Source organism: Tachypleus tridentatus, chromosome 13 (genome assembly GCF_004210375.1).
Source record: "Tachypleus tridentatus isolate NWPU-2018 chromosome 13, ASM421037v1, whole genome shotgun sequence".
Lineage (NCBI taxonomy): Eukaryota > Metazoa > Arthropoda > Merostomata > Xiphosura > Limulidae > Tachypleus > Tachypleus tridentatus.
In genome coordinates this window covers 188,526,905-188,671,083 of record NC_134837.1, presented here as the reverse complement: position 1 = coordinate 188,671,083, position 144,179 = coordinate 188,526,905, and the positions used below count along the sequence as shown (strand labels likewise).

At 32.9% G+C, this 144,179-nt stretch overlaps 3 protein-coding genes and 2 long non-coding RNA genes across 9 annotated transcripts in view; 3 read left to right on the top strand and 2 right to left on the bottom strand.

Moving 5' to 3' along the window:
* The window catches only part of RpS16 (ribosomal protein S16), a 16,194-nt gene extending 12,498 nt beyond the window's left edge, over nucleotides 1-3,696 (top strand). Inside the window, exons 5-6 of the mRNA XM_076483657.1 lie at nucleotides 2,694-2,741; nucleotides 3,482-3,696. Coding sequence (XP_076339772.1) covers nucleotides 2,694-2,741; nucleotides 3,482-3,627 — 194 coding nt within the window. The 3' untranslated portion in view covers nucleotides 3,628-3,696. The remainder of the gene's footprint in view (nucleotides 1-2,693; nucleotides 2,742-3,481) is intronic.
* Nucleotides 3,697-47,454: 43,758 nt separating this feature from the next.
* On the top strand, nucleotides 47,455-98,040 carry LOC143240726 (soluble guanylate cyclase 88E-like). The gene is made up of 11 exons (XM_076483656.1): nucleotides 47,455-47,981; nucleotides 58,154-58,768; nucleotides 68,562-68,703; nucleotides 73,242-73,326; nucleotides 76,857-76,986; nucleotides 84,516-84,662; nucleotides 85,846-85,992; nucleotides 86,949-87,105; nucleotides 93,571-93,680; nucleotides 94,616-94,705; nucleotides 95,835-98,040. Exons 1-11 carry the CDS (start codon nucleotides 47,814-47,816, stop codon nucleotides 96,531-96,533), a joined length of 2,490 nt encoding a protein of 829 aa, XP_076339771.1. The 5' UTR covers nucleotides 47,455-47,813; the 3' UTR covers nucleotides 96,534-98,040.
* On the bottom strand, nucleotides 89,013-102,093 carry LOC143240728 (uncharacterized). The gene is made up of 2 exons (XR_013021905.1): nucleotides 101,816-102,093; nucleotides 89,013-89,314 (listed from the first exon to the last, which is right to left on the bottom strand). It is a non-coding gene; the product is annotated as an uncharacterized LOC143240728 (long non-coding RNA).
* Nucleotides 102,094-114,756: 12,663 nt separating this feature from the next.
* LOC143236414 (general transcription factor II-I repeat domain-containing protein 2-like) lies at nucleotides 114,757-115,494 on the bottom strand. Its single transcript, XM_076474676.1, has one exon. The coding sequence runs from the start codon at nucleotides 115,492-115,494 to the stop codon at nucleotides 114,757-114,759; it is 738 nt and encodes a 245-aa protein (XP_076330791.1).
* A 1,618-nt stretch (nucleotides 115,495-117,112) lies between these two features.
* LOC143240725 (uncharacterized) lies at nucleotides 117,113-141,329 on the top strand. Of its 5 annotated transcripts, XR_013021901.1 has the most exons (5): nucleotides 118,883-119,283; nucleotides 129,949-130,121; nucleotides 131,019-131,065; nucleotides 133,806-133,914; nucleotides 140,723-141,329. It is a non-coding gene; the product is annotated as an uncharacterized LOC143240725 (long non-coding RNA). The 5 variants fall into 5 exon arrangements; XR_013021902.1 differs by lacking the exons at nucleotides 118,883-119,283; nucleotides 129,949-130,121 and adding an exon at nucleotides 117,113-117,925; XR_013021904.1 differs by lacking the exon at nucleotides 131,019-131,065.
* Nucleotides 141,330-144,179: the final 2,850 nt, after the last annotated feature.

The window sequence follows — 144,179 nt, the reverse complement described above, 5'->3', positions numbered from 1 at the left end:
CTACGAAAAGACGTTTCTAGTCCTGATTTTTCCAAGCCCATTCCCCTGGCTGTGGTTTCGCTAGGTAGTAGATAGGGACAGTAGGAATCTCGTTAATCCATTCATTAATGGATTTAAATGGCAATTTTATTTAAATACAAAATTATTAGCCTAATATTAATAACCTTTCAAGTTGCTCTGGGGCCTATTAGGCCCCACTTTTCGTAGGAGTGTTAAATTAACAGTTCTTCCTTGTGAATATTTAATGTAAGAAGTTGTATTTTAGTATTATGACACCATACATTTAAAGATAAATATTATACGTTGCTGATGTTTGAGCTGAGATACTTGATATAGAATCTGAGCTATGGGGTAAAAGCTTGCTATTGAATATACTTGACTTTTTAACCATTGATAAGTTTTATGATCTATTTTTTTACTATTTATTTTTAAAAAAAATACTGGCCCAAGAGCTGTTGGTAAGTGTTTTTAGACAGTTCCATTCTTCGTGGATGGCCATTCAAAATTAGACATCGTGCCAGATATTTACTTTAGTAAATTTACAATAAAACATCCTTACTTCTGGTTTCTTGGGTTTATATATTCTTTCAGTGATGAAATTTCTATAAATGCCATGTATCTGTAAATATTTTTCTCTAACATACTGATAGTGTTCTTAAAAACAAAATCAATGGTGTGTGTGTGTGGGTTTATCTTTCAAACATTTTGGAAAGCATGTTTATGTCATTAGCTTCATTGTTCTTTTTATAATGTTAAGATTTGGTGGGAAATGGAGGAAAAGGTAAATTAACTTGGCAATAGTGGGCATGTTTTTTCATTCTGGACTTTGAAATGTAAAACTCTTTCCATCTTTCATTTCTTCTGTATCTGGTACTCCCATTTTAACTTACAGTATTCCTCATGAACTCTTACAAACAAATGAGTATAATTGATTAACTTTTCTTGTATGACTATTTCAAAATTTAAATAGTGCCATTTGAGAGATAATGAAAGGCCTGCTACGTGACAACGTATAGAAGAAATAACTTGTTAAAATCAGTATTTTCCACCATCAAACTTCTAAACCACATTCATTTAGGTTTTTCTTGTAACAAGAACATCTACTGAAATAAAACATCAGGCTAAAAACACCTGGAGGTTCTAGTGATAATAATTATTTTTAAATAAGATCCAGAAATATGCCAAAGGCAACATCATGTTTGACTTGCATTCAAAAATTTTATTAAACTGCAATTTTATGAATTGCATAAGTCTGAAGTCATTGCATATTATAATTCAAACTTTATTCTGTGTGAGTTAAGTTCTTTAATTTAAAAATAAATATTAAAAGAACATACTTAAATATATATTTCAGTAAGTAACATGGCATGTTGAATACCGCACTGTGTAATATGTTAAAATACTAAGTATATAGTTTTGTAAACCTAGGAACTCGAACTACTAATAACAAGCTAGAATATAAAATAATGTCTTATTTTGCTGAAATATGGCTTATGTACTGAATCACAGATGCCCCTTTACCTCTTTCCAGTTTTGAAAATTGTTCCTTTTGTACACTTGTTTCAATGACCAGCTGACAGCTTAGAATGTCCACTTAATGGTTTTCTGCCTTAGTTTGCTCAGTTTCTTTTCTTTTAAACCTAAAAAAAAAACATCCAGAGTTTTAAAGGTCATAATGAGAAGAAAATTGCTTGCTTTACTTCTTGATTTATTTTTAAGAAATGAAATAATTGAAATGCGACAGTATAGTACAAAATACTAGTCCACTAACACATCCACAACATGAAGACTTAAGGCCAGTTTTATATCTTTGTATAGTTAACATGGGTGTACATGCACTGTCATTCAGTTGTGTAATGGTAGCTAGGCATTACTAGTAGGTCAGTGTGTATGTCTAATATATAAATAGCATTAGGAGACTTGATCTACGTAGACTAAACATTTGTTTTATATGTAGTCATTCTACTATAAAAAAAAAATGAATCAATTTCATTTTTATTTTAGTGTTGGTGAAGTGATGTACTCCCACGTGGTTAAAGTATGTTTAAAAATAATAATGAAATATAAAATCTTGCTGAAAACAAACATTAAAGATTATACATGTTTGAGATTTAGGGGGCATTTTATTGTAACATGAAATCACACATGAATACAGTTATTAGTCTAAGTACAAATAAATCTTTAGCTAAAATATTTCATTTAAAATGTGATTTGTTGGGTGCAAAATGCTTTAAATTTTTACTAAAAGTCTATCAGGGTTTCTGGAGATGCACTGTATCAAGTTCATAGTGCAAATACTTAACATGCAAATGTACAGATGACTTGTATATTATACCAAGCCTGTCACAAAAGAGTTGGTAAGGAACAACATTGCATAGTTTGATTACATATTATAAACCATGTGGTTTTTTTGCTTGTAAACTCTATTTCTTAACCTATAGATGACCTGAGAAGGTCAAAACATTGTTCTGCACTTTGTTGAAACCATCTTATGGCCACACTAAATCAAAATAAACTTCCAACAACTGAAATAAGAAGTTTCATATCTATTCAAGACAACTGGTACAGGTATTTTGAAACAAAGTATCCATGTGACTTTTTGTTCAAGCTGTCATATTTAAAAAAAAAAAAAATTGTAGTTTGAAAATATAGAAGTTTTTAAAAAATCTAATTTCTGAATTTCACTGTTACAGCAATAAGACAAGCCATCTCTAAAGCCCTTGTTGCATATTATCAAAAATGTAAGTATTGTTCTCAGATACACATTTAAAAATATCTGTATAAAACTTTTTAAATTTGTGAGGTATCTTGTTGACTTGCAACTGTAGTTAAATAGTGACTATTAGTGAAAGTAAAATTTAACTGTTATTACAAATGGTGTTTGTTACAGGGATTGTTTCCTGTCCTATTTATTGAGTTTTGAACTGTTGTTGTGAGCATTTTTTACATATTTTAGAACACACCTAAGACTTGTTAGTAACAGATTCCATGTTTGACTTACTAACCATTCATTTGAGAGATGTGACAATGAGAGTATAGGGAACATTCTATAGAAATTTAATGTCTTTATCATACATACAGTATAGTTGTAAAGCTGTTTTAACAGTAAAATGTGAATCTTGTATTTATGAGCCTTGCTGTCATTGCAAACACTCCTAGATTGTGTGTGGTTGTAAGTAGTGCACTATTCACGGCTTGATTTATTATGGTTTTGCTAATATATAATAAATTGCTCTTTTATAAGTTATAATTATATTGCATGTAATTATATTTATTCCAGGCAAAATCTGTTAACATATTCCTTTTTATTACTATTATCAATATTAAAGACTTTTCAGTCCTTAAAATCTTGTCAATATGAACTCTTGGTGAGGTGACTCTAAATTTGGATAGTTTGTTATCTTTAATTTCAAGTTTTGTTGGGAATGTAAATTATGTATAATTAATGACTTGGTCATTTAGTTTTTTTACTTTTGAGCAGATGTTGACGAAGCTTCAAAGAAAGAGATTAAAGATATACTAATCCAGTATGACAGAACCTTATTAGTGGCAGATCCACGTCGTTGCGAGCCAAAGAAATTTGGTGGGCCAGGAGCCAGGGCTCGTTACCAGAAATCTTACCGATAAAATGTCTATTATCTTAAGGTGTCTTTGTAACTTCAGTCAAGCCTTAATAAACATTTGCTAACAATAGAAGGTTATTCTGGAAGTTTTGTTTCTTAAATTTCATGAAATTGTAGCTATTTGTACAAAGAAGGCATAAAAATTCACTCTGGATATTTATTGTGCTCTGTAAAAGGCAGAACATATCTATATTTCTAAGATTCAATCTTCTATAATAGGTGGTCAAACAATGATTATTGAAGGTAGAACAAATGTTTTGACAAAACATTGGTTTGTCTTTCAATAAAAGCTGGGTTTATAAATCATTTTCTTTGTCTGCCTTGTATTATATGAGCATAATGTGCCTCATTACTCAAACTGATATTACTGTAAATTTAACAGATGAATTTTGATCAGTGTTTCACCCTTTAGACATTGCAAATATACAAAGTTAAAGTGTTATCTTTGCATTGGTGTAGATTTTGTATAATTTGAAACTATAAAAGTATATAATTACAGTGATGTATAGCTAACACACACACACACACACACACACACACACACACACAAAAGGTTGTATCAGTTTTTATACTTACTTGGTTTTCAGTTAACTGTATTGGACTTGTGTTAAAGAGAGAATGACCTAGTAACATTTCTATTTGTATTGTAATAAAGTAATGTTTTAGTGTTCCTAGCTTTTAAGTTAGTGTAAATTTTTTGTTTATGTAATCTTACTACAATGTGGAATTTGCATTGGGCAAAAGATGATATAACCCTAGCATTGAGAGTGAACGTTGTAGAAATATTGTCTTAGTTTTAGCACACTTTAAAACAGCTGTTATGTGTTATTGTGGTTTTTTTTCCTTTTCAGTATCAAAAATAACTTTAAAACTACGTATTTTTAATTGTATACTTTGAACTGTATGCTTTGCAAAATGGTCATAAAATACTAACCACAGAAAGACGTGCAAATGAAATTCTAGTAGAACATAAATACCATAAAATGAAAAACCGTTTATATTTGGGTATATTTTAAGATAAGATCATACATTTGCTCGTAATACTACAACAGAAACGAAAACTAGTATTGCCAATTTCTTGGTAAGTATTCTAAAAAACTTCAAGAAAAATATAAGTATACATGCATGGCACGTGAGAGATCTCAAGTTGAAATAAGCTTGCTGTATTTTATTTTAAGGTTTAAGTCAGTACTTGTTTTGAAATAGTCAGTTTTAAAGCTTTTAAGCTTTTTTTCAAAACAAGATTGTTTTCACATTGGAAGCAGGTTACAAAGTCAATGGAAACAGAGCGTCTTTTCCCTACTTAAATCCTATTAAGTTCATGAAATCCATTCGAGTGGTGTTTACCAGAAGATATTTTGACAGTCATCACATATGCAACCTTGAACAAAGTATTGTGTGTCTGGAATAGTCTTAAAGATGATTAAAAGATTAAAATTTTCAATGGGATAAAATGGTTTCACAAACATGACATTTTAAATCAACATTATGCAAAAATAATGTAAAACCAGAAATTTTAATTTTTACATTATTTATATTCACTGTTTGTGTTTATATGGACATTTTTTTAAGAATTGGAGAACGTTCACCAATTAAAAAATTGATTTAATGATAACGGAAGCCAAGGAGGTCTTTACGAATTGCCCTTATACACAAGGTGAACGCTATGGTCGCAAAAGAAAATCCTCAGACTCAAAATATTGCAATAAATCTGCATATCCCTTCGTTCCTCTCATAAGATAAATAGAATTTCTAAATTGAGCGTTATTAAGCCTATAATTTTTTTCTCTATGAGAAAAATTCATCAATCCCATTCTGCTCATTTATCCACTATCCGGCAGCTATCGAAGACATGGCAATGTGATTAAGGTGCATGTGACGTTCGTTTTATCTAAGACTAGTCACTATGAGGAGCGTAATAGCAGAAATACTGTCCATAGTCTTAGTATTGAGTAAACGATTTTTTGTTCAATATGCATATCTACGGAATGTGATTAATTTATTCTTTATAAATAATACTTCCATCAAAAAACAAAGATTGTCCTTAAAGTTGTTCGTCAAAACACGGGCCGTGAAGTTATACAACCTAAGTACCTCCCAACCTGTGTAAGTGCAGTAATGTTGATATAGTAACAGAAATTGTAATCGTACATCACAGCAATTAGTTTCAGTACTGAATCGCTACTTTTCATCTTGACTTTAATTTTAAGTGCAGCATAACAGAATCTGATAAGATTTGTATTAAAATTAACTGTTGTATAAAATTTACAGTACTTTATACGAATGACTTTACAATTGATTTTTTAATGTTTTACGATTGAGCTGTGGATACTAGGTTTATTTTGCAAGATCTGATGGTTTTGAGTGGTTACTTGAAACGTGATATGTCAATAAATCTATTCCATACAACATAAAAACGTGGTTCACCAAAAGAAGTGTAGGTATTTAAACTGCAATCATCAGCAACATCAGTTAGTATAATTTGTTTAATATTTATGAAACTGGCATAGCACTATATCAGCGGACATGTAACGCAAGAAACCGGCTTTCGATACCCACGTTGGGCAGAACAAAGACGTGTAGTTTTGTGCTAAAGTTCACACAAAAAATAAATTTATAAAACTATAACTCAGTAAGACTTCTCGTCGCTATTACGTATGAAACTATGTACGGGAGGTGTGTATTACAAACTGCTACTTATTGGCATATTTTAAGGATGACCTCTTCCATTGCAGCGGTCAAAGTTTTACGCGCAAAGTCGTAAATTTCTATTTTTGTATTATCTTTCAAATACTTGACATACAGTTTATCCTTAAAGCAATCACATGAAAATAAGTTTTTTCCTGTTGACAAATCCAAAGATTGGGGAGGCCAATTTATGTCAAAATCAAGAGAAGGTATCCTGTTTAGGAACGGATCACCCAACGCCGTCATTGTTGCTCGTGTTGTGGGATAAGTGGCGTCATCTGGTTGAAACAATTTCCGTTGATAATATTTAAAAGGAGCAACATTAACGCCAAATTCTTGACGATATACTCTTTGAGCAGCGATAATGGAGCGTTCCTTTTTTGAAATACAACTCAATACTGAAAACACAGTTCTATTCATTAAAAACTAAAGCATTTAATCCTCATTCGAAAACAAACGGATAAGGTTCTTCATTAATATTTTGGAAAACCTGACTACGAAATCCTTGCAGTTTATGTTTTGACGAGCTCTGTACGAAATATTGTGATATCTTTCGAGAAGCTAATTCCGACCGAGTGTATATAATGGAGTAGTTGTACAACAACCAACGAAGCTATTAATCTGCAGAATCATTAATGTGAATACAGGTTCTAAACGTGTATTTGCTTTTTTAATGCATCAAGAAATTATAGGGAAAAAAGCCCCGTAGTGGCAAAGCGGCATGTGTTTGGACTTAAACGCTACAAACCGGGTTTCAATACTCGTGGCGATAAAGCACGGATAGCCAAATGTGTACTCTTATTCTAAATTACAAACAAACAATATAAAAAGAATTTAGGTGATGACGTTACAAGTCAGTGTTTTATTTAATATTGTTGAAATTTGAAACATGGTATTGTAGTAGTGTTTTTGTTTTGTTTAATTTTTATTGTTGTTGTTAATGGCTGTACAATTAAGATATTTAATATTAAGTATCTATTTTATTGAGTTTATTCATTCGGCTTGAATTGCACTATTAAAAGAACTAAAATTTCTTAAACCATTTCCCATATTACAAATCCTTCGTCACGATCTTTATTGCAGCAGTGACTTAATTTATTCATTATTATTAACTTCCATATGTAAGCTATGCATGTAACAATAATTTAATGCAACAGCGTACTCGCTACTTCTACGTAATATGTGTTTTCCTTATTGCAAAGGCACATCGGCGCTATCTGCTGAGTCCAATGAAGGGAATCGAATATCTGATTTTAGTGGTGTAAATTCTTAGACTTCCCGCTGTACGAGCGGGAGACCACTATGTAATAAGCAGAATCACAAAATGGTTTTATATTTTATAACTAATGTTTCAATTTATTAATCATTCAAGTGAAACTACAATGCAATAAATTAGAAGCAAACATTACAACTGTTCTTTTTATTTGTTTTCTGGTCATATCGCAAAAAGCAAGCCATTAAATATTAACTGAGTTTTGATTCGCTTCCACTGTTCCTGATTGACCACTTTATTCCTACTATAATTCAGTTTTAATATACCGAACTTTTATTTGAAAATAATAGTATGAAGACAAGTCTCTGTGAGATGTGGAAAGAATGATTATCAACATGTTTATATGATGTCAGTCTGTAGCTTTCTAGTGTGATTTATCAATCAGCTGTATATACATCAAAGATAACAGGGCCTAGCTAGGAAGATCCTAGTGGCAAGCCAGAGCTGATTTAAAGAATCCCTGATTCAACATTTTCTAAGTACCCACTGACAGTACCTCATGAGCGTGATGACCAGAATCCATTGTAGAATGCTGAATATCACGGTCTCGACAATTAACGTTTGTTCCCTTCACCTTAGGAAGCAGACGAACACATTTCTCCAGGTCTCGCACAGTCTTTCTGCTGTTAATTTTTGCATGAGCAGTTTAGATTGCTGCTAGTTTATGCTATTAACTTTGTAGGAGTTGTTAAACTAAACAATTTCTGAGGTCCTCTTATTTCCCCCTCTATCTTTGACAGTTTAATTATTTTAATTATCTCTACCGTGGATACTTTAGGCTATCTCACCTTCTAGGCCTGGTACGTAATCTCTTTGTTTTTTAAATAATTATCTTCAATTCAATTGAAGTACTGACGTCTGAGTGAGTTCACTTTCACCTTTTTCACACCTTAATGTATGCTTTACTTGTCTCAATCTCCTCTTTAAAAGGTTGCTCCACGTAAGATTAAAGATATAGTTTTTATATGCAATCAGACGAAAACCAAACTAAGAAATTTCGGTTGTGTGGAAATATAAAATGAAAATAAAGTGCCCGTCCCATCAAACATATTTGCACTTTCAGCCGTGGGACGTTATAAAGTTACCGTAAATCCCACTGTTTGTTGATGAAAGAGTAACCCTATAGTCTCTCGTTGCTAAATTAGGGACGACTAGTACAGATAGCCCTTTGCGCAAACGTCAAACTAAAATGCAAACAGATAATTCCTTGGAGATGACGTTTTAAAACCTGTTTTTATTCCATTTAAATAGCTTATAACTTCAGAGAAGAAACTTAAAATACTGACATATATACATGTTCTAAACCGGTTTATAAATTTTCATATAAAGGTACATATTAACAAACATAAAATTAGGTTAGATATTACCATTAAACTCCTGAAATTACTCCTGTTTTAGTTGTGTGATATTCACAGAAAAGACAAAAGTTGAGTACTGTCATTAAAGCAAATAATAAATAACAAAGTATGACAACAACGGAAAACCGGTAAACCTGGCCCTTATTAATGCTACAATATTTATGTAATCAAACTTGTCAGGATTCTATTTCACGCGATTATTATCTGGTTATTTTCATCTAAGGAACAAACCAAGGTTCAAAACCAGAGAAAAAAGAAGAGAAATAGTTATGGAAACACTCAACTTATCATGCTATACTAGTCTATACTATACTTATCATGCTATACTATAATTGAAATTATGCATTTCAACCAGGAGTTTGTATACGATTCTAACCATGTATATTTTTGTACACTATCTGTTTGCATAAGTTACAAAAACATGCGTATGCTAGCCTTATACTCAAAACGCAGGTTGCTGTATGTTACCTTTACCCATGGGGAAAAAAAAAGGAAAAAAAGAAGTACAACGTTTAAGACCTTGAGACATCTATTTAACACGAATTGTGATTAACTACAAGCAGAAATATTAGGGTTGTTTAGAAATATTACAGGAATATTCACGAATAAAGATATACTTATGGTAGTGATAGGATGACGAAATTGGTATCTATTTAAGCTACATCATTAATAGACTTCTGTTACTCTCGGTATTGAACTAAAATTAAATTTAGTTTCAAAGGAATTTTAATTTGTTGGACGGGTTATTTTGGTTTATTCGATAAACATAATTCAAAAGTCCACTCCAATAACCCCCACAGTAGCACAGAGACATGTCTATAGACTTACAACGTGAGAAACTGGGTTTCGATACTCGTGTTGTGCAGATCACAGATAGCCTATTGTGTAGCTTTGTGCTTAACTACGATCGAACCAGTCAACTAATGCTGTAAGCACTTTATTTCTGTGAATACAAGATTCACGGCTTCATATAACTAAACTCCCCCCCCTACTCCGATGTATCAACGGCCATTATGAAATTTTATTGTCCTAAAATTTGCGCTTAACAACAAACAAACATAACTAACCTAACATAATCATTCCTTTTGCTAGTTTTTTCTATTACTGAGTCGCAAACATAGACTTTAATTTACAAAACGGAACTAGATAACTGTTTTACAATAAATTATTTAAGTAACATGTTTATTCACTGGCTGCCAAACACTCAATAATTTACTAACTCGTTATCCAATCTACTTTAAACGGCAGGCCCATCTTCATAAATAAACTACTATTAAGTCTTAACAAACTTTCACTTGCGTGCTAATTTCTTTCCTCCATTTCTCTATCTGGACACAAATTCTGTAGTCACAGCACAGAGCTAAATGTCTGACAGTAACAGACAAATTAAACGCTGTATACAGTACTCATTAATGGACTTACAAACTGGCTTTTTGAATATTACTCAAAATAATTCCTAAACTATAGAGAAAATCCCAAACATTAAGGTCATCTTCATCACGTTAATTTTATATCGCAAAAAGACAGCACAAAGTTTGTGAAATTACACAAAAAATATAGGTTATAGATTTTTTGTATGCACTAGAATGAGGAAACACGTACGTTAAGAGCAAATAATACTAAGTCTTGAAAAAGTACTTGTCTACTCAAGTACGTGATATGTTTTACAATTTGTCAAAATTGTCGATATCAATTTAATTATAATTTGATGAAATAACAAACCTCACAGTTGCTAATCAATTTTTAAAATTGTTTAAATGTTGTTTTCAGAATTTATTTTGTAAGTTGTTATAACACCAATAATGGGAACAGACCATTACGTGCCAACTTAAACTTTGGGCCAAGGCTAGCTCCAAACATGACAATTTACTAAAATCAAGGTCATGGAAACCGTGATTTAAAACTTGTACTCTATTATTCAACTTGAACATGTTCTCTCGCATTTTTCTCTTGAACGTGGTCAATGACAGTTGGATTACTGGCTCCTCTCTATCTCTACGAAAACATGTTAATGTTATTCCTACTCTCCATCTGGTATCTCACTGTTTGATCTCTTTGTTATCTTGTGTGGCTAAGATCCTTAAATTTACGGTCAGTAAATACTTTCCCTGGTGTCTGGAATTTCCCTCTTATTTTACTTCCATTCACTGCTGCTTTTGCAAGAAATAAAACACCCTTCGCCAATTGCCTTATCTATAAAAATCAACCTTTATTGCCTTTACTAACAAAGATCTTGCAATCGTTATCTCATTAAATGTTAAATTTACATTTCATACAACTTGAATTGTTTGTGTTACTGAAGGATTATGATTAAACCTAAATTTTTAATGTTAGTTATCTGACATAGAACTTATCTTGATGCATGGTGACTATTCTAGCATTTTTCCTGATGATATTTCTATTTGAAAGAAATTAATAAATATCGGTATTCTGTGCTTTTATATTTAACACTCCTTGACTATATTGAATGCTTAAGTCTCTGACAGTTTTTGTTTGGTTGGTTTATCCAGTTCAAATCCAAAGATGTTGTTTTTATAAACCCATCACGTTAATCTTTTATAAGACTTCTTTTGGGTTCGTTAGGTAGCTGTTGCTAGAGTTTCCGAATATTGCTATTTGGGACTAGTTTGGTAGCCATCTTATCTGCTATTTTTATATTACTGATTTTTATAGCTGTTTACTATACTTAAACTTTTTGAAATAAAGTTTGGGTACTCTTTAAGAGTCATAATTCTGTCTTGTAGCTCTTTTACTGCTCTTGGATCTGATGCATTTGACGGAGGTAAAACTATTACTGGATTATTTATCACACTGACTGTTACTTTCTCTCACATTAGCTTGTCTATACCAAATATGTAGCTCTGTACATCGTGCTGTGCATTATGAGTTATATTTCTTCAATCATAAAAAAAATCTTCACAGATAAACTTGATAATGTCTACCTTCCTCTTTAACTCAATACTCTTTATCTGAATTTCACTCTACATAAAAATGGAGTCACAAGCTTCCTTATTTATAGAGCTTGTGGAACATTTCTCACATCATTGGCTATGGTCTTAGGTACTCTTATCATTCACGTTCAGGATATGTCGTACATTTCGAAATATAAGAGAGCCTTTCACATCACTCATATGATTGGAGTTAAGACTTCCTATATTTCAAAAAAGTATTTTTTTATACAAAAATATTCCTCTTACTTGCTTTCTTTAATTTCCTAACAGTTAAAACATTTACATACATAAACCTGGATATATATAAATATTCCATAGTTCATTCCATAAAAATCTGTTTCTTTTCCTGACTGGTTTGCAATTTAATTTTCAGTTTTTTGTTTAGGATTTCAAAGAACTTATATATACATTCATATATATATATGTGTGTGTGTGTATGTGTGTATTCTTGTTTTACCATCTTAATATTCTTAACATTCTACAGCTGTCTAGTATGAATTATTATATATATATATATGTGTGGGGGGAGGTATGCTTGTTTTACCATCTTAATATTCTTGACATTCTACAGTTGTCTAGTATGAATTATTATATATATGTGTGTGTGTGTGTGTGTGTGTATTCTTGTTTTACCATCTTAATATTCTTGACATTCTACAGTTGTCTAGTATGAATTATTATATATATATGTGTGTGTGTATTCTTGTTTTACCATCTTAATATTCTTGACATTCTACAGTTGTCTAGTATGAATTATTATATATATATATATAAGTGTGGGGGGGAGGTATTCTTGTTTTACCATCTTAATATTCTTGACATTCTACAGTTGTCTAGTATGAATTATTATATATATATATGTGTGTGTGTGTGTATGTGTGTATTCTTGTTTTACCATCTAATATTCTTGACATTCTACAGTTGTCTAGTATGAATTATTATATATATATATGTGTGGGGGGGAGGTATTCTTGTTTTACCATCTTAATATTCTTGACATTCTACAGTTGTCTAGTATGAATTATTATATATATATATATGTGTGTGTGTGTGTGTGTATGTGTGTATTCTTGTTTTACCATCTTAATATTCTTGACATTCTACAGTTGTCTAGTATGAATTATTATATATATGTGTGAGGAAGGTATTCTTGTTTTACCATCTTAATATTCTTGGCATTCTACATTTGTCTTGTATGAATTATTCTGCTGGCCTAACACGGCCTAAGAGGTTTCGAGCATAGTTTTACTCTTATCAACAGAAGACAGTTCTTAGATACCTCTTTGACACATCGAGTGTACGCACTTATCACATAGTTAATGATTTTGCATGGAATAAAGATCAATAGCGTGGCTTAGTACAAAGCTACGTTCACTGTGGTGAATCAAACTTATTTTTAGCATTATAAGTTCATAAGTTCACTCCTCACTTATCAGGTGACTGAAATAAATATATTTTAACTTTGTTTACATTGTGTTAAGTTTCTTTCTTCCTTCAAAGTAAGATAAATTCAGTTCGGTGATACTTTTCCTTACGTTTCTCAGGTTATTGCGGTTACTGCACTTATTTCTTATGTTAGGGTGGGGCATGGCCAAGCGTGTTAAGGCGTTCGACTCGTAATCCAAGAGTCGCCGGTTCGAATCGCCGTCGCAAAAAAACATGCTCGCCCTTTCAGCCGTGGGAGCGTTATAATTTGACGGTCAATTACACTATTTGTTGGTAAAAGAGTAACCCAAGGGTTGGCGGTGGGTGATGATGACTAGCTACCTTTCCTCTAGTCTTACACTGCTAAATTAGGGACGGCTAGCGCAGATAGCCCTTGTACAACTTTGCGCGAAATTCAAAAACAAACTTAACGTAGTATATAGACAATAATGTTTGATCAATGTTTAGTTCTTTAACAAATCTTCTGATAGCAAAATGTTGTTTTCAATTTCTTATTTGGATGGATTGTATTTCACTCTTCTAATACAACGAACAACATCGTAAACCTTTTCATAGGTTACTCATACAAGTAAAAAAAACTTTTAGAAATCAGATACCTTTTCGATTCATTTTAACGAATGAATAGGAAAATATTATCACAAACATGATACTTAAAGTTTTATTTTTTCACTATAATAACGTTGATACTTTATTTTATAAGTGCTTGATTTAAAACAAAGTGTTATAATACAACAACTCTGTTATGATCTGGTTCCTGACACAACTTTCTTGTGGTTTAAAATACTCTGGACGTGTAATATTCACAGCGTCACTGATTACGTTAGAGATAGTAACAGTGGCAACGATAGTATAAGAATTGCAGAAAATGTTATGCGTAGTTTATTCTCAATACCTGTTTTGAAAGTTTTATTGTTTGTTTTGAATTTTCGCGCAAAGCTACACGAGAGCTATCTGCGCTAGCTGCTCCTAATTTAGCAGTGTAAGACTAAAGGGAAAGCAGCTGGTTATCCCTACCCACCGCCAACTATTGGGCTACTATTTTACCACTATTTTAGACCGTAACATTATAATGCACCCACGGCTGAAAGATCAAGTATGTTTGGTAGGACCGCGATTCGAACCCGGGACCCGCATAATAGGAGTCGAGCGCCCTAACCACCTGGCCATGGCTTGAATTAAAGAGAATAAACACGTTCAAAATCAAAGTTTAGTTCCAACATAATTCAAAACCGCTGACGGCCCTTCTCTCTAAGAACTGGAGAAAGCATCATATCAGAGGATGGTCTGAAGAAAGCTGAAAGGTTTATCACTGTTTAGAGAAACCTTCTCTTCCAAAATGTACTGGTTACCAACGTCACTATTTCACATGTTAAAATAAGGGTGATGAATTCTCTAGGTATTGTTAGACCTCCTACATCATTGATCTTACCAAACAAATGTATAATAATAAAAAACACCTTGTTTTCCATTGACATCGGGCATGGAAGAGCTCAGTAACTCCAAATAAAGCGACTTATAAGATACATAAATTGAACAATACCAAGTTAAGCTTAATGCAGAACCAAGTTTTCTATATAATAAATTTAAATGTGGGTCCAAGTGTGACCGCACTTATGTGTGAATGTTTTTGTTTTATATGTACATGAATTATTCACCTGTTTATATAAATAAGGATAAAAGTTTCAGTGATTTACATACCGCATGTTTTATATTTAATAAAACGTCTCTCTTCTCCACACAACTATTATTTATTTGACGCTTCTGTCTTTACAGTTCTTTAGCAAATTTGAAGTAAATAAATATGAAACAGAAGTTTAACAAACTGGAAAGTACTTGTGTATTAGTTGTTGTTGTTTTGAATTAAGCACAAAGCTCCACAATGGGCTATTTGTGTTCTGCCCACCACGGGTATCGAAACCCAGTTTTTAGCGTTATAAGTCCACAGACATACCGCTGAGCCACTGGGAGGGGGCTGTATATTAGTAGATATGGCATGATAAGCTGTAACACAATGTAGTCAAAACAGTTGACTAAAATATCAATGACAGCGACTGTCATGTACAACTCTTTAAACATCGTACTTGAATTTGGTAGTTAAGTAAAAATGTATTAAAAATAAAATGTTCTCTATTTAGTACTACAACGGTTTGTTATAATAATGAGAAAGGAATTTATTGGTCAATACAAAGTCGTATTGTATTCAACTAATACAAGCAATTTTATAGTTTATTAACTAAAAAAAAGACAGAAAACGTGTCCTTTAGGTACAATCGTATTAGATTAATGGTTTGTTTTTTTAGTATTACTGTACAAGAAGTGAGATTATCAGATCACGAGCTTTCATATTTTCTTCAGTAAGTGTAAGTGACTTAGTAAGCCTTGAGTGTCTTTAAGCTAATATCTAGACCAAGAAATACCCTGGGAGAACACGTGGATCCACTTTTTGTCTTTGCTCACTACTTTTTTATAGGTTGGTAACGTTTGTAACTTGACGACTAAATCTCCTAGAAAACGTACAAGATAATATAATGAAACAAAATTGTCGGTTAAGCTTTCAAAACACTCTTTCAGCGCCCCGCCCACTCTATGGCTCAGCGGTTTATCCAAGAGCTTATAGCATTAAAATAAGGTTTTGATAGCTGCGGTGTCTAGCACATAGATAATAAATAGCACATTGTGTTTAACAGAGGAAACAAACCCACCAGCAAACTCAAGCCCTGGTCTTCGTCGGGAAATGTTAAAACCTTTTTCTCTAGACATGTTAAGTATTTATTATGCTTGTTTTATGAAAACAAGTTCTATATGGAAGTGCAATATTCTATATTTCATATTTTGTTCAGTTTGAATTCGAGCTAATAATAAAAATTACTGGCGTTTAACAAAAATTACAGACCTAATTGGTCATTTGTTTTTCACTTTTCTTACGTCGATAAAACTTGAATAGAAATTTTGACATTATTATCTAACATTTCCCCACGTGCAGCAAGTTAGATAATAACCATATTTCCTAGAGAATGTTGTATGAACGTAATGCCGCGAAAATAAATATGTACGTCTTTTAATATCTGCACGTCGTTCTTACAAAAGTGAATGAATGAATGACTCCACAAAACGATTTCTGAATTAATTTCTGTTTTTGTGTATGTAACCACTCTCCTCAAGGCATTTCAGGGAACTTTGAGTAAAGTTTTGTTCATGTATAAATTGATTTCACGAGGCGTATAGTTACCAATATTACATCCTTTCTGAAGATACACATAATATTGTTAATTATTGTAATTACTGTACTCAAGACAAAAACCAAAATGTTATTGTACGAGTTTCATAGATTATTTGATTATTAGTTATTATTCACATAAACCTTTACTGGACTTAATATATTCATTGTTCAACATGTCTTTAATATTGAGTTTCCTAATGTCTTAAAGTTACCAATCATTAAAACAAAATGATCTATTTCTTTATATGTAAATAGTTGGGTATTCTCCATAGTTTGTAAATAAAAAGGAAAACACGTAGGCCTCAAATGCTTTATATGATTTATTTTCCTCTTCGATAACTTATACATCACAGCAATAATACGCCACAAAATACATCACCAATAACTTCGACTGGACCACTTATAAAGGGCCTTTTTAATTAACTGACGTTTTAGCTACTCTTCGGGTTGTCTCCGTTTCTTAGTATATATTTTAGCCAACAGTTAGCATGCTTATGTATTCTCAAGAAGGCTGGTATAGGTAATAGGATTTTAATTAAAATAAAGTAGAGAATAACGTTTCGACCTTCTTAGGTCATCTTCGGTCTTTCGCCTTTCGAAATGTCCATCGTCCTCTACACTTATCTTTGTATAGCAGGCAATTGTTGTCCATTCAACTAAAATTCGTCGTGAATATTCTGCCTAAGCATACTATCAAGTAATTGATAAAATATAGTTTTTCAATGGTCTTTGTCCAGTGTCATCTATTTAAAAACGCTAAACGTTTTACAATTTATTTTAGTTTGAAAGTTGGTTGTTTCATCGAACTGATTGGTAGGCTGCAGTCATACATCATACATAGGAAATGAGTACACAAAAGTTACAACCATATCGGTTTTATTCTATACAGTCCAACATATGCCAGATGTGACACAGAGTGATAACTCGAATAGAAGGCCGAAAACACCGTTAGGATACTCAACTGATTACCTGGGACAGAGCAGTTATAAAAGTTTGTTGTTTTTTATTTGTAGTTTACCTAATACTCATAACTAAGACTAATTATAATTATTACTGTGGATCTTCTGGTAGAAGTTAAAACATGCCATTAAGTCATGTGGACGTTGAAAGTTGATTATATTCGAAATATAGCAAAAGAAATTCCAGAACAACAATGACTTTCAACAACCTACAAGATAAATAACTTACCACAAGAATACCAGGTCGAACACTGATTCCCCAAAATCTTTCCTTCTTCTCATAAGACCATTATAGTTTTCTTTGTCTAACGTCTGTAGAAAGAATTCTTCCTTCATGGCTACGCTGGCAATAGAGATTTTTGTTTTCTTCTCTTTGTATATTGCACAATATGTGATGTTTTGATGTTAAATGGATGGAACAGTAGTATTCGATACTTATTTTTTTTTATTCTGTATACAATATGGTGAAGAACAATAAATAAATGATAGCAGTATATATCTATGTATATGTATGTATAAACCAATTAGCCTCACACAACTGTAGCTGCAACTGCGTATCTAGTGATTAGTCCATCGCTTGCTTAATTAGATCCGTCTCTTAATGTTCGATCTCATACTGACCAATATCAATAAAATACAATTTTATTTTGTTTCGTGTGTTTCATAGATTCGCGGGTATCGAGAATGGAGAATAGAAAACACAAGACAGTTTGCTAATAGTGTTTCACCAAAAGATCAGATACTTCGCAGTATAACACATCTTAAACGGACAGTAGAAGCCGAGTATTCTATATTCTATATTTCTGTTTTAACGATATTTGTAACGATAACATTTTTCATTATATCTAAAACTGTTTTAGAAGGTACGTTTTAATGTCTCGGTTGGCAATGGAAATATGTCTTAACGACTTGGTTGATTATAAAAATACGTTTTAATCTCTAAGTTCGCTATGAAAGTACGTCTTAATGCATTAGTTGGCCGTGGAAATATATCTTAACAACTCGATTGATTATGAACATATATCGTAATGACTTGGTTAATTATGTCTTAACACAACTGTTTCACCATGTGAATATGTCTTGATATCTCAACCGACTATGGAAATAGGTTTTAATATATTTTTTTTTACTATAGAAATATGTCTTAATATGTTGATTCGCTATGGAAATATGTCTTGGTGCTTTATCTGACACTGGAAATATGTTTTAGACTTATAGTCGTGTACGTAAGTTTGTCTTAATGTCCTAGTTAACTGAGGTTTTTAGTGAATAACTTACAAATAATTACTTCAACACAGACGTCTATCAAAGCTACTTTGTTTGTAAACCTTTATGAATTAGATATTCTATAAGCGTTCATGAGCATAGAGTTAGGTTTAATACCTAAGTTTATGATATTGTATATGACACGCATTGCGTGTGGTTATACTATCATGTAGGTCCTTATAGGAATCCATCACAATCCTCTCAGTTCCATATTACCTTTCATTTGCAACAAAACGTTTTTTCAAAACCTGTATTTTGTGTCCTCTTTCAAAGAAACGTAATCTCCCTTGATATTTTTTTTTAGGTTATTCCATGCTGTACATGTGTTTTAACACTATCGTTTTGGTACTGTTGTGGGTTTGGTTTTTAACTAAGAATTACAAATAAGAATAACATTTTGTTGTGCATGTATCTAAAAAAAACTGCTACACTGAAGTGTTCGACATTTCACTTAACGTATTAATGAATAACTGACGACATACACAAGAAGATTTCTGTTATAAAATTTACTAGCCTCGAGAGATATAGGCATTTTTACTGTTAATCGAACCTCGAAGAACTACATTTATGTTTTGAAAAACATAATATGTAGCATTCTGCTGTAATTATACATCTAAGCCTTTTGAGCTGTGAAAAGTTACGATGATATAGCGTTAAGAAATCAAGCTACATAAATAAATACTGCTCTTTTGGTAAACCTTATAACTTGAATTATTTCAATATTAATGTGTATTCACACAAGATCGTGGAGCAATGTGTTTTTATATTCATTTATATTTTTTTTTAGATTATGCATAATATCATCTGTTCTGTCCAAATAATTTGGACACGGCAGCATGTATACATTTATTTAAAGACGTAACAAAACTACATCAGCTATTAGTTGTTCTGGTGTAAGCCTGCTGCTTTTATTGTCTAATGACTAAATAATACACAATCATTAAATATAGAATAATTTATATTATATTAACTCTGTCTTCTCCAGAAAATAGAGAAACATCTAACTTAACAAGTAGAAAAGTGTGAAACTTAAAGTAAATCTCATCCCTAGAGAGTTGAGAACATTCGAAAAATAACACGTTATTATGTGTATGTGTTGGTACAGAAATTCCATAATCGGTGTCACATCTCAGTAGCATCAACACCCCCTCCACCCTCCCCAACAGCTCAGTGATAAGACTTACAATATAAAAACCAGGCTTCGATACTCTTGGTAAGCACACGTTGTGCAGCTTTGCGGTTAACAGGAAACAAACGTCTAGCTATAGCACAAAACCATAATTATTGTATTGTACATTTTCATCCAATCTTTTATCGTTTTTACTGTATTACATATCGTAGGTTGGAGTACAAAGTGTACTGTAATATCTAGAGAAGTAATCACAAGTTATCACACGAGTTTTTAGCGCTTAATCACGTATTCTTCGATAGAGAACAACTTAATACAATACTGTGTAATCTCTTACTAAGGGATTTTCATAAACCTACCATAATAAATCAAAATGAAATGGCATATCTTAATGTTTGCTACGGTTAAAATCTGTTATTGTTAACAAATATTACGTTTATTTTCAGCAATGTATAATGAATATGTCTTCAATTTGTAATCACTATTCTTAGAAAAAACAATTAGAAAATAAAACACATTTACAGTTATATCGGAAAAAGTTGTATCAACATAATAACACGTATATAAATATATATTTATTTTATTTTAAACGTTTTAATTAATTTTAGTACCAAATATTCATTACGCATTGAAAGCGACATTTGGTCTAAGTTATAGCGCCCTCTATAAACGTGTAAATTTGATGATAAGTACCATTCCCCATTCTTCAAGAGAACAACTATCATTTTTACCTTCTAGCTGTATAGCAAAATGGCCTATTAGAACTTTCTTAGTTAACTTTTATAACGAAAGTTAAAATGTTTTCTTTATGTCAAGTTTATGGGTGAAAAACAATAATTGAGAATTTGTGCTTTGTAATCGATTTCAAGAAATTATTAACTTTTTTACTATTGTTTTTTGTTGGTTTTCTTTCAGCCCATCATGGCCAGGTGAGTTAAGGCATTCGACTCGTAATCCAAGGGGTCGCGGGTTCGAATCCTTGTCGCACCAAACATGCTCGCTCTTTCAGGCTTGGGGGCGTTATAATGTGACGGTCAATCCCACTATGCGTTGGTAAAAGAGTGGACCAAGAGCTGGTGGTGGGTTGTGATGACTAATTGCCTTCCCTCAAGCCTTACAGTGCTAAATTAGTGACGGCTAGCGCAGATAGCCCTCGAGTAGCTTTGTGCGAAATTCAATACAAACAAACTATTGTTTTTGTTATAGCAATAGGATTGCATAAGTATGACCTGGTGGTTAGGGTGTGCATATTGTAATCTGCATGTCACAGGCTCGGATCTTGTCCTTTCAAAACAGTGTAACAGTTTCAATATTTAATAGTATCAGTAAAAAAGTGTATATGTTCTACAATGTAACTATCCGTGGAATTTAGGGTTATCTGCATTTGCCGTCCCTAACCTATGGTGGGAGTTTTAGTTTCTTATTTATTTATTTTGACTGTTATTTTGGTTTGAAACTTCTCGGGATGTACTAGAAACATTAGGAAACAATCTGGGGTGCTGAGAAATGGGAGTTTATAGCTGAGACTTCATACAAACGGGAATTTGGGGATCAGGTAGTGAAGTTCCCAATGATAGACGGTTATACAAAGAAAGTTGTTTCTTTTCTAATTTGTAGAAGTTATTAATTCCCTCCCATTTGTATTTTACATGGAAATATTATTTTGGTGAAAAAAATAAGTCTTATACTAAAACGAGGATCAACTGTTCCTGTAATTGTCTTCCACTCACATTGAACAATAGAATTTAGATACAGGATATTGATACTTAGAGAAGTAAGCTTGTTTCTGAATCTACTGCCACATGTAGCGTTAGTAACAAAATGCAGTAAACAGTGCAACCAACGTACTTCAAGATTAATAGACATTGCTTGACGTTTTATTGTTAGCTGTAGTGTTTCTTTCTTTACCTTTCACGTATCTATGGGATCAACTGATGCGAGTTTTATGTTTCGCGTGTGGCAAGTTCTGTATCACTTATATTGAGTTGCGTTTGTTTTGTTGGACTTTGTGTACAAAGCCTCTGAGGATTATCGCGTTCGCTAAAAGCATTGTGGCCGACCTAGCCTGGTGGTTAGGGAACTCGACTCGCAACTTGAAAATTACGTCTTAGAATTTTGTTAAAACAAATCTCGTCCTTTCGGCTATGTGGTCGTTATAGTTGCACGGTCAATCCCAATTTACGTTGTTAAAAAGTAGCCAAGGAGTTGGCGGTGGATGCTGTTGACTAGCTACCTCCCCTCTATTACTTTAAGATTAGAAAAGACTAGAGCGTGTAACTTTTGAGAAGCTTTGTGTGAAATTCCACATACCAATCAAATAATGACGTAAGATTGAATAATTAATTTATCACATTTTAAATAAATCAGTTCTGATTCATTTTTCTGGAGCATTATTTCAAAGTACACGTATCTGCTACAGTGTAATATTAGTATAAAATAATTATCAATCACATATATAAAGTCAACAGAGAGTGTTTCAGGTCAGCACAGCTCGGCATTGCCAGGTGGTTAAGGCACTTGACTCGTAATCCGAGGGTCGCGGGTTCGAATCTCCGTCACACCAAATATGCTCGCCATTTTAGCCGTGGGAGCGTCATAATGTGACGGTCAATTCCACTATTCATTCGTAAAAGAGTGGACCAAGAGTTGGCGGTGGGTGGTGATGACTAGCTGCCTTCCTTCTAGTCTTATAGTGCTAAATTAGGGACGGCTAGCGCAGATAGCCCTCGTGAAGTTTTGCGCAAAATTTAAACCAAACCAATCAGAATTTCAAGATGAAGTTTCCATTTCACTCACAGTATTTCCAAGCGTTTGAGATTCTCTGTTGGCTTCTTACATACACCGACAACAACTCAGAACGTCCAAATGTAATATAAAAACTGTATAAACTATCATCATGAGTTATAAATAAAAGGGATAGATAATACAGGCAATAATATTATTACGTTGTATTTTTTAAAACTGCACTTATGTTTAAAAGTTTCTTAAAACTTATTAATATATTTAGATATAGATAGATATAGTTGGTTATCTGCGCTTGCTGACCTTAATTTAAAGAAAAGGCAAAAAGCCGGTCAAGACCGCCAATTCGGGAGGATAATCTAATCGAATTGTGAGATTTACAATGCACGCTTGAGACCCCAAATTTTCAGAGCAATGTTTCTTTGGTAACGAAACGCGAATTATGAATCTACAGTCTAGCACACTAAGCACATGGCCAACAGCAAATTAACTATATCGAAAACCATAAACTGTGAAGTTGTCAAGCTTATAATATATTCTGTTCGGATATTTGTTCTTGGATTCTATGACTGAAATCATCTTCTTGTAGGCAATGAGTTTTATTATGAATCAAATAAAATATTTATGAAAACTTGTACTCATATGGACACAAAATATCAAAGGGCATTAACCTTTCATGTTTAGGTTTTGTAACACCACTTGTCTTGGATATCTTTAAATCAATTTCCTCTGTATTGCATCGCTTTAAAAAAATTATAACATATATATATATCCAGAGAGCATACTATTGTTTACATTCTTTCGAAACTTATCAGAAAACGTTTTTCTTTTATTTTTGTATATAATATATATGTATTACAAGACGATTATCGCTTCCAACTGTACTCAAGCTCGGCTTCAAGTAGTTATGAAAGAAATTACGCTGTTGTTGGTTTCATGAAAAACTATAAAATTTCGGCACAAAAACATGTCCCTAACACAATGGGCCAAAGACACTATTACGGTCAAAATTGCTGGTGTATCTACTTGCAACGTTTTTAGCCACTAGATAAATTTTCGGGCCTGACATGGCCTAGTGTGTTAAGGCGTTCGACTCATAATCTGAGAATGGCGGGTTCGAATCGCGGTCGCACCAAACATGCTCGCCATATCAGCCGTGGGGGCGTTATATGTGACGGTCAATCCCACTATTCATTGGTAAAAGAGTGGACCAAAAGTTGGCGGTGGATGGTGATGACTAGCTGTCGTTCCTCTAGTCTTACACTGCTAAATTATGGACAGCTAGCGCAGATAGCCCTCGAGTAGCTTTGCGCGAAATTCAAAAACAAACAAATAGATAAATTTTCATTTGTCAACCCAGAGGTGCGTTATTTTGCAGAGACGTTACCTACCTTTCTACGATATAAGATATGTGGAAACAATTAACATAAAGTAACAAATTATTACTAATTCTGTAGCAGTTTTTCAAAGAGCATTTCCAATGTTTCACTTGAAACATCACAAACTGTACAGACTGATCTATACGTGTAACATATGAATTGTGAAAGAAATCTGTTTTCTCTGGATTATTCTCTTACATGATTGGAAGATTAGCTGCACTACCCATCCCCTCAACGGAAGTTATGTGAATTCATGAATAATTAAATGTTATTTTAAGAAAAAACTCCTTCTCTTGTATGTAATTATAAAATACACGAAAACCGCTCATAAAAACTGCAAAACAGAAATGTGAAACTGCAACTTCACATGTTCCTCCACATGGACCCAACAAACCTTTATGTCAAACTTGGGAAAGCACCATGAAGAGTTGGAGAAGTATTGGTAAAAACGCCCATAAAAACCGCAAAACGTAAAATACAAAATTGATATTTACTACCTCATGGATGTAATGAACCTCCATACCACTTTTGTTGAAGATCCTGAGAATTAGTTACATGGACAATACAACAGACAGTATTATTATATTTATTGTTTGTTTGTTTGTGAATTTCGCACAAAATTACTCGAGGGCTATCTGTGCTAGCCGTGCCTAATTTAGCAGTGTAAGACTAGGGGGAAGGCAGCTAGTCATCACCACCCACCGCCAACTCTTGGGCTACTCTTTTACCAACGAATAATGAGATTGACCGTCAAATTATAACGCCCCCAAAGCTGAAAGGGCGAGCATATGTTGTGCGACGGGGATGCGAACCCGCAATCCTCAGATTACGAGTCGCACGCCTTAACACGCTTGGCCATGCCGTGTCCCATATTATATTTATATAGAGTCTATCGCCATATTGAACCTGTCCAGTTAGACGTTATCAAAATCATATGCAACTCTTTTACTTGGCTTTCGATTTAGAAATAAAATAGTTGTAGTTGAAACATTTTGTTGTTTGTGCAGGTGATTATCGTGCTGGATTTGCAATCTGAGGATCGCAGACTGGAATCCTCGTCTCACCAAACGTATTCGCCCTTTCAGCTGTCAGGACGTTATAACGTCACGGTCAATCCCACTATTTGTTGATAAAAGAATAGTTCAAGAGTTGATGGTGAGTGATGATGACTATCTGACTTCTCTCTAGTCCACCACTGCTAAATTAGTGACGACTGGCGCAAATAGTCCTTGGGTATCTTAGCGCGCAATTCAAATCAAACAGTACCCACCAAAAGGTATATATTCTTCATGCAAAATAGCTTTGAGAGGGCTCTGTACACTGCGATACCATGCATCTAATTGATATTCAAGTTTCTGGAATGACTTGGTGGTTCAGACTAGGACATTTTTCTCGCAATCTGCGAGTGATTGCGGATTCAAATAATATCACCGATTATGCTCGTCCATTTTGAGCCATGAGAAACGTTAAATTATAACTATCAGTCCCACTTTTATTTGATAAAGAACAGTTCAAGAGGTGGCGGGGTGGTTTAAACTAGGTGGCTTTCCTCTGATCCATCATTTCAGAAAATTAGAAACCACTTGCGCAGATAGCTCTTAGGTAGGTTTGTGCGAACAAAAAACAAGTGAGCACCTTGATCATGGATATTTGTCTTTAGACATAATATTTTAATAACGTTTGTTGGTTTTGACTTTACAGAATTGTTTTGATTTTTTTCCTTCTTTCTTTTCTTTCTTAAATTTTTTTGATTGATGAAGGAAATGCAGATGTTCAACCGAGTAAAGACGCTACCTGAAATTACGAAAAAACTGACATAAATATTTATCTGTGTTCACTGACGTATAAATTAACATTAAAGTTTACTCATATTTCAAAACAAAGTTCAGTGCAAATCAAAAAAGTCAATGAGCTTGTATCTTATCAGCTTGACGTAGTGAAAACGCTGAATCCACATTTAACAAGGGTTTGTATTGTTAACCACGTGTAAGTTTAAAACAACAGGGAAACTTAAATGTAATAACGTTTCATCAGACGAAGACTCAGACAGAATGACACGTGCTCGCTAAACGTATCATTAGGAGGACTGGCTTCTCTCTCTCTTTAGGCTGCACTAATGATATCTTTCAGATAGAGTGCGATAAAGATACGTTCATCATCACCAAAAACATCCTGATCGATCAGGGTGAGTTTTCTGGAAGCACAACTTATCTCTACTCACATCTTTTTCTTTGTTTTTGTGCTGGAGATATAGGTGTGAGTGATCTATATCCCTCACACTGTTCTATACCAATAATTCACGAATAAACACTGACTGATGAAGGTAAATACTGTAATTTATTCATAGTGTGTTTCATAAGTAAAACTATCCGCATTTTAATAATTTCTGCTATAATCTGAAAAGTGTTTTTTTAATTATTAGAATATTAGCAATTTCCAAATAAAGATTTTTGAATTTTTTTTGTAAATGAAATGACAAAATAGCCACATAATTAAAGCATTGTCAGATGTGTTGTGAACAATTGCAACACTATGCTTATATATATATATATACACACACACGTTTATATATATATATATATCTTTTTTTTTAATTTTTCTTTTGCTGTTTGATATCCGTATTTCTTTTATATTTTCATCGACCTGTTTTTAAGTTAGCTAAATTACTACAACATGAAATCTGAGAAAGAAAATAGTCTTATTATTTAAAGCTAGTGGCATACATCCGCCATATTATAACTTGTTCTTTGCTTTCACTAATAAGCCTTTTAGAATAGTAGTTACAGTTGAGATAAGGAGTCTGATATCAAGGTAATCCAAGTTATAGTTGTTATTTCTTCTTTTTTTAACATTAAAGTTAATGGAGGGGGTTGCATATTGACCCATAAACTTTTTAAACACATTTTTATATTCTTTTTATGCCCGAAAATTCCATGATATACGAGTCACACATGAGATTTAAAGAAAAGTAGCGTCAAATTTACAGTTAGTTCCACTAATAACTCTCTGTGTTCTCTACATGTTTTACCCATAAAATGAATTATTTCAAAGAGACTGTTGTGTCAGACAGAAATATAAATATACCCAATATGATGCATTGTGTGTATTCTACCAGGAAGCTATATATACGGTGCATAATTAAGCCGATAATTTGAGGCTTTAGAAAGAAATGTTTATTTTAAACTGTTGTACAGAGAAAACATAAATGTACTAGAGATTGTAATTTAACTTGTTGTGCCGAATGGCTCAATCTGACCATCATAGGAGAAGTTGCGCACGAAGCTATTCGATAGCTGGCTGCGCTTGTCGTTCTAATTTTGAAATGACAGATTATAAAGAAGTTAATTAGGCAACCTACTGCCAACTGGGATTTGACCGTACATTATAACGCTCCCATAGCTGAAAGTGTGAGCCTGTTTGATAACCAGTAAACTGTCTTTAAAACCAAGCTATGTCGGTTCAGATACTGCCTTGATGTTCTAAGAAGTGTTTAAGTACAAAGTAACACAATCTGTGCTCTGCCCACCAGAGGTATCGAAACCCGGTTTCTAGGAGTATGAGCCCGCAGACATAGCGCTGTACCACTGGGGAGGGGCTGATGGTCTAAGAAAGAGCAGAGGTTTGTCAAAAGTCAAAACTTGGTCAGCTGAAACTTTAACAACGCATTTGATAAATAGCTGCTCACGATTCTGTAATTAATCTCTAGTAGTGCAGTGTTGAGTTAAGAGGAGAAGTGAAATAGTGGATGTGAACGTGAAATTGATATCATACTCGTGACGTGTTATATATGCCATTGATTTAAATAAAAGATAAAGTTTGAATTAAATAAAGATGAGAATATAACATTGTCCTTATTTTTACAGTAAAGTCGAAAATATAAATTATCGTGAGTTATTATATCTCAACTGTTTTCATTGTAACGAAATATTACATTTGGCACGTTGCCATCCGACTGTTTGTTTTGATTGTCATTCACATTATCAGTAACATTTGAAGTCTAAGGAAATTTTCAACGTTTACGGAAAACTGTCTGAAAGCTGTTTTGAGTTGCCTAAATATTTTGAAAAACACACACTAAAATATCAGAAACTCCTGAGGTTTTTGTCTTTTTAACTGATAAATTTTACTAATGTTTTCTTGATAACGTAGATTTTTATATAAAATCAAATCTAAATTAAAGCTTGTGATTTAACCTGTTGTAACGCCTAATCGCACAATGAAGTCACACAAATATATTATTAACCAATCAGCATTAACTAGAATACATATTACTATGAACAGTTAAGATATTTAAAAAATTACCACTTTGACTCTCAATGTGAGCTACTAAAATCACAATATCTCATGATTCGATAAGATTTGTTAGCATAAATTGTGTTTTACTTTATCTATAAACAAAGATACTAAAAAAAAAAGTTGTTCATTGTAAAACAATTCCTTATATGTATCGACGGCACGTGTCCTAGTCTACAGGTCAATACATCCGATGAATGTCAACTATAACATTCTTCAGATATTAACTGTATAGCTATAACACTCTATAGATATCAATTATATAGCTATAATACTCTATAGATATAAATTATATAGCTATAATACTCTATAGATATTAACTATATAGCTATAACACTCCATAGATATTAACTTTATAGCTATAACACTGTACAGATATCAACTGTATAGCTATAACACTCCATAGATATCAACTATATAGCTATTACACTGTATAGATATTAACTATATAGCTAAAGCACTCCACAGGTATTAACTGTATAGCTATAACACTCCATAGATATTAGCTGTATAGCTATAATACTGTATAGACATTATCCAGCAGCTCAACAAAATACTTGAAAACTTATAATGTTTAAACTCAGAATTTTATCCTCGTCATAATCGCAGTATAGATAGTCCATTGTGAAGCTTAGAACAAAACTAACTTTAAATAGTCCATTGTGAAGCTTAGAACAAAACTAACTTTAAATAGTCCATTGTGAAGCTTAGAACAAAACTAACTTTAAATAGTCCATTGTGAAGCTTAGAACAAAACTAACTAACTTTAGATAGTCCATTGTTAAGCTTAGAACAAAACTAACTTTAGATAGTCCATTGTGAAGCTTAGAACAAAACTAACTAACTTTAGATAGCCCATTGTGAATCTTAGAACAAAACTAACTTTAGATAGCCCATTGTGAAGTTTAGAACAAAACTAACTAACTTCAATACTTCGAATTTCTGTAGTTGTTACTAAACAAAAATAAAGGTCAATTCTATTCACAATGTGGTTTTGCTTAAAACTATATTCAATAATGTGGTCCGTAATATCTTCCCAAAATTACATAATATCCACGTCATCAGGCAAGTCCAAGTAAGAGAGAAGGGAAAGCACAATAATTCCTATTTTATCTTCATACACAACCAACATACTAGATAACCTGTTGAAACTCTATCAAAATTATCAGCAGTAGACTTTAAAACGTTAGAAGTAAGTAGTCGAGCAATAGTAGCTTACTTGGAGATTAGTCAAGTCTTTTTTTTTTTTTGTATAAAATGTGCACCTATTTGTGTCGCCTATTCTAACAAATGTTTGTGCTTAGCAGGCTGTTGAATAACACACATGTGTTATGCAGATCTAGCAAGGTAAGCATGTTACTGAATCTGTTTACATTGCATTAATTTGTGTTGTTTTTCTTCAAAAGAAACATTATTCCATTCTGATGAAATTTTGTTGCTGCTCGTCTTTTGTTACAATACATTACGACACCGCTGTAAGCCACTCATTAGATCCGTAATGACACAGTCTTTGCTTTTAAGAACACATCACATTTTGTTTGTTGTTACTGCATACCAGCACCTGTGTATAGTTTTGTTGTACATTTGTAATTTATTTTTGAATAACTTCAGTGTGGTTGGGCTTAGAAAGTCAATACAGCAGTAAACTTGTTAAAACAACATGTAACATTTTATTTTCAATCCAACGATTAGAAGCTCTAAAATGTAGATAAAATGGCTGGAAATAGTTAGTACATTATTTTTCTTCCCTACAATTTCTTATTTTGATTTCATTAAAACTGTCAAGTACTGTAGACATAGACACTTAAATATAATAATAGGAACAAAATAGGAACTTGTAACTTGAGAAAATAATATAGGCACTATTTCCGGCCTTATTTATTTAACATTTTAGAGTATGTACTTGTAGGTTCGGAAAACAAAAAGAAAAAAAAACACTGCAGGTTCTCAGTTTAAAGAAAGAGGCGCTAAAGGGGTTATATCCCAACTTAGGGGTTCAAGAATGTTTACATCCTTCTTCGCCCCACTCGTGATATTAAGTATATGATTATGGTGGAAGTATAGAATTACTTCGTTTTTTGAGTATAGACGTTTTACTTCTTTAATTCTAATGTTACATGTGTGCTGCAGAAGTGACGAAGTGAGGTGAAGCAGTTGGTGGTCAGTGTCCGGAAGACGCACCAAACGTACAAGCATATGCACAAGTATATAGATATATGAAAAATTAATAATGCTAAGAATCTTGTTATTACAAGCAGAACGAAAATTAATATAAATTGCCCTCATTCAATGCGTTAAGTATCAGTACATCGTATGTCAAGATTTTGTTATGGGAAGAAACAAGAGCACTCAGGGAAAATCCACTTTTGGAAACCGAGTGATCGTAGATTTGAAAATATGGTCATTTTGATTCAAATTGTTTCTGTTCTTTTTTTCTGACGATCCCTTTTCCTTCTTTTTTAAATTAACAATTCTTACACATGCTGTTGTAATTCAGCTCAACTATGTTAGAGTCCTCGAAAATATTAAATCAAGGGAACTCATAACATGAAAATTGAAATTATTTTACGGAAGAGCAATATGTTTTTAAAAACTTTATTCTTTTTGGCCTCATAAAGCACTACGTTTTGTAAGTTGTGCACGTGAAAATATTCTTTCATATTAAAAAATAAATACAAAATACATGATCACTTAACGTTAATGTATGGAACTGGGTAAATTGGGAACTTTTTATTTTAGGAAACACATAAAAACGAGTTATTTCATAATAAAAATACAATATATATGATATTTCTTTACAGAAAGGTGTGCTACAAATTACTACGCAACAGAAATAAGAGTATTCAAAATCCAATAGCCCTCATGGTCAGATGGTTAGGAGCGCTCGACTTGCAAACTGAAGGTCGCGGGTTCGAATTCCAGTCACACCAAACATGCTAGCCCTTTCAGTCGTGGGGGCGTTATAATGCCACAGTCAATCCCACTATTCGTTGGTAAAAGATTAGCCCAAGAGTTGGGCGGTGGGTGGTGAAGACTATTTGTCTTCCCTCTAGTCTTATACTGCTAAATAAGGGACGGTTATCGCAGATAGCCCTCTTGTAGCTTTTCGCAAGATTCAAAACACGCACATACAAGTACATCCGTGTAAAATAATAGGTCATGGTTTACAAGTACAAATGTGTAAAATAATAGGCTATGGTTTACAAGTTCGTACGTGTATTAACAAGAAGCATGACATATATAGCTTTGCATGAAACTTCAAACAAACGATCCATTCGTGATTAGGCATTTTCAAAGCATGAGTTCATTCAGCCCAACTGAATAAAAGCATCCCTGTGTGTTTCTATTGTTTTTTATTTTTCTTTGCGTAAATCTACTTAGTGGGTTATCTGTGCTGTGTATCACGCGGCAACTGAACCTATATTTTTAGCGTTATAAGCTACCGAGAAACAAAGCTACATATGAGTTAGACGTGTGTTTTTCAAATCAATCAAATTTTACATAAAGGATTTTCCACATACAGGTAAAATTAGTACGATTATTATTTATTCTTGTTTTTAAGCTACAAATAAAAAACACTCGATATAATATAAGATTAATACATCTGGAAACTGGAAAGACGTATTTCAACTTGAAGAACGTGTTACCTAGCTGTGCTCACTTAGCATATAGGAATTTCTTAATAAACAGAGATGAGTAAGAACACATGGTTACAAAAGATAAATCATTCCCATTACAGTTATAGCACGTTAAAGTGTCTAGCCGGCCGAAACAACTAAGAGAGAGAGAACAAGGAAATGTCTTCGAACAAATAAGGCATACGTTACGGTTATTTATATAGTTTTCGTGTTTCCATGGCTCCGTAAGGTTTGTTTTTTTTTCTTTCATAAATTTCATGCAAAGCTACGGAAAATCTATCTGCACACATATATCTTCCTGAGTTTGATATCGTAGAATTGAGGAAAAGTACTACAGGCAACTTTTGGGCTAGTCTTATGTGACTAAATAGCAGGACTTGACCGTCACTGTTAATGCGCACCCATGACCTCAAGTGCTGGACTATTTTTTATTTTCACCAATGGAACGCGAACATTAACCCCTCGAGTTTAGAGTTTGCTCTTTCTAACTATTACGTCACGCCCAATCTTATTGATAAAAAAGAATTTCAAGGATTATACTTTTGGAATTGTTGCTGTTAATATAATAGCATATCAGTTGTCACCTATTACCATAGTATACAGTACTGTGCAAAAATTGTTAGGACAAAGTTAAAAATTACATTTTAGGCTACTTTCAAAGAACAATGGAAATTAAATCACAGCTAAAACATGAAAAAATGTAGTACAACAGGAACTCTGTGGAAGTGCTTGAGTTTAGCAAACAATTAATATTTTATGAGCTAATATTTACGATAATAATTGCACACTGATTAAACATGTTACAACAATGTCTGAAAGACAAATACATTCTCATAAAGTTTCTTGGAAAGTAACTTTTAGTTTGTCAAGTTTTTGTCCTATCATAACCCAGGTCTTCTCAACTGGGTTGAGACTAAGTTTCTGTAGGGGCTGTTGTACCATTTGAATGACCCCAACAGCATCTTTCTTAGCTAAGTAATTTCTGCATAGGTTGGATGAATGTATAGGGTCATTATCTTTTTGGTAATAGAGTCCTTTACAAATATTACGTAAACCACAGGGTAAACCATGATGGATCAGTATCTGATGGTATTTGCACAGGTCCAATATTCAATCGATTTTGCATATGTCACCTGTCGCTTCAGCAGAGAAATGTACCCAAACTATCACACTAACTTCCACATGCTTCATGATAGATGCTATATACACTGAGGTGTCTTTCACCTTACTTCAGCCAGACGTACAACCTACACTTTGAACCAGATATTTTATACTTGGACTTATCCATCCATAAAACCCTTTTCCAATCATCAACAGTCCAGTTTGGTATTTTTCGCAAATTTTATTCTCTTGATAATATTTAGAGATCGAAGTAAAGGTTTTTTTAACTGCTACATGACGAAATATTCCATTCTCGTCGAATCTTCTTGATACTGTAGATCTGGACACTTTTCTATCATGTGGTACATGTTGTTTATCTCATGCTTGAGATCAGTGGCTGTCTTCCTTCTGTCCTGAAGGCTACATAAACAAAGATACTGAACATCAGTATCATTGAGTTTAAGTGTTCTGTCTCTTTCTTTTTTATTTTCATATTTACGTGTCTCGGTCTCACGATATAGGGTGTACTTGACAGTGTTTGGTGACCATTTCAAGTCTGTAGCAGTTTGTTGGAGAGTTCAACCAACATGACGTAAAGTTTTCATGCGAACTCTCTGCTCTGCTGACAATTATCTACGGTTTTTGAGCTGTGTCATGACAACACAACTTAATATATAGCACAAAACACTGTTTTTATCAAGGTTTATTTGTGGAGTGTTATTAAATTGATTTCTACTATTATATACCAGTACCATATGCTAGACCCTTGCTATCTTCTTTCTGTTTAGTTAAGACACTGAATGGGGTACTATGATAGTTATTTCAGACCCTAAATTTGATCAGTATGTTCATTCAACTAGAACCCTTATAACATGCCCTTGGTACAAGTACATGGGAATTATAAAGAATGATGAGTATTCTCACCCTGGTTCGTTCAGTTGTCAACAGGGATCAGAGAAACATCACCATAGTGTTGAAATTTACATTATGTAATGACATGGAATAATTAGCAACATAGAATGGAAAGAATGTTAAAATATTCTCTTATCCTAACAGTTGGGCATAGTATTGTATTTTTTAAAGTGAATTCTAAATTATATACATGCTTATTGAAATGTTATTTAGCACAAAAAAAGATTCATATGATAAAGTATAATTCAATGAAGCCTTGAAAATTCAATTTGAAATCCCAATAAATGAAAAATAAATATATTCCTAGAAATGTGCATACATTAATTATAATGTTGTTGTTTTCTTGTATCTTTTTACTAATGAGTGAGTTTTATATTAAAATGTTTACTTAGGAATCTTAAGCCTGGGTAAATATTATTATATGATTTCAAGAGCGGAGGTGTCAAATTACTTTTTGTCATACTACGACTGTAAGAGATGAATCAGATGATTTTTGTCACAGATCTACGAATTTATCCGATTTAGAAAAATTCAAACAAGTGTTGTTTGTTTTAACGTATATTTACACAGTGGGCTATTTCAGGGATGGGACCTTAAATTATAACGTTATGAACCCTGACGCTTACCATTGAATCCTGAGAGGAAGAACAAATATTAATTTTAAGCAGAATAATTATATGAATATCAAGAAAACTCTTTGTGTAGCTCTAGAATATACATGTTACATGTTAACACTTTTATACTGTACTGTATATATTCAAAATCTATTCTGAGGTACAGTTGAAGAGGCGTCATTTTTATTAATCTAAAACAAATATATATGACAATGAAACTAATTAAGAAATAAAACACATGAATTTTCCTGTTTTTAGTTAAACATAATATATTAAATAATTTTAATTTATTGTATAAATCACTTTCTATGTTGATAAAATTAAATTAGTTTACGATAATTTGTTTAAGATATTTTGTCGGTAAAATATTGTTGTAATAATAAGGACGAATACAACGACACAAAACGTGTTACTTCATTCTGCTAATAACCTTGAAAATGATTAACTCTGTCAGACAATTTATTGTAGCGTCTCAAACACTGGGGTAACCTCGTGAAATACTATTGAGGTTGTGGTTGAAAATAATATTAATAGCTAATGAACCAAATTGAAATGTAATCATTATATATTTTAATATTATTATTTGCTCATTTATGACGTCATGTACTCCTTTTCCGTTTGTTATATGGAATGTATTTCTGTAAGTTATATATTATTAAGTTTGACCTGTATAATTATCGTTCATGTTTGAACATAAATTAATAATTACTATAATTCTTTTAAGATAATATTCCAAGTCCGTGTGTTAACCACGTGGTTCGAATACAGAAAAATGAAAAGTTATCTTGTAATGTTATTATCATACTATTCAAAAAAAGAATGTTCCAGAAGGAGTAACAATGAATCCAGAACAGACGGATATTACTGAAATATATTTGTTTTGCTACTTTCTTTCAACGAGGTGTAGACAATTCATGGTTCTTTCATTTGTTTCAATTTCTTAATATAATCAAAATATTTTATATGCAAATATCCACCTAGTTTTGTGAGAATAATATATGACAGAAACAAATAAAGACTACGCCATATGCTTATTCGCAGAGAAGTTGAAACCTGAAACAAACCTGAAAATATCAGCAGATGTATTATGTATGCTGACAAGCACTGTGGATATTGTATCTTGAGACACGCATCAAGGATGTGCTTTCATGTTCCATTTTAATAAATATTCTTCTCGTATGTTACTCTAAGTTTCAATTTTTACATTTTGGCACTAGACTGCTACACAAAAACAATGCTACCTAATTCAAGTATTTATCCTATGCGTTCTATTTCCTCTCTGTTAGCAGCGCTGTTAGCCAAAAGGACAGAGTGGGTAGTTAACTGATTGTCATGGTGGATGCCCTGTTTTCGGGTGAAACCCTAAAAATAATAAAAAGGAAGTTAAAACTACACGTTTCCACGTGTCACCACATGCATCCCTCCATTTATTATCTACTATTTTGATCGATCGGCCATTAGCCGTACTTTTGTTGACATAGAAACCACGCAATAACGTTCTAAAGGTTTGGCATTTACGATGGGGTTATTATCTCACATAATGATAACCATGGTTATCTAGCTGGCAAGGTCACCAATTCTTTTCAGTTATGAGCACATAAATTAAGGAAATTAAGAGCTAATGTTGTATTGTGTTCAAATAAACTGAAAAGTGAATAATACAAAATCAGGAGTAGAAAACAAAAACGAAGATTTTTTTGACACAATGAAAATCAAAATCGTTATTAAAAAATTTCCGTTCATTAGTTTCCGTAACACATCAGCTCTGATGGTGTTAATTATGCTGTTCAAGTTAATAACACATCAGCACTGATGGTTTTAACAGTGCTGTTCAAGTTAGTCCGCTGAAATATTCTTAAAATAACGATTTTATCCTTTCGATTTTATTCCTTTTGAAGTAACATAAATTACTTCTCAGCTTCTATTACATCAGTCGTATTCGAGCTGGACCAAAGAGCCCTGGCACTAATCAAAAGGCTTCATCTGGACTTGATAGAGCAGATATCGTATTCAGGCTACACTAAAGAGTCCTGGTACCAATCGAAAGGCTTCATCTGGACTTGATAGAGCAGATATCGTATTCAGGCTACACTAAAGAGCCCTAGTACTAATCAAATGACTTCATCTGGACTTGTTGGAGCAGATATCGTATGAATCATATATTGTTTTATACACTCTTTGTTTTCTCTCGTAAGTTTGTATTGATAACAATGAACACGAAAAGTAACTAAAAACGGATCTATCTGAGTGTTACTTTAGATGTTCCAAGATGCGGAGAAAATTTTTTGAAACGAAAATCATTTAATTTATCACTTTCATATCAATCGACTGACGACTAAGGAAAACGTTAGAAGAAACTTATTCTAACTTGAACTCGGATTAAAATTGTATTTGTTGTTTCTATTCAAACTTTAGAGAACTTTTTAAGTTTCTTTTAGTTGTATGGAATAACCACTTCACAGCACAACTGATAATGTTTAGCTCTAACAACTTATCATGGCGACATCTAAATAAGCCGTTAGTGTAGTGTTATTAAAGCGGAGGTTCTCGAACCTTAGATTACTACCCAACAGAGTCAAGAGACGCTCTAAGAATGTGTGTGTGTTTTCTTATAGCAAAGCCACATCGGGGTATCTGCTGAGCCCACCAAGGGGAATCGAACACCTGATTTTAGCGTTGTAAATCCGAAGACATACCGCTCTATTAGCGGGGGGCGCGCTCCAAGAGACTTCACAAAAGTTTGTTTGTTTGTTTATTTTTGATATTCGCACAAAGCTACTCGAGGGCTATCTGTGCTAGCCGTCCCTAATTTAGAAGTGTAAGACTAGAGGGAAGGCAGCTAGTCATCACCACCCACCGCCAACTCTTGGGCTACTCTTTTACCAACGAATAGTGGGATTGACCGTTACATTATAACGTCCCCACGGCTGAAAGGGCGAGCATGTTTGGTGCGACTCGTGCGCGAACCCGCGACCCTCAGATTACGAAGCGCACGCCTTAACGCGCTAGGCCATGCCAGGCCCTTCACAAAAGTAGTTGAAAAAATAAAATGCATTTCTTTGACCTTTTATAAGTATTATATTTAAACATTTTATTGAAATTTTCAATCTATTTACTCTCTCGTTGTGATATGAGGAAATAATATCTAATTTTAGTTCGTTACACATCCTCACGCAAAGTAAATTAAGAGCTATCTGCGTTTAACAGTTTCTAATTTTCAAGTGATAGATTAAAAAGAAAGCATTTGGTAAAAAAACCAACTACAACATTAAACTGACTGTTATTGTGCTTCTAAAACTAAAGAATCCATGAATCCCAAAGCTTTTACGGAAACGGGACGCAAACCCTAAATCCCCTAATTCATATTCTGAATACACTAACCATTCACCTATACGTAACCTGCTTTTCTTAGTATTAAACATGCTTTATGATTAAGTGTTTGAATTTTGTAGAATAACTTGCAAATAAACTACGTGTAGAACTGTATTATTTTACTAACTTTTTTATATTGGAAAAAAAAAACGCAGGATATTGAAGTAATGTCAGAAGATATCGGAATCATGTCAGAAGTATTTGTTGAATTATACATTACCTAAATGAATAACTTTAACTGGCTGTAGTTGATAAAGGCCCAAAACGACAGACTCCAGGAAGGTAGAAAGGGAATATACTTTCAATTACACAGGACTGCGAAGTAATTCCTGTAAGCTGAACCCGAAAATGATATTTAATTTAATCCATCATGTACAGATGTTTCACAAAACGTTATATGTACTTTTAAGTAAGTGAATCATTTTCTTTGTACCATAAGTACCATTATATTACAATCAAATACACCATAACTACTATCACATTCCAATCAAAAGCACCATTGGTACCATCATACTCCAACAAAAGCACCATTGTTACAATTATATTCCAGCCAAAAGCACCATTGGTGCCATTATATTCCTAGTAAATGTAGTATTGGCCCGACATGGCTAGGTGGTTAAAGCACTCGACTCGTAATCTGAGGGTCGAGAGTTCGAATCCTTATCACACCAAACATGATCGCCCTTTCAGCCGTGAGGGGTTATAAAGTACGGTCAATCCAAGTGTTCGTTGTTAAAAGAGTATCCCAAGTGTTGGCAGTGGGTGGTGATGACTAGCTGCCTTCCCTCTAGTCATACACTGCTAAATTAGGGACGGCTAGCGCAGATAGCCCTCGAGTAGCTTTGCGAGAAATTCAGAACAAATCAATCCAATTCAAATGCCCCATAAGTACCTTTATATATTTCAACCAAATGCAATATTAGTGCCATTACATTCTAACCAAATACACCATAACTACCACTATATTTCAATTAAATCCACTATAACTACCATCATATTGTAACCAAATGCAACATTAGAGTCATGATATTCTAACCAAATACACCATAACCACCAATATATTTCAACCAAATACACAAAAACTGCCACCACATTCCAAACAAATGCAGCATTAGTAGTATCTTATTCCAACCAAATGTAGCATTAGCATCATGATATTCTAACGAAATATACTCTAACCACCATTATATTCCAAGAAAATATAGCATTAGTACCATTATATTTCAACTCGATGCAGCGTTAGTATCATTATCCACCAAAATACAGCAATGGTACTATTATGTTCCACAAATTCTTCTACAGTAAGTTCATAATACAGAAATCTATCTTTAAAAATTAGTGAGTTTTTCCTTGAATATTTCAGAATTTTACGCAGAGATAGGTAACTATTTAACTTCGAAATGATAGATTAGAGGAAAATTATTGTTTGGTTATGTTACTATTAGTTTCGGAATGATATACTTGAGGGAAATTCTTGTCTGTTGATGCATTTCTCGTAAAGCTACTCGAATGTTATGTGATCGGTCGTCCATATTTAGAATGACATACTTGTGGGAAAACAGACAGTTAACATCACTCACCATTGACTTATATACTGACCTGATCAAAAATTAGGATTTTCCGTCACTACAGCACATACACATCCCCAATCTGTGGATCTCGATTTTTATTATTGTTATTATTTTGTTTTAAAAGAACGCTAATCAAGTATTCTCGAATTATCAGTCCAAGCATGCTAATGAGTAGGACATGCCTGGACTATTAAAAAATGAAAAACATATATTTTTGGTTTTATTGTTAAATTAATATACACTATTGTTAACGTGCATGAAAATTATAAATTAATTAAAATAAATTAACTGAGCCTTTGATAAATGGTAGAATAACGTTTACCACACATAATAAATGTGTTTATTGAGGAGGATAGAATGTGTGTAAATAAAGCATGAGACCCGAGACGGAACATATGAATCATATTCACTTTCCCCGTGTGCATCTAATCAGTTTCTGTAATGTTTATGTAAATATGAATTATTCTAGCATGAAGAAAATATTTGACCACGTACAAATCTCATCAAGAGTTCTTTGTGTCTAGCGAAAGATTAGACAGATATACAGAACACAGATTAGAAAAATGAAAGTATGTTTCGGATTTTGACTGTCAAGTAAGTTGAGTTTCAGGTTATTGTTATAGGAAGAGACAGATAAATAACCGAAATATCTATAAACTTGACAGCTGCTTAGATGTTGTACAGCATCGTGTAGATATGAAGATACGCATCGAATAGTGTTAGCAATGCAACAACTAACACTGGTAAGCCATTAACCCCTCTAATTTAATCCATTTATAAGTTTAAAATAACTACGCCAGTAAATGAACTTATGATATTTTTCAAACGGTTTGTTCTGAGCGCAAAGCTACACAATATGTTGGCTCAGCACTGGCCACTGGTTTAATGCATAAAGTTATTGTTGAACCACTGGAGTACTTATTGAATATAAATCAAATTTCAGACGGGAAGATGTAGCTGAAGGTGCGATAATTAGACTTAAATAGAAATTGTGAAGCGAAAAATTCTCATTGTATAACAATTAACAAACATTTCTAACCTTATTCATTTTAGTTCTATGTTTTATTACTGAAGTTCGATACTGACTTATCAAAAAAATTGTATTTGATAACGTGACGGTACAACAACGAAGATAATTGGATTAAGAGACAAAAACGAACTGCTAAACAAATTAACTATTATCAGATATCTAATAAAGCAATTTTATTATTAATTCAATGTACTTATTTCTCTGTGGATTTCAATATTTTAAAATAGCCTGATTTTCCTGGAAATGTTAAAGAAAATAAAACATAAGCTTAGCTCTTGGCTTGTTCGCACAAACAAATTTCTATAAGATGTTTATTTTGTGTGTATCCGACTTTTTGTGTTTCATATTTTCATATATATTCTAGAGACAGGACCAAGAAACATAAAATATCTAATCCCACTACAAACGTGGCGAATCTTTCCAATGTAGCGAACGTGAAATTTCTGATATGACTAACAACTAGTTTGTCTAACTTGTATCATGTATTACTTAATACACCTCAAAACTCATTTTTATATACAGATGTATTTAAATTTTTACAATATGAGCTAGGTAATACAATTCATAACCAAGTCCTGCACTGATCTGTTTGTTTTGAATTTTGTGCAAAGCTATACTAGGACTATCTGCGCTAGCTGTCCCTAATTTAGCAATGTAAGACTAAAGAAAAGGCAACTAGTCATCACCACCCACCGCCAACTCTTGGGCTACTCTTTTACCAACAAATAGTAGAATTGGCCGTCACATTATAACGCCCCCACTACTGATGAAAGGGCGAACATGTTTCATGTGACGGGATTCGAACCCGTGACCCTCGGATTACGAGTCGAACGCTTTAACCCACCTGGCCATGCCGGGCCCTGCACTGATCTACTCGAATAATTAGATTTAGCCATTACTCTTATTAAACGTTTACGGTCCCAAGGTGTGGAGTGCGATTGTGTGGCAACGGGACTTGTACATCTTGACATAGCTTCATAAGATTGCAAGTAAAATAAAGAAAAATAAAATAGAAAATATAGTTAAATATGGTTTATGACCCAGAAATGCGGGGCTTATTCCGTGCAATTAACACAGTATAGATAACCTATTATGTGCACGTGCAATGAAACAAATAGATGGAAATCAGAAGAAATAAGAGCAGAGTAAATTGAAGCTGATATAATATTTGCTCTACCCCTGAAAAAACTTAAAAAAAACGTTGATTAAGTACACAAAATGTTAAGATTGCTGAAATAAAACCAGTATAAATACAATCTTCTACAATTTTAAACCCGGAAATAGTTTTACATACGTTCTTAAGTTCCTAAAATAATACCAGTATTAATACCATGTTCTAAGGTCTTTGAGCTGGTAACATAAAAATAAAAAACTTTTTTAGCATTTAATAGGGAAAATGTGAACACTATGAAATTAGCCTAAATATTAGCTGGTCAAAAGTTTAAGACCATACCAAAAAGAAGTCCTAAACAGGGTAGGAAATGACTAACAAGAGGTCTCAGTAGTGAGTTGCACGGCCGTCAAACTTCAAACATTCGCTTTCGCATGGTCGATATAAGCGCTTGCATAAGGCTGGCTGGAATGTTATTCCACGTGGTGAAGATGGCTTCACGAAGATCATGCACTGTTTGTAATTGACGTCCATTTCTATAGACTTCCCTTGCTATCCACCCCAAACATTTTCTATGGGGTTCAGTTCGGGCGAACACGCTGGATGGTCCAAAAGAATCACGTTATTCGCCATAAAAAGTCCTTTGTCCTGCGGGCATTGTGGATTGCAGCGTTGTCCTGCTGAAAGATTCAGTCATTTCCACACAAGTGAGAGCCTTTACTCAATAAGGATGCTCTCTCCAACATACCAATGTAGCCAGCTGCTGTTTGACGCCTCTATATAACCTCAAGCTCCATTGTTCCATGGACGGAGAAAGCACCCCAGATCATGATGGAACCTTCTCCACTGTGTCGTGTAGAAAATGTCTCCGGTGGGATATCCTTATCGTGCCAGTAACGTTGGAAGCCATCTGGACCATCCAGGTTTACGTTTTTCTCATCAGAGAACAAAACCTTATTCCACTTTTCTTCGTCCCATGTTTGGCGCTTCTCAGCAAAGTTTAACCGAGCTGTTTCGTGGTGTGGAAGGAGGCGTGGCCTTTGAAGACGTTTACGGTTTTTAAAGCCTTTCTCTCGTAGATGCCGTCTTATTGTTCTTGGGCTGCATTCTGCGTCCGTAAGGGCCTTAATCTGGTTCGGCGATCGGCTGGTGTCTTGCCAGTCAACCCGTCGAATCCTCCTGCTGAACGCCAGCGAAAGTTTCTTGGGCCGACCACTTGAAATTTTCGTTCTGTATCCCTCAGGGTCTTTTAAGAAATTTGCAACAGCAGTTTTACTACGCCCGATCTCACCAGCGATGGCACGTTGAGAGAGACCTTGCTTTTGCAGCTACACGTTCAAATTCTGTCAACTTTTTAGCCTTTGTCATGATTTTTACCCAATGTAACGCAGGAGATATCAGTGGGAGATGTTGACAACGCTAATGCTTGAACACAAATGACTAAATTTCGTTACGTGTTTACCGGTTAACGCTTCATTTCAGTATGGTCTTAAACTTTTGACCAGCTATATATTTAGGCTAATTTCATAGTGTTCACATTTTCCCTATTAAATGCTAAAATAGTTTTTTTTTTATTTTCCCTTTTCTTATTTTCATCTTTCGAAGCTCTACTCAAATAAGTGGTTGAGTCTGACAACGCAAAATGCATATTTGTTCTTTATGTTCATTGGCCTTAAGATTTTGGCCAGCAGTGTATGTCATAATACTGTTACACGATGTATTTGAATTTCCATAAGAACGCATAACAGTTTAACCAATAATATATAAGGGATTTTGAGCCCGTTTACTTCATCATGTAGTAACCTAAATATGTATGTAAATAATGTAACGAAATTTCGTCCAATTCATTGTTCAGTACTATACAATTGATTAAATTTAATACGTATATATATCTACAGTTTAACCAATACTTCGTAATTATATAAATCTCTTTAAAATGTGACGCATTTTATTTACTCTTTCGAATCATAGCAAATTATACTAATTTAATGACAATAAATTTCTCATTTATGTCTTACCTGTCTCTTAACATTAAGCACTAACGTAAGCACGGTTAGTGTTTTATATTTTTTTTACTATCACAAATACTAAATGGAGGGCTTTACTCACCTTGCTAGACTGATGCTGATTAAACGAACGTGTTTGTTGCCAGCCCATAAAATGTTATATATAGTGCTCTAGTGAATAATAGAAGGGTGAAAAACTGACATATTCATGTACCACCTTTCCTCGCTGGTGCTGATATTAAATATATTCGAGTTAATGAACAGAGACAAAAGAATAAAGACGCCTAGGCATGTTTAGAGTGCAGGTAGACAGCAAAATTAACCCAAAAATGTAAGAAAAGTAAAAACTAAGGAGGAAATTTCTACGATCGGTTCTACGTAAATAACAGTTTGTTTGCTTTTACATTCCTGTCTCAGCATTACTTATAAACAAATGGCCCGGCATGGCCAAGCGTGTTAAGGCGTGCGACTCGTAATCTGAGAGACGCGGGTTCGCATCCCGGTCGCGCCAAACATGCTTGCCCTCCCAGCCGTGGGGCGTTATAATGTGACGTTCAATCCCACTATTCGTTGGTAATAAGAGTAGTCCAAGAGTTGGCGGTGGGTGTTGATGACTAGCTGCCTTCCCTCTAGTCTTACACTACTACATTAGGGACAGATAGCCCTCGAGTAGCTTTGTGTAAAATTCCAAAACAAACAAACAAACTTATAAATAATGATATTTTCTAGAATATTTGATAAGTCAAATAAACACGAAAAACAGCGAAAAAGCACAACTGTAACTGTTTTTACTTGAGTGTTTTCAACTAAATCTATCTTAAATGATTAATAAACATAAGTTCACATTTCTGGTTCAAGACTATATTTCAAGATGAAAATTAATATTTATATCTTTTATAGAGTTATGAATAAATGAACGTTTGTGTACTGAGTCATAGGGAACGTAATGGACGTGTGGCAGTGTTCCTGCTCACTTCCACCAGTATTTCCAAACACACTTATATACATATAAATGTTGTAAATTATGGTTCTGGGAAGTGGATACTTGAAAATCACTGCCAAAGTAACATGAAAGGATACATTTTATTATGATGTTATTCAGGGGTCTTAGTATAATTTTGTGATAAGTAATGCTGCTTTCGATCTAATATTTTCTTGGAAGCTTTGACTAAGCTATTGTGGAATCTTGTTTATATTATAAATGCTTCCAATAGCTATTTGGCATTTTAGCCTGCTAATAAATATCATAAAATGTCTATTATATTAAATTAACAAATTATGTTTCTTACTTGAAACGTTAAGAGGGATTTATTTAAGGTAAACAAAAAATAGGAGAACCATCTTTGTATTCTCTGTATGTTTTATCTTCAACTAGTACAGCATGCGGTTAAGGCTTATTGCAATTATTAAAGTACATTTAGAACTTTTCAAGACAAAATAATATTTCCAAAAATAAATATTCTGTGTTAGAGTAGTTAAACCATTAAAGATAATTACAATAATTGTGTAATCAAGTATTCTGATACTTTAAACTTCCATTCATTCAAGTTTCTGGATCTGTATCTACATTACAAATAACTGAAGCTCATTCTAAAGTGACCATAGAGCTCCAAATCCCACTTGAACAGCAGGCTTTTCTACTTGAATACTGAAGACTATGTATTCTGATAATGTAATTTTATAGCTTACCATTAAATTTCCACGTATAGTGAGTTTACACTAAATTTGGATGTAATCCAGTAAAGATACAAAACAAGTCTTGAGACTTGATGTTCGGCAATGTTTGTATAGTAACGATAGTTACCTTAAAAAGTTCTGCACTGTCTGCTAAGTGTATTATTGTACAGCAAAAAGCTGTGATATGATTACTTCACATGCTTTCCAATCAGCATTTTAAGGTCAACAAAGAAAATATGTATAAATACAGTGATACACTTGATGGTATTTCATTGTTACATAATTGATTTCATTAGCTTATCTGTCAGTCATGATTTATTTTGTTGTGTACAGAATCTGCAGCGCATATTGGGATAATTTAGATATGGCAATGCAGTTCGTAAAATAATGGTCTTGACTTCCTAGATAATAATGAAAAAATAATTTTATTTCAGGCAACGTTTCACCATTGCTGCTTCGTTAATATTATAAAGACTGTCGTGGTTTAATCTGTTATAAAGACTCGAGACGTCAATCATCCAAATTTTCACTTCAGCTTTATTCACAAAGGCAGAAATATAACTTATAAGTGAAATAAAAACACATTTAAATACCTATTAAACGATATAATTCTGATGGAGGGTGACGTAATTGCAAGCTTTGCGTTTAAGAGAAATGTTTACAATTAATGTTTACTCTGTTATAAAGCAATTACTTTTAAAGTAATTCTCGGTAATAGAAAACACTAATGAAACAACAACAAAAACTGATACCGCCATCTATGTATATATATCTTGGGAATCTAATTTTCTACGTTACTTACTGAGTTTACTATACATGCCAATCCATATCTATTACAAGCCAGCATGTAATCCATTGGAACTTGAACAAATCTAACCTGATTTCGTTTTTATTGTAAGCATCGTCCGTTGGAAGTATTACCTAGAAGGACCTACTGGAACCACTTGCGCTGACGTGTTTTAAAAAGACAGTTTTATTTCCCATGAGAATTAGTGTCTGACCGAAACTGTCAAATGAAGAAGATTCGTTTGGATTTATAAAAATTACTACACCAGTTCTTTCTTTTCATTTTCTATTTGTCTTTCTATATAATTGCATGGCGATCACTGTGCATATCTATAATTTATATCAGCATAACTAGCTTTGTTTGTTTGTTTTTAATCGTAAAATTACATAATGGGCTATCTGTGCTGTGGCAATTACGGGTATCGAAACGTGACTTCTAGAGTTATAAGCTTTAGACTTATTGTTGAGCCAATGGAAGGCGAATAGTTGACTTTCTCTATTGCTCCGCTAGACGCTAAATTTAAATATTTAGCTTAGAAATAAATTTTAATAATTATTTACCAAATAATAATGATCATTATTATATGTTGCTTTTAAATTATTACAATAATATATAGTAACAGCAGTTGTATAATAATTACTTCATGCAATTTTCAGTTTTCTATAAAAACAAATATATATACCACTTCTGAGTTATGATCAATTTAGTGATGACAAAAGCGTGTTGAATAAACTAAACATCGTGTGGTTGGAAGGATGGATGGATGGATAACAAATAGGTAAAGAAAAAGTTCCAAAACGAAGTAGAAGCATACTTGGGAAGAAATAATTTCAATGCATTCACGTCACGCATATCAAAGATGGTCGAAAGTTTCCCTGTACATTGGTTAAGTTTAAAAGATGAGACTTCGTTATGATAATGAGATCAGAATACTATATTTGCAGGTGTACGTCACATTGTACAAACAAGATGTTTTTCTATGAGCTTCAACACATAAACCAAAACTATTAAACTAGCGCCACGTAGGTTAATAATTGTTATGTTTCTTTTTTGTCGATAAAATATTTCACATAAAGAAGAAGGTAATACGCCATAACACTGTACAACCACCTGACGCAGAGGTATCAGAACCTGATTAAAAAAAAAACATTGGAACCGTTCTTCACGGTAAACTTTCTGATTGGCTGAATAAGATCACGTGCTCTTACTCCTCTGTCAATTAGAGAGAAACAGTGCTTCAAAGAGAATCGATGCAGTAGAGTTCAGCTTTCAAAGAAAGGCAGAAGGGCTCAGTGGCTATGTGGTATATTATGAAGAGCTGTTGTAACCCATACTTACTGGACAATAAAGATTTCCAGTGTTTAAATATTGGGCAAAGCAGCCAAGAAATATCTTTCGATTTATTTCCAGCATAAAAATATTTATATTTTTGAAATGTTCAAAAACAAAAAAATATATTGTATATCTTTGATGATATACTGGAAGGTTTAAACTTTCAGGTTGCATCAGATTTAGAATGGATAATAGATTCTTGTTTTCAGAAGTTAGGTTAAAAAGTCAACGTTAAAATCATGAGATAAGATGCGGATAAACCTGTAGGGGGATATGCTTTAAAGACGACCGAACTTGCTTGTAAGGTATTTTGTTATCTATTAACAAGAATCAATATGTATGGACTAATCTTGCAGAATCTCTGTAAGTACATTTGCATGGAGTACGGAGAAGACAAATGGGAAGAAATACGGCGACTGGCGAAGGTGGAACAAAACAGCTTCACCACGCACCAGGTTTATCCAGACTGTTATATCCCAAAGTTGACAGCTACGGCTTGCCAGGTAATAACAATACTTCTTGTATAATATTTCTGATAAAAGAGTTAGCTCACAGGATAACACACAAAAGGTACAATGAATTTCAAGAAAAAAAGACCCACAACTTGAGCGATTTCTAGCAGTCAACTATTCGAAAGCGCTCGATTTTGGGGTATTTTTTTTATATTTATGTATAAAATTTATATATCTCATTATATGTTCATAGAACTGTAATATATTTTAGCATATACTGAAAACGTGGTGGAAATAAGCATTAGATGAGTGAAATAATGAATTTTCTTTCATAATCTTTGTTATTTTCTTCCTCGTAAACTACCACGCAAAAGATCTAATAAACCTGTTAAAAGGTCTAAATGATACTGGAAGATATCAAAACAAATCTTCACATAATAATTTATAACCTTCAGCTGAAACCCAAACAGTTTTGCATATGTTTAAGTTACAATCCCAAAATAGTATGGAGCGAGGTAATGGTTTAAAACATTCCATAGAAACTGGGATCCATTATTTGGTAAATACAACAACAAATTCAAATAATCCTTTATTGTAGAAAGAGTGTTAGTTCCTTCTACTGTTTTCTCTTATTACAATACCCTTATTTCTTACCCAAATACAATATTTTATGGCTGGAAATAATTTAAAATTTAACATCGTTGTCAAAGAGTTGAATCTACTGTGCTTTTTACAAGAATCTTTTTTACACTAAGAGAGGAAGTGTATACTTTGATCATAGTTATGTGAGCGAGTACATTTTCAGGAAAACACAGTATGAACTAATTCACCCTTTATACTTGGTAAAGAAATATGTGCTTGCGTTTCAAAATGGCATTTTTACCTGGGAAACATTCTTATCTCCACGTTTGAAGTTTAGAAACGTGCATTTTATCATTCGTGTTCCCTAGAAGCTCGTACCACGAAGAATATAGTAGTTGAGTAGTTTAGAAGGCTAATTCTGTTTTGTCTATCTTCACTGCGTCTCTTGCAGAGAGAGAGAAACCCGAATTTAACGTTATAAGTCATTAAAGCACTCCGCTCAGTCACTAGAGGAGGTTCTTTGATATGATCGTCAATGACCAGGTTTCAGTGATATAAATCTGACTTCATTTTAGGCATTTCAGACAAAATACAATATAATATATATGTATAATAGAAATAATAATGCACAGATACACGATACTTGTGTTTAAGTAATGCAAACGACACACTATAAACTACTAGTAAGTTCATCAAGTTACAATATAAACATTAACATAATACAAAATATGTTTCGTGTGACACAATATCATGTAAGTTCTTTTAATCACATCAAAATGTATGACAACAATATAATGGTACCTCATGTCGGAAACGAAGTGTTTTATATATAACCGTATTTGTTGTCGCTACAAGAAACCCTTGTATGTGTTGGGTACCAGTAATTACGTGACTGTTTAAAATTTTCGTCAAACTACTCTTAAAGAAAATCATTGTGTGTTTTCTTATAGCAAAGCCACATCACTGAGGAGAATCGAACCGTTGATTTTAGAGTTATAAATCTGTAGTCTTACCGCTGTACTAGCGATGGATGAAAGAAAAATCATATAATAAGGAATTGTTTATTGTTACAAAAACATTAAGCATTTCCACTGTAGTCATCATAATTACACCTATGACTTTATATATATTATTATAAACTTTGCAAGCTCATTTAGTACAAAATACAAAATATATTTCTCTTTTTAAAAAGTTTTTATTTTAATTTTATATTTATACAAGTCCACGTAACAGTTCTGGTGATCATGATAAGGCCTGGCATGGCCAAGCGCGTAAGGCGTGCGACTCGTAATCCGCGGGTTCGCGCCCGCGTCGCGCTAAACATGCTCGCCCTCCCAGCCGTGGAACCAATTGTTCAGGTCCCACAAGTCATACAATGAGTGACACACTTGTGTTTTGTACCAGTGTATCTCATACAATGAGTGACACACTTTTAGGAGTAATTTCGCATATAAATGAAATTAGGTATCCCAATTTTCTCGAGAAAAACAAACATAATGAACGTTTTAGACGATGTTTAACTCTCTTTCTAAAATTATCAGTTTTGCCTGCTGAGGCCTCAACTAATGTATTTCCATCATGCTAAGAACTAAGCCGAATTTTTAAAAGCAAGAGAGAATTCTCAATAGTCGCGACACTCGAAATTCTTTTAAGTGGGATTAGGGTATATTAATCAACGAGACCTTTATTTTCCTTTTTAACAGCTATATTACTTGAAATACTAAGTATAGAGCGCGTGTATACCCGATTCAATGTTTTCACTCATCAGGAACTCTGCTTGCCTTCCCTTAAGTTGATATTCCTTCAAGCTCCATAACAGTAAATTAATCTATGAGATCTTTGGCTTGGTAACATATATCAATTGAAAAGGTTTGACCTCCTTAGGTCAAAACTGTTATTTCATCTCAAATCGGTCAAAAGATGACGGAGCTTTGAGCAAAAAGTTTGTAGTTTAAAAAAACCCAACTAAGAGCCATTCTATGAACCGCTATACCGCAGTTAAAAATATCTGATCATAAAATGTCTCATTGTTCAATAACCTTTTTAAATAAATTTTCAATACGTTTGTCGCCTTGAGACTCAGCGATCACTGCACTCCTGAAGAGATCCTGTAAAGATGTTTACGTTGCACTACAGATATGCTGGCTTAGCATCGTTCAAGGGGTAATGTTAGCTTTATTTACTGGAATTGTTGTCACCAACTTTCGAACGAAACGACATGATTTATGACACGTTTCCTTTCTACTGGATCGAAAAAACTGTATTCAAAAATTGCTGGCACCACTAAATTTTTTTATGAAGTTCTTTTATATGTATAGGTATTTAGTTATAATGTAAGCAAACTTGTTCTTCTAAAGTTGAGGCCCGGCATGGCCAGGTAGATAAGACACTCGACTCGTAATCTGAGGGTCGCGAGTTCGAATCCCAGTCACACCAAACATGTTCGCATTTTCAGCCGCGGAGGCGGTATAATGTGACAGTCAAGCCCACTATTCGTTGGTAAAAGAGTAGCCGAAGAGTTGGGGGTACGTGATGATGACTAGCTGCCTTTCTTCTAGTTTTACACTGCTAAATTAGGGACAACTAGCGCAGATAGCTCTCGTGTACCTATCCGCGAAACACAAACAAACACATTCAAAAGTCGAATGTTTTCTCAAGTACACCGTGTCACGTAGGAGCTCCGCAATGTTCATTTATATTAAAAAGTTTTCCAAAGCATTTACTACTTCCTGTTGATTTCAATTCCTTTTTCGTTTCTACTCATAACCATTACTACACTTTATACACTATTTTTAGTTTTGATTATAAAATAAATATAATGGCAGAATGTTTATGCATGCTGTAGAATTTTATCTTATCTCTTGCACTCAATATTTTCTAGTTATATTCCTACCTTCAATTCATTACGTGTCTGGTTTGGCGTGTTCGAGTTCAAGGCTGCTCTAGACAGCTCTTTCTGGCTGAATAGCTCGGCTTTTAGACGTTAAACATTTTGTTTTTATCGCTCATCACACAGAGTAGCCACATTTAGATTACATCTAGGAGTCGCTATATTTTACTTAATATGATGTGCAGTAGATGTGTCACACAGCTGCACATATTCTGTATTCTTTCATCTCAGTTCGATATAAGAATACGTCGCTGAGTTTCACCCACGAAGTCTCTCATTTTTAAAGATTCAGGAATAAACTTTATTTTTCGTCATGTTATAACATAATGTAGAAAATATTGCATAAAGTACTTTCGTGGTATTTTGTCTCTACGTTTTCTAGAGTATTATTAGATTTAAATATCAAATATCTCTAACCTTAACATATTTTTAAAATTAAAGTAATAAACCTCACCCTCGTGAACTAAGCAGTAAGTGTGAGGGGGTTTAACGCTAAAATATTAGTTTTTGATACCCCGGCTGGGCAGGACAAATAGCCTCTTGTTTAGTTTGGAGTTTAACAACAAACAAACATACGAGGGCTGTTCAAAAAATACGCGGACTGTTTCAATTGCGCGGCTCCAGTTGGCTCCAGGGAAATCCGCTTGGTGTCGCTGGGTTTGCACAGATCAGCTGATTACGACGCCATTTCCCGATTGCAGATATCTTCATTTGTGTATTAGCTACGCGGTTTTAAGTGAAGTGCGATTTTTTCGTTTGGCGGATTTCAGAATGAGTGACCTGAAGAAGCAACGACTTGCTGGGAAATTTTGTGTTAAACTTGGAAAATCTGCAACTGAAACTTTTGTTATGCTTAACACGGCTTACGGTGATGTTGCTATGAAGCGTACGGCATGTTTCAAGTGGCATGAACGTTTTAAGGATGGTCGACAGTCCATTGAAGATGATGAGCGTCCTGGACGTCCTTCCACGTCAACTGACGACCCACACGTCGACAAAATCAACACCCTGGTGCGAGCAAATCGACGTCTGACTGTCAGGGAGCTTGCTGAAGAGTGTGGGATATCAGTTAAATATCCTTGTTACGAGATTTTGACCGAAACATTGAAGATGCACCGCGTTGCTGCGAAATTCAGTCCTCAGAACTCGTGAGTTTTTGGCCAAACACTCGATCACTGTTCTTCCCCACCCCCCTTACTCACCTGACCTTGCTCCTTGCGATTTTTTCTTGTTCTTCAAACTCAAAAGACCCTTGAAAGGAAGAAGATTTGAGACGATTCCCGAGATTAAGGCAAATGCGACGAAGAAGCTGAAGGACATTACAAAAGAAGCGTAGCAGGACTGTTTCAACAAGTGGAAACACCGTTGGGATAAGTGTGTGCTTTGGGGAGGAGAGTACTTTGAAGGGGTCCCAGACCTGTAACTTCTAAATAAAGTACATTTTGTTTTATGACGTCATTCCGCGTATTTTTTAACAGACCTCGTATTCCTAATTTTATCATACCTTATTACCAATAATAATTTTTTTAAATCTCGGTATTTCTCAAAGTGTGGGGAAATTAATAAGGTGATCCTGGACATACATGAGTCTACCTGTGGTTCAAGGGCAACTCTCTTTACTTACAACACCAAAATCTGAGTTTCGATACTCGTCTTGGCGCAGCACAGATAGTCGAATTTGTAACTTTGTGCTAAATGACAAAACAAACAAACTACTTAAATAAATGATTTTGTAATATAACTTTATGTTTATAAATTTGTGTTGATTCCTAATCAACGTATTTATTAGAGTACCTGAAGAATATCATATCATCTTTATCCAATACGTTTATTGACACAACTGGATAGCTATTTTAATCAACTATTTTACATTTTATCGCCACTGAACTTTAACTTAATTATTAATTGAACAATTCAGAGTCAAATAAAGCAAATACTGTGTTGTCGTTAACATTATTCATTATTCAACGGCATTATTTGATGTCTGTTTCATGCTGACTGAACTTATTTATAGTTTAATTAGTAGCGGCCTCTGTTCCAGTTTAATGTAACTTAGTTGCTTATTCGATTTCGTACTAACAATGCAATCTGTAGATAATTATTAACAAAGCGTTTAGAAATGTATTTTTGCATTTTGCCATAGTGGGCCAAAAGTTATGAATATAAAACTAACCCATCAGTTTGTGTTTTTGTATACGAATAATTGCATGAAAACAAGCTTTCTTCAATTGGTTAAATATGATATTAAAATTCGTAAATTATTACATAATTAAACAACAACATTAGTTCAAAATAAAAGTGTAATAACTGGACTTTTTTCTTTAGAATAATCCGGGCGTATTCTAATTATTATTGTACCCGGATTATGAATCTAAAGATACATAGTTCATGTATCATTAACTCAAAAGTTCACTCCACACTTGAGGACCGTGATGCGCTTAAAAGTGGCAGAAAACTCGTACTTTTTAGTCGGATAAGAATAGTCCAAGAGTTCGTAGTGAATGCTGCTAGTTTGATTCCTTTCTTCTGGTCTATCAGTTTAAAACTAAGAACTGCTATGCGTAGATAGCCATTGAGTAACTTTGTGTGAAAATTCTAAACCAAATAAACATAATCTAATAAAAACTATAAAGAATTATCTTTATCTCATAAAAATTACTCGTTTAAATGGTTCCTGTTTGTTCCACAACGATTTTAGCTTTCATTTTTTCATAGTTTTATATTTCCTGAAAGTTAATATTAAGGTTTAACCTTTTGTTTTGAAGAAGCCGCTAGGGGTAATGGGTGACTTCAAGAACTAACCAACAAGTTGGAGATAGGACAAAAATTATGGTATCTTGTTTTAAATTTCGATTTTTATTATTTAAAGTGTTTTATCCTTTAAGTCCCCCGCTGGCACAGCGGTAAGTCTTCGGTTTTACAACGCTAAAATCAGAGGTTCGATTCTCCTCGGTAGACTAAGCAGATAGCCCAGTGTGGTTTCGGTATAAGAAAAATTCACCATATGCTAAAACTGGATGATCGACCACTAAACTTTCAGGTAAAGTATATTTAAGTAGTCATGTCGTTTGTTTCTGGGGGATTGTATAGTTAGTTCTTTGTGTATTTACTCTTATAATGGTTCCATAAGCTGTTTGGTTTTTTTCAGGATTACATAAAGAGCCCTTAGGCACACAACAATGAATTTTTTGTTTGTAAAATCTCCTAATGTTCTCATTTCTTTTCTGCACGTAGGAGTTTCAGACTTGAGACGTTAGTATGTAAGAATAGATAAACCGTTACGTAAGATTAAGTGTCTTATCAGAAGTTGTTATTTCAAAATAACTGAGGTTGTTTTCTAAATTCGTCCTTCTCGTTATTAAAATCATGTAAATTATTTAAAACGTCCAACCAAGAATATTTAATATTTAGTCCAACAGGTAGAAAAATTATAAAAGTAAATACCTTTAATATTGCAAAATAAGCATTTACAGGTATATTTAAAATATATAATACAATTAAATAACCCATATAAATTGAGCGTTTTGGAAAAATGAAGTGTTTTCTTGAGAAGTAAAATGGATAATTATTGAAAAATTTCATAATTTTAAATTTCATTAATCAAATTGATTTACTTTTGAGACTTCACATATATTTTCTGTATCTGTAATAGTTTGGTTTGTTTCGAATTTCGCGCAAAGCTACACGAGGACTATCTGCGCTAGCCGTTCCTAATTTAGCAGTGTAAGACCAGAGGAAAGGCAGATGGTTATCACCACCCACCGTCATCTCTTGGGCTACTCTTTTACCAACGAATGGTAGGATTGGCCATCACATTACAACGCCCCTACGGCTGAAATGGTGAGCATGTTTGGTGTGACGAGGATTCGAACCCGCGACCCTCGGATTACAAGTCTGGTGACTTAACCACCTGGCCATGCCGAGCCCTCTGAAATATTAAAACAAATACCGCACATGAAAATCCTCTAATTTTCAACTTATTCTGCTATAAATAATTTTTACATGCCGAATTCTTAAAGATCCGCTTTTATGAGACTAGAAAGTAATTTTTACTTTCTGGTTTTTTTCGAAGAACGTATGTATTATATCATTCACGTCTACGCTTTCTTACAGTCTTCTGGTTGTACGTTTCGCGTGTTTTGGATGTTTCATAAAGCTGCTTGAGAACTATCTGTACTAGCCGTTCCTAATTTAGCAGTGGGAGACTAGAGGAAAGGGAGCTAGTCAACATCACTCACCGCTAACTATTAGGCTAATGCTTTATCAACGAATAGTGAAATTGGCCTTCATATTATAACCTCCCCCACGGCTGAAGGGGTAAGCATTTTCGGTGACAGGGATTCGAAACCCGACTCATGGATTGGGAGTCGAGCTCCACAAACCACCAAGCTATGAGGTTGTAAAACAATGATTTCATCTTTAGTTCTCAAAACAAAGGCTTTTTTTTTTCTTAAAAGATTTGTAACTTAATTTCACAACAAATTTTCAAACAAATGTCACCATTGTTTTGATTTTTCTAGAAATGTTATAAAAACTATTATACTTTGTTATTCGGGATGTTATAGCTTCAAGAAAGCCAGTTACCCGCACTGAACAACATTCACAACAACCTAAAGTCGAGTGCTTAAGAGATCAATTACTTGAAATGCCATGCTCGATTTAACGTCTTGAAATATAATCATGTTTCCTTATAGCTTGCTAAACAAATCTATTGGAAACTTACGCTCATAACTTAATGTTTTCCCACAAATTGTAAAGATAAATTAAGGAAAAAGAGAATTTTTCTAATTATACTTCAGAGTATTAACCAATTATCCAAAAAGTAACAAGTAAACCAAATCCATTACCAGTTCTTTGAGGAATTTATTTTTTGATATGAAATTTGTGGTGTTACTTGTCAATAATTATTAAACTTCTTCGGTGCGAAATTATTTCAAAATGATTTTGAGAAAGTTAACACTCAGTTAATATCTGTACTTATCATTAAGTGTGGCGTAAAGAAATAACTTTTCCAAAGACATCAATTCAACAACGTGAATCTTTATCCTGTTGATTTGGTTTCACTCCCCTTCAGTTTAGTTTTCTCAGGAAGGCCTGGATTTGCTGACAACAGACTAAAATATAGCTTTGAAGAGAATGGGAGAACATAGCGAAAAGAATGATAAGGAATGTCTTTAGAGTTGACGGAAGTCCAATACGTTAGGTGATTTGTGAACACATTGAGAAACGGGGCCAAACCTGTAATGCTTCGTCATCACTGTCTCTGATCTAACCAATCCAGGCACCCGGTTTATGTGTATCAGTGCGTTCGCTGAACTTAAGAGGTATCTCACTGCTTGGTTGAGCTTCAGCTCCATTGCTTCTACATAGATTTAATGCACCAGTGTTTGAAATCACAGAAAGATTAATTGCAACACCAAAGATCAAGTTAATGGAAACAAATAATTTGAAAGGAAATCATAAGACGAAAAATAACATGTTTTTCACCACGCTAAATGCAGAATATGAGAACTGGAATTTTTATAAAGCTACCTCTGAAATCACAGTTATATTTAAAACAACATTTTTTCTTATCCAATGTTAAACGTTCTTTGTGGCCTTTAACAGTTAAATTTAAATGGAATCTATAATGCTCTAAGCAATTTAAAATAAATTAAAATTATAAAAATCTTCTCGAAATCTAAAACAATAATATAAAAACTAAAAAATGCTCTTTTTTAGATTTCTTTCATTCTCAATAAGAAACCGTTTAAAACGTCGTTCTCTACATTTGTGTTTCTACAACAACAGTAGCCGTCCATTCAACTATATTTCATTATCTGTCTAAATAATCTATCAAAGATCTAATGCCTTTTTTCTATTTTTCTTATTTCTTTGTCATTAGCGATTAGTTAAAGATATGATAATTCATTTTTTACAAGATGAATGCTTTACCAACTGAACTAAAGGTTCAATTTATTATCTACCGCCAGCAAGGCATTTTTTGATAACTTAAATTTCAACAAATTTAAACTTTCCATAAAAATTTAACACAACTAATTTGGTCATCCCTAGATGAAATAGAGCAAATTAAAAATAAGTCATACAGTAATTAATTTCTACAGCAGATGAATAGTAACAAAACTAAAGACGTAAAGAAAATAAAAAGAGTTGTGGTTTACTGTAACATGCCGATAAGTTGTTGTTAATTTATTATTAAGTGAATAAAAATAGAATAGCTAAAAGAAATGAAATACAAGAAATCTTGTCAGTAAAACTTCTGACTTCGTTTAATAACCGTGAAAAATGTCATTTTGGGAAGGAAATGAAGCTTTGCTAAGAGCTTGCTTATTACACTTTTAGTTACTGAATACAAGCACAATACAATCCTAATGAGCAACATTCAGTGAAAAGTTGCTTCTGAGAAGAAATCTAGTTTACATGGAACAATCATGGCCTTATGGTTGCCTATTGAGGAACTGGATTTCATATATTCACATTAAAGATGCATGTTATGTATGTATATATATATACATATATGCGCATCAACGTCTTACCAGTCATGAGGTTCTAACATATCGTGCTCTCGGAAGGGAATTTATAATAGTTTAAATCTGTATTTTAACTAGTCAGTGATCTCATGCCTTTCGCAACTGTTTTATTTTTAGGTTTTTTTATTTTCTCATTTTAATAAGTTTCCGCTTTTGTTTTTATTATTCAAGGAAATTTTAGTTGTTCCCAACAAAAACAAAAAATACTCTTTTTATTTCAGGTTTTAAATGTCACTGAAGAAGATTTTCTAGGAGCCATGGGAGTCAGTTTTGTTTCCTTTGTTGGCCAATACGGTTACGACCAGGTCTTGTCAGTTTTGGGTCGCCATATGAGAGATTTCTTGAATGGCTTAGACAATCTTCATGAATATCTGAAATTCAGCTATCCACAAATGAATGCCCCTTCATTTTTTTGTGAAAACGAAACCTCTCATGGTTTGACTCTTCATTATCGAAGCTCTCGGCAAGGCTACTTATGGTATACCATTGGCCAGATAAAAGAGGTTGGTCGCCATTTCTATGACACAGATGTTCACGTTGAAGTGCTCAGAGAAGAGAAATCGGCGAGTAGTGTGCATGTTATAATGCGTCTTACCTTTGATAACACCGCTTTTCAGACAGAGTATCAACAGCGAACTGTGGCAGACCGGTTCATGATTCCCGTTAAAGCCTGTTTGTTTCTTGAAATCTTTCCATTTTCAATAGTTTTCGACAAGAAACTTCTGATTAAAAGTATAGGAAACAGCCTTCAAAATGTCATGCCGAGCTTGATAGGCCAAACATTACCGGACGTTTTTGATCTAACACGGCCAGTGATAGAGTTTTCATGGAAGTCGGTAAGTTTTAATTTCTATCCCTAAATTGAACTTTCACAAATAGTTTAGTTAAATCTCGAAAAATGTCTAAGGCTCTCAGCTGTTTCCTTTTACGATAAATATTAAGCCATACGGTCTCAAATGTTTCTCATTTAATTGTTGGTTTAGACACTCATTATGTAAAGACTGGTTATTCTGTTTTATATATTGTGGTTACAAATACCAAAATAGCATAATGTTTGTGTTGTATTTCGCATGAAGCTACACGAGGTCTATCTGCGCTAGGCGTCCCTAATTTAGCAGGGAAAACTAGAGGAAAGGCAGCTAGTCATCACCACCCACCGCCAACTCTTGGGGTACTCTTTTACCAACGAATAGTGGGATTGACCGTCTCATTATAACGCCCTCACAGCTGAAAGGGCGAGCATGTTTAGTGCGACGGGGATTCGAACTCGCGACCCTCAGATTACGAGTCGAACGCCCTAACCATGTGGCCATGCCCGACCGGTAGCATAATGTAAATACAAACAGATAAAATCTAAAGTGTTTCAGTGTAAACCTGTTTATTGTTAGTTGTTTACGTATCATTTAATACATTTTAGTCTGCTTTTTTGCTTCAGTGTTTGTTTTAAGTGCAAAACTACACAATGGACTATCTCTGTTGTGTTCACGACAAAGATCGAACCCTGTAATTTAATTATATAAGCTTTCAAATTTACCACTGAGCCATCTGAGAGCTTATTTTAGTGACCTATACGATGTCAGAAAAACACGTAGATTCAAGATGTCTTGATGCAAATTCATAAAACATTGTAATTCGAGCGCTTTCGAATGTGCCCTCTCTTTTTTAAGGGCACATTGACCATTAAAATTTAATTTTTGCCATTTATTATATCTTCTAATAAACCATGTGAGAAAAACAAATAATTCGTTACATCTTGTTCATCTTTTCGGGAGTTGAGATAAATTAACAGTGGCAATGTTTTGAAATTGGATTTTGCTTTAGGCAACGTGTTCAATTACTGTAAGTAATTAGATTACATTTAGCAGAAAAAGAAATTACATCAAAAAGATCGTGTTTAATGCACAATGAAAATTAACTGCATCACACTGTAGTATCAGTAGGCCTGCGTTGAAACAAAAATACAGCATTAATGTGCGAAAGTATGTTCAATATCCCAATGGTGACGACGGTATTAATATGATTTCAGTAGCAAATACTCAAACTTTTAACACTTAATATGCTTTTATGTGGTTATGTTTTAACTGATCATTGTTCATGGATGTGTCCAGGTTAGAAATACTAAATTTTGTATGTGTGTGTGTGTGTAGTGTGAACTGTTCGTTGTACTTAAGGTTGTCAAATGCTCGTTATAATGTTAAGGTGTTTCATGGATTTATGAGAGCAACTCCAAATACAATTCTATAATACTAAAATGTTTGATTCTACCTTTGTTCCAAAAATATTTTTCTACTCTCCACCGTTCAGACAAGTAGTGTGGTTACTATTTGGCTTTCTCATTTTGCATATAACCTCATACAGCCTTATTAATATTTATACTAGGATTTCATCCTCGCACGTCATGGTTATGCGTTTTCCGTTGTCTCTTTTCTGTTTGGCCACATGCACCTCAAGCCAAGGATCACTTCCTTGGTGGAAGATGAATCACTGCTGAATAGGACATTCTTGAGAGAACAAGTAATGGATAAGAATTTGCTTGCACCTGTCAGTAGTCAGGATACCCTCAGATTTGTGCAGATCTTCAACAGCAATGATGAGATGCAGCCCATAACTGTATTAGCCTTCTTGCAATCTGCCCTATAGATGTAGTATGGTAACTGCAACACCGTTCTTCTCTCTACTTTTAAATAAATTGTTGATTGTTGTTGCTAAAACTCTAAATTTAATTCATCTGTACAGAGCACCTTCCTCCATCTTTATTCCTCACATTGCTTGAGGTCTGGTACCGTTTCAGTCTGTTATCTCTTCTGAAAAGTTATTTTTTAACATCTTCATGACCCACTATGGTCAAATCATGCATCTTACTGTTTTGAAGGTAGCATTCACACTTGTACATACAGCTAAGGTATTGACAATATCTCCACTAAATCTGTTGTGTGGCATAAACTGAATTATTTGTTTTCACTATTTAAAGAGTAAGGCTCATACCTAGACTACTTGTATAATCAACTTACTGATTTTATGTACCTTTTTCAAGAATTCCATAAAGCTTCTCCTGGAACATAAAATTCCACCTCAGTTTGTTACATAGAATAAACTTCATAAATCAAAAGCTCTGATTTCTACATATTTATCCCACATATTTTTATATTGCTATCCGTAAGTACACTCATTGCATACTGCGCGAATAGTATGACTGTCTGTTCTATTAAAAACATTATATTGACTGATAGGATGACAGCCATTCACAATACTGGCTACCAACAAGTGACTGTGCTCTGTTGTAGTTCATTTTAGTCCTAAATCCAATAATATCTACATTTTATATTAATTGTATTAATTTTTCCCATAATTATTTGCAATACAATATATACCCGTTTGCTCTCAAATTGGAAGGTAAACATATAATTTTTATCGTAACAAAAAATGTGCACACTAGTGTGAGACTATACAATACAGTGATCAACATAATATATATGTACATTTTATTTGTGTGGTTTTACAAATATAAAGAAAAAAACAGACACATCTCAGAACGGCTGAGACACATATTTATTGTTTGTTTTTGAATTTCGCACAAAGCTACTCGAGGGCTATCTGCGCTAGCCGTCCCTAATTTAGCAGTGTAGGACTAGAGGGAAGGCAGCTAGTCATCACCACCCACCGCCAACTCTTGAGCTACTCTTTCAGCAACGAGTAGTTAGATTGACCATGCCGGGTCCGCGCACATTTATTTCAAGTGAGTTTTTCATCATCAAGAATTAACTATTCAAGCGTGAATAATTAACGTTATATGTTCACAAGTTTTGATTATTCAAGCTCACTGTATTAAAACTATACTCTTCAAAAAAAAAGAAACGCAAAAGGCAAAATTTGAGACATATTGTTAACAAGTTTATTCCGGGTAGTTCTGTATGACATGTTTGAAACTTTGCACATTCACTGCTGAACATCCAAAGTCTGCAAAGGCGAAGTCCACGCTCACCAGTTGACGTTTAATGTCACTCAACGTCAATAACGAGTATGCCCCCCGTGAGCATCAATAACTGCTTGGCATCTCCTGCCCATGGAAGCGATGAGATGACGAATCACATCCTGTGGAATGGCTGTCCACTCAGCCTGCAAAGCTGCTGCAAGCTGAGGTAGAGTCTGCGGTTGAGGTTGTAGCCGTCGCAGACGTCGGTCCAACTCGTCCCAAAGATGTTCGATGGGGTTTAAATCTGTTGATCTGGAGGGCCAGGGAAGAACTTTGATGTTGTAGTGTCTCAAGAAGACAGTGGTGAGTCAGGTTGTGTGAGGACGGGCGTTGTCATGTTGAAAAACGTCGTTGACTTTCACCATGATGGGTTGCACATGGGGCCTAAGAATCTCGTCGACGGTTGCGTACGGTCTGATCGGAAATCCTACGCAGCCCTGGTATGGTTGAAGCAGTAGATGTCGCAGTGGTGGTCCTATCCCGAAGGTGACGTAACCGGATATAGCGATCTTGTGCGGGCGTGGTCACACGAGATCTGCCAGATCGTGGACGGTCACGAGTTGATCCATGTTGTTGGTGACGATTCCATAGCCTTGTGATGGTGCTTGGGTGGACATTCACAGCTCTGGCAACATCTGATCGAGATTCGCCTGCTTCCAAACGACCAATGGCGTTGTTGCGTTGTGCTTCAGTCAGTCTTGGCGTAACTGTATTGCGTGTCGGTGGCTTAACACTGAGCTATGGAAACCGAGAACCCGTCACTTTTATAGGGATTTTGCAAATGTTGCACTTGCAGAACATGCAGATCTCTCAAACAAATTTATTGGACACGAATGCGTTTTGGCGAAAAATCCTCCGTTTTCCTCCGTTTTCAAAGTGCACAACTTTTGTTGTCATTTTGGTCTGACAATCAGTGCCTTAACACGTGTAACATCACATACTCTGAGCTTGTAACGTTATTACATATATTTCGCTTTAAAATAACAAAAATATCCCTTTTGCATTTATTTTTTTGAAAAGTATATATTTAAAACAAGAAATACAGCTTTAATCCACATAACAAACAACGTCATTCTTTTCAGAAATCGTATTTTTGAATTCAAATAAGTGTAAAAGTTAAAACCTCCATTTAAAGTTTGACAACAACATCTAATATTATATAACGTATTTCTTGGTTGCGTAGCCTGTCCATAAAAACAAAAGTAGTTTTTATTTAATTAACTATATTTATTGAACATATATAGGTTGTGTTTGTTTGATTTGAATTTGGCGCAAATCTACACGAGGGCTATCTGTGCTAGCCGTCCCTAATTTATCAGTGTAAGACTAGAGGGAAGGCAGCTAGTCATCACCACCCACCGCCAACTCTTGAGCTACTCTTTCAGCAACGAGTAGTGGGATTGACCATAACATTATAACGCCTCCACGGCTGAAAGGGCGAGCATGTTTAGTGCGACGGGAATTCGAACTCGCAACCCTCAGATTACGAGTCGAACGCCCTAACCACCTGGCCATGCTGGGCCTATAGGTTCGGTACCTGCAATAAAGAAAAGATGCTCGTCTTTTCTAGAAAATAATCAACTCCGTTCCTTGAAAATGAGATAGATATAAATTGATTTGAGAATGAGCAGAATCTGGAGAAAGTATAAGATTACAATAAGTAAATACACGCTTACTCCAGAAAGAATGTCGATTATTAAATAAAAAAACATGAAATAAAATGTCCAATATTACGAATGATAATACCTTTCTTTTGCAATATTTGGTGAGAAACAGAGGCACATCACAAGGTCTGAAATTTGTATGAGAGGTTTTAGAAATTGCCTGTTTGTAATTTTGAATGATGGACTACACATTTTCAGTAATGTGGACTGGCCAAAGAAGAATTTTAATGTCATACTTTAAAGCCGTCTTCTTTTGACTCAGGTTGAATGATTAAGAACTCAATTTGGCATAAAATACTGGATTTTCTCTTAAACTGGCACTGACATAGACCGACAGGGGGCATTTCTCAAGATTTAAGACGTATCAAACAGTAGTGGTCGTCTCTTTACATACCTCCAGCTGTCTGTATGGTATCCTACACCATAATAGAAGTACTGCCATATTTTGTCGTGGTTTGAATAAAGTTCAACGAAAATTCCTGGAAGAGAAAATGTCACGCCCAACTGTGTTCAATACCTGAAGAATCCTGTGAATGTGTACTCGTCAAAACAAATTTTAGTTTGCCATAAGTAAGGAAAATGTGATAGCACGTGTAATGTCCACAGTTGTAGAGGCACAATACTGCGTAGAGTAACAAATGGTTTCTGTCTAGCTACTATAACATTGTCGCCCCTGCTATAAAGATAACTTTTGTCGGTAGTTCTGCACACTTAAGCCTGTCTTTAAACAGTAGCCGTTGTTTGGTTTTTGTTTTGTTTTTTACGTCGTTTGGTGTAATTCTTTTCGTAGCAAAGAACAGTTTATTCTGTTGGCTGTAAACGTCGAGCAATAGAGAATTTGTTGCATTTAAACATGCTTATTACTGCATTATTATTCTCTTACTTCCCGGGATTCTTTCTCTCATGGTATGTTTGTTTATATTGTGCGACTTTTCACCGAGTGTATCTGCGTTGGACTTATTTGCATATGATGTCATGTGGATGATCGAACTGTATTCTTCAGGCTATTGTTTTTCTGTTGCATTGTTTCAGGGAAGATTGTGAAGAACCTGAAAGTCTCAAAAGTGATAATATCCATGATATGTTGCAGGCAATCCATTTTACCGTTCTGAAAAGTTTCATCATTTAGTTTGGTGTTTCTGTTTAATGACACGTTTCAGAGATCAATACACGTTTTAATTAACTCATTAAAGTCTTTCAAAGTCGACTAATTCCGTAAAGAAGTTTATTTATCGAAGGTGAAGCCTGAATCATCCTTTTAAAACACTGGCTTTGTTATTAGGGCTACTTTTGAAATATGTATTAAGGCAAAATGTGTTGTAACAAATCTAGATATCGGTACTTCTAAGATTTGTAATAGAAAAATATTTTACTTCCGAAGTCCCTACTAATTGTTTCGAAAACAAAGATTTCATGAGACAGGAACATCAAGAATTAATAATATCGTTATTTAGATATTTCGAAGCTATCGAACAAATAACACGAGATCTCTGTGGCATTCGGAAACTTTTAGACCATTGTGTTTTGCACGGACTTTATAAAAGTTCGCGATACTGTGACCTAATTGCATATGAATTGTTAGTATAAATACACAAGTAGGCACACACATCTTTGTGAGAAGGCACATTTCGTTATTTTGTTATAACAGAATTTTATTGTCAGCATTGTAGTTAGTTAATCAAACACCTAATACAAAAACCCTTGTATTATAAGCTTCAAAACATACGTTAAGTAGTTCTACTCTCTTTTTATATTTATAGTGAAACTGTAATATCCACAAAATAGTCTTTAAAAACATTCCAGATTTTTTTTTAATTTTTGAAAAAATACAAGCTTGGTTTGAATTTCGCGCAAAGCTACACGACTGCTGTCTGTACTAGTCGTTATTAATTTAGCAGTGAAAAACTAGAGGAAAGACAATCAGTCTTAACCATCCACCGCCAACTCTTGTGGTACTCTTTTGTCAACGAGCAGGGGGACTGGCTCTCATTACATAACGCCCATATGGCTGAAAGGGTGCACAGGTTTGGTGGAATAGGAAATTGAACACTTAATATACATGTTGCAAGACAAGCGTTCTAACCACCTGGCCATGTCGGTCTCAGTACTAAACGCATGATACAACAGGAAGAAAACCAATTAAACTAGAACATGAAAACATCATTTTCAGTTTTATACTATTTTGAAATTTATTTAGTATCTCGAACATATAGAATTAATACACTTCCGATTATTTTTCATTGAGTACACTGTATAACCACGTAAACTTTTTACATGTTAGATGTTTCAAATAAGTTTTATAACTACGAGCTTATCATACAAGTTGCTTACATACAAGTTAGAGTAAAATATACTTTGTTTACAAGCAACATTTTGTTAATAATGAATTTAACCTGTTGACTGCCAAGTATTTTAGCTGCTACAATAAACTCCAATGGTTCTTCATTTTGTAACTTTTTTCGTGACGCCATTTTGGATCGAAAGTGAAACAATTTGTAAGTAGGTTAAATGCATGTATGGTTCTGATATCTAGCGTTGAAATTAGGTATTATTGAGAACAAATTAACTCGTCCGTGGCACTGTGTTATCGATCGGCTTGGACGAGTTATCTCGTCTACGGCACTCAACAGGTTAATGTTTACAAGTGTGAAGATAGTGTGAAAAACGATCATATTTTATTATCTGAAATGTAACAGGAAGATGAATACGAAAACAGTCGTTAAATGTTAATTTTAAGATTACTACTGAAAATATCCAGTAAGAGGAATGTACCAATATCATTTTATCAAGACTGTAACTATAACGACGCAGTCACCGAGGTTTTTCACTCAATTCCAGAGCTCACCAGGGCAAACGAGGTACGACATGAAAGTGTCAGCTGAAGTGATATGTGAATAATTGAGTTAATGAAATATTTAAGGCTGAATTGTTTAAAACTATGTTTAATTATATCATGATGTTTTGAAGCACTTGCTTTTGTGAAAAGCCGTCACTCTTTAACAGTTTGAAGGCTGCAATCCATACAGTTTACTTTCTCAAAACTATTATATCACAAACCAGGCTATTTAATGACGCCATGTTAAGTAAAGAAATATAATATTTCTTGCATATCTAATGTAATATACCAACATAATTTATGAATTTTCACAAAATCTATCATGTCTGTATGTACATAAAATTGTACCTTTTCCTTTAAAAACAGACCTTTGAAACTTCATTTCTTTCTATAACCCAAAATTACACAGAGGACTGTCTATACATGGCCAAGCGCGTAAGGCGTGCGACTCGTAATCCGAGGGTCGCGGGTTCGCGCCCGAGTCACCCTAAACATGCTCGCCCTCCCAGCCGTGAGGGCGTATAATGTGACGGTCAATCCCACTATTCGTTGGTAAAAGAGTAGCCCAAGAGTTGGCGGTGGGTGGTGATGACTAGCTGCCTTCCCTCTAGTCTTACACTGCTAAATTAGGGACGGCTAGCACAGATAGCCCTCGAGTAGCTTTGTGCGAAATTCCAAAACAAATAAACAAGACTGTCTATATTATATTTACAGCAGCAATTGAACTCCGCGAATTCGAGCATTAAAAGTCCCGAATCTTACAACTGAGCCATCTATCATGATAGAAACTTGACTAGTAAAAGAAAAGATAAACTGGAAAGTTTGAGAATTCGAACATTTAATTTCACAAAGAATATATTGTAAAGGCATTTATGAACGCTATACAATCTCTATAAAGTTTGATACACAAACTTCGGCCAAAAGTTATCAAAACTTATGTTTTACTTATTATTTGAAACACAACTATTTCAAATACTTCCCTTATGGCCCAGCACGGCCAGGTGGGTTAAGGCATTCGACTCGTAATCCGAGGGTCACAAGTTCGAATCCTCGTCACACCAAACATGCTCGCCCTTTCAACCGTGGGGGTGTTATAATGTGACGGTCAATCCTTCTATTCTCTAGTAAATGAATATCCCAAGAGTTGGTGGTGGGTGGTGCCTTCCCTCTAGTCTTACACTGCTAAATTAGGGACGGCTAGCGCAGATAGCCCTCGTGTAGTTTTGCGGAAATTCAAAAAACAAGCAAATAAAGTTTCCATTATCGTTTGTGTAGTGTTAAACATAAAAATAACTATTGAGGAATTTCAGTAATTAACAAAGTCAAGAATACTGTAGTTGCCAAAGTAAAAGTCATTGATCAGGGTGTATAATGCTTCTAGAGATCTTTCTGTGTGAAAACATATTCTCATTTACAAAACTACACGATGTCATGTTCTTCAGTTAAAACCATCGCATCTGATTGTGGCGAGATAGCTAAGATGAAAATCAATCAAATATTTTGTTTTTAAAATCGGGGCTCTCTTTCTCTTTGTGAGCCAACTTTGAAATCCAGTCCAGTTAATGGACGAGTAATTGAAAGAAAAGCTTCTTCGGTTAACGCCTTCAAGTAGATATGGTAAACTTTATTATTATGATAGACTCTCAAACCTGCTAATATATATATATTAGGCCTCAAACAACGCAACATAACTTAATGATGGAATAAGAGTATTAGACAGAAACCTGATTTTCAGAAACATACATTATGGTGTCTGATAACAGATTATTATTCTAATTGGAAATATATATATTAGGCCAATGTAAAATTAAGTGTTTAAAATATTTTCAGGCTTATTGTAATATTTCCTAACATTACACAGAGCACAACTCAGATATTTATATTTAACATAGAATTTAAAACGAAAAAATTAACCATTCTAGTGTTTGCTATTAACAAAATATTAAAAACAACATACTTACATAGAAAAAACCTGATTAAATTCCCACTGATAGCCTGTATAAGACACGATAGGTATATAACTGGAAAGAATTATGAGTTTCTCATGTGCCCAAAATTTTGATGAATATCTTAAAATGTAAAACAAGTCGACAGTGAACGTAAAAACATTTTGAATTTAATCACTATTTTCAAACAATATAACACTCAACCTATAGATAATGGGACATACGAACAACATTTTTGAGTTACTAACTATCAAGCCCGTTCGACCTGTGACTACAAGATACGAAGATAACATTAACAAGTCAATAGAAGGTTGCTCCAACCGCAATAACCAAGACAAGAGTACAGAGTCACGTAAGTGTGGATTTAACTTTCTTTAATTTGAACCAGGTTTACAACTAGAAAACTATTTATAAATCTTTCCTTTGAACTTTAAAAAGTATTGTGTACTTTAAGTATCACATAAAAACAAATACTGAGAAGAAATTGATTACACAGAACTGTAAAACAAAAAATGATAAGGATGTATTTGAAGGAAGGCAACAATAAAACATATCTTAAGAAGTCTTTTATTTTTTCTTTATTAAACATATCTTAAGTAGCCTTTTATTGATAACTATATCAAACATATCTAAAGTAGCCTTTTATTTCAAACTTTATTAAACATATCTTAAGTAGATGTTTATTTATAACTATATCAAACATATCTAAAGTAGCCTTTTATTTCAAACTTTATTAAACATATCTTAAGTAGATGTTTATTTATAACTTTATTAAACATACTTTAATTAGTTTTTTTTTTATAACTTTATTAAACGTATCTTAAGTAGTTTTTATTTCTAACTTTATTAAACGTATCTTAAATAGTCGTTTATTTATAACTTTATTAAACATATCTTAAGTAGTCGTTTTTTCATAACTTTATTAAAAATATCTTAAGCAGTTGTTTATTTATAAATTTATTAAACATATCTTAAATAGTCGTTGATTTATAACTTTATTAAACGTCTTAACTAGTCTTATTCTTAATTTCCTAAACATATCTTAAGAAGTCTTTATTTATAACTTTATTAAATATAACTTAAGTAGTATTTTATTTATAACCTTATTAAACATATCTTTAATAGTCTTTTACTTTTAACTTTATTAAACATAACTCAAGTAGTTGTTTATTTGTAACTTTATTAAACATATTTTAAGTAGTCCTTTATTTATAACTTTATTAAATATATCATAAATAGTCTTTAATTATAACTTTATTAAACATATCTTAACTAGTCATTTATTTTTAACTTTATTAAACATACCTCATGTAGTCTTTTATTTATAACTTTATTAAACATATTTTAAGTAGTTTTGTATTTATAAATTTTTAAACATATCTTAAGTCATCGTTTATTTATAACTTTATGTGTTTTTTTATAGCAAAGCCACAAAGGGCTATCTGCTCAGCCCACCAAGGGGAATCGAACCCCTGATTTTAGCGTTGAATATAACTTTATTAAATGTACCTTAAGTAGTCGTTTATTTATAACTTTATTAAACGTATCTTAAGTAGTCTTTTATTTCTAATTTACCAAAAATATTTTAAGTAGAGTTTTATTTTTAATTTTATTAAACATATCTTAACAAGTCTTTATTTATAACTTTATTAAACATATATTAAGTAGTCTTTTATTTATAACTTTATTAAACATATCTTAAGTAGTTTTTATTTCTAACTTTATTAAACGTATTTTAAGTAGTCGTTTGTTTATAACTTTATCAAACATATCTTAAGTAGTGGTTTATTTATAACCTTACTAAATATACTTGAGTAGTCTTTTGTTTATAACTTCATTAAATATATCTTAAGTAGTATTTTATTTATAACTTTACTAAACATATATTATGTAGTCTTTTATTTATAACCCTATTAAACACATTTTACATACTCTTTTATTGATATCTTTATAAAACATATCTTAAGTAGTCTTTTATTTTTAACTTTATTAAACATATCTTACGTAATCTTTTATTTACAACTTTATTAAACATATCTTAAGTAGTTGTTTATTTATAACTTTATTAAACATATGTTAAGTAGTTGTTTATTTATAACTTTATTAAACATATATTAAGTAGTTTTTTTATTTATAAGTTTATTAAACATATCTCAAGTAGTGGTTTATTTATAACCTTATTAAACATATCGGATGTGGTCTTTTATTTCTAACTTTATTAAACGTATCTTAAGTAGTTTTTTATTTCTAACTTTATTAAACATCTCTTAAGTAGTGGTTTATTTATAACCTTAATTAACATACTGCAGTAGTCTTTTATTTTTTCTTTATTAAACATATCTTAAGTAGCCTTTTATTGATAACTATATTAAACATACCTCAAGTAGTCTTTTATTTATAACTTTATTAAAGATATCTGATGTGGTCTTTTATTTATAACTTTATTAAACACCTCTTAAGTAGTGGTTTATTTATAACCTTAATTAACATACTTTAGTTGTCTTTTATTTTTTTTATTAAACATATCTTAAGTAGCCTTTTATTGATAACTATATTAAACATACCTCAAGTAGTCTTTTATTTATAACTTTATTAAACACATCTTAAGTAGTTTTTATATCTAACTTTATTAAACGTATCTTAAGTAGTCGTTTATTTCTAATTTTATTAAACATATCTTAAGTAATGGTTTATTTATAACTTTATTGAACATATTTTAAGTAGTTGTTTATTTATAACTTTATTAAACATGTATTAAGTAGTTTTTTATTTATAACTTTATTAAACATATCTGATGTGGTCTTTTATTTATAACTTTATTAAACGTATCTTAAGTAGTTTTTTTTATTTCTACCTTTATTAAACGTTTCTTAAGTAGTGATTTATTTATAACCTAATTAAACATACTTAAGTAGTGGTTTATTTATAACTTTATTAAACATATCTTAAGTAGCCTTTTATTGATAACTATATTAAACATATCTTAAGTAGTCGTTTATTTATAACTTTATTAAACATATCTTAAGTAGTCTTTTATTTATAACTTTATTAAACATATCTTAAGTAGTCGTTTACTTCTAACTTTATTAAACATATCTTAAGTAGTCTTTTATTTTTAACTTTATTAAACATATCTTAAGTAGTGGTTTATTTATAACTTGATTAACATATCTGCAGTAGTCTTTTATTTTTATCTTTCTTAAACATATCTTAAGTAGTCTTTTATTTATAACTTTATTAAACGTATCTTAAGTAGTATTTTATTTATAACTTTCTAAAACATATTTTATGTAGTCTTTTATTGATGACTTTATTAAACATATATTAAGTAGTGGTTTATTTATAACTTTATTAAACATATCTTAAGTAGTTTTTATTTATTTTTTATTAAACATATCTTAAGTAGTTGTTTATTGATAACTTTATTAAACATACCTCAAGTACTCTTTTATTTATAACTTTATTAAACACATCTTAAGTAGTTTTTATATCTAACTTTATTAAACGTAACTTAAGTAGTCGTTTATTTCTAATTTTATTAAACATATCTTAAGTAATCTTTTGTTTACAACTTTATTGAACATATTTTAAGTAGTTGTTTATTTATAACTTTATTAAACATGTATTAAGTAGTTTTTTATTTATAACTTTATTAAACATATCTGATGTGGTCTTTTATTTATAACTTTATTAAACGTATCTTAAGTAGTTTTTTTTATTTCTACCTTTATTAAACGTTTCTTAAGTAGTGATTTATTTATAACCTAATTTAACATACTTTAGTAGTCTTTTTTTTTTTCTTTATTAAACATATCTTAAATTGTGGTTTATTTATAATTTATTAAACATAACTATATTAAACATATCTTAAGTAGCCTTTTATTTTTAACTTTATTAAACATACCTCAAGTAGTCTTTTATTTATAACTTTATTAAACATATCTTAAGTAGTTTTTTATATCTAACTTTATTAAACGTATCTTAAGTAGTCGTTTATTTCTAACTTTATTAAACATATCTTAAGTAGTGGTTTATTTATAACCTTATTAAACATACTTGAGTTGTCTTTTATTCATAACTTTATTAAACGTATTTTAAGTAGTTGTTTATTTATAACTTTATTAAACGTATGTTAAGAAGACTTTTATTTATATCTTTATTAAACATATCTCAAGTAGACTTTTATTCATAACTTTATTAAACATATCTTAAATGGTCTTTTATTTTTAACTTTATTAAACATATCTTAAGTAGTCTTTCATTTATAACATGATTAAACATATCTTAAGTAGTCTTTTATTTTTAACATTATTAAACATATCTTAAGTAGTCTTTTATTTAAAACTTTATTATACGTATCTTAAGTAGTTGTTTATTTGTAATTTTATTAAACATATCTCAAGTTGTTTTTATTTATAAATTTATTAAACATATCTTAAGTAGTTTTTTATTTATAACTTTTTAAACATATATTAAGTAGTTTTTTATTTATAATTTTATAAAACGTATCTTAAGTAGTTTTTTATAATTTTATAAAACGTATCTTAAGTCGTCTTTTATTTTTAATTTTATGAAACATACCTCAAGTAGTCTTTTATTTTTAACTTATTAATCACATTTTAAGTAGTCTCTTATTTTTAACTTTATTAAACATATCTTAAGTAATTGTCTATTTATAACTTTATTAAACATACTTATTAGTCTTTTATTTATAACTTTATTAACTTTCATTGTGCTTCTCGTTTTTTATTTACGTAACAAAATAAACAAACGTAACAATTAAATGACTAATGTTTTCCCGTATATTTCCTTTCTCCGAATTACATTTCTTCACATTGTAGAAACTATAACATTATGCTTTTAATTTCCAGGACTATTTTCTCTGTTTAGATCCTGAGAATCAATTGTTACATCTGAAGGGCCAAATGATGTACATGGAGGAATGGAAAAATATTGTATACCTTGGGTCGCCTGTGTAAGTAGCTTGTAGCATATCTGATACATATCACAGGTATGTTCACGAATATTCCAGATATCCGAAAATATATTTTTGTGTGATTATTTGACATGCTTTTTTAAGGTAAAATTTTAAGAAACCTTTGCATATGTGTGTGTGTGTGTGTGTGTGTGTGTAATAAATATTTAATCTGTTTTCCACAACATTAATAACGTAAAGCCTTTAAAACATTAAAAATTAGTAAGACAACCAGTGAAGACAGAAACGGGAATACAAAAAACAACACAATATCGTGTGTAGCTTGTGTGAAACAAACACTATCATTGTACAACACAACCATCGCACCTGATTTTAGAGAGATGGCTGAGATAATAAACATTCAAATGTTTAGTGAACAAAATCATAGCTTTCTTTTTCTTTGTGAACCACATTTAAAATCTCGTCGTTTTTATTTTTGTTTTGTCTTTGTTTCTGAATTTCGCGCAAAACTACACGAGGGCTACCTGCACTAGCCGTCCCTAATTTACCAGTGTAAGACTAGAGGTAAGGCAGCTAGTCATGACCACCCACTGCCACTTCTTGGTTCTACTCTTTTACCAAAGAATAGTGGGATTGACCATTGCATAATAACTCACAAACAACTGAAAGGGCGAACATGTTTGGTGTGACGCAGAATGCGAGTTGAGCGCCCTGACCTCCTGGTCATGCCGGGCAAAATCCAATCAGATCAATGGACGATGAATTGAGATAAAAGCTGTTCTGGTTGCTGCCTACTGCAAAGTAGATATGGTAAACTGTTGTACTCTATTATTATGATAGACTCTAAAACCTGCTAATATGTATATATTAGGTCTCAAACAATGCTACATAACATAATGATGAAATAAGAGTATTAGACAGAAACCTGATTTTCAAACACCATATATTATGGCATAAGTGTATCGAGGCACCTTGTTTTTAGACACCATAGATTATGAAATAAGTGTAATCTGAAACTTTGGAGTGTCATGTAAATAAAATATCTTTCGTTATGACTTTTTCTTTTGTCTTCATTAGTAGAATTTACTTTCATCCTTTATAAAAATAATACTTGCATAAGCGGTTATCCATAATATTTGCCATATTTTAAAACTAAACTTCAGTTTATTCTACAGTATTTCTCAATATAATTTTATTTTTAATGTCGCAATAAGATTTACTCTTCTGAAAAGATTCTTTGTGTAAAACAGAATTATCGATCTTTAAGTCAATAAAATATTTTAAGAAGATAATATGGTTTAAAGGTTAGATTTCAATTGTTAAAAGTCTTAAAATTCAATTTATAATAGAAATCTCAGCAGAGATAGAGAATGTTTTACTTCTTCTATGTAATATTATTATAAGTTCACACAGATTTGTGTAGAATTCAACTACAGCCTACAGATTGTTTTATAATATACTTTCATTCTAAAGCTTTAAAAATCAAACCATTCACCCTTTATAATTCACAAGACGAATTGAAAGCTCACAATTTACTTATAGTTTTTCGAACCAAACGCTCTCTCTTATCCTTCAATTTTTCTATCTCTTGATGTCACAGAGATGTTTTAGTAGAGTAATTTAATTTACTGACGGAGAAACAGGCAAAAAATGATTATTGATAATTGACCTGAACAAATATTTACTGACTCAGACATATTATGGTTTTTCATGGCATAAAACTATTGAATAAAACAAATTTTCTCACACACAATGAACGATGACATATAATCATCAAACATTTGTTCTGTAATGTTCATTTCACGAACATAAAAAAATATCGTAAGTTTATGATAACATTAAGACTACAAGTAATTTCATAACAATTTCTAATAAACCAACATAATACCAAACGATAACTACAAGGTTAATGTGACAAAAAACAGACATTGTTCTTATTACTTTATTAAACTTCAGTTAAGATTGTAATGTAGGAAAGAAATGTAACAAACCTTTATAAAAAGAATGACGTAAACAACAATAGATGTGTATTTTTACAAGTTGTTATACAGTAGTGTAAATACGTACTGTGTGTTGTATAAGCTGAAGTTACTTTCCATTGTACTCGAAAAAGTAAACTCGTGAATCTAAAGAAATCAGATAAAATGTTAGAAAACCATTACAACCGGACAAAGAAACGTTTGAAAACCTGGAAACTTAACCCTATACAAACAGGAAAGTTTTGTTGAGAAATTATAGGCATATTGTTATGAAAATTAGATAATAAATAAAAGTTTAAACATTATAAATAAGATTTTTTTGTCGCTCAAACCCGAATAACTCTGATTTTTAAACGTGTTTGTCTAAACACAGACTTTTAGATTAATGGGCATTTTTAGTTATCTATAGTACCTCATCTCTCAAGATTTTATTATCAAAATATGCTTTTGTCCAGAAAACTACACCTACCTCATGAAGTAACCGTAATAGTAGGAATACTTTTATTCCTTTACTTCCATTAGAAAATACTAAGAACAAAAGGTTGGAAAAACTTTATTATTAAAGATACGAGAACCTAAGTTAACTTTAAATCACCATTTTGTTTCATTTGACAGAAAAATAATAATAATAAACATTAGTTGTCCTGAAAGAATTTTTTGTTTGACGTTATGCTAATAGCTACACACTGGGCTATCTGTGTTGTACCCACCATGAGCATTAAAACCCGGAGCTCCATTGCAATTTAAATGGAATAATTCTTACTTTCAAATGATTTTACATTTTCGTATATTCCCGACTATTACACTAATTGTAAGGCTTTCAGAACGCTTTACTGAGTCTCTAGAGAATATTTTTGCTTTAGGCTAACTGGAAAGTAGAAACGTTATTTAAAATGTAAACTTTCTGGTATCAAAATCGTTTCGCAAGCGTAAGGGTCACTAGAGAACCTCTTGTTTTACTTAATACATAATATTTCCGACATTCTAACAATTTCACAACTACTTTGGGTTTTAAATTATCTTAGTTAGTGACGATGGTGCCTAAAATGTCAAAATTACTTTAAATTTGACTCACTTCTCTACCTTAACCAGTTCAATACCAATGGGCCCTCTATAAAAAAACTTAGTTGTCTAGAATGAAACTGAAAATATTATAATTATTTCATTCCATAAGTAATTTCTTAAGAACTACTTACTCAAGAAGTATTGGAAATTATTAATATTATATTAAATATGTGCCCTTATTTATATCACAAGATATGTAAAAATCTTACTAAATATATTAAGATATCATTTGCTTGAAATTTAATTTCTTATGATAAGTTGTTTTAACACAAATTTATCCACAACTTAACAAACTTCGCCGAAAAATCAAACTCTTGGTAACTCACTCCAAAGAAATTAAAAGAGGTGAAATACGAATTATAAGAAACTGTATAGTATTCATTTATTTTTATTTGAAAATTACTTACTAATTTCTTTCTTATTTTTAATGAAAAGCATCAACAATACAAAATAAGCCTACTAGCACTTCTTTTATAAGTGTTTTTTTTTTTCATAAGCACCGAATTCTTACAATTTATTTTATAGAATCAGAGACCTGGACACTATGGTCAAAACGGAAATCTTCATCAATGACTTAAGCATGCATGACTTCAGCAGAGATATGGTGTTAGCTGGCCAACAGCAATCCGCTGAACTAAAGCTTGCATTAGATCAGGTATGTTTTTGTCACACAACCTCTGTCTTACCATACCAAATAAACACCTCAGGTACACATCGATCACACAAAAATAGTCTCTTGCATTTGTGTTGTATGTGTATCAGAAGATATAGATTTCATCATAAAACTATTTTTAACTGATATTGGCTTTACATCAGCGTGTATCGTTCACATCACAATACTCTTGAACTAATTCTAACGTTATATCTCGTATCTGGTCGCATCCTAATGTTCTGGTGAACTCATACGATACTTAAATCAGAAAGTTACTCTTGAACTAATTCTAACGTTATATCTCGTATCTGGTCGCATCCTAATGTTCTGGTGAACTCATACGATACTTAAATCAGAAAGTTACTCTTGAACTAATTCTAACGTTATATCTCGTATCTGGTCGCATCCTAATGTTCTGGTGAACTCATACGATACTTAAATCAGAAAGTTACTCTTGAACTAATTCTAACGTTATATCTCGTATCTGGTCGCATCCTAATGTTCTGGTGAACTCATACGATACTTAAATCAGAAAGTTACTCTTGAACTAATTCTAACGTTATATCTCGTATCTGGTCGCATCCTAATGTTCTGGTGAACTCATACGATACTTAAATCAGAAAGTTATTGAGTACCGAATAAATAAATAAAAACAGCAAACGTAAGGTATTACTGAATTATGTGAGAAAACGCCATGTAAAAATAAAACTTGTAGACGGCTTTAGTTGAATATAACGTTGTAACAATACGTTTTATTTCAAGTGCCATTTTTATGCCACTTTATATATATATATTTCGATAAATATTCAGATTCATTTCAGCATGCTAATTATAGCTTTCTGTTTAGAATCTTGAACTGTTATATAGAATATATTTCACACGCATAAGTTTAATATTTTTGTAAACGGTCGTTCACTTGTATCTGACAATCAACACACGATTCTTACTTCATCGATATTTACCAAATACTAACAATATGAAATCAGGGTTGACTAAATAGACGGAACTTAAACATCAGGATAAAAGGCAAAAATAACTTCATCCATTCTTGTGGGTGCACTATAGAAATAAAGTTTGCAAATAAAAACAACGTTAGAAGTTCTGAAGGTTTTTAATTGTGTTGTGTAGAATAATGCGAGTAAAACTATTTACTGGTGAAGACTTAAATGTAAACTAAAGTAAGATGATTGTAAGTGCAATTCTCACTGAAACGTTTTGTAACCACAGTGAGCTAAAATCATCAGTTGTTTCATTATAAAAAGATTAAGAAAAAATATGGTGTTACCATGGTGTTGATTTTTTTCCTTTAAGCAGGAGAAAGACACAAGAAACATAAAGTTTGTGGTTAATAAACATAGAACTACTGCCGTTAACCAGGAACCAGCATGGAAAGTAACATTTCACTAAGTTATTTATCTCTTCTTATGTATATATATATATATATATATATGTTTGCAGCTTAGAAGATATGCAGTAAACCGAGCTGAAATTCATACAGTGTAACTGGGATGTAGTAACGCCTTTCTGTAGATAAGAGGTCAGGTCAGAAAGAAAACGCTATAAAGATATAATATCGTCCTTCTATAGCAGATAATAAACCAGATCAAAATCAAAACACTATAAGGGTAAATAATCTCCTCCTGTAGCTAATAAACCAGATCAAAATCAAAACACTAAGGGTAAATAATCTCCTCCTGTAGTTAATAAAGCAGATCAAAATCAAAACGCTGTAAGGGTAAATAATCTCCCCCTGTAGGTAATAAACCAGATCAAAATCAAAAGGATATATTATCCTTCTTTTGTAGATTAAAAAAAAAACTAGACTGGAAAGACAAACAACCCTGTTATGTTAAAGTAATGTGCTTCTGTAAATAATTTCGTATCTCCTACAGATAAATGTTTTTCATATACCTCGTTTTTCCAAATCAATTTTATTCTTTTGATTTCTATACCTAGCACAAATTACGTATTTCCTAATAAAACTAATCACATCTTATATACACTCCTTTTTTTTCAAAAAAGATGAAAAACGGTAGCACTTAAATCGACAGTTACTGCAATATAACTTTTCAGGAAGATTGATCGCTTTTGTGATAATTGTTTCTTCATCAGCTATATGATTTCTCAGTAATAAAAGTACAATATTTGAACTACACATATTCTGTGTCGTACACCTCTGAGGATGAAACTTTTCGCCTAATAAATAGAGTTTCGAGCAAGGTTTTTGCGTTGTATTCGCAGGTGATCTGATGAACTCTGGTATAATGCAAATGGTCTCATCGGCAGGCAGATGTGAGTAGTGATGAAATAGGTAGCATATGATCGAACAAACAAGTACGAGTTCTTATTTTGGTCTGTATAACTTGTTTAGAACATTTGTTCGCCAAAACGCACATAATCATATGTTTTGTATAAAAAGCGTAGTATGGTGTAATCATTTTTCTAAACAGATCAACACTTTGTTCAGATAATGTGTCTGTATTTGGTGTAGAGTCATGCATCGTCACGTGCTAGAAGTTATAATGCCTCAAACTGTTCGATTTCAAAGAATGTTATGATACAAACGGACATTGCAAGAACAGTAAGGTACTCCAGTGTACTGTAACCAGAATCCGGAAACGACATTGACCTACATGAAACGTTGTTCCAGAAAAGTCTACTGGTAGACACCGAGAAACTAGTGCCCAAAATAACCGTGTTTTGATCAGGTTAACATGTCATGATCGAAAGCAGACTTGCAGCACCTTGCAACATGAACACATTCATTCTAGGGTATCGATAAGACAACGAAGAATAAGACTGAACAAACAATATTACTTTGCAAGAATAGCAACCTGCGAACCGTTATTAACCAGAATTCATCGCCATCACTGTGTTGCCTGGGCAAAATAGCATGCCAGCTTACAATTAGGACACATACATGGAACATACAAGAGGTGGTGCGATACATATCTTGGCAGCTATTCATCATAGTAGAAAAACTGTCTTCCATATTCTCCAACCATCAATTTGGCGCCTCCTACAAGCATCACATCGAAAGAATATTTCTTCCATATGCCTTGTTTTACAAGGCATGGCAATAAATTAGTGTTCCAGGACGACAGTGTGCGTATTATACAGAATTATCTTGACCAAGAGAACATTATAAGATTTTCATGGTCTGCAAACTCTCTACATTTAATCCCTTTGAGAACTGATGAGCAGAATAGAGCCAGAAAATTGCTAACCGCGACTCTAAACCAGCTACTGTAACAAAGTTGCAGCGCCTTCTAGTGACAAGCTGGAGTGAAATCACGGTGGATGACAACAATATCCTCATTGAAAGTATTCCATGTCGCCTTGCAGAGTACATGAAGAACTAATCAAGTACTGAATGTTTAATATGAAGTGGTATAAGGTGACACGCAATTTACAGTGATTTTGGGTTAGCCTTTTTCATTATATATGTTATGGTAAAGTTTTGTTTGTGACATATTACTATCTTATATCTATTTCAATATCGATATTTTTCGTCATGACGAGAAATTTACTTGAAGAAAAAATGTATTCTCAAGACGGCTTTAATTAAAATAAAATGCAGAACAACGTTTCGACCTTTTTAGGTCATTTTCAGATTAACAACTGACCTTTGCTGGGCAAATGTCTTAAAGACGAGAGTGTGAACAGGTACTAGATTGTTAGGTGGCGTTACAGTTGGATGTAAGGTTATTAATTAGTATAGCTATAAGGGTGTTCCTTTGTATTGGTTTAATTTTGGTTTTAGTTGTTGTATCAATAAGGCTTCTTTAATTTTGCATTTGTTTATATTTGTTTCCCTACTTAGCATCTGGATGTTTTTTTTTATGGTCACGTCGTGTTTATTTGATTTGTAGTGTTCAAAATCTTGTGAAGGTGTTTTTTGTGTTCTTTGAATCTGATTTCCATTTTTCTGCTTGTTTCTCCAATATAGAAGTCGTGGCAATTGTTGCATTGTATTTGTCAGTGTAGTTTTTACATAGTATGGATTTTTTTTTGTGCCTGGTTCTTAAATAAATTTGGTGTTTAATGGAATGTTGTGTTTTACTTTTTCCAATAACGGTACTGTAAATTGTATTATTATTTGAATATAAAAATATATTTGTATTGAAAAAGAAACTCTGCTTATTAATATTTATGTTAAGTGTAACAGATTTACTCCTACGTGTTTATTTTAATATCTACATCTGTTTTAGTTGAATATATATATAATTTGTTTGTTTGTTTTTAAATTCGCACAAAGCTACTCGAGGGCTCTCTGTGCTAGCCATCCCTAATTTAGCAGTGTAAAACTAGAGGGAAGGCAGCTAGTCATCACCACCCACCACCAACTCTTGGGCTACACTTTTACCAACGAATAGTGGGATTGACCGTCATATCATAACGCCCCCACGGCTGAAAGGACGAGCATGTTTGGCGCGACGGGAATGCGAACCCGCGACCCTCGGATTACGAGTCGCACGCCTTAACGCGCTTGGCCATGCCGGGCCCTTATTATAAATTGTAATGTTTTTTTGTTGTTTTTTTTTTTATATTAAGATATATTTGTGTTAGGAAAGAAAATTGTGTGTATCAGTTTTGTTGGCGAATATTATAAATGTAATATGTATCGACATTGATTTAATTTCTAAATATAAAATACAATTTAACTCAGTTTTAGGCTATTTAAAGTTGTAATACTCAACATGCTGAAATGTTATATTTACACATCTTTCTAAAGGTGTCTGATAAAATTGTTTGCTGTTGTAGTAAATCGTTTATGATGTTCATAGAACCTATCTCATTATACAAATTGCGCACGTATAATGTTTAACATAACATGCATTTCTCATTTTGACTGCGCTCGCTATGTGTATTTGTATTCCATCTAAATAAGAACGATCTTATTTATTAAAAAAATAAGTAAACACCTTGTTCAAGACTGTACTTTGAAAGGCAATGCACTCCACAAGATACATACCTAACTATAAAAATAAAAAGACCCAATTTATATCTTTCAAAGACTTGCACTAAACATAATGTCGTTAGAGAGAGAAATTTTTAATATATTTGAGTTTCAGTATATTTACATAAACAGCATAAAACTAATTTTAAATTTACAGTATTTGTTTATTCTTGTATGTGCATATACAAAATAGCCTAAACGCTATTTTTGAGAAGTGAAGCCTCTTAAACAATTGAATTTTGTTGTGCTTCTTGTTTAAAAACACTAGACGAAAAATTTCCTGTTCAAATCTAGCTAATTTTGACATTATCAGAGTCCATATGAGGAATTAAGTTCATAAACAATTCAACAACATTTTAATGTTTTCAGTATAAAGATATGAGAGGAGACTTAACTGGTACCGTCAGTTTATTGACAAATATCCGAACTAGTTACTGGTACAACATGGACATGTTTCAATGAAATAAGATTCCCCAAAACGAAAATTTCACTAAAACCTGATTTTAATGTGTTTGTCTCAGGAATAATACATAAACTGTCATTCTTATTTGCCCAGCGAGAAGTAATATCCTATGTTTATCAATTTAACTCAATCCTGGTAGCAACAGTGAAAAACACAAAAGACGGTTTTTCGATAATTTGTCTCAAACGTTTATCAAAGTGTACGTGCTCTACGCGAGCGTCTTGGCGCCAAAAATGTTCAGTGTGTCTCCAAGGGTAACTTACAGTTATTGTCCGTGGAACTTTTTGCCAGTCCGACAATAGTTATAGTGATGCCGTTTCAGATAGTACCGAATTGTGTTGCCTTAGTAACAAATACGTTTTGATTATTACCGAAGCCAATTTTAACGTTGCAATACGAAACGCATTAGCCTTTACACTCGGCAAGAAACCTCTTTATATAAAGTAACAAGCTGAAATTTACGGTTGTGAGCATTATTAGCTATCACAAAATAAACTGTCACTTTCTCTCACTGAAGACTCTATATGACTGAAAATACAAGGTTACTTAAAATAATTCTATTTACATACATATCTTTATACTCTGAGAGCCTATCAGTCGTATCTTAAATATATCTCACATTCAGAGTTCCTGTCTCTGCATTTATTTCAGCTCCTACTATAAATATTTCAACTATCGTATGTCTCACAAAGAACATATTAAAAGTTTTACTAAATTGAAAAAATGGATACTTAATTTTCTGCATTCATAAGTTTACACGACAAACTTTTAGCGATTTAATTAACGTAAAATTTTAAAAAGTGGTACTTAATGTTTGTTTTTCGAATTTTGCGCAAAGCTACTCGAGGGCTATCTGCGCTAGCCGTCCCTAATTTAGCAGTGTAAGACTAGAGGGAAGGCAGCTAGTCATCACCACCCACCGCCAACTCTTGAGCTACTCTTTTACCAACAAATAGTGGGATTAACCGACATATTATAACGCCCTCACGGCTGAAAAGGCGAGCATGTTTGGTGCGACCGGGATTCGAACCCACGACCCTCGGATTACGAGTCGAACGCCTTAACACACTTGGCCATGGCGGGCCCTTTCTTAATTAATGTGTGTGTGTGTGTGCATAAACAAAACTATGTTTATTATCGTAATATATTTTAAATTTGTCATCCTAATATTAATTGCGGTCGTTGATAATTATTAATATAAAATTACAACTTCAGACAATAACCTGTTTCAATAGGAACTACACTTTCAAGACTGGCTGCAAACAATCAACAGCATTTGAGGGTGAACCAGATGATTTACTTACTGTTCTAATTTTAAATTAAATCGTCAAGTTAAATCTGATAGGTGGTATATTCTATCACGTTTGTACAAGTTTTCAAGTACTGAATTCAAGGCTTATGAGATTGGTGAAGTTATTCATGGCACTTCTGATAAAAATAACGAACGATACTTAAAATGTTGATACTTTTTACTAACAAACAAGTACATAAAGATACAAATCAATACAGTTTTTTTTTTCCTTCGGATAATGGACAGAGGTCTGTACATCAATTTTAAATCAGTACAAAAGACTTGTACATTTAAATAACTTACATCGAAAGCATACTAAAATTGAATTATATTACTCTGTTTCAAAATATTTATTGTGGTTGAAAGTTAGGGTACATTTGAAAGTTTCTTCTTTAATAAAACTTTGGTGGAATGGTGTAAATATTACTGGACTGGATGTTGCTCTGGACTGCGCTTGCTTTACTTTTGTGTAAAAAGGACGTTGTGGAGGTTGAAAAGAGATTCCAAGGAGCTGCCAGAAAGAAGTCCAAATCTTTGTCATTAAAAAAAGGAAACTGAAATGTTGTCAGAACAAGAAATTCGAAATCTATATCAGTAATAAAGAACCCAGAACGTTTCATGACCAAAAAGACCGTTTGTTTGTTTTTTCTCAGGAAGAAAGGGTCCAGAGAACTTTCACTATAAAAACTAAAATAAAGGAAGAGAAAATGACTGAAATGCGTTATTTTTGTGATTTACTTTAGTGAATAATTTCTTTGTTGGCCTTATGTTGAATACATTTCAGCATAAAGTAATCGTAATGATGGTTCACAATATAGGAGCTTCAAAAAAGTAAACAGCTTGAGCAGTCCATGAAGAAGTTGGACAAAGAAATGAAGAGAACTGACGAACTGTTGTATCAAATGATTCCAAAACAGGTAGCTGATAGACTGAGGAAAGGAGAAGCATCTGTCGCTACATGCCAGGTAATATGAATATCTCGTGCTTATTTTATTACTCGATTCGTTCAATCTTTGACACACCATTTCAACAAATTCTATGCATTGATTACTGTATGAATAAGTTAATATTTCAGTCGAATTCTAACCACCTGTAAACAGTCGAGTTACTAAAAAACGTGAAAATAATCAGCCAAAAACGAAACATAGATAATGTAACAAGAACATGAATAGTCTTATTTCTGTGACGTGTAACATATGAACTACATTTAACAACTTGTGAAGATCAGAAACAATGTGTGTATATATATATATATAATGTATTCTCAGGCACATTGTGCTGAATTAAAAGTAAAACAAAAAACGTATTTTTTGGCAAACGACGAAAGGTAAAATGTCTGTTAGGTAGAAACGATTAGTTTTGCTATGTGACTGAAAAGAAATAATGGTGAACCATCCACAAATCATCACACAGTTACTTGCTTTAATCATAGTAGCCTTGTTATTGGCTGTAACTAATAAATATTTTACCATAGTAAATTACTGAATACAAAATTGTTGTATCTTTTATTTCTAATAACAACAAACAAACACGATGAAATACTTCATGACAATTATCACGTCACGTTATTAAACACATTTTGTAATAGTACTCATAACTGCCCCCACCCCCACAGCAGCTCATCGATAAATCTACAAGTTATAGTGCTAAACTCCGAGTATCGATACCCTGGTGTGTACAGCGACGATGGTAGATTGTGTAACTTTAAAGTTTCATTTTCAATACGGGAATGTTTCAATACATTTATTCATCGAAGCTACCTTCTATTAAAGTTTCCTCTTACAATCTTCTATATATTATCACAAAATTCTAACAAGTACTTATTGATTCGATTTATGAAAAGGATGAAAAGGTTGCCTATTATAAATTCAAAATGTGCTACAGGAAATATTTAGGTTTCTATTTTTATTATTTTTTGCTTTCAATGTTTCAATCAGATTTCCCTACTGCGACCTTAAATTTGTTTGTACTATATTTAAATTTCAAATTTAATTTGAATATTTTACTGAGGTTAATGCTTTCGTAATGCAACAAAACACGAGCGTAGATATCTTACTAAAAGTTATAACTTTTTAACACTTTATTATAGTATTCACTATTTCTTTAATTATTACAGTCTTTATTTTTCATGATACACCCGTGAACCAGGACTTTGACTCCGTTACTATCCTCTTCAGCGACGTCGTTACATTTACCGAAATTTGTTCCAGAATCACACCGATGGAGGTCGTGACAATGTTAAATTCAATGTATAGTTTGTTTGATCAGTTAACTGAAAGACACGAGGTGTACAAGGTTAGTGTTGTAATAAATCGTATGGAAAACGGAATTTATTTTTCCGATTTTTTGTTTGACATAATGCAATGCAAATGTATGAAAATTCAGAGTATTCTTACATCAAAAATAAAGTGTTTAATGTCTCAGCAAAACGTAAAACAAATTGTCATTTGGTTTGGGTTTGTTTCCAAGTGAGAATTAATAAGGTAGATAATTTGGTAATTACGTCTTGTATTTTTTTAAGATGAATAATTTACACATTGTTGCAAACCATTCGGCACTTTATTGCTTAAAATTGGCAGATCCAGGATAATGCCAAGTGTTATTGGAATACCAGTATGATTCACTCTTGTAATCCTTGAATATCCCAAAGGAACTGAATTGTGAATGCAGTGGTTCAAATGCATTAGGCCTAATACTAATATGACTAGTATAAAATGCGTTTATTGTTGCAATCTTTCTTCCCTTTGTAATTTATCATCAGAATGCACTTCAAAATGTGATTAGTCTTGTTAACATACACCTACAAAATACTTTAGAATACGATTAAAAGTGCTGTATAAAGTATATTACTTTCTTATTTTTATTATAACAACAATTAATTTTCAACTGATAAAAAACTGCGTTATAATGTATAAAATAACTTTTATAAAGAAACAAAAGGCCCTAGTATATTTCTCACCATCTAAGTTTAACGATCAGTAATGAATAACATGAACTGTTTGTTATCTACTCACGGTTTGAATAGAACGAAGTGGTACTATCACTATTACTACATATTTTCTACTTAAAACTTCCACTAGCGTCGGAACCCTTACATTGACTTAAATTAATAACTGCCGCAAGATGGTTTGAGTTTACTACACTAGAGTGCAAACAATTAATTAATCATTTGAAAATACTAGGTTTCAAAGATAGCGTCACCCTTGAATTAATTATAATTATATCCATTGTCTGTTCAATACACCGTTCAGGTGGAAACAGTCGGCGACGCTTACATGGTAGTTTCGGGTGCGCCAGAGTATAATTCAAAACACGCTGAAAAGATCTGCGATATGGCATTAAACATGGTAGAAGTTATAGGAGACCTTCATGATCCCTCTACCGGTAAAAGTTTACAGATTCGTGTTGGTAAGTGATAATTTGCATTATAACAAATACCAGTTATTACTCAAATATATGTTCTATAAATCATTATTTGACAAAACGGGATTCAACTTTCAACTGTTTTACCTGAATACCACTGTGAATGTTTTATTCCAGAATACGAAAAATCAGCATATTAATAAAAAATAAAAGCATATCTAGTTTTAGAAGGCGATAACACTGTAAAACATTCAATGAGATGACACTGGGCAACAACGAAAAAATTGCTATTGGAAAAAACACTCCAGTGATTTGGGGTAATTTGAGGGTGCTGATTTTTTAAAAAAAATGTAGTCAGAATTTGTCCATCGCTTCTAGATTTTGAGTTATTGTAATATCTTAATATTTTATCATCACTATGTGAAATATCATGTAATCAACTCAGTACAACAGATTTATGCTGTGAAGTTACATTTACTTAGGCAGTTCAATGGGTAAAAGGCATACATTCGTGATAACTTCAAACACTGACAGTATTGTACTAGTGTAAGATTCCAGATATATTGTTAATATATATTATTTGATTTCAATGTAATTATAGAAAAATGCACCACTTTTGCTTCATTCCCACGCTCACCTGCTTCGCCCGAGAATCACGAAATCCTCACTAAAACATTTAAGAAGTTTCTCTTCTGAGCATAAAAAGAACAGAGTCAGATGCCTCTCACTCACTCAATTGATCACTTTGCTTAACTCTGCACACAGCCAAAACAAAGTTCGATCTTCTTTCTCATATCATACCCGCGATATAATCAAATTCTGCAAAATATTTTGTTTGTTGTTTTAAATATCTAAACTCTAATTCTTTAAACATAAGCTAATTTAATTATTTTTAGAAAATCGTTTAAATGCTGGGTGTCCTCAGTTGAAGTAGAGTTCGAAAGTGTTAAAATCACCCAAATAATTTCTGCTACATTTGTAGAAAATATATTACAGTTTCACGAAAACAAAAACAACATTAAATACAATGTAAAGGTAACTTACTACCACTATTTTGGATGTAAAATGGTGACCATAAACACAATGGGCTCCACATATATGTTATACAATTTACACATCTGGCTTGACATGGCAGTTCCCATGATATCACGTGAGTCCAAAGATCATGTAACTGTTATTTTTAAAGCATGGTTAACGTTTCTGAATATTCAGGCAAAACTAAACAATACATCCAATATCCAAAGATTGCATATGCAATGAAATCAGTACACCATGAGAATAGTCTTCCAGTGGTACATCCATATTTTGAATAAATCTGTCACAGCTCAAATATTAGAGGTGATCGGTAATTTGCAACATGATTTTTAGAATCAGTATCATCAGATCAATCAGTAAAAATTGTTTGTTTTTGTTGTTATTGTCTTTTTGAACCAAAATACTTTTTTGTTGTTCTTTCCTCGTGTAATCTATGTTTATTCTATAATCTCAATATTATTTAAACCTCAAAATAATTTAAATATATAATTAAATAAACTTAAATATCTAAAGTGTGGATAAAAAAAATTTAAATTGATTTAAACATATATTATTTTGTTCTAAGGATTTTGAATAACATCATGCTTATTGAATTATAATTATTTATGAACTAATGAGTAGTTTTTATCCTTTAAAAAACCTAATTATTTTGCCACTCTAGGTTTTACGTTCACCACAGTATTTTGTTATTAATTTTAGGAAGAACATTGAAGTCGTTTCAGTTGTTGTTGTAACTACTCTTATAACACTATGTAACACAAATTTTGTTCCTGGATAGTATGTGTTATTTCTTAATTGCTTATATTGTAAAAGTACAGAAAATGGTAATTATTCCCTTTAAACTTTGCTTTTGTGACCTGGATAATGAAATTTGCACATTTTCATTTGCATAAGGTCTGAATAAAATAACACATGAATCAAGATTTACATGTATTTATACTAAAGTTATACAAAAATGAACAAAACTGTTTAGAAGAGAGTAGTTTTTGAGATGGCCGCTTTCTCTCTGGCGGAGTAGGTACGGGGAGCTCAGAGCAGTGTAGCACTGAAGCGGTGGATGATGGAAGGTCCAGATACATGATAGCAGATGCATTCTTGCCAGTCCGACGTTTGAAAGGGTCCACCATGCAGAAGTAGCAATTGCTTGAGTGGTCAGTGGGTTCATGCTAAATTCTTGGAACAGCGAACTTCATGGCTCTCTTTTCCCCTCTGTACCATCCTGCAAAAGAGCAAAATAAAATTATTATGAAGAATAAATTTATTTCATCCACAACTAATGTGTAAGAGGTTCATGCGAAATATTCTATATGGGATATATTTTCTATACTATTTGAAATTTAAAAAAATAAATTAAAATAAAAGATATTTAAATGTTAATAGGTCTAGAATTTGTATAATATAAAATCTTACTATTCAAACAAGCAAAAATTGTTCGTCTTTTCTTCTAGAGTTTTCTTGCAGTGCTTGCAGGTAAAATGAGGTTCCCAGGGTTTGTTTCATCCCCAACAGGCATGCCGAAATATGCCTCGTAGGCTTCACACACTTTAGCATATGCTGTCACAGAGTACTTTTTTGCTCTTGTCTTGATAAATTGGCCACATACATAGCAGAACGCGTCTGGAGAATGCTTGCAGCTTCTTGATGCCATCTCTGATAAAATCAGATCTATGTGTTCACTTAGGCAACTAGAACTAAACTGAAATGGTGAGTGGTGAGCCCCTGTATATATATTACATGAAAAGTTCGAGAAAATTCTCATAAATTCTACTCAACATTGAATCTACCTGGAATGTTCTGGAAAAATAAGTAAATTTGAAAATTTCATTATCCAGGTCACAAAAGCAAAGTTTGAAGATAAAAATAGGTCTTCTCCATTTACTTTAGACATAAGCAATTGGGAAATAACACTTTCTGTCCAGGAACAAAAAAAAAGTAAACATTTTGTTACACAGTGTAACAATTTATTTTGTTTGTGATGGTTGAATCCCCATCCCATCAAAAAGATTCACTTGTTCTAATGCTGCTCGATCTCCGTTTACATGTCTTCAGAAGTATTTACAGCTTTTCGATAAAATGAGTTATCTCTAATGTTTCTGTAGTTAAGAAAACTGTTTTGAAAAAATCGGTAACTTTAAATCTTAACTTTTAACGTATAGTCAAATGGCTAAGCGGCATTATCGTTACCCTCTCGATAAAGTCACTGAAGTTTGTGTGAAGCTCTTATGGGTCCTAATAATAACTTTTAGATTGTGAGTTTTCCTGAATATCATCTGATATCCAAGTAGAACATACTCCAATAGTCCGACGTCCATGGTCAAAAGTCACTATTTTAGATTCTAAAATTTTAGAATCAGTTGATATCAGAATAGAGGTTTTAATATCAATAAATCTGGTTTTGGACATTATAATATTCTTAGTATACTTTTATTGCCTCTAAGACGGGTTCAGACAAATACAAAATCTAGGTTTAGTGAGAAAAGCTGTCAGTAAAATTTTATTCTTAGGAGTTCTTCACATCAATTCTCTCATTGTCTGTAATATTATGTTACTTGTTACATTTGCATCTTTAATTTTCTAAGTGTGTTTCTGAAGTTCTGGTACTTATTACGTATGAACTTTCGGGAGGATATGTGTGATCCACATTTATTTTATCTCATTTACAGTTGGAACAATCTCTCTTGCAGACACATGTGACAGACTATATACCTCAGGAATTGTTATCCAAGTTGGTATCTAAGAGTTATCCATCTTGGTACAGCCAACTTCTTTTGGGGAAGATACAGCTCGTTGAGTTTCTTTGTTTGTTGTCCAAATTTCGGCCTAATAAACTGACCATTTGGCATGTCGAAGTAAATCATTCTAAAATGTAATGTCGTATATTGTATGTCATCTGATAATAAAACACTGCATGATTATATTGTTGATGACAACTTGAATACAACTGAAATGTCCGTTTCACCTAAATGCGAGGCAGGGTTCGAATATTATGGTAGAATACATCAATTTTTGCTTCGTTAACAGATTGGAGAGGATAATTTTGTCATACACGACAACACTAAATATTTCAAACTTCTGGTAGTGAGAAGATTCTGTGTAGAGCAGCTTAAAGAGGGTGGTAGTTCGTGTATACATAGGGCTGACAGGCTGAATTTGTTCTTTCATCTTTGAAAGAGGATGTTTTGTCACAACCGGTAAAAAAAATGCGTTAAATGCTGCTAAAACTTGGTATCTTGGCTCTCTTAAACTGAGACAGCTAGAACTGTTGTCTTCACACGCTTAGATTAGGTAAAAATACGGCTTAAGTTTTATGTACAAATGGTAAATTCCATTTATGTTAATGACACCATGGAAGATAAAGGGTATGTAAATATAAAAAAAGAAAAATGCAAGTGACATCAGTCGCAGCTTCTAGTTAACATTAAGGATAATCTTAACCTAACCCCCAAAATATAGAAAATTTCAAAAGATAGTTACTTCAGGATTCTAAATCTATTCATGCGAAAGTTTTCTAATCATCGGTTTTCCATAGGTTTAAACACATTGGTAATTAATACCCTTAGTTATGCCAAACAAGGCCTAAGTATTTTCCGAATTTTAAAATTCCAATACTACCTCTAAATAAAAATAAATTGTCGCACTTTTTAACCTGCCTTTTTCCACCAAGTAACCCAGAGGTACGTCTGCGGATTTACAACACTGGAAATATAGCCCATTGTGTGGCTTAGTGCTTAAATACAAACAAGCTTTTTAACCAAATTTCTTCGAGTCACTTAAGAAACTAACTTTTAATTGCTTATACCAATAAAAATATTCAATAATCACATAATCAGTACATTAACACCGGCTCTCGATAACTGCGACCATGTGAGTCTTGCGTACTACTCTTGATGCAGACTTCTCTGAAAACAAAGTCCCTTGGTTGTTTTTAAACGTAGTTTTTGGCTAGCTCCTATAGCTGCCACTTGTCTTTAAAACCCTTGTCAAAACTAATGAGACTCCGATCCTCTGGGTCGTTTCCGTCACAAATATAAAGTATTGTATAGATACAAAACAGTTGAAGTTGTGCTGAAGATATAAACTATTGTATAGATACGTATAATGTGACGGTCAAACTAGTTAGCCCAAGAGTTGGCGGTGGGTGGTGATGACTAGTTGTAGCTGCTAAATTAGGATAAGATATTTCTGAAATTCAAAACAAACAAACAATGTGATTGTTTTCATTAAAATGTGCGACGTTTCAAGAAGTTTACATTTAGAACATGTAGAATATTGGTATTAATATATAAATCAAGAAAGCGTAGACTCCTTTTCTCCTCTGGCAATCCACCACTGAATGATATAATGCATACAAAATAAAACTTTTGCACATACAGATGTAAATTTGTATCATCAAATTATATGGCTCCTGTTTGAAGGTCTATAGAAATTATGGAAAATCAATCTTTTATGCATAAGAAGTACGAGATCTATACAATATTTTTTCTTGGCCAATTTGACATTCGTTTTACTTGAAAAGCGTTCTGTTCCGACGTGAGGAGCTATAAAGATTCACTTTAACGGAAATTCCTAATAAAACCCAGCAAAAACATTTGGATGATGTTTAAAATATAAGCCCCCTAATAGCCCAATTGTATGTCTGTGGACTCACACTGCTAGAAACCGAGTTTCAATACCCGTGGTAGGCTGATCACAGATAGCCCATTGTGTAACTTTGAGCTTAATTCTAAACAAATAAGCTAACTAAAACAGAGTAAGACAATAATCAAAATTCTTGATCCACCTAAATCACTGTTGTGATATCTGTGGGTCCTCGCTGTGACTTCTAGAACCTGCGATTGTGAGCTTTCAACAGGGGTCTCAGCCATCTTGCATTTTAATGTCCGACATGTGTACCAAGCAAAATCCAGAGGGGTCCTAACAATAACTTGGCTATTAAGGCATGAGTGAACTCACAGAAGCGTTTCATGCTTTTATCCAACCATTAGCTGTAATGGTGATAAATCACGTTAATTAAGCCATATGACAATTACTACTGACCCACTGATAGATAAACGTGACCAATTTTTGTTTGTTTGAATTTAAACACAAAGCCATATAACAAGCCATCCGTGCTCTGCCCAACAAGAGTAGCGAATCCCGAACCCCGTTGTAAATCCGTAGACATACTGCTGTTCCACTGTAGGACAAACATGTCTGGAATTGAAATAAAAGGATTTTTCTCTAAATATAAATTTCGTTGTTGATAGAGAAGTTATTAATGTAAGATGTATCGAAGTTTTAAATTATTTTAATGCAGGCTTATATTTTGACCGAACAAAGCCTTTTGTGTTGTATACAATATTACTGTCCTTCTGGGCATTCACAGTGGAATGGTAGTTGATGGAGTTGTTGGTCTTAAAGCATTTTAATGCAAACTTATATTTTAACTAAACAAAGACTTTTCTGTTGTCTAGAGTATTATTACTACCCTTCTAGGCATTCACTCTGGAATGGTAGTTGGTGGAGTTGTTGGTCTTAAGATGCCTAGGTACTGTTTATTTGGAGATACTGTAAATACAGCGTCTCGCATGGAAAGTACAAGCGAGGTAAGTTTCTTACTTCGTTTTAAAATACATCAGAAATTTATATGCAACATTCTTCAAAATCCTAAGCCCTTTCAAAAAGCATTTTAATAACATGTATCTACCGTTCAAATTTTCCTTAGCCTTCTAGTTTTAACAACGTTTAAAAACAAGACCTTTACAAAACATTTGCAATTAAGATTGTTTAAAATATATAATGACTTAGTCTTAACTTTTCAGTAGCGGTGGTTACCAAAAGGATATAATATTAGATTAAAAGCAGTTACTAAAACTTAACTTAAAACACGTGTCAAAGAGAGTTAAAATTTAGGATGAAATATAACCCTAATGTATTTGTACTGTAAAGCAATGGAAAATATAAAACTTATATAAAATATATTACACTAAAAAACCTTAAAAGTTAGGACTAAATATGATCATAAAGATATTTGCACTCATTACTTAATTTCTGTTGTACATTTCTAGTATTAAGATATTTGTACTGTAAAACAACGATATATATAAACTTAGATTGGGTAAATTATGATAAAAAAGTTGAAATAAGGAGTAAATATGACCGTAAGATATTTAAGTAGTACGACATAATACTTATTTTGAGTGTAATACGCTGATACATCTGTCGTATAATTTAATGTGACGTAAATCTTCTTCTATAAACATTTCTAATGTTTTCATGAGTTTAAAAACTGTGTCAAATTTCATAAGAACTTTATGCGTATTTCTGTAACCTCTAAACACTGAATATGCAAATAATGCATAATTTCTGTAGCACTACCTAAGTAACATACTCCATAACAATGTGGAATGTTTCCAATTTCCGTAAACTTTAAGCATTGAATAAGTAAATATTAGCTGTGTACCACTAGATAAATAAAACCTCATGGCGTCTGTTTTGTTGTTTTACTCTATAATTCTGTAAAATTATTCCAATTTTCTAGGCATTAAAGATTCATATCAGTGAACGAACGAAGGACTTACTTAATGCAAATGAGTGGAATTTATCTGAACGAGGAACAATACTGATTAAAGTAGGTTTTTATACTGCTTTAGATACTGAAAGTTTTATAAGTTAGTTATCTAACTTTCAAAGAATCAGTATGAGTTAAACTAATTAATATATACAACTTATTATAAAAATATAACTGTAATTTAACTATTCAGATAAAAAACTACAAAGTTACATGTTTTATACTTGTAAGAAAGCTACTGTCGCCGTTCCTAATTTTGAATTACTAGCCAGAAAGAAAGCAGCCAGGCGGTAACATCCTACTACCCTACATCCAATCTAAGGAATTTACTGTCATTCTTATAACACAACCACATCTTAAAGTGCTTGAATATTTTGTGGTATCTCAATGATGCGAACTCGGCTTGCCATTTTTGAAATCAAAAGCTCTACCACATGGCTAACCTCCACCTAAACAATTTGGCAAAGACCGCTAAAGATCCTGAATAAATATGTATTAGTAGTGAAACTACGATATGTTACGAAAAATTAATAGAATATTCACCGACTGTTTATAAATTTTAGGCTAGTATGAAACATCCAAGCATTTTCCGGTAGATCATTAATAAGCGTCAGGGCTTTATAACGCTAAATTTCAGAGTTAGATCCCCACGTTGAACACAACACCAATAGCCCATTATTAAGCTATGTACTAAAACAAATAAACCACAAAAACAATCTCTGAAATAAAACATGACAACAAGTGTCAAATCGAAACAATGGCTTTTATCCAATAATTATAGATTATACTTTCTGCATGACTAACAAAAGGAAATAAGAGAGGGAAGAGTAACACCCCTCTTCCCGCTGTGGTTCCGCAGAACGTGTTTGACACAATGTTAAAAAATAATGTTTGTGCAATTTTACATGGTTCTTCCTTTAATCAGGACTGGTTTGTATTTTGTTTTTCTAGACAAAAGCTCTCGTTAATCTTTGTCCCATATATCTTTTAATAATTTTCGGGGCATTTAATTTATAAATTGTTATATATTTAATACCTGAAGTATTAATAATTACTTTTACGTTTATTATTCATTATATTCTACTTCAATAAATTCGTTACTGAATCAAGTGATGCTTAAACTTCGTCAATTTGTTGATGTTTTTCTAACTGATGCTAGTATATATACATACGTATAACTCTTCAATAGGGTAAAGGGGAAATGAAAACATACTGGCTTCATGGAAGAAAAAGCCTAAGGAACAGTAAATCTCAGAATCACAAAGAAGAATTACAGGCTACATCAAACCTGTGTCTGGACACTTCTAGAAACGGCTCTTTGTGTTCTTCATTTTCAATGGAAACGAAGGACAATTTGTTTTCAAACCAACTCTCTTCCAACCGTTTCACTCCTAATAACGACAAAGAATCGCACGAGACTATGGTTCTCTCACAGTCTGATACATCACTTTGTTCTAACCGTGATATTAAACAGAAACTTGCATATCTTTCACAGGTACCTAGCGTTCTGTCTGTGAGTACCCAAACTAGTCCTCTTCCTTCCTCTCAGTTTCAGCGAGTAAGCTTTTGGCAAAACTGCGGCCTACTTCAAAGTAAAAAAGCTTGGGAAAATGAAATATTTTATCCTCTACTCAGCAGAGTTACAGAAAAACAAAGTAACTGTTGTTGCCCTTGCTCGCCTCGTCAACTCCGAAAATCAAATCTGAATTTGAATTGCTTAAATATGAGTCATCCCAACCAAGATACTTTTACCCGTGGTCCGACCTTCAAAATAATTAAAAGGAATCGCACACAAGATTTAAGAGAAGTTAATGACAACTGTTGCTGTTTTGGCATTTCATCAGGGCCAGAATACACAAGGAAATGTCGTATATGCTCTATTCTGTAAAAAAAAAAATCATCTTTTTTAAGAAAAACAACCATATAAGGCTATAGCTGTTTATAAAGTGGATTCCAATCAGAAGCAGACTGACCATGAATTAAAATAAAAACTTCCAAAAAACTAATCATCGTCGCGAATACTCTGAAAGAACTCTCATCTCTTCTAACCCTAAAGTGCTTAGGGATACCTTCAATGAGGTGTGAACTGGTCACCTTTTTTTTTTTTTTAAATGACTTCCCTGTTTCCGATAAAAATGACAGTATACTCCTAATTGCAAGATCCTGTTTAGAATCGCCATCAAACATTGTCGCGTTTTTTAGTGCTATAATCTCTTTAAATAGTGTTTATTTGTTTTTTACATCACTAGAATACCGGTATATATTTGTGAAATTATGGTCAAAATAAAAATTTCCTTTTGTTCATAGTAGAAGGGCTATTATGTGTCACTCCTGATACCTAATGAAGGAAAATATTATTTAAGTGTGTGTGTTTTCTCATAACAAAGCCATATCGAGCTATCTGATTTTAGCGTTTTTAATCCGTTGACATACCGCTGTACTAGCGGTGAGCTATATTATTTAAGTATTTAAAACTATATTTTGTTGCTCTAGCGGTATCTTGTGGCTTTTGTTTCAAATTAAAATTGTTATTGTTCAGTACGTTAATGGGTACTACATAAATGGTGATTTGTCATATTGCATGGCAAAAGTAATTTTCAATGATGTGTTGGGTTATAATACTATTTATAGTTAAAGATATCGGCTGAATATCATATACAAAATCCTCAATAGCATGTTGGATTTTCAAAATGACCGCTATTTTTAATTGAATTGGAACTAAGGCTGTATCTTGTACATTTTAGCATTATAAGCATTTCTGAACAGAACGTTTAATATTACTAAATTAATTTTGAGAAATAAGTCTCAGTTATATGGCCAATTTTGGGTAACAGATTATTTTGTTTTTATATATAAAAAACTGTAGTTTTTTGGTCTTAGAAATTTTCAGTTTTACGTTTATATGGAAGGTAGGATTGAGAATATCAAAACTGAAAATAAAGCTATTCTAATTAGCTTTAAAATTGCCTTACAGTGCATTAACTGTAAGTTCGACTCCTCGTTGTGGACAGAGCTCAAATAGCCTACAGTGTAGCTTTGCGCTAAGTCAATAAAAACCAAAACTGGAATATTTTTTATGGCTAACCTTTTTCATTAATTTCATGATTAGTTCGGTAATGGTTAGTTGGTTTTAAAGTTACATGAACGCTATCTGCCCTATTTGTCTCTAATTTAGCAGTGAAAGACCACACACTGCTACATCTTGGGCTACTCTTAAAAAAAAAAAAAGGCAAGAAGACGCTGTTGTGATGCACGTGCACCGTTCTGAAACATTTTTGTCAAGTATTAAAATATCAGAGGTAAATTAAAATGGAAAAATAAATATTATTCAGGCTTAAATGTGACTTCCTCTTAAGGATACTATTACAGAACCTAGAGCAACTTTTATAACGAACGTAAAAACTTAAGATCCCATATAATTATTATCACTTTCTTTCCTTTTCTAAATTCCTTAATCAAAAAGAATATTCAAATGAACAATTATTGGCTGGTTATGAGTATCCGTTACCTGAAATCAACAGTCAATAATTGTTTCATCCTAATTCGTCTTCCGTTTTGTACTTTTTTTAGAAAAATTTGCTTTCACATTACTACTACCTACTTCCTCCAGGCCGACATGTAAATCTTAACGTTTAACGTTTCATTGAAGATTTTAATCTCATTTTGAGAATCGATAATAAATTAGTAAGTTTTGGACATTATTTAATTTTTCAAAATAACGGTCTTTCATCATGTATGTGATCATACTAATAAACGTTTAAAGTTTGCACCTGTCAAATTACAGCATAATTTTTTTTTTTTTAAATGCTGGCAAAATTTCCTCTCCTTTTTGTTTTTGGTTAATTAGGCCTAAATGAATCAGGGTGTTTTTACTGTACTGCAAAAATTCTCATTTAGAAAATTCTGTTGTCTAAGCAATTCTGTAGCTTCTCACGTTTAAGAAAATAAAATCTTACACCATAAATATACCTAAATATTTTCAACAACTCTACTCTGACGTCACGCATGTACCAAGGCAAAAGTAAAAGAATGTTTCATATCATATTATGCACTGTAGGCCAATCAAAGCAAAAAATTTATGCTGGGGGATAATACATTTTATGTGATCTTTTAGAGACCTAATATCATATACCTAATTTTCTTACAGAAGTGTTACATTAATTTTTGAATTATAATAGAGTTAGTGCAAAAACTTTAAAAAATAGAAAAGCCATTTCTATTTGAAAAAAAAGCGATTTGTACTTACAAAATGATAAGACAGTTATATATATCGATTTTTTATAAAAACATATTTGTGTGTGTTAATGTATATATAATGTGAATAGGCACAGCGGTAAAACTGCGGACTTATAACTCTTGAATCACAGATTAGGATATCCGTAGTGGGCAGAGCACAAATAATCCATTGGGTTGCTTTCTGTTAAGCTCAAAATAAACAAAAAATACTCCATTTAGATGTGAAATATATCTGAATAAAGTACAATCAAATACGAATTTCAATCCAACATGAAATGTTCAAATACAAAATATGTTTCCGTCGTATAACTCCATAGATACTCCAGTTTGATTTCCAAACAATTATTCAACTTAAAACACAACTTACGTTGAGTCACACAGTTTATGTTTTTCAAGCAGCTACAGCTGAATTATGCTTTACCTACAAATACTTTTTCATACAAATATTTGAACTTTTTTTTTTAATTTCATATGACTTACTTAATACACCAATTACCATTCACGCACGATTCTGAAACGTCACACAGAGCATTACTTGGTGATGTAAAACAAAACATATTTATGTGTCACGTTTGTACTAATGCTCCTTAAATTTTATTATCTTGCAAACATTAGTTTTTCAGTGGATAGCAAAATAAAAAATAGTCCTCCCATTCTCTTCATCCTACTGGTTATAGATATAATTTTAAAAGTATTTTATCAGTGCTGAAAAATACACATGTATATATTTTGTTAAGTGATTCCTTAACTGTGGTGTAACACGTATCGTTGTGTACTTCAAGAATGTTTCCAGATATATTGTACTTGTGTCTTAAATGTACAGTATTTGTGCTTTTCTGTACAGGAATAAAATACAAAATAAACTTAAATCTGTGTATTTTGCTACAAGAAAAATAGTTGATACTTTCAAACTGAACGACGCCCTGTGGATGAAACGAAAACTCGACTAAGTGTAAATTTGGCAATTTCGTATATGCTCTCCATACGTACAGTTTTTATGCTAACAAAATGATCAAGCTCTTTACTTGATAACAACTTAAGCTTTCTTAGCGGTTAAAAGTATTAAACAGTTGTACTATTTTAAAACATTACCATTAATTATATTAGACTACAACCTTGACCGTAATATAAAATACAGAATTTAAGTTCGAATAATTATAAATTAATTCAATCTCGTCTTTAATTGTCTTTAACCTTTGCCTTAATTTTGTTGCTAGCAGTAAAATACAGTAACATGCATCCTGTTGATCAACGGATGGAGGAATACGTTGCACCTTGAACCATTTCATCCATCTAACTAGGCATTATTTCGTAATGATTCATTCTAACAATTCCACATCGGTTGCTCATCTCAGGTGCCAATGTGGCACCTGTTATTTCCCTGTGCTAGCATAGATTAAATCCTCTTTTCTGGGTCCACGTACAAGATATTCATATCATTGCATGTCATTTTTGGCTGCTTTCAATTTTTTCATGGATTGTCTTCCCCATCCGTACAAAATCTATTAAATGGAGTGGTCTCTTTAAACTTTTGTTTTCAGTATCTTTGTCTTCATTGGAGTATTCCTCACATTGATACCTTTACCTCATTCCTCAACTAAAAACAACCTCTGATATCTCTGCAGTGGGCTTTTAACGTGGTTCTTCATTGTCTAACTTTACCTTCATTTGAACCACTTTCTCTATGTCTCTTGTTTCACCTTTTCCTTAAAATTTATTTCCTTCTCCTATTAACCTATGGTAATCATCAGTATACTGTATTTGCCATTGGTGTTTTCCATACTCTTTATCATCCTAAGTATCTTCTTTATCAAAATCATTCTTTCCTCCACAAAACTCAGCAGCTAGGAAGGAAACTCCTGTATTGTCATTTTACCTTCTTTCTGTTTCCCACTCTTATTATCAGAGTCATCTGGAGAGACTTCCATGTACTGTACATGCCCCTTGATGTCATATTGCCTGTATGGCTTCCATACATGATGCTTGTTCTGTCTCTTTATCCCTTGGCAACCGTCCTATCTCCGTGATTTTTCTTCTTCGGCTCTCATCAACCATGTACAGCTTTTGATTTGATTGGCTTATTCCTTTCTTTTATTGTTCCGGGTGTCTTTTCATCAAATTTGATACCTTATCTTTTCTCTGGTATCTCATCTTTGTTATTAGCTGGAGAAACGTCTTCAACTTTCAAATGGGCATGATTTTTTTTGCATATGGAGGGCGATGATGAATGAAAATAACTATTTATGTAAATGGAAGTAAGTACTTATGAGAAATACATTCTCAGTATTGGAAACTTATAACTGTAAACATGTACAGAGAATGTTTTGTTGTGAGCAAAGGATGAAACTAGTTTCTGTAAATTATTATTTAAAAACATGTAGAAAATATTGAGTTCTGAATAGCAGTTGGAACCAAGTTTATATACATTGGTATTTCAACATGTACAGAGAATGTTCTTCTGCGAATATTAGTTAAAACAAATTTATATACATTAGTATTTCAACATGTACAGATAACATACTGCTGTAAATAATGGTTGGTACCAGTTTCTGTATACAGTATTTAGATCACACATCGACATTTCAATAAAAAACATCAATATCATTCAACGTGTTCAGAGGACAGGATGTTACAAGATTTCTTATAAGCAACCACTTAAAATAAAAATATATCTCTCAACATTAATCTAAACTAAATCAATGGTTGAAAGTACTGTTCGTTGTTGTAACACTATACAATCATATTTCCACAGTTGAAATTAGATATAGTAATCAGTATGTAAATTACATCTTAATTATTTTTACGTGTAATGTTTTGATGTCGATATTTGTGTTACAAATAATATCTCCTATTTCCATAAATATTATCCCAGTACAAGTTGGGTAATAGAAACTACTAGTCTAAAAACTTCATTCAAAAACAAAGATAAAATACCTGTGAAACTTGTAATGAAGTTGAAGTCCTAGAAGGAGAATAAATTCCAAAAAAGATATATGTTACAGCTCCCGGCGACTCAATGGTAAGTTTAAGTAGTTACACCGGTAAAAAAAAAATTGAATTTACATTCCAACGTTTAGCAGAGCACAGATAGTCCATTGAACATATTTATTATTAATAGTAAATAAACAAACAACTTCTTGTAAGTAGCCACTAATAAAAATAAATTGGGATTCAACAGTTAGGTGATTAACAAGAAACAATGATGAGCCAGCTCGTGGACAGTTACTGGTGATTACACCATACAGGAAGCAAATGTTTGAATAACAGGAAACACGTAATCGACAATATGGAAAAAAAATTATTATAAGCAACTTGACGAAATATTTATAGCTTTTGTACAGTCTAATTGTCTAAGAGCCACGATGAACCAACTAAATCAAGACTAAGGTCTTATGAGAAAAATAGCATGAATCAATTATTTTGTCACTGTTATAAGGTTTGATCATATGAATTTTAACAATCGACATCATGTCACTTGTCTCTCATTCCCACTGCTCCACCAATCCCACCAATATGTGGTACTTAGTCTTATCAGTTTTAACTGGTCACTAACAAATATCATATGAAGTGTGAAAGTTACAGACAACCAAATACAAGATCTTGCTAATTCTGCAATCTCTTTTCTTTCGATTTACCAAATTTGGACCTGATATTCTACGCATTTCTTATAAGAGTAAATTTAACACTTTTGACATTATGTTCGAACTTTGCGTAACAAGTGAAACATGGTCCGAATGAAAAAAGGATTCAAGTACAATTTTAAAAGAAATTGAGGTGTATTATTACAGCAGAAACTTTAAAATAAAGCAAATAGATACTATACTTGTTATGAAATGTGGCACACTGATAGAAAGTGCCAGTCTTTTATTAACAAGCAACAACAGAAATTTTAGCATAAAGCAGCTGGAGCTACCCACAAATCTGAGGCTGCCATGAAAACAACATCAGGAAAAGTCATGAGATCCACCAAAAGAAGGAAATACTATCATTATGAATGAACGGTCAGCTCATGTTAACAAATGGACTAACAGTGACAGTGGTGGAGTATGTGACAAACAGTGAGAGGTATAAGAAAATCACGAAACACCAGTAGGTGAAGGCTATGTTAGAGACACGGAAATTAAGGTCCTATGAGTCACTAGATGAAGCAGTAAGAATCGATAAAGTATCTGATGGGCAAATTATATCTTCTTTGTATGCATATTGATAGGATGGTGGGTGTCCTTGAGCACGAATAAAGGCTGACGTTCCACATTATATAACGGCCCAGCAAGACTGATGAGAAATATGAAGTCATCATAAGAGCTCATGAATAGCAAGCAAGACTTCAAACCGCTGCAAGTCTCAAAATGGCAATATTTTAAATATAAATCTATGGGAACTAAAAGATGAATATAAGAAGACCTTCACTACGGAAACTTTGGGATAGTATATGGGAGAAACTGAGCTAGAGGAAAGAGGGAAAGGAATGGAAGGAAGTACATACTGGACATATCAAGACAGTTCTACTGAGAATTTATGACAGGTTGTACTACCAACAAAATACCAAACTGAAGTGATAAAGTCAGCTCAACTGTGGAAAGACACCCAAGAGGATGGCAGAATTACCAAGAATTTCCACTAACTGGGATTATTGAAGATGTGACCAAATTCTACAGGTCATGTGGCATGTACTAAAGGAAACATCTAAAGATAAAGAAGCCAAGGTGCCACTGGAAGAGACACCTTTGACAGTAGAGCTGTTTAAAATGGTAGCCAAGGACCTGATTGATCACTATCACCTGTTTTTGAAACGAACAATCAGTACTGGCTGAAAGTATTAGATGATGCAAGAGGCTATATATTTTCCAAGACACATATAGAGCAGCAGAAGCTCGCTTGGAATTGTTCTGCAGAGTAGGCTTTCCTACACACGTCTTGAGTGACAGGCGGATCCAGTTTACTCCGGACTGATGCAAGCGGTGTGCAAAATAATCAATACTAAATAGCTCTTTATCACCTAATAGAAACCATAGATATAATAGTTTTTGGTAGAGAGTCATTGGAGTTTCAAAAGAACAGGCAACTACAATATTTTCACCTTTGGAAGAACAGTGTAAGTTATAATATAGATATTGAAAGATCTGCGGATAGAAGAAAAAGTTTAAGAAGTCAAATGCATGTAAGAAAATCATTACATTATTAGTTATCACAGTTGTTAAAAGTCCACACAGTCTGGTATTGTAAAACCCAATTGACATGAATTATTTTTATATACTTGATTATCACACTGAAATTAGTGATAAATTTCCTTATGTTACCATAGTTGTATCCAGAGCTTTAAACAAGTCTCTTTTACGCCAAACGTCCAGACTAGATCAATATTTTTAGAATTCCTTTGACAAGACAAATTCTTCTTCTTGATGACGAGAAACCCACTTGAAATAAAAATGTATCTCAGAACGGGCTGGTATGGGTATTAACACTTTTATTGATAAGGGGATAATAATGTTTCGACCTTCCTAAAGATGACCTAGAAAGATCAAAACGTTGTTCTCTCCTTATCAGTAAAAGTTTTAAGCCCATACCAGCCGTTTTGAGATACAGATTATTCTTTTCTATACTCAATATTACAATAAAAGCCGTGAAACTTATTTTAGAAATTTTCTATTATGGCTAAACTCACACACAGTTTAATTTCATTTTTTTTACTTTCACTTTCTTACTTACTTGCACTAACTTGGTCGCCTGTTTTTAAAGTTATAACAAACTAATATATACATATTCTGTCTGACTGAGGTCTAGAATTTTCTATAAACTATGAGTCATTATGATATAACAATACTCACTTAAAGCAACGAGAAAAATTCAGACGTTTCGAGCAACATGACATCAGTTCACGACAATTGAACTACACAACAAATGATTCGTAAACAGTTACATCATCAAACCTGCGATAAATTGGCGCTTTTAAAAATATTAAATCTACTTTCGTTTTTATAACTACTTAAATCTAACTCTTGTATTAAATTTAAATGCAACGAATGTGTATATTTAACAACAAGCCCCTTCCTCAAGTAATATATTTACAATATTTTGTATACTATATACAAAGACTATTTTCAGTTCATACACAAAGTCTCTTCATTCAATCTGAACCAGTATACGCTGTTTCCTTGTTGGTCTCTCATCACATTAGGCATCTGGTAGAGCTTCATCATAACTTTATCCTTGGTCGTGATCTCGACCCATCTATCTTGATGGGTTTATCAGTGAAGACATCTGAATATTAGCACAGTAGATACTATAACTCTTTTTGTCTGCTTCCCGGTCAGTTCTTCACTAATATTGACGTTTTTGTACATCTTATCTATACCTAACGGTTCTAGGTATAATAGGTCTTCATTTTCTATGACAAAGCTACCATTTTCTGGTTCTGTAGTTTTCACAGCCACACTTACCTGCAGTATACATTTGTGTCTCAACAGCTGCAGTCGTCACGTCTTCTTTCCTTTTGAAGTACATCTTCAACAGATAAACATGATACATCTTAGTCTTTCATCTTATAGTCCATTCATTCTGTTGACCACTTCGTCTTTTTCTTGCGGTTCTTTGCAGAGTGAGTTTCTTGTTGTCTGTCTAACCTGAAACATCAATCCTTGGCCTTCTTGTCAGTGAAATGCCTTCAGCTGTATATAAGCTGTTTAAAGTCAGTTTACAAGTCTTCTCCTGTTGGTTTCTGAAGTCCAACACGTAGTAGTGTGTGTACCTCACTTCTAAAACTTCTTCTTTTGTACACATGTGGGAAGTAATGTCGTGATGGATAATGTCGTACTATATGAACAGATAGATGGGATTGTTATGGGCTTCCAAAGATACCCATCGTATGCAAACTTCTTTACACACCTGCCTTCCATATTTCGGGTGATAGTCCTACCTAATCACGAAGCATTTAAAAAGAAATATGTAACCCTCACTATCCCCAAATAGACCTTAAATTATCATGAAGTCTAACTTTAGACTAGAATTTTCTTTCCACTACAAAGATCGTTTGCCAACTGCCTATTGTTTACATCTCGTGTACCACGTGCGGAGACTGCAAAGCTTCCTATTTTGGTGAAAGTACGAACATGTGAACACAGGGGTATATTTATAAAAACTCAAAGAAAAGTTACAAACACTTTTAACTCTGCTATCTATCAATACAACACAGAAACAGAATATCTGATTTCTCTCTCCAGCATTATCAACATGATACTGAAGTTCTTTCTTTCCTGATTAACACCCAATCTTTAAAGTTAATTAAATTTAATTATTTCATTCCCTCGTCTTATATTGAAAATGTTTACCTCTCGTGAATATATGTTTGTTGTACTTATAAACATTGTTAGTTCGTTTTACACCTCCAGATTACTCATGATGGACTTATGATCGCTCCCGGATGTTTAATAAATGCTTCCTCTCACCACGTTCATGTTTTGCTTTATCATAAAAATATGCATGACTCCACCAAAGAAAGACATTAATCAACTGGTGATAAAAGGAGAGGTAGCTATAAAGTTAATGCTACTATAACCTTTTTACCATGGTAATGTGTTATGAGCATATGAACACATAGCCACATCTATAAACTCTAGAAGGAAGATTACTCCGCTATCTATCAACATAATACAGAAACAGATCACCCAGTTTCTCTCTTCAACTTTAAAATTCTCTCAACAGCCAAACATAATACTGAATTTTTTATATATAAAGACTCTTCTCTATTTCCGGCCCGGCATGGTCAAATGGTTAAAGCACTCGAGTCGTAATCAGACGGTCACGGGTTCGAATCCCTATTACACCAAATATACTCATCCTTTCAACCATGTAGGTGTTTTAATATGACACTCAATCCCTTTATTTGTTGTTAAGAGAACAGACCAAGAGTTGGCGGTGGATGGTAATGAGTAGCTGCCTTTTCTCTAGTCTTACACTGCTAAATGTGGGACGGTTGGCGTGGGTAACCCTCGTGTAGCTCTCCATGCAATTCGACATACTTCAATCTTTGGGTTCGTAAATAATGCACAATCTTGACCAAATTCAAACTAACTTTAATTCACTTGTGCCATATTTTATTTTCTCCTCTAAAATGTGTGTATTTGAATTATTTATCTCTTATGTGCATGTTTCTGTTGTAATTATAAATATTGTTTGTTTGTTTTTGTACCTCAAGATTACTGATGGTGGAATTCTGAGGATTTAGAAACGTTTAATAAATCCTTCCTGTCATCACGTTTGTGTTTGGCTTTATTATTAAGCTATCGTTTGTTCTTCCAATTTTTGCCAAACAGCCACTAGCCAACTCCTTATTTTTCATGTTAGCGTTCACCGAATGGTGCGAAGGCATATTTGGTCATCATGGCCATCCTCTTATACAACAAAGTATACCACGTCTCTTAGAAGCAAGCGAATATTCTCAACAAAGGCAACCTGGCAAATAAACCACAAAGTTGCAAACTAACCAGCCTAATCAAATGCGTAGGAAAAATGTTTGAAAGAATAATAAATAACAGTTTGCTTGTTTTCGAAATTTCGCGCAAAGCTGCACGAGGGCTACCTGCGCTAGCCATCCTTAATTTAGTAGCATAAGATAGAGAGTCATCACCGCCCACCGCCAACTCCTAGGCTACTCTTTTACCAACTACTAGTGAGATTAACTTGCACATTAACGCCACCACGGTTGAAAGGACGAGCATGTTTTGCTGTGACGGGAATTCGAACCCGCGATTCTCAGATTGCAATTCGAGCACTCTAACCATCTGGCCAATAAGCAGCAAATTAAATTCATATGTAGAAAAAAAGTCTAAATTACCAGAAGTACAAAATGGTTCTAATAACTTTAAACAAACAATCGATCACATAATTAAATTAAATGAAACTGAAAAAGATAATTTTAATATTAAAAAATAGAGTCCATTCGATCTAGAGAAGACTTTCAATACATATTTGGCACTTATTTAAAATCATATGAGATTTTTTATGTTATGGATGGAACTATCGCGAGGTAATATTTATTGGTTATCAAACTTCCCAAAACATAGAAATTGCAGGGTGAATATTGAGGGTCCTTACTCAAAGTATTTTACTCCTGAGCCAAGTGTTCCATAAGGAAAGGTAGTTAACCCCTACTCATCTTCATGTATTCAACCGGCATGCCGTTATATATATATTCCCACTTATTATAGGGACAGTCAATCCCACTATTCGTTGGTAAAAGTAACCCAAGAGTTGGCGGTGGGTGGTGATGACTAACTGCCTTCCCTCTAGTCTTACACTGCTAAATTAGGGACGGCGAGCACAGATAGCCCTAGAGTAGCTTTGTGTGAAAATCAAAACAAACAAACAAACTTATCACTCCAAAATATGTATTATAAGAATATCAACCAGCTATCTACTGTTGTATTTAAATATACATATTAGGTATTAAAAAGTTTCTTTTTATGTAAAAACTGTTACATATTACAATTTATCCCGAACTAGTCTCCAATTTGTAGTGTTTTGTATTACTATTTCAAATAGTCGGAAACTTAAATTTAGAAGTTATTGAAAACACACAGTTTTCTTTCTTAAGACAAATAAAAAATACAGTTTATAATAACGGTTATTATAAATAATGATTTACATGCAAGAGTCATACAACTTTTAAATAATACCAAGTTTTCTATCTCGTCTGGAACTGAATGTTTTATCGACAATTCGCGATGAACGAATGAATTACGAGTTGACATCGGTACAAGCTAGCTGCTTCATTGAGCACACCTAAGTTTGTTACCGACGAAAATATCTAATGTCCTCTTGGAAATACTAACGTCTGAAGTTAATTCACTCAAGTTAAACGGTTTATAATGTTCGAAACTTATAAACCTTTCTTGCCGAATATATGTAGTTTCCCAATTCATAAGTGTTTATCACAGTTATAGCTTCCAAGGTTTATAGTGTACTAGCTGTAGCAAACCAACAAGATTTAACTGTTTCTCCTAGTTGCGCTAGTTATACTTGAGAGGATATTTTCTAGGAATTTCAGTTAAAGCAACAATACTTGTATTTTACACACACACGTTAAGTCTTACACTCGAGAATCTTGGACAAATTTAAGGAATAGGCAGGTATTTCGCAGTGTAGATTTAACAATATAAGTTACATGTATTTCTAAATACAAATTTAACTTAAACAAAGATTGATATTAAAATAAATATATAATAGTAAATCCATCATACCTTCCTTCTTAAAGAATTAAGAACTGGTGTTAGTGTTAAACTAAGATATCATATATATAATATATGTTATGAACAATACACTGAATATAATGCATTGTCAACCAATTATACAACTTCAGTAATCATGACACTATATAGCGTAGTTAATACATATAATTTTATTATCGTAATATTACATAGCACGTGAAAGTGCATCAGCACAAATATTATCAACACCTTTGATAAGAATCATCATCGAAACATACTCGTGTAATGATGAACTTCAAATTAATAGTCTTTGTTTTAGCTCTTCATATAGTTCAAATTATGTCAATGTTCAAATGTCAACGAATTATGTTTAATGTAAATGACAATGGGTTTGTTTTGTTGCAGATACGTTCAAACTGGACTGTTCTAAAGCTAACATTAAAGCCACTGTTGCTTTTTCCACAGTAAAATAGTTATTTTGGTGACCATTAAACCTTTTTAAGAAAATTAAAAACAGAGTGTTCAATACATTTGTCGTCCGATTGCAATAGAATGGTACCAGAACCACAATCATTGATATCAACAGCTATTGCAAAAGTATTACCAAAGTCAGGTGACATCAATACAGGATAAGCGCACAATAACGATTTGACCTTTTCAAAAGCAGATTGAGATGTTTCAGACCACTTGAACTTTTGATTTTCTTTGATGTGTTTCTCAATGATACAGTGACGTAAGCAATTCTTTACAAAACTGCCTGTAATAAACACTCATTTCCGAAATTTTCATCAAACGTTTCTTGTTTGTAGAAGTTGGATAATTCACAATACAATCAAATTTGGTTTGAACTAACAAAACTTCACCATGACCTTCCACATGACCTAAGTAAACAACTCTGTCTTTATAAAAGTCATTTTTTAGCAAATTTACAGTAAGATTGGCTTTCTTAAACTCTTCAAAACATCATCTAATATACATAAACGTTTTTCTCATATTCACTGGAAATCATTATATTATAAACATAAATTGCAATAACTGACACATTGTTCACACATTGGTTCGTCATTCACTGAAAAGTTACTTGAAAATTTTTCATCCCAAAAGGCATTCCAGGTATAATCCATCAAGAGTAACAAAAGCAGAGATTTCTTTTGCCCTTTCAGTTAAAGAAACAGCCTGATAACCCTTAAGTAGGTCACACTTTGTGAAATATCTAACTTTTCCAATTTTATCAATATACTCCTCCATTCTTGAAATAAGATAAGATTCTGTTTTAATCAAATAATCTTCTCTTTAGAAATCTACACATAATTTAACCAGATATAGGAGCCAGTACACAAGATGAACACCTATCACTTTTACTAGACTATAAATTGACGTTTTCCGATATATAAGTTTTTTCTTTATGCATTTTATCACTCTTGGTTGGACTTACATGATAGGGATTTTATTTCACAGGAGAAGCCTCACCTGTATCAGCATCATGAACATGTCAGATAGAACGTTCAATATTGTTTGTGAAACTTTTGAATATAAATCATTATTTGTAATAACTAGTAATATAGTAATAACTATTTGTTATAAATAGTATTGTTATTTGTATATTCAAATGTATTTGAAATAAAAAAGAAAACTGTATGAGCCAATCTTTTTGGCAGATATTATGTACAGGAGACCCTCGCTGGGACAGCAGTAAGTCTTTGAATTTGCAACGCTAAAATCAGGGGGTTCGATTCCCCTCGGTAAACATAGCAAATAACTTGATGTGGTTTTGCTGTAAGAAAACACACACGTGCATAAAGTAGATACATATAGAGATTTATTTAATTTCTAATTTGAAATTGTGTGTGAATGTGTGTTTTTCATATAGCAAAGCCACATCGGGCTATCTGCTGACTCCATTGAGGGCTAATTTGGAATTACAATTAATACTTAGACTAACTGAAGTCGTAATATGTTAAATGCATATTGATATGAAATTAGCAGTGCCATTTGTCAAAGACACAGCACCAACAAAACAAAAAAGTCTGAGCTGCTCCACTACATCAGCCTTGAAATCAGTGACCAATCAAAAACATCACATGATCTGATGAAATTACATTCGTATATGGACACAAACGCACTTTGTATTATCTTCTATTCTTTTTTCCTTTTCGAACACTAACAATTGGATAAAACATGACGAGGATTTTACAAAAACAGCAAACAGGCCTTGAAAATCTTGATGAAGACTATCCTGACTGTCAGACGATTTCAAACTAGAGGAGCTGAATTATTTAGAAGAATTCTCATTTTTAGTTGTTTGAACAGATACATGTTTTTACTAAGATGGCAAAATTGTCTAAGTTTGTTGAAACTGTTGCCAATATGCATAGACTTACAACACTGATCAAAATAAATTTCTTTTTCATGGGCGAATTTCATATAAATTTATTTATCTTGTTTAGGATAACCTCAAAACTTTTGACAATATGCCACTGGTACTAATTCGTATACTTTGAAAATATCTGCTTTAACCTTATCATAATTCATACAACCTTCTTGACACGTAGCAGCATAAGCATCTTGAACTTTACCATTTTTAGTTAAGTCCAAAGTTGTCATTTTTCCCTGAGCAATCACAGTCGAGTCTTATTTTCATTTCTTTCAGCTTAATATTTTTCTTGGCTTTGATATGAACTTGTTTGGCCCACAGATATTTACTTTTGCTTCTACCTTCAATACGAGAGTGTTTTTTTCTTAGCTTCGATATGGGCTTGCTCTTTTGTTATTACTAGCTATGATATGAGCTATTCAACCTTGATTTGTTTGAATTTTAGCTTAATCTTTTACTTGTCTTTATGTCTGGCATGGCCAGGTGGTTAAGGCACTCGGATTGTAATCTGAGGAAGGCGGCTTCGAATCCCCATCACACCAAACACGCTTGCCTTTACAGCCATGTGGGCGTTATAATAAGATAGTCAATATCACTCTTCGCTAGTAAAAGAGTAGCGCAAAAGCTGGCTGTTGATGGTGATGATTAGCTGCCTTAACTCTAGCCTTACACTGCTAAATTAGTGATGGCTAGTGCAGATAACCCTTGTGTAGCTTTACGCGAATTTTAACAAACAAACTTATCTTTATCACTTAATTGGCTAGTGGAGATATTAGAGTATTCCCTTAATGCTTCCTAAGATAACAAATCATCATTAACTAATATTTTAGTTCATTTTTTCTCGCTGATTTCTTTACTTTTAGTCCTAAAAAATCGGCAGTTTCGAACAGTACATTTCTAGTTGTGAAAGGAAGAGTGATTCAAGAAAATTTTCATAATCATACATAATCAAATCTTATTGACATTGATAAATATGAATTATTATTTAAATTTACATTGAATTTTCTCTCTGGTTAGGATACCAGATAAGTCCTTAGTTTATTAAACTAGGTATTACAATTTCAAATAACACAAATTCAGCTAAATTGTGATTTAGATTTAGAAGTTAAATAAAATGTCAATAGTGTATGATTTCTCAGTTTGCCCCTGAAGAAGAAAGGTTCACTTTTGAACGTGTTCGGGTTACAGGGTTTTTATTCATTTCTCTCAAGACTTCATGTTTGTTTGTTTGTTTGTTTTGAATTTCGCGCAAAGCTAAAAGAGGGCTATCTGCGCTAGCCGTCCCTAATTTAGCAGTGTAAGACTAGAGTCATCACCCCACTGCCAACTCTTTTACCAACGACTAGTGGGATTGACCATCACATTATAACGCCCTCACGGCTGAAAGGGCGAGCATGTTTGGTGCGACCGGGATTCGAACTCGCGACCCTCAGATTACGAATCGAACGCCTTAACCCAGGTGGCCATGTCGGGCCTTCAAAACTTCGTGAACCTACGTGTTTTTTTTTAACTTCACGAATGTATCTAATTTATGATATTTACCAACGAGATTGAAATGCACACTTTTATTTCTTAATACAAATATATTTTTAAGATAAAAATAATAACAGAATTTATAAAACGGTTGGTACAAATGGTTATGAGAAATAATTCTTTATATGCAAAAAATTTACAAACAATATTGAGTCTTCTATTTGATCCCAAACTTTCTTGATATCCTGTGAAGGCTCACGATGAGATAATTAATATCGAGTTGATACAGGAGCTTGCTAGTTCTTCGATGACCGCACATGTGTTTTACATAACCAAACTTATATTATGTGTTTGTGAAAAAACTAACGTCCGATATCAATCGGCTAAGGCTAAACGGGTTGTAATGTTTTAGAATCTATAAACATTTCTGGGTAAATATCTGAAGTACCAGAATAATAAGAGTTAATCAAAATTATTGTTTTGGAGGTTTATAGCATACGAACTGTAGCAAATTAGTAATACTTTGTCTCTTGGTGCGCCGCGTTGGTTAATTTTATAAGCGTGAGGCGAATTTAAAAAAAAAAATTCAACTTGTACAATAGTGGCAATACACTAGTATTTACATATTATACATACATAGTATATTGTTAATTCCTACAATCAAGAATCATCTACAATTGTAATGAATAGGCAGGAATTTTGCAATAAAGATTTAACAGTATAAGTTATGTAAAATTTTAAATACAAATTTGACTTAAACAAACATCGGTATTAAAATAAGTATCTAATAGTAAATTCGTCACAGCGAGGCATCGCCAAATATCAAGATGCCTCGAATAATTATTTTAATAAACAGAAAGTAATGAAGTATAAGAAAATATGTGCATGAAGCAGTGATGTTTACAGAACAATAATGGCTCCAAGAACATACAGAAAACGCTCTCGCCATATGATCAAATGATGTCTAGTTTATGAAGAACTGACGCTATCAATGACAACAGATATGTTAGTTACCACAGAGATTCAGAGAAAGCACCCACTATTTATTTAGATTGAAACAGACAGACATTATCTAAAAGGTGTTATTAAACTATAAACCAGGGGTTTCCAACTTAAGCGTGGCGGAAAGACACAACTATATTCACGAGTCTAGTGGCAGGCGGATTTAAATTATTTTTAAAATTAGGGCTTGTTGGTGTATTACGTAGTACAAAATAAAGAGTAAATAGGTCCATGGTAGGGTTAATTGTGTCCTTTCAACATGGTAAAATGAGTTAGATTGGGGAAGGAGTTAATCTGAATGTGACTTACTTTACGTTACATGACATTTGGATGGGCATATTTGCGAAGAAAGATGTATTTCATTGCAAAAATAAAAGGAAAATGTAATTTAAACATGTTCAATTATGTAATAAATAAATTTAATGAAAAAATGATACACATAAAATAAACTAGAAAAACAAACATATCTATGATATTTAACGTAGTAAGGATATAAAATTTTCAATGTGAGCTTTGATATCGCTCAGCAGAACTGACCAAAGCGGGTATATCGACACGGAGATCTGTCGTTGCTAGTCTCAGGAGGTGAAGTAAAGAAGAATTCGTGAGTGGAATTTTGGTGTGGTTCTTAATGAATTTCATCGTGTAAGAACACACTTTCACATATGTATGTGCTACCAAACATTGATGTCATTTTCTGTCCAAAAGCACGAAGGTTTGGAAATCGATTTTTTGAAAGTAGTGTAAAGAAATCTGGTCCTTTTTATTGTCTGGTCTGCAGAAATGGATTAGCTTGCAAATCACATAATTCAAGTTGAATGTCAGCGTGTTGATTTTTTTATGTCAACACAATGATTGTTGAACAGCTTTATGCTGCTTTTAAACATTTCAAATTCTTCAAATCTTGCGCTAAACTCATCTATGATATCTTCAATATTTACATAAAATTCTGAAAAATCAAGTGGCTCGTCATCTTTAAACTGTTCTATTAAATGCTGACAACTTGGAAAGTGGGTCAAGTCATTCTTTTCTAAACAAACGTTGAAAATTCGTAACTTATTTCGAAACCCATTTATGTTTCCTATTAAATTTGATACCATCTGGTTCTGCCCCTGGAGCTTCAGGTTGAGATCGTTAAGGTGAGTGGTGATGTCTATAAGAAAAGCCAGTTGTTTCAGAAAATCCTTACTTTTGAGCTCTTCTTCCGATTGTGTTGTATCCGATGAAACAAACTGATTGATAAATGCAGGGATTTCTTTCCTTATTACAAAGAATAGTTCAAGACACTTTCTGGCACTGAGCCACGTTTCTTGGTTGTAAAAAGCCAAATCCCCATATTCTGCCTCCATATCCTCCAAAAACTGCTTCAGCTGCCGATATAAAAGAGATTTGTTTCCTCCTCTAATCATGTTAATAACTTTAACCACAAGTTTAAAAACTTCGTTTTGTTTCACTGATTTCCCACGCAAAGCTCCTTGATGAATAACACAATGAAATGTTGGACAAGTTACTTCATTTTCCCTAAGAAAACCAACAAAGCCTGATTCTTTTCCAGTCATTGTAGGTGCGCCATCTGTCAGTATTTCTTAATGCTTATTGAAACATTTGATTTTATCAACTGAATTTTTTACTGCCTCTAAGATATCCTTTCGTTTTGTAGTCCCATAAAGAGCACATAATTCAATAATTCCTCTTTCGTTGAAAATTTTTCATAAATAATAATGCGTACAAATATTAACAGCTGACTTACATCTGCTTGATCAGTACTTTCGTCAAGACAATGTGAGAAAAAAGTACTAACCAATCCAACAAGTGAGCTTTCTAATTATTCTCCCATTTCAGTGATTTTTCGTTGTATGGTTTGGTTGGAAAGCATCACTGATTCAAATTTCTCAGCAATTTTGGATTCCCCAGATGCCTTTGCCATTTCAACAGCACATTTCTTGACTAAATTGCCATCAATAAAAGGTTTCTTTGCTCTTGCAAGTTCAAGAGAAACGATATACGAGCATTCAAAGCAAATGCCTGGCTTTCTGACAACCTGCTAAACATATACGTTTGTTGTTTTAATTTCTTGCTGAAATCCGCAATCTGAACTTTTCGAGTTTCTGCTTCATATTTTTTGTACTTTTCTTCATGCATCGTTGAATAATGCCTTTTCACATTAAATTCTTTGGGCACTGATATAAGTTGATTACAAACCAAACATTGCAACTTGCTGTTATTTTTGTAATTAAATAATCAAGTTCCCAACATTCCTCGTACACTCTAATTTCACTGTCAATCTTACATTTCTTAAAAAAAACTTTGCTCATGTTTATTTTTACTGCGAAACTGAACAGTGATACTTTACAACACCTCAACCTTCACAACAGCAAACGAACAGACAAGCAACAACCATTAGCCGGGCGAGCTTACAACCTTGTGCGAATTAATTGAAACAAATGGTCATTTTACAATATTTTCAGCATGGCGGCCGGTGTAGGCTCGCTGGACCCGCTGATTTCCTTTAATAGTCATTTTTTCACACAGACGGCGTCATTAGCTGTGTTTTGCAGTACGGTCGATCTATTTTTGGGATATATGACAAAAGTTTGAGGAATATTACGTCATCCAAAATTGCGTTAGAAGGGCAAGGAGACCAGTCAAAAAGCAACTTCTTACCAACTCAATGAAGAAAAAACGGTATCAATGGTGTCTGAAATACAAGAACTGGACGCAAGAACAATGGAGGAAGGTGTTATTCAGTGACGAGACTTATTTCTTTGCACTGGGTCAAAGATATCTACATGTTCGCAGATCTCCAGGTGAGAAACTTCGAGAATCTCACATCAATCAGTTCGTGAAACATCCCTTAAAGAAGATGTTTTGGGGCTCTTTCAGCGATTATGGCGTCGGAGGCTTACATATCGTAGAAGGTATGATGCAAGGACCACAGTACATCAAAGTTTTGCCGAGAAGAGTCGTTCCAGAATTGAAAATGAGATTTCCAGATGTATCTGGTATTTTTCAACAGGATCTGGCTCCGTGCCACACATCAAAACTTGTGAAGAATTTTATGACTACAACGCGAATAAAGGTGCACACAAAATAAATTTTAAAGTTTCATTAGTGAATGTCAGTTGGAGCTTTCATGCATTTTTATCTCGCAAGTCGGAATTTTTTATTTCTTCACAACAAAAAAAATATTACAAAAGTACGTTATTTATAATAGACCTTCGCGGACCGAATGCGGCCCGCGTGCCGTCTGTTGGAAATTACTGCTATAAACTAAAGATGATAAACTATCCGTTGTATGTTTGTGTTGAAGTGAATTGAGGCTACAGGTTAAAAGGGGTTAAGCAAACTTTTACGTTGAAACTAGGTACCTTGGATGGTGGATCAACATTACAGTATGAGTTGTTTTTTCCAAGAGAATTATTAGCTAACAAGCTTAGAAGTTCGTTAAACAGAAGGGAAACCTTGATTGTTTGATGATGCGTCAGTGTGAACGATTGGTGACTAACGAGCTTGAGAAATCACAAACAGGAAGTTAGCTGACACCATGGTACTATGATTAGCACTACAACTGCCCTCCAAACGTTCTAGAACAGACGCCAGAATATACAAAATCTTCAAAAATCTAGCAAGCACTCCTAACTGATCTGATCATTCAAGAGGATTTGTTTGTTTGAATTTCGCACAAAACTAGTCAAGGGCTATCTGCGCTAGCCCTTTTTAGCAGTGTAAGACCAGAGGAAAGGCAGCTAGTCATCACCACCCACCGCCAACTCTTGGGCTACTCTTTTATGAACAAATAGTGGAATTGACCGTGCCATTATAACGCCCCCACGGCTGAAAGGGCGAGCATTTTGGGTCGCGGGATTCAAATCCGCGACCCTCAGATTACGAGTCGAATGCCTTAATCCATCTGGCCATGCTGAACCTCATTCAAGAAGAAAAGATGTCTCTTATCGTTAGTAGAAACGCCATTTCTTACACAAGCTCTTTGTAAGTATTATAATAATGCCATTCTTTCTGAAACATCAATCATCGTGTTAATAGAGTTAAAATGACTGCCTGTCATAAATATAAATAAAGATAAATTGTATATATATATGTGTGTGTGTGTGTGTATGTGTGTAAATATTTATTGTTTGATGACTTAAATAAAAAGTGTTATTGGAATTCTTAGTCTCGAGTCTTTTTTGTTTTAACTGTAAAGCATCGAGTTAGTACCTATGTGCTCTCCATTCGCCCACAACATCCTCACTTCCAATAAATATGCCACCTGTTTGTTTGTTTGTTTTGGAATTTTGCACAAAGCTACTCGAGGGCCATCTGTGCTAGCCGTCCTTAATTTAGCAATATAAGATTAGAGGGAAGGCAGCTAGTCATCACCACCCACCGCCAACACTTGGGCTACTCTTTTACCAATGAATAGTGAGATTGACCGTAACATCATAACGCCTCCACGACTGAAAGGGCGAGCATGTTTGGCGCGACGGGGATGCGAACCCGCGACCCTCGGATTACGAGTCGCGCGCCTTACGCGTTAGGCCATGCCACCTGCTGGTACAGCGATAAGTCTACGGGTTTACAACACTAAAATCAGGGATTCTGTTCCCCTCGGTGGACTCAGCAGATAACGCGATGTGGCTTTGCTATAAGAAAACACAATCCAATAAATATTTCATGTAACGGAAGGTAGTATCAGCCAAAACAACCTTCCCAGCCTGCCTGCAAACAAACCCACGACCACGTTACAACAGTTGGGAAACTGTCAAAATACTAACAACGTTTTAAGTGATAAATGAACTCTTTGTGGACCTCTTTAGGTGTAAATCTCATAATAATAATAATAAAGGTGTTTTGTTTTGTTTTCTTTTTGCTGTTGTTGAAGGATTACAAAACTTTCACTGTCTCCCCATACTGCTATCAATGTATATGCGTAAAGTCAGTATACAAAACTCGTCGTGTTTTCGATTGGTTAATGTACGATATTTACTTGAGAACTTAGGACTTCTAGTGATGTGTTTTGTAAATATTTTTAAATTTATTTCAATGATTGGGTCGTTTTCATGTTTTTGAGAATGAGGGATAAATAGAGTGATTTACTATCAGCTTCATACTTCCTCACAACCGTTTCATGTAGATTTCTGTGATGACATTTTTCGCACATTTACTAGCGAATTTTACAGTTACTGCACTGGTTAGGAATTTTTGAAATCATGAAGTCATGTGTTACATGTGCCACTACAAAAATGCATCATTAATTATTCTGCTTATTTTGTTGTTGGTGCGTGTTTAAGAAGAAAAAAAAAGGATCGGTGGAAAACCTACAAATTTAACGATCCTGCCTTGTTACTGTTAGTAATACGTAATAATCACCATTAATACTAATAGTCTTAAACAAATGGATAGTTACTAAAAATTTGTTGTACAGTAGTCTTTTGTCTCCTTGTTAAATAGTGGATTCACTTCTATCATATTATGGTAGTTGAACTGGAAAGTGTTAAAGTATAATATTTAGAATTAAAATTTAATATCAATTAAAACAATATTGAAAACGCACATAACCACAGCAAATTAGTTAATACTAGTATTGGTAGAGATAAAACCAAGTTTGAAGGACTGGTGTTGTAAATTTCAAAACATATATAGTATACTGAAAATTTGCAAATTACAAATTATTTCAAAATTATAAACCTTGTGATAACCAAAGATGATAATTAGGAACTAAAATGACACTAATTTGATTCCATGCATAATTAGAATAAACAAAATTACGAACAGTAATAACTAAAATACTAATTTTCATTAGTTCATTATTCATTTGACATTAATATGATTTCATTGTTGCTTATAGGTAATCTTAAAATTGTATAGTTTTTAGTTGTGATGAAAGTGAAAAGCCCTGTTTAGTGTTAACACTGGATATAGGAGATTAAGTGTAATTTACTTATTGTCATAAGTTCTTTACTTTTAAGGTATTAGGATTACTAATTTAATAATTATTTTACTGTCACTATCACCTTATTAAAATGTTTCCATTATTTTAATAAGTAACATTTAGTCTTCAGGCTTCCCTTAACCCTTTTATAATGGTAACTACTGTACTTAATGGAAGATTAAGTTTCATTGACAGTGGAGATTGATATTTCTCAATGGCTGTTTCATAAAATATTAAAGGGATAAAAATGAGCTTATTAGACCATCAAGCATGTCTTTTCCAGCTCCCAATTATAGCCACCCCTTACTACTCATACATTCAACCAATCCTTTTTTGAATTTAGTTAAATTTTTTGCCTCCACCACCCTTGAAGGAAGCTCATTTTAAGAGCCAACCACCCTGTTTGAAAAGTAACACTGTCTAAACTGCAGATGATTCCTGTGCTACCAAAATTTGAGTTTATGCTTCCTTGTCCTATTATTTTCACTGCTAAACACAAAAAGTTTGATGGGTCTATATTTTCAATACTCTTAATAATCTTAAATACCTTAATAAAATCTCCTTTCACCCTTCTCCTCTCCAGAGAAAACAAGTTTAAAGATTGTGGTCTCTCCTTATAGGATAATCCCACCATCCTAGTGGCTCTTCTCTGAATCTTCTCCAACAGTTGAATGTCCTTGTTGAAGAAAGGAGCCCAAAACTATACACAGTATTCTAAATGAGGCCTTACAAGTGATCTGTAAAGTAAAACAACAATATCCCTTGTCTTGTATTCACTGTTTCTGTGGATGCTACCCAAAATTCTATTAGCTGTACTGCTAGTTAGAGTACACAATACCAAGATATTTTTCTTCAATCACAGTATTTAACGTATTCCTGTTTAAGTCATAACAATAATTTGAATTATAAGGGATTTTGCAGTGGATCGTTAGTCACACTCTCCAACTTTTCTGATTGTTTACATAAAACTAACTGGCTTATAAATGCCTGGACAATGTTTTTCACCTCCTTTGAGTCTTGGATTAACATAGTCAACTTCCAGTCTTCTGATATTTTTCCAGAACTCAATGACCTATAGACACTGTTGACTAGTTGTTCACAAATAAAACCTTTTAAGTTCCTTTAAAACTCTAGTTGGCAGGGTATTTATCAGTTATGAGGTTTCCTAACTTTTCCAATTTCAGAACTGAAAATGATATCTTTCACATCAGTATTTTCCCATATATTAAGTGCTCTAGTTGAGGTATAATACTTGCATATTATATTGTAGAAACAATAGAGAACATACAATTTAATACATTTACCATCTCCTAATATTCTGAGATCAGTTCCCCACCATCAATTATGAGAGGCCCAATTTCCATCCTAAAATTTTACTTACCCATTGTATCCTCAAATAATTCCTTGTCATTTGATTTATCTCTCTTAACATCCCTCTTTCGTGTATGATTTCTGCACTTTTAACTTCTGTTTTAACCAGCTTTTAATTCCCTGTAGTCCTCTTTGCCCTTATTATTTCCAGTAACTTTAAATTTCTTGACTTTATTATGTTTATCCATAATATGATCTTTCAAACCTTTAGTAAACCACACTGTCTTATTCCATTCTCTTGCCCTTTTGTTATATGTAATGAATGTGTATGTTTTATATGGATATAAATTTTTCTCACATCTGATTAAGATCTCTCAGCTTTTTAGTCCAGTCTACAGAAGCTAGACCATGTCTTTTTCTGTCAGAATTAGCTTTTCTGAAATTTTGAATCAAGGTATTATTATTATTATTATTGTTATTCAATTGTACAAGTAGCAAAACCCCAAATCTGATAATGGTTGATTTACTTAAAACATATCAAGTACAATTTTGCATTTCAGATGCTAATATTAAATCTGATGTAGCTTTCTCTCATGCAGGTTTCATCACCAGTTGTGTTGTGTATAAAAATATCATGAATAAGTTCCAAAAACCTATCTCCCCTTACTGTCAGACTCAACTTTTCCCAATTAATACCACTGAAAATAAAATCTCCCATAATAATAACATCTTTATCAACTATCAAACTGATCTCATTATATTGTTTCTCACAGTGGTCTCTAACAAATCCCAATAACAAGACTTTTCCTTTTATATCTACTAGAATTAACCAAAGCTGATTTAACCTTTGACTCAGGTGTGGAAAAAAACCAAAAACAAAGAGGAAGGCTAAAGTTCAGCATCATTTTGTGCTTATAAACGAATGATGATAGTAAAAAACAGAGCTTCAACCATACTGGGATAAAGTTAAATCAATATGTAGGGATAAACAAATAGGTTGGTTGGATTTGTGGGATAATTTTAATGGGAAAGTGTATTAAGCCTGAAGTTTTGCTACTTATGGAAATCAGGAATAATAATATTTTGATTCAAAGTTTCAACAAGTTTGAAGGAATACACAAAGAATTATCTGTTGTGAATTGAGAAGCTACTTGGAAATGCTGAACAAATATGGAAAATTTTCAAAGAATCTTTTTTTTAATTATTCAAAACAAATATTTTCCTTGCAGAAAGAAAAAGGTAGCTGGAAGTAAAAATTCAGACAGCTCACAAAGGGTACAAGCAATAAAGACTGAAGTAAATGTAAAAATATTAAATTGACTGGTATTACAGAGGATCAGGAAAGTTATTGATATTAGAATATTCAAAAGGATGTATGAAAAATATGAGTGTAAACATAACAATTAATGGTAAGGATTTTTTAAAGTACATTAGGGGTTAACAAAATACTAGGCTAACCTGAAGTTGATCTTAGAAGGTTGAAATGTTGTTTTTTATTTTATATTGGCGAAAATGTTAATACCCATCACAACCATCCTGAGATACATTAGAACTTGTAACAGTTTAAATGTAAAGAAGCATATGAACTTCATGAAAGTTATGAAGATAATGTGAATTTTGAAGAAAGTAATTAATTAAAACTGGTACTTGTGAAGGATATAAATACTAATTCTTACATGATTTTATATTGTTTAAATGCAGGTTTTGATAAGAATATAAAGATTTAACCATGGAAATATCAAAGATAAAAGCCTGAACCATTTTATGATGAGAAGCAGGATGCTTTGTTAGATGTCAAACAAATGAAAAATTAAAATGAAACATTTATATTACCAAGTAGTATGTGTACATCTGTATGAACGTTTTGTTACTTTTTTAACACAAGCAGTGTGAATATGATCTGTTTAACAGTGTCTGTCAGTTTATTATTGATTGGAAATATATTATTTCATACATCTGTATCACATCCTGTCCCAGAGATTTATCAAGATTAGGTTGTATTCTATTGCTTATTGTGGTCTTGATATCAGAAACTTAACACTCCTACGAAAAGACGTTTCTAGTCCTGATTTCTCCAAGCCTGTTCCCCTGGCTGTGGTTTTGCTAGATAGTAGATAGGGACAGTGGGAATCTCATTAATCCATTCAAAATGGATTTAAATGGCAATTTCATTTAAATACAAAATTATTAGCCTAATATTAATAGCCTTTCAAGTTGCTCTGGGGCCTATTAGGCCCCACTTTTTGTAGGAGTGTTAAAAACAATGAAATTGTCATAATTATTGATGAGGTTAAACCTTAAAATAATAAGTAAGTGCTGTACCAACTAAGCTAAAATATTAACCAGTTATCTACTGTTAGTGAAGCACTTTGCATCAACTTAGAGTGAAACATTTATTCCATCATATTTGTATAGTTATCGTATTTTTTACCAATTACAATATTACTATCGACAAGCAATTTCTGATTCAGTCAGAAAGTATTACAATCTTGGTAGGTATCTAGAAATCTGTAAGCCTAACATAAGATATAAGTAGGTCATGATCTATTTTAGCATTTTGTTTTTCTTCATGTTTTGATCTCATCAAATTGAATCACCCTCGTGCTATGATCATGCTCTTTCCACATTAATTCTTTTCTCTTCCAAAATATACCATCGACTAACACTTCTATCTATTTCACAACCTTCACTTTACTCATCCAAACATAAAGTCTACTAACGCCATATAATTTAAGAACCTAAACATAGATTCAGGTTTCTTGTTAAATGGTCGTTTTCAATTAGGCCTACTTTGGTCATTTTCTAATATGCCTGCAAGAAAAATTCCTCTATCATGAGATTACTGAACTCATTACATAGCTTGAAGTGTATCTAAAGGTGATATAATGATAATAGATAATTATTACCCAAATCAGAATAACTTTTTTAGTATTGACCAAAATGATGACAAGAAGTTTGTGGTCCTATGTTCTACAAAAACTAATAAAACTATCATAATTTAACGTGTATATGTGTGTAAATACATATGTATTAGTTTGTTATAACACAAAATCAAGCCCAAACAAAAGGAAATTTAAACAAAAAAAATGCTGTTTCAACTGAAAAGATCCCAGGGTACAAGCTACAATGTGAGACTATAAAATGTACCCTACGCTTTGGGGGTGACTGTGGAAGTAGAACTCAAATTGCAGTGGGGATACATCGTCCACCAGTCTTAACCTCTATTCGGCAGTCTTGCATAAGAAATAAAGAGTAGCAATAGATATAGAATTAGAAATAAAAATTAGGTGAGTGGTGTGTAGGTGTTGAAGCCCATAATGCCCTACATTGATATTACCTTTGGTGCATGCAGACAGTTGTGGGAAGGTGACTGACCTCCCAAGTAAGGAATTAATTGAAATAAAAAGTAAAATTAGGTTGTACCACTTGGAGGGTAGGTAAAGTGAAAACCTTACATCTTGTTAGCTTTCCATCCCTCAATATGGTGGAAGGGCATAACAAAACTCACTATTTCTCAATTTGTAAATGAATCATCTTTTTCGAACACGTGATAATAATTAGGCACGCTTCAGTTCTCGTAATTGTTTGTAAGCTTTTAAAAACTTGTAAAACGTGGAAGTAATTTAAATAACAATTACTCATGAATAGATTACTTGCTCCAATAAGTTTATCATCAAGTTCTTTTGTTCCATAAAGCTTTTATTCTCTTTCCCTTCTGTTGTTGCCTACACTTTTCTGTATAATTACATCAGTATCATCTCTGCTTTGAGTGGTCCATAAAAACTCTTATCTTTTGGTCACTGATTCTTTTATTAATGTTGATTGATGAAAAGAGTGTTATTAAAATAATCTGTGTGAACAAAAATAAATCTTTTTAAAATTTTAAGGAAACAATAAAGAAGACTTTAAACCATTTTGTTCCATTACTTCTATTAAAATCTTTATTATTGGCTCCTTCTTCATCAGTAATTTAGTCTTCAGGACAAGCTATACAGGTGTCAACAGTAAAAGATGTTATGTAAGACATAGATTGTAATTACTTGTCAATATAATGAAGAATAATGTGTGCATGAGAAGCTATTTAAACTTTAAACAATAGTAAAAATGAAAACTAGGAGTAGGGAAGTATGGACAACTTCACCATATGTATAAGGGAGTTTTGTTTGTAACAAAGCTATACAGTGGGATATCTGTGTTCTGCTCCCCTCCAAGGATATCGAAAACTGGTTTCTAGTTTTGTAAGTCTGCAGACATACCACTGTGGGCAAGTAAGGGAGTTTTGTGCAGATACTACTATACATTGCAAAAGGTAGAGTGATGAATAGTCTGCCATACCTCTTAGCCCCATTTAAGACAGCACTGTTTATTTGTTTATAAACAATTAGAGCAATACTACTGTCACACTTTTGTGTTTCAGTATTTGCTCCAGTATATAGGTTTTAAAAGTGTAGTTAGATTTGACATCTCTTACTAGATAAATAAATCGATTTATTGTTTTTGATAACAATTGGCTCAATATATTTCATGCTGGAAGTGCTTGATGGGCATCACTTGTAATGAAGTGTTAAACCTCACAGGCATTGAGATACTCTGCAAAACCAAAATATTCTTTCAGAACTCTTAAGTACCTTGCCCCATAAGTGAGTAGTCTGGACTTGTGACTTACCTGTTTTAATTACATAGTATTGCTTTCAAATTTTTATAAAATTGTGCATTAAAGTAAAAAATACCAGAACTAAAAACTTTTTTATACAAGTTTTTTTCCTAATTATTTTACATTGTATTTTTTGTCTATTTGGTAATAATGTTTAAAATTGTTTTTTATTATTATTATTTTAAAATACATTATTTGCTTATAAAATAGTATCATGATTTTTCAACCTTAACAACACCTTATGTGCACGTAGTAAACACCAGGTCAAGAGATTCGGAAAAGCAGTGATCAGTTTTGAACTACTAATCAGAGGAAAGACGTACAACTTTAAGCACCCTTAGGCTTTATAAAACACAGTGTGTGTTTAGTGGCATCACCTCAATATTGTAAATATCAGGCTATAACTTATAAAATAGATCATAAACATTGAAATTATTTCATCCGTACTTTTTTAACACTTTGTGAAACCAATGTTTAGTTACCACTTTCTCACTGGACAACTTCTATGTGATAAGTCTCTGAATATACAATACTAAAATCTGGGTTCGATTCCCTGCATTAGACACAGCAGATGGTCTAATGTGACTTTGCTTAAACAATGATAACTCGTCTAGAAACCAACAGTGAAATTCTAAACAGACAAACTTAGTTATCCATTGTTTTATCTATTATCACTTTTTCACTCCACTCCTAGAGAGCATTTATTATTACCATTATTTAATTCACCTGAAAAATGAATTTACAGTAATATTTAACACAACAATTTTCTGAAGATAAAAAAAGGCTGTGAACAATCATGATTTTAAGTTAACCATTGTAATATCTGAAAATACCTTAAATTAAATTTGAAAACAACTGTGCTTCTCATTATTGACTGATTTGCATATGATGATAATGTAATAGATGAAGGAACTATTGATATAAAATTATCCTGTGCCATCTTAGAGAGAACAGTCATGTCAAAATACAAATAAAACTAATATCTCAGAGACAGGGACCATGCCATACAAAAGCAAGGATGGAGGGTCAGAGAATCTCTGAGACAGGAGTAATGTCACAAAAAACTGCACTGAAGATTTCTATGTTTGATATTAATCACAAAATTACACAATACATTATTTGTGCTGTGCCCACCACAAGTATCGAAAACTGATTTACAGCATCATACACCCTCAAACTTACCATTGATATTAGATACACAGTCCTGGGCTATAGAATCTAAGAGGTAGGGATTATGACCCCCATAAAGATAGGAAAACTGGACTGCAAAATTTTAGATACTGGGTTCATGTCACTAAAATCAGGAAAGAATGTCTGGAGAATGTCAGAAACAATACATATGCTACAAAGAAGTATAAAAGCAGCAGTTAGTATCTTAATGACATACATCATGCCACAAAATGTAGCATGAAAGAAGGACTGGAAAATTTAAGATATAAGGACCATATCACAAAAAGTAAGTGATTAAGACTGTAGAGTTTCATATAAAAGGACCATGCCACAAACAGCCGAAAGGCATGACTGGATCATCTAAGATACAGGGACAGTGCCATAAAGAACAGGTTTTTAAGACTGGAGTGATATATGTTAACGAAATGTGTAGTTATAGAAGAGTGGAGGCCAGTATTAAGTCAACCAGCTCTGCTTTCCAGCTTCTACTACAGGTTCATCATCTTGAATGTAGGGGTTAAATTTCTGACAACACAGACTTGTCATCTTTGAGTTAAATAACAGTACATGAAACTAATCACCAAGTACAAAAGTAGGTCTTACTTTATAAAAATTATGCTTACAAATACCATTTCTTCTCTTTCTGTAGTAAATAGTATAATGTCTCTTAAAATAAATTATGATTTATATTTGATACACATGTGCACACAAACTATGTACAAATCTGATCAGACTTGCTTGGATCCATTTGGGGACCAAGGATGTTTTGTTTTAAAGAATATTCTACATCTCTCACCTGCTTCATTAATTCTAAAGGGTTCATTTAAGCAATAATCCATGGGACAAAAGTTAAAATCCCAGAAATCAGGCCTGTCTTTTATACAATTATAATTTTATACAATAGAAAGTCTCATTTTTATTTTTCTACAGGCCATTTCCATTAAAAGCAAAAACAACATAGTTCTACTTATTAATACTTAACTATACTTTATAACATACAAAACTGGAAAATCTCCTATTTACTCCTTTGTAACAATTGCAATGTAAAGTACAGTATGAACAAGCTACTCTGCACTGTGTACACTTGCTGCTAATCTATCACTGACCAATAACACACTGCTTGATATTACACAAAAGTTAAAAATGGTCTTTCATACAGTGTAAATGTGTCAGTATTATGATTTCTGAACACTGTCTTTTATGTTGTATGCATTGACAAACACAAAATCACCTAAAGACTCAGTAAGAAAAAAAAAAACATTTATAACATCTTCTCACATGAACATAAATACATTGGAGACAGTCAGACTTTAGGAGTATAATAAACAATCAAGACAGAGAATACTGTTCCATCTGCAGGAGCCCATCATAATTAAATGGAATACTACTAAAATAATGGATTATGAGTCACACATTAGAAAACAAAGATAAAAGGAATCTTCAACAACTGCCAAACTGATAATGTGTTCAGTTAACCCAACATAGTCAGAAAAACCTAAATACTTCTCTTGAAAACATTTACATAATTGATTCAACTCATATAATGGGGAGACTGCAGGTCAAAGTTTTGTTCACTACTATAACAAAAATCTTTCTCTGGACTTCTTTGAAGACAACAACTGAATGGTAACCAAACCAATGGATGTATAAGATAATTGGTATTTAATAATAATAATAATCAAGAAAGAGTAACTAATATCTGGTTTGGTTTGAATTTTGTGCAAAGCTGCACTAGGGCTACCTGTGCTAGCCCTCCCTAATTTAGCAGTATGAGACTAGAGGGAGGGCAACTGGTCATCACTACCTACTGCCAACTCTTGAGCTACTCTTTTACCAACTGATAGTGAGATTAACAGTCACATTATAATGCCCCCATGGCTTAAAAGGCAAGCATTTTTGGTGTAATGGGGATTCAAACCTGCAACTCTTGGATTACGAGTCAAATGCCTTAACCACCTGGCTATGCCGGGCTAACTAATATCTAGACTTAACTCTTTCAGCATGAGCTCAGTCCCTGGGACTAACCTTGTAACCATGTTGTGCTTGTTGCAGTTTACATACTAATACTTTTAAATTAGTAAGCTCATATTCATACAGTTTGTCAGGTTAAACCTAAGCATTTAATATTATCATATGCAAAATATCAAGTTTGTTTTAGTCTTATGGTTTATTAAGCAGTACTATTCTCATACCTTTTTTTCATTTTGTACGTTGCCTATCCAGCATGTTTAGTAATTTTCATTAAGAAAACATTCATGCATAACAAATTTTCAGGTTTCACAATTCTTATGATGTCCAGATCTTTATCAAATGTGACATTCTTATGATGTTCAGATTTTTATCACATGTGAAATCTTTATGATGTCCAGATCTTTATCAAATGTTTCTCAAGAAAAAAAAAAGTATTTGTTATTTTCGCTAATAAAACTCTGTTTAAGTTTAATCAATTTGAGCAATCATGTAACCTCCATAAAAAAATAATAATCAGGAAATAAATACAAATTATGTCTAGAATTTGTACAAATTATAACATGGAAACATATTATTAGACTAAATTGCTTAAATCTCATAATATTATACATTCATATACATTAATTTTGTTAATGTAATAAATAACATTTTAATTATTACACATTTAATATGTATATAACTTATTACTATTTACAAGCAAGTTCTTAAACTTTTATTCTTAAAACACAGAACAGTAATTAAAGAAGTAAAGCTGGCAATTATCTCTTCTAGTTACGATCTTTGTACTTGTTTGCTGCTTGTTGTAGCTTGCTAAGCCTCAGGAAACTTTGTATGTGGAGGATGGGAAACAGTTTTTTTTTTTCAGGTTACACACACACGTTTGAATAACTAAAAAAATCATAAATTACTATATTGATATCACAAAAATTCATTATAATTTACCACATTTAGTAACTAATCTGTAATTTCAAACAGGTTTAAAGAATCAACTTAACAGCATGAACACTTGTTTTGAAGGAAAGTGAAGAAACCATACATTTGAAAATGGCTAAGAAAGCAACTGAGGAGACATTCTGATTTATTGACTGGTTATTCATATGTCATATACAGAAGTGTATATGACAGATTATTTCCAAAAAGGGAAAGAGGTGAGCTGGGTTGCTGTGTTTGGAGTCAGTACATTTGCAATATCTCAAGAAATAGGAAAGATGGAAGGCTCTTATTTTATATTCAAACTTGTCATTATTGGTAATAAGTGATAGCAAAAGAAATCAGTTAAAAAAAAAATTCTGATGAAATGTTCATCACTGTAATAATATTTCTCACATGTAAGAATGTGTATTTGTGTGTATTTATTTGTATGTATGTTTATATATATATATACATATATAATGCATGATTATACATTTAGAAAACGTTGCTAGTTATTATATTTTTATGGAGGCATACAGTTTTGTTTTAAATGTGTACACTTCAGAATGATATTCTTGTTTGCTTTGGGTTATCCAAGGGAAGTATTGCTAGAAAAACTACATTGGCTCTATATACCACTTTGCTAAAGCTAAATGGTGATCCATCCACATGTTTGTTAGTCTAAGACTAGAGTGCAAATATTAATTTGATACACTTGATGTTTGCCTTTAATATTTTTTCAAATAAAATTAAAATGTATATAAATAAATTATAAATTAGGTGTTTTTTGTATTTATTTTACTGCTTTCTCTGTAAATCCTGGTACTATAGTATATCAGACAAATGCTGAATGTTGTAAATCCATATCAACCTCTTTGTTATCCAAGTGTATTATTTTTTTAATAATTAAGTTTTTCTTTTGGACTTTTCCATAATGATAGAATATTTCACATAATAGAAATATTTAAACCATATAAAAGTGTATCATAAACTAACAACTATGGAATTAGAAGATAAGTATGCCTCAGGATTTCATCTTTTATTCTTTTTATTTCTCTGTTGGATACCCAATTGAAAATCTCTTTCATATCTCTATCTCTACTCATGAATGACCTATCTGAAACTGCCCGTAGCCTATTATTTTTGACTATATTTGGGCCTTAGAACTGTACAAACAAAGGTCAGTAATATTATGAGGGGTTATTATGAGCTGATAATTTGTGTTTAGTATGTACAATGGAACTTGTTGGTTTAAGTAATTAGAAAGCTTTTATTGTGAGTGAGCACTGTGATGTGTGTTGTATTTTTGCTCATTTTCATCTTACATAAAAATACGTTTTTTCAACAATCAGAACATAGAAACAAAACTTACAATGAATAGTTGAGCCATGGCAACATATGTAAACATCTGCAATGAATGTTTTTGAATTACACATATTTCATCTTCAACAAATTAGTAAAATGAATCAACTAAGCAATCTTTAGTATAAATATTAATATAAACATACAATAAACAATGTTATAAATATTAATATAAAAGTGCAATAAGCAGTGTTATAAATATTAATATAAATATACAATAAACAGTGTTATAAAAATTAATATAAAAGTACAATAAACAGTGTTATAAATATTAATATAAACATACAATATACAGTGTTATATATATTAATATAAACATACAATAAACAGTGTTATAAATATTAATATAAAAGTACAGTGTTTAGGATGTTATAAATCTTTTAATATAGAAAGAAGGAAATGCAAGAGGAATGAGTTTTAATTTATATTTAGAATTGATCTTTCATTTATAATATGTAAACTTTCTTTCATCAACAGTTTGTTATCATTACATCCATAAGTTATAATTAAAAATCTTTCAAGGAAATGAGTGTTGATGGTGATGTTTCATTGTGAGAATATACAGGAAAGTTAGGTGGAGTTTGAACTTTAACTACAGTTCTGTTAGAAACTTTCATGTGTTCCAGGGTATGTATTGATAAGTGATGGGAAGTCTTGTCTACATAGGGAGTTTTACAGGTACCACCTCAGTTGTTAGTGGTAGGATAAATCAGATTTCAGATTATATCTACAGATATTTACTAGAAATAATTTAATCTTTTACAAGATTGAATTAAACATCATGGAACTTTATCACTTTATTTGATGGTGTAGTTTATAAGTTATATAAACTTATACTAACACTGCACTTAGAAGTGTAAAGTATGAAGTGTGTACTGTGCATTAGAGGCCATGCCAACAACTTTCTATTATCTTCAATTATTACAACTAATCTATTATTAACATGTATGTATATACAAAATATTTTTGTAGATATATGTGTGTGTGTATTTCTTGTAAACAAATACAGCTAACCTTTATCAAAATTTTCATGCCCAGTCAACACCAGTAGTTTAATTTTTTTCATTCAGCTACTAAATCATGAAGGTTCAGAATGTTTTATCGCCAGTTACTACTTCTGGACTTATTTTAATTTTGAGACCAGGTAGTATCACCCCCACTGTGATACAAATGATGACTAAAACAAAGTCATAGCCATATGAACTTGGAAAGTAGATCACCAGCTATTGTTCTGCATAGTGGCAAATAAATACTTGCTGCTTTTCATTGTACCAAATTGTGTGTCTGTCAAGCTATCTATTGTTATATTTTATCTATTCATAAATCTTTGTTGTGGAAAATAAGTTAACTATCCGGTTGTCTACTGTTAAATGTTTACATAATTTATGGACAATTTGTTATAAAAAGAATGTTGTCTACTGAGATGTTTAACTGTTAAATGTTTACATAACTGATAGACCTTTGTTATGAAAAGTAGGTTGTTTACCGAGCTGTTTAACTGTTAAATGTTTGCATAATTGACAGATCTTTGTTTTGAAAAGTAGGTTATCTACCGAGCTGTTTAACTGTTAAATGTTTATATAAATGATAAAAATTTGTTATGAAAAGTAGGTTGTCTGCTTGGTGTCTGTTGTTACACATATATACATAATTAATAGACCTTTGTTGTGAAAATAGTTTGTTTACCAAGTTGTTTGCTGTTGGATTTTTACACATTCACAAGATACTTGCTTTTGAGTATAGTTTTCCCAGTGGGTTATATGCTATTGGATATGTTTTTGATAGACACTTACTGTGCCAACTACAATGCTGTTACATTTTGCACATGCTGTAGATATTTGCTGGCCAAATAGGTTGTTTACTTGTCTATTTGGTACTGAATGTTACATGTTCTTTAGGTATTTGCAATGTTAGATAGATTGCCAATTAGATTGTCAGATTTTACACCCTAAGTGGTATTTGCTAAATCAAACAGTTTAGTTACCAGGCTCTTTGCTGTTGGATTTGTTCTTATTTGGCATGTATTTGCTGTGTAAAATAGTTTTTATATCACGGTTATTTATTATTAAATTTTATATATGCAGTAACTCTTTGTGGTTACACTATTTGAACAGTTTTTTCAACCCTTAATAGCTCATTATAAGTAATGATTTATATATATTTATATATCTTTTTCTAATGTGGTGTTCGTAGCTATGGCATAGCAGCTCACAGAATGGGTTTGAGATTTTTGTTTGTTTTATGAAGTAAAACATTTTAGCTCATAACTCCATTATATCTTGATCGATTTAATATTTAGTTACAGTTTTGGTTCCAGAAGAACAAACCCTTTCAATTAGAGATCCTGATTAGTAATAAAACTGAATTTAGAATACATGTGCTCCATGCTTGGTATTGCTGGTGCAAAAAATGTAGCTAATAGAAAGGAAAAATGGTTACTAAGATAAACTTATTCTGCAGTAAAAAAGTAATATTTAAAGAAAACCTTCATAAAACATTTCTTGAACATATTTATCTTGTATTTAATGTGCTTTCAACTATTAATTTTCTTTATTCAGGTCTCGTGGAAATGATGAGCATTATCAAAGAGTTTTGTCATGACTACGTTCAGCCACTGACTGGTGAGAAACAGTAGGAGAAAACCTGTTAATTTTGAGAGTGAAGAAGGTATGTAACTTACCAATTACAATAATTCTGGTTTTTATATAAATTTTAACTTTTTCATCAGGCTTTTGACATACAAAAATAAAAGCATGACTTTGATGTCTTTGTATATAGAGTGAGACAAATCCTATCTATTTGTATATTTTACACTTTAGATAATTTTTTTTTAACAAAACTGTTTCTTTTTAGCCTATTTTTTATATGCTTGAACACTACATACAAAATATTCTAGTAAATGGCTGTGTTAGATAGTGATTTCCATCATACAGTATTATAAATAATAAGTTCATTGAAAAGAATCTATTACAGTTTAACATTTTGAATAATTATTCATTGGGTGTGAATCAATGAAGAAAATCACTATAAGTCTATAATGTTTTTCTTCACTATCATAAATACCAATATTAATAGTTTTCAGTTTATTTCTCTGTACTTCTATGTCATGATGATTCAAACATCTATAAGACAAAGAACAGTTCATGGTGAATATTGTATCTGTTGAGGTTCGAACAAGTAGTGGTTTTTACCATTTTAGGTTACTGATTATGTCATGATCAGAATATTATTTTGGGAGTAGTTTGGTTATACATAAATATTTTGAGTAATAAAACAGAAGTTAATAATTTATATTATTTAACATAAGAATTATTTGATACTTATGTAGTAAAGTATGATGGCCAAATAAATAGGTTACAAGGTATGAAATGTTTTATGTATATTATTTATTTTAATAAATGTATCTATATTTGTATATCAATGTGACATATTTTATATGACACTTTAATACTTTATTAATTTTCAGTTCCACATGTTTGTATTGTCAGTATTGTTGATTTATTTAGTACCAATTCTCTTTATCAGTCTTTTCACTTAGTGTATTACCAGTTCTCTTTATCAGTCTTTTCACCTAATGTAGTACCAGCTTTCTTTAACAGTCTTTTCACCTAATGTAGTACCAATTATCTTTATTTGTCTTTTCACCTAATGTAGTACTAGTTCTCTTTATCAATCTTCTTACCTAATGTAGTATCAGCTTTCTTTAACAGTCTTTTCACCTAATGTAGTACCAGTTTTCTTTAACAGTCTTTTCACCTAATGTAGTACCAGTTTTCTTTATCAGTCTTTTCACCTAATGTAGTACCAGTTCTCTTTATCAGTCTTTTCACCTAATGTAGTATCAGCTTTCTTTAACAGTCTTTTCACCTAATGTAGTACCAGCTTTCTTTAACAGTCTTTTCACCTAATGTAGTACCAGCTTTCTTTAACAGTCTTTTCACCTAATGTAGTACAAGTTCTCTTTATCAGTCTTTTCACCTAATGTAGTACCAGCTTTCTTTATTAGTCTTTTCACCTAATGTAGTACCAGCTTTCTTCATTAGTCTTTTCACCTAATGTAGTACCAGTTCTCTTTATCAGTCTTTTCACCTAACGTAGTATCAGCTTTCTTTAACAGTCTTTTCACCTAATGTAGTACCAGCTTTCTTTAACAGTCTTTTCACCTAATGTAGTACAAGTTCTCTTTATCAGTCTTTTCACCTAATGTAGTACCAGTTCTCTTTATCAGTCTTTTCACCTCATGTAGTAAAAGTTCTCTTTACCAGTCTTTTCACCTAATGTAGTACCAGTTCTCTTTATCAGTTTTTTTACCTAATGTGGTGCCAGTTTTCTTTAACAGTCTTTTCACCTAATGTAGTACCAGTCCTATTTATCAGTCTTTTCACCTAATGTAGTACCAGTTCTCTTTATCAGTCTTTTCACCTAATGTAGTATCAGCTTTCTTTAACAGTCTTTTCACCTAATGTAGTACCAACTTTCTTTAACAGTCTTTTCACCTAATGTAGTACAAGTTCTCTTTATCAGTCTTTTCACCTAATGTAGTACCAGCTTTCTTTATTAGTCTTTTCACCTAATGTAGTACCAGCTTTCTTCATTAGTCTTTTCACCTAATGTAGTACCAGTTTTCTTTAACAGTCTTTTCACCTAATGTAGTACCAGTCCTATTTATCAGTCTTTTCACCTAATGTAGTACCAGTTCTCTTTATCAGTCTTTTCACCTAATGTAGTATCAGCTTTCTTTAACAGTCTTTTCACCTAATGTAGTACCAGCTTTCTTTAACAGTCTTTTCACCTAATGTAGTACAAGTTCTCTTTATCAGTCTTTTCACCTAATGTAGTACCAGCTTTCTTTATTAGTCTTTTCACCTAATGTAGTACCAGCTTTCTTTATTAGTCTTTTCACCTAATGTAATACCAGCTTTCTTCATTAGTCTTTTCACCTAATGTAGTACCAGTTTTCTTTAACAGTCTTTTCACCTAATGTAGTACCAGTCCTATTTATCAGTCTTTTCACCTAATGTAGTACCAGTTCTCTTTATCAGTCTTTTCACCTAATGTAGTATCAGCTTTCTTTAACAGTCTTTTCACCTAATGTAGTACCAGCTTTCTTTAACAGTCTTTTCACCTAATGTAGTACAAGTTCTCTTTATCAGTCTTTTCACCTAATGTAGTACCAGCTTTCTTTATTAGTCTTTTCACCTAATGTAGTACCAGCTTTCTTTATTAGTCTTTTCACCTAATGTAGTACCAGCTTTCTTTAACAGTCTTTTCACCTAATGTAGTACAAGTTCTCTTTATCAGTCTTTTCACCTAATGTAGTACCAGCTTTCTTTATTAGTCTTTTCACCTAATGTAGTACCAGCTTTCTTTATTAGTCTTTTCACCTAATGTAGTACCAGCTTTCTTTATTAGTCTTTTCACCTAATGTAATACCAGCTTTCTTTATTAGTCTTTTCACCTAATGTAGTACCAGCTTTCTTCATTAGTCTTTTCACCTAATGTAGTACCAGTTTTCTTTAACAGTCTTTTCACCTAATGTAGTACCAGTCCTATTTATCAGTCTTTTCACCTAATGTAGTACCAGTTCTCTTTATCAGTCTTTTCACCTAATGTAGTATCAGCTTTCTTTAACAGTCTTTTCACCTAATGTAGTATCAGCTTTCTTTAACAGTCTTTTCACCTAATGTAGTACCAGCTTTCTTTAACAGTCTTTTCACCTAATGTAGTACAAGTTCTCTTTATCAGTCTTTTCACCTAATGTAGTACCAGCTTTCTTTATTAGTCTTTTCACCTAATGTAGTATCAGCTTTCTTTAACAGTCTTTTCACCTAATGTAGTACCAGCTTTCTTTAACAGTCTTTTCACCTAATGTAGTACAAGTTCTCTTTATCAGTCTTTTCACCTAATGTAGTACCAGCTTTCTTTATTAGTCTTTTCACCTAATGTAGTACCAGCTTTCTTTATTAGTCTTTTCACCTAATGTAGTACCAGCTTTCTTTAACAGTCTTTTCACCTAATGTAGTACAAGTTCTCTTTATCAGTCTTTTCACCTAATGTAGTACCAGCTTTCTTTATTAGTCTTTTCACCTAATGTAGTACCTTTATTAGTCTTTTCTAATGTTACCAGCTTTCTTTATTAGTCTTTTCACCTAATGTAGTACCAGCTTTCTTTATTAGTCTTTTCACCTAATGTAATACCAGCTTTCTTTATTAGTCTTTTCACCTAATGTAATACCAGCTTTCTTTATTAGTCTTTTCACCTAATGTAATACCAGCTTTCTTTATTAGTCTTTTCACCTAATGTAGTACCTTTCTTTATTAGTCTTTTTTTCTGACTTAGTACCAGATTTCTTCACTTTAAACCCAGCTGTCTTTTAAAGTACTAGAGTTGCTTATTATTAGTCTTGTTCCAATTGAAAACCAGTTTTCTTTGTCAATCTTTTCACCTCAACAAATTTCTCTATCAACTCAGCTTTATCTATTAATACAATATTAAGTGTTTATCACTCTTTTTTCCTAACCCAGTAACAGGTTTTTATTATACTGTTTTTAATATGTTAAAATTCTTAAATGTCAGCCTTGTCAACTGATTGAATAACAGTTTTATTAAAAAGTCAGTTATTCTGTCTTATAAAGTAACTAATTCCATTATTATTGGTCTAATTAGCTAACTCACTATCAGGTTTACTTTGGTTTTTATGGTGTAACTGCTACCAATGTATGATTATAATCAATTATATTTACCATAAAACATTAGTAATAGGTCTGTTACATTTTTAAACACAACATGCTGTATCTAGTCCCTTAGTTTCAAGAATTAGTTGAGCATATAATAATAGTATTTCAACCATACTGTGTTCACCATATACGTTACTAAATATCTAAATATATGAAGAACACTTATCTTTTCCTTCAGAAGCTTCACACTTTTTAAATGTTGACATTACCAGTGTTTATACAGTGAAAGACTTAAATATTTGTAGTGTCCTTGACAATAATTCTAATTTGACATATGTGCTGACACTAATATTTGATTACTGGAACTGGTTTTGAACTTGAGCTACTTAAAGTTTAACAATACCTACAAGTTGGAGTCATGGTACACTAATTGAGTCTTCAGACATTTAACTAATATTATGGTAGTATTCTAGAGTAAAAGTATTCAAGTGACATTAGTCATGGTACACTAATTTATAGTTCAGTTATTTAACCAGTTTTATGGTAATATTCTAAAGTATAAATGATCAAGTGACACGAGTCATGGTACACTAATTTATAGTTCAGATGTTTAACCAGTTTCATGGTATCGTTTTAGAGTATAAATGATCAAGTGACATGACTCGTGGTAAGATAATTGATAGTTCAGACATTTAACCAGTTTTATGGTAGTACTCTAGAATACAGATAATCAAGTCACATGAGTCATGGTGTACCAATTGATAGTTAAGACGTTTAACCAGTTTTGTGGTAACATGCTGGAGTATAGATAATCAAGTGATTTGAGTCATGGTGCACTAAATGATATTTCAGGTGTTTAACCATTTTCATGTAAATTGTTATCACACAGAATGTTGCTTTCTTTTGGCTGTTATAAATGGAGGATTTGTTTAAATTTACCTTTCTCAACATGAGTTTGGTTGACTGACCACATAGGTCAGTATGGGATTTTAGCTTTTATATTAGCAGAGGTGAAGTAACATATTGGAACTTATAATTTTCTTATCCAGAAGATGTATTCTGATTCATGCTTACCTCTTATGACACTTTCAGCCTTTCTTCTCCACTTTCAATGTTTTTATTTTTTGTATCTAATTTCCAAGCGAGGTTAAACTATACATCAGGGAGAGGTAGTTGCATGATGAGAGTATGTCACATTCCTGTTGGTAGAGGATTGTTGCATGATTGTTTATATGCTACAGCACAGCTTATTCACCTTAAACAATAAAGGGTTGATGGAAGTATTGAGACTAGTGGGACGTGAAAGGTGTAAATGTATAGACAGTATAATAATTGAGAAAAGTTTTCATGTTAGAGTGGGTAAATGTCTTCAAGAAGTACATTCACTGTACAGGAAAATTATAGCATTAGACTGTTGGAGAAAAATACTTTAAAGAAACTTGATGTTTAATTTTCTTTGGTGATGTTTTGAGAAAGTGCTCTTTTTATAGTTGGAAACAAACTAATGATAAACTACTGTAGGATATTTGGAAGTACATAAGAACAGAATGTAACATGGGACAGAAACACAATAAATAAACCATATAGTAATGACAATATAGCAGAGCTGAAGAAACTAGTAGTGTTACTAATTTACTATTTATATTACACATCATAAAAGACTTCCTCCATCAGTTAACACCATTGTTAACCTCTTCATAAATAAATAACAGTGTTTATAGAGACTGAGCTGTCTATACAATGAGAGAAAGAGTATTAATATGTTCATCTGGAGATGAGAACTGATTTTAGTTCCATCTTTCATATTAGAAATATTAATTTGAGTTTAGTATGTCACCTGAAAATTAACAAATAGCTAAGATTCCCATATTAAATAAATGAAGAAAGCTAGGAAAGGAAACATTAGCCTTTAGAGGGTCTTGGCCATGCTGTAAATAAGACCTATCCTGAAAAATTGCAGGTAATAAGGTGCTGCACATTGTAAAAAAAAGGAACCAAAGGTAATGGCCATGGTACGTTTTAGAACAGACCTAGACACACATGAAAAATGGTCACTGTCCTTTAACAATATAATGTACAGGAGAATCTCCCTAACGATACTGATGGCTTCACCAGTTTAAGTACTGTAATAATGCAGTGGATAACATACCAAAACTAAGAACCTATTAACACCAGAATAATGCATAATACATGAACTAAGTAACAGTACATATACAGTTACTGGATATGTTTTTTTAATGTCACATTACTTGTACTTAATACATCAGGTTCTGTAAGACCACTACAGACCCAAGTACTAAACAAACAGTAACACTGAACAAGTAAAATGAAATGGATGTACAAAAAAGATATTTATACCAACTAAAACACTGTCATTCAGTGATACATCTAAGTTATGAATCAGTTGTAATGTGATAACACAATGACTCAACATAAATTTCTCATAAACAGTAATTCTTGTTCCACAGTATAATAACAGTAGCAAGTGGCATATCTTTCTTATATGAAGATACCACCTTTCCTGTGTAAGAAGAGACAGTTGTGTTGTTAATAGAATGACTCATTTGTGATGACATAATAAAAAATAATTATAAATTTTACAAACAGTTTTACTCACGTATACTTTGTAATTTTGTAACATTTATTGAATGTGAGCCACAACAAAAATGAAACCAATCCACACTCTCATGTTTGTTAACATGTAAACGTTGACAAGTTTCTCCAGTAGACAATTAACTTGTACCTATCCCAAAGCCTATGAATGTGTTTGTTTAAAAAATGTTTTATTACTTGATAGACTGAATAACCACTTATGAAGACCGACATTGAAAGTGGCTGTAGACAACATACGAATGTGATTGGAGAGAGAACATCATGTACTACTCTTTATATATATATATCGTTACCCATGGTGTCTATGCGTCCCTTCATATTTTTTCCTGTTTATGGTGGCCTTTTCTCATGCTGAGTATGAAAATCTCTGAACGAAGGCAAAGATCAACATTATGTTTTTAAATAACGGTAGATATGAATAATGTTGACGACAAACAGGATATTCTATACTAACTTGTTAGGAACTAATAACACTATCAATGAGATTTTAACATGTGACGTAATGGTATATTATTGTGGAATGGCTCTTAGCAGAACACTTCCTGTACAAACATGGAACATCACACAGTCTTTGTTTTTATCACTGCTAGTAAGTTATGTATCCTTTCAACTTTAAACGTTTGTTTCTTAGCAACATCTATTTGTGTATTTTAATCTAATCATAAAACATTTTGAGGTTCTTTCTATTTTGATATTTCAGATAATACAAATGTGTGTGTTTATACTTATAGTGTATATAACTATAAATATATATATATATATACACATTTTCAAGCCATAAATAAAATACATTAACATTTAATAAAATATGCTGCATATTTTTAAAAAAAAATTCCTAGGGTATATGTAAGCTGCAACGTGGGATTATAAAATGTGGGGTTTTGAAGATGACTGCGGAGGTAGGACCCACATTGCGGTGGGGATACACCGTCTATCAGTCTTAACCTCCAATTCGCTAATCTCATGTAAGAAATTTAGAAATTAGAAGAGCTATATGTGGGTGCTCAAGCCCACAACATCCCACATCTATATCACCCTTCATTGTCTGCAGATAGTTGTGGGAAGGTGACTGCTTTTCCAAGTTAAAATAAGAAAAAGATAAACATAAAAAGTAAATAAATAAGAAAAAATAATAATAAGTTACTACCATTTGGGGGTAAGTAAGATAAAATTTAGCTCTTGAAGTTAGCAATTTTGAATTTATTTACAACAAACATGAACTGTACAATGTATCGTGACAAGAAAGAAACGCGGTATGAATTAAAAAAAGATTTACATATATATACAAAATAAAAAGAGGGAATAATTACGTATATATACAATGCAAGGGAAAAAACGTGATAATTACACATGTATACAAAGTGAAAAAATAATGGCATATATACAAAAAAGAAAAAATAAATATATACAAGGCAAAAAATTATTAGATGTATACAAAGCAAAAATAAATATATACAAAAAGATAAGAATAATGAAAACAAAGACATATATACAAGAAATGAGAGTGTAAATGGATGGTTCAGAACCCAAGCTCGACCCGACCCTCCACCAACATGCAAAGAGGCGATGCGTCCGGCCGCCACAGACGGAAAAACTCTCTGGAAGTCCGCCTAGAGGCGGAGTAACAGCCTATACTTGGCCCTACCCATTATCTTAAAGTACGACAACGGTATCTGCGCGAAAACTAAGTCGTTTCAAACAAGCCAGATGACGTACTTAATGTATACTGGAAGGAAAAGGCCAGGTGGCTGGGAACAGGGACTGGCACGTGGTAGAGAATGGTCTCAGCCGAGAGCGGCGGGACTCGGAAAAGGCGGGTCACCCTTTCCCAGATCGCCACCGACGTCGGACAGAGGACCAACCTGTGCATGACAGACCCCACCTGAGTGTGGCACACGGAACACAACTCAGTTGCACAAGAGTTCCACAAGTATGCACGCTCCCTCACCGGAAGGATGTTATGCACGACGCGCCAGTCGAAAGCCTGGAGATAACTACAAACATGACGCAGCGCGACGCGACCCCAAGTAACGTCCCATGACAGAGTAGGGTGGCGTAGCTCGAGCCTGTGGGTACTTTCAAGAACCAGCAAGCCATAGAGGGAACGGGAGTCCGTCGGAACATCGGTTGACACGGCACGACATCGCCGTAACGCCGCAGCAGCGTCAACATACCAGGAAGGAAGGCCAAAACACATTGGTGTTTGCAGGCTTGATGGAACACCAAAGAGCCTGCGACCCGTGCCAACCAAGAATCTAATGAGGTGGCAACAGGGACCCTACAAGGACAGACAGCAAAAGGTGGTAGACAGTAAGAGAGAAAGACATTGGGTTCGGACACATGGTATGCCCAGACCTCCCCTGCTAGGCGGCAGTGTCAAGGAAAGCCGAGACACAGCCTCAGACTTGCCACCCCACAAGAAGGCGAAGACATGGCGCTCAATGGCCCAGCTTAACGTATCTCTGTTAGGGAAAGATCACGTCATAGAGGAAGTTAGCACTCTGCTGACAGAGCTCTGCGACACCACACAATACGACGCTGACTTGTGGGAAGATCTAAAAACCAGATTAGCAAATACGTTCCAACATCTAGGAAAAACAATAGGAAAAAATACATAAAACAGAAAGACAGCTGGCCAGTCTATCATAATTTTCAAATGGCAACCCTAATTTTTTAGAATCAATAGAAATCCTAAAACATGAACTAGATGATCTTTATAATGAAGGAATCGAAGGACTTAAAATAAGAACAGGAATAAAGAAATTAGACCGTGAAGAAACAGTGAGTTTTATAAACAGTTTAATAACAGACTTAAAAAACCCAACATAATAGTACTAAAAAATTCAATAGGACAGACTACCACCGACCAAAAAGAAATAGAAGAGATAATATTAAAATTTTATAAAGATGTGTATAAATCTAAAGAAACAGATGAACGTAAGTGGGCGGAGGTTACAAAATTCCTCCCCTCCCTTCCATCAGAAGCAAACTATCTTGTTAAACCGTTTGAATTAACAAAAAAGCTCCAGGACCGGACGAATTCCCAGTTGAGTTCTAGGAACGTTTTTGAGGAATAATAGGAAAACCTTTACAAACATGATAAACAATAGTTTAGAAAGAAGTTACCTCCATCCTTTACGGAAGGTATTATCAGCTTGCAGTGTAAGAAGGACTCTTACACTCAGCAATATAGACTACAAAATATTTACTAAAAGTATAAATAATAGAATTTCAAGTATTCTAAATAAACTAGTTCAATCAGCACAGACCTCTGTAGTTCCTGGAAGAGATATAGTTTTTAATGTCAACATGCTTCGGGATATAATACAAATATCCAATAGCAAAGGCACTCCTACTTGTATGATCTCACTAGATCAGGAAAAAGCCTTTGATAAAATAGATCATAAATTTTTATTCTATGTCCTAAAGAAGTATAATTTTCCACATAAATTAATTCAAGGATAGAACTTATATATAAAAGGTAACCGCAAAAATAAATATAAACGGACACTTGACAGACAGATTAGAAATTGAGTCAGGAGTGAGACAAGGATGTCCCCTTTCTCCAACTTTATATGTACTAATAATTGAAACTTTCCTCAGTAGCCTTAACGCAGACCCTGAAATAACAGGATTACATA

Excerpts from the sequence above, each read along its gene's own strand:
- LOC143240726 (XM_076483656.1), top strand. The coding sequence starts at position 47,814 with ATGTATGGACTAATCTTGCAGAATCTCTGTAAGTACATTTGCATGGAG. Across the intron at positions 47,982-58,153 it reads TGACAGCTACGGCTTGCCAG|GTTTTAAATGTCACTGAAGA; the intron begins GTAATAACAATA and ends TTTTTATTTCAG. Across the intron at positions 94,706-95,834 it reads GAGGAACAATACTGATTAAA|GGTAAAGGGGAAATGAAAAC; the intron begins GTAGGTTTTTAT and ends ACTCTTCAATAG.
- LOC143236414 (XM_076474676.1), bottom strand. The coding sequence starts at position 115,494 with ATGACTGGAAAAGAATCAGGCTTTGTTGGTTTTCTTAGGGAAAATGAA.